General features: G+C 44.3%; 2 protein-coding genes across 5 annotated transcripts in view; one reads left to right on the top strand and one right to left on the bottom strand.

The window, feature by feature from the left end:
- Positions 1–34,536: 34,536 nt before the first annotated feature.
- Positions 34,537–138,845, top strand: ATP8A1 (ATPase phospholipid transporting 8A1). 4 transcript variants are annotated; one of them, XM_048508985.1, is made up of 37 exons: positions 34,537–34,768; positions 52,487–52,601; positions 57,034–57,133; positions 58,582–58,680; positions 63,304–63,349; positions 63,865–63,905; positions 68,434–68,507; positions 69,812–69,881; positions 71,533–71,660; positions 73,871–73,982; positions 74,504–74,669; positions 75,987–76,114; positions 77,230–77,307; positions 79,550–79,638; positions 86,332–86,376; positions 87,437–87,509; positions 90,016–90,121; positions 92,970–93,052; positions 94,173–94,222; positions 95,269–95,338; positions 96,323–96,407; positions 97,504–97,643; positions 99,293–99,431; positions 102,280–102,344; positions 104,366–104,538; positions 106,227–106,410; positions 106,513–106,623; positions 114,496–114,570; positions 114,657–114,779; positions 119,739–119,817; positions 120,355–120,416; positions 121,612–121,668; positions 124,327–124,434; positions 129,536–129,624; positions 130,139–130,231; positions 132,610–132,701; positions 133,219–138,845. In XM_048508985.1, exons 1-37 carry the CDS (start codon positions 34,720–34,722, stop codon positions 133,314–133,316), a joined length of 3,495 nt encoding a protein of 1,164 aa, XP_048364942.1. In that variant the 5' UTR covers positions 34,537–34,719; the 3' UTR covers positions 133,317–138,845. The 4 variants fall into 4 exon arrangements, with proteins under 4 accessions (XP_048364942.1, XP_048364943.1, XP_048364944.1 ...); XM_048508986.1 differs by lacking the exon at positions 68,434–68,507 and adding an exon at positions 65,658–65,731; XM_048508987.1 differs by lacking the exons at positions 68,434–68,507; positions 86,332–86,376 and adding an exon at positions 65,658–65,731.
- Positions 138,846–141,765: 2,920 nt separating this feature from the next.
- The window catches only part of SHISA3 (shisa family member 3), a 5,068-nt gene continuing 2,654 nt past the window's right edge, over positions 141,766–144,179 (bottom strand). The window contains exon 2 of the mRNA XM_048508800.1: positions 141,766–143,728. Coding sequence (XP_048364757.1) covers positions 143,274–143,728 — 455 coding nt within the window. The 3' untranslated portion in view covers positions 141,766–143,273. The remainder of the gene's footprint in view (positions 143,729–144,179) is intronic.

Below are 144,179 nucleotides of genomic sequence, written 5' to 3'. Positions count from 1 at the left end.
GATGAGCTATTATTTAACAAGAAACAAGACCAAAGGTTAGGAGTAGAGTACCTTAACAGAGGAGGGATAATGCAGTGAAAATCAGGTCTGAAATAAACATGTTTGGGACAATCGTCTCAGGAGTACTGGTGCAAAGAGGGCAAACCCGGTCTTGTACAGGGGTTCTTCAAAAACGCCCTTGAAGAAAGGCTGAGGGGGGAAAGTTGCACCTAGCTCTTGTGAGGGACCACCTTCGTTTGGAATTGGATAGAACCTTTAAAAAGCAGGTCATCTGTACTTTGGTAGGGACAAATCCAAAGTATATAGGTGAGTAAGAGCCCCCAGCTCTTTGAACCAAGAATTGAGGTTCTTGACGAAACAGACAGGATTTTATAGTTTGCAATATTTCGTTGGAGGCTAACATGACTATGGCATCCCAGGAAAGCCATGGAAGGGAACCTGAGACTCCAGATGTTGAAGAGGAATTACTATCAGTCCTCCCAGCATGGCCAATTGGCCATGCTGGAAGGGGCTGATGGGAATTGTAGTCCATAACATCTGGAGTGCCAAAGGTTCGCCACCACGGGCCTAGGGTGATCAGTTTGTTCTCTCCAGGGAACTAATCTTTGTCGTTTGGAGATTAGCGGTAATTGCTGGAGAATCCCAACCCTCCACCCCACCTAACTGGAGACTGTCAACCCTACTCCGAGTTCAGTTCCTTATTGTCTACTCTAAGCCACACTGGTTATTCTCTTTTTGTGTGTGTGGTCTTCTTGGGACTGTAGGACAGAGCAAGTGCTAAGCGCCTGCCAGACCCTACAATATAGCGGGTGATCTGCATTCATCGGGTTACAATATTTGTACAGGGCTGGCATAACCATATCTTCAAGCTGGGTACACTGTTTTTGAATCCCTTTTAACCCTGGGATGCTCTGCCACTCTTTCATTATTTTATCAAATTGAAACAGAAATAATTTTATTTCATGTGATTGACTAGCCATAAGTCTACTGATGCTCCAAAGCCTGCCAGAGCAATTGTCTTGAGTGCACTATTACCACTTATTTTAATCAGCAGAAGGTCTCAAAGTGGACAGATTACAAGAAGAAGAAGAAGTTTGGATTTATATCCCCCCTTTCTCTTTTGTAGGAAACTCAAAGGGGCTTACAATCTCCTTGTCCTTTCCCCCTCACAACAAACACCCTGTGAGGTGGGTGGGGCTGAGAGAGCTCTGAAAAGCTGTGACTAGCCCAAGGTCACCCAGCTGGCGTGTGTGGGAGTGCACAGGCTAATCTGAATTCCCCAGATAAGCTTCCACAGCTCAAGCGGCAGAGCGGGGAATCAAACCCAGTTCCTCCAGATTAGAATGCACCTGCTCTTAACCGCTACGCCACTGCTGCTCCTGAGAGGATGGTGTGGAGAAAGCAGAGAGAAAGAAAAGTTTCTCTTCCCTTTTTCATCATATTTCAACTTGGGTGTCCCACTCCAAAAATTAATTGACCAGAAATTGGGTTCAGGATGTATAAAAGGAAGACTTTCTTATCATGATGCTGAATTAACTTTAGTGATCTTCCACTCCCCAAAAACATGGTGGTGGTCACTGCCTGAAATTGTTCAGAAGGGAATGAGTCACCGTCAGAGCACATGAGTTCAGAATAGCTATAAATAATTGCCATAGGATCTTGTTTGTATTTTAAATGCAGTGACCCTCTGTGTTTTTTTTAAAAAGGTCACATTAATAGACATAGACAAGCCTTTATTGGCATTCCAAAATACAATAAAACAATTGTCCATAAAAAAGGCAAATAGATACAGCAGCCATTCAGAGTCTTATCAATAGTTTAGTCCAAATGGACTCATCAAAAGTGCCATTCCTATACACCTCTCCACAGACCAGACTGAAAATCCACCAACAGAGCCCAGGCATCACAACAGCATACAGTATCAACACTCCACTATAAAACATAGAGTTTGTTAGAATGGCACCTAACACAGAACAAGGGATAGGGGGCGAGGAAATGAGCAAACAATTGATTTGACTCTCATAGGTTGCCACAGCCTTCAGTTGTCACTCCATCTGGCAATCAATAACAAAACTACGACATCTCTCAATGAATCACCCACAGGTTATTTGACTTTGGGAGGTCACATTAATAACAGAATTTTGATCTTTATTTCCAGCTATGATTCATTCATCCAATCAATGGAGTGGTTCAGCATCATCATTTTAGATTCTGGCCTTACTGATCTTCTGAGGGTCCCATTAGATGGTAACATGTAACTCAATTGCAAAGTCACAGCCTGCTTTTGAGGGGCGCCTCTGCGGAACTTGTGAGCTGGAGTCCTGTACTGCTGCCTCCGAGTCCAGTCATCACAGCCTTAAATATTTCTCTTTTCATTTGTGAAAGCACCAAGAAGGATACATGATGGAATCATTACCTCTCACCCTGAACGTGCCAAGAATTTGTAAATCAGGGGTACATTTTCTTGCAGAGCTACGAAGAGTTAAGATGATAAAAAGATGCTAATTAGGATGCATGTTTGTATCTACATCCATATCTGTAGAATATAAAGTGAAATAACCATCTAAAAGCTGGACGTAATCAGAATTTTATTTATAAAAATGTGCATTCATTGCCTGGCCATCTGTTAGCATTCATAGCACTAATATAATGAAACCCTAGTAGCCGGCTGCCAACAAGTGACTGCACTGAACAGCAACTTCTACATGTCATTACTGTGCCATTCTTTTTTTACACACACACACACAGAGAGAGAGAGAGAGAGAGAGAGAGAGAGAGAGAGAGAGAGAGAGAGAGAGAGAGAGAGAGAGAGAGACGTTACCATTGAACCATGTTCAGATGAGAAGTGTCCAATCATTTTCTGAGACAACTACCAGCCAGCCTCAAGCAATGATCTTATTGTACAGATGACCTTCTGTATTTGCATTGTATGCTGAAACTCTGAAGACCTGGTCTGGTTCTACTCCAAAGCAAGCTTGAGCCATATGATTTCATGTATAAAACCCCAATGAGTCTGTAAAAACAACCACCAGTGTTAAAAAAAATGGGTTTTATATTGTCTTCCAAACTACCGTGTTTCCCCAAATATAAGACAGTGTCTTATATTAATTTTTGCTCCCAAAGATGTGCTATGTCTTATTTTCAGGGGATGTCTTATTTTTCCTGTGTTCTGTTTGTTGGGCATGCTTCCAAACAAAAACTTTGCTATGTCTTACTTTCAGGGGATGCCTTATATTTCGCACTTTAGCAAAACCTCTACTATGTCTTATTTTTCGGGGATGTCTTATATTAGGGGAAACAGGGTAAGTACTGCAGAGAAGGGCAACGAGGATGATTGAGGGACTGGAGCACCTTCCTTATGAGGAGAGGCTGAAGGGTTTGGGACTCTTTAGTTTGGAGAGGAGACGGCTGAGGGGGGATATGATTGAAGTCTATAAAATTATGCATGGGGTAGAAAATGTTGACAGAGAGAAATTTTTCTCTCTTTCTCACAATACTAGAACCAGGGGGCATCCATTGAAAATGCTGGGGGGAAGATTTAGGACTAATAAAAGGAAACACTTCTTCATGCAACGTGTGATTGGTGTTTGGAATATGCTGCCACAGGAGGTGGTGATGGCCACTAACCTGGATAGCTTTAAAAGGGGCTTGGACAGATTTAGAATAGAATAGAATAGAATAGAATAGAATCTTTATTGGCCAAGTGTGATTGGACACACAAGGAATTTGTCTCCGGTGCATATGCTCTCAGTGTACATAAAAGAAAAATACATTTGTCAAGAATCATAAGGTACAGCACTTAATGATTGTCATATAGGTCTAGTAAGCAATCAGGAAACAATCAGTAGTAATGAAAACATAAAATGTAAAAATCATAAAATAAAATAAAATAAAATAAAATGTCAGCACAGGCCATAGCCTATACAAACATAAGTGGGAGGAGATGAGTAATAGGAAGGATGAAAAAAGTAGTGCAGCACTTATATAATAAGTATATAATAAATAGTTTAACATTATTGAGGGAATTATTTATTTAACAGAGCATGGCATTCAGGAAAAAACTGTTCTTATGGCCTAGTTGTCTTCCGGTGTGCAGTGCTCTGTAGCTTACGTTTAGAGGGTAAGAGTGGAAACAGTTGAGGTCCAGGATGCGAGGGGTCAGGAAATGTTGTCACGGCCCTTTTTTTGACCCGGGCAGTATACAGGTATCCTCAATGGAAGGCAGGTTAGCAGCAATTGTTTTTTCTGCAGTTCTGATTATTCTCTGAAGTCTGTGTCGATCTTGTTGGGTTGCAGAACCAAAACCACACAGTTATAGAGGTGCAGATGACAGACTCAATGATTCCTCTGTAGAACTGTATCAGCAGCTCCTTGGGCAGTTTGAGCTTCCTGAGTTGGCGCAGAAAAAACATTCTTTGTTGTGCTTTTTTGATGACATTTTTGATATTAGGTGACCATTTTAGGTCATGAGATATGATGGAGCCTAGAAATTTAAAGGTCTCTACTATTGATACCGTGTTGTCTAGTATTGTGAGAGGAGGTAGGATGGGAGGGTTTCTCCCGAAATCTACCTCCTCACCATTTCTACGGGTTTTAAGTGTGTCCAGTTGTAGATTGTTCCAGTGGCACCACGAGGCTAGTTGTTCAACCTCCCCGCCTGTATGCGGTTTCATCGTTGAAACTCGAATGAGACCAATCACTGCTGTATCATCTGCAAATTTTAGTATTTTAACAGATGGATCGCTTGAGATGCAGCCGTTGGTATACAGAGAGAAGAGAAGTGGTGAAAGTACACAGCCTTGGGGCCCCTGTGCCCATTTTACAGGTGTCTGATGTAATTTTTCCTAGCTTCACCTGCTGTTTCCTATCTGTTAGGAAGCTAGTGATCCACTTTACAAATATGCTCAGGTACTGCTCGCGGATTTAGTCTCGTTAGAAGAATGTCCGGTCCGATAGTATTGAATGCTGAACTAAAGTCAACAAAGAGGACCCTTGCATAGGTCTTTGGCGATTCAAGATGCTGTAGGATATAGTGCAAAGCCATATTAACAGCATCGTCTGTCGATCTGTTTGCTCGGGTATGCAAATTCTCGTAAGGGGTCCAACAGTGGATCCGCGGATGGTTTTCAAATGGTACATCACTAGCCTTTCAAAAGTTTTCATAACTACAGGATGTTAGAGCAACTGGTTCGTAGTCGCTCAGTTCCTTGATGGAAGGCTTCTTCGGCACTGGGACGATAGTGGAGTGTTTGAAGCAGGAAGGAACATAGCACATCTCTAGTGAGTTGTTGAAGATTTGGGTGAAAATGGGGGCCAATTGGACAGCACAGACTTTTAAGCAAGAAGGTGTTATCTTGTCTGGGCCTGGTGCTTTTCCAGGCTTCTGTCTGTGAAATAGATCTTGCACTTCCTTTTCTGAGATCACCAGGGGTTGTAAACCCAATGAAATGGGTTCAGTTGTAGGAAGTTTGGCTATTGTTGGTGCGTCTGAGATAGAGGTGAAGTCTGGCTATTGTTGGTGCGTCTGAGATGGAGGAGAAGTCGATCTATGGCTTCCAATCTTGATCTTCCTTGATTTGAGATTGCAAATGCCTGAGCAGACCAGGTGATCGGGAGCAACAGCCACAGAAGGCCATTGCTTTCACATTCTGCATGTGAGCTCCCAAAGGCACCTGGTGGGCCACTGCGAGTAGCAGAGTGCTGGACTAGATGGACTCTGGTCTGATCCAGCTGGCTTGTTCTTATGTTCTTAAGTAAGCTCCATCCAGGGCCAGAGTGATGGGGAACTGAGCCCGGGGTACATGTGCACCCTGAACCCCTGCCATGCCATGCCATGCCTGCCCCGAAATGCCCCTGTAACGCCAAACCACACCCCCGGCACATTCCAGGCACGCCCCTGCCATTCCCCTGCACCAACGCGTGCCCAGTGCATCGCGCGCACGCCCACGCCCTCTTGGCACTATGCCACTGGCTTCATCCATTTCAGCATTGAATTAACTGAACTGTCAATTTAAATTCATATATATGTGTAAAGCACACCAAAAATAATGTTAAAAGACTTGATCACGTTTGAATCCAATGCTTCTTCCATGAACTTTAAACCAGTATTGAAAGGACCTAAGAGCAGTACCTGAAATACAGCTTGCAGATAAATTGTAACAAAGGCAGATTGAATGATTAATCCACTGCCTCTATCGAGACACAAATTCCATGTAATAATTGGAATACTACCTTAGAACTGAGTATCTGAATATCAACTGGTATATAATTGCCACATTGGGTGATGATGAATCAAGTAATTGCATTATTGGTCAATCTAGCTTTTTGCATAGCACTAGTCGAATCAAATTTGATTGAAAGACGACCCCTTGATCCCTAAATTGTTTTTCTTGTTAATCTGGTTGTCTATTGGAGAGATGAAGGATTTAACAAATGTAATTTGTTTAATTTTGTGTATTTATATCTAGCCCCTCTTTACATAATATTCCGCATTTTAGTAGTTTACGTAAACCAAGCTTTGTTGTAAAAGAAGCGTTGTACACAGCAAAAGCAGCAATTTCTGTTCCACCAGCTCCAGTGCATGTAACGGAACAGATGGCAGTCCAGATAATTTAGATAGATATTAAATAAGAGTGGGGCCAACAAACAACCCTATCTCCTCCCCTTACACAAGAGGGTTCCATCAGTTAATTGTCCCTCAATTCCAGCAAATATCTGGACAGAGGATTTAGAATACAGCTGCTTAATTAGCCACAACAAGTGTCTATCAAGTGAAGAGTTGTCTAGTGTAATCTATAGTTTCCCCCTTCAAAGAGAATCAAAAGCCTGCTTGAGATCAATAAAAGATGCAACCAGAACTCCTCTGTTTACCAAGGCATATTTGTCAACAAGAACGTGAAGGGTTAACCATGATCAATGGCTCAGGGGTCTGCAACCTGCGACTCTCCAGATGTTCATGGACTACAATTCCCATCAGCCCCTGTCAGCATGACCAATTGGCCATGCTGGCAGGGGATGATGGGATTTGTAATCCATGAACATCTGGAGAGCCGCAGGTTGCAGACCTCTGGCTAGGTCAGTGATGGCGAACCTTTTCGAGACCGAGTGCCCAAATTGCAACCCAAAACCCATTTATTTATCGCAAAGTGCCAACACGGCAATTTAACCTGAATACTGAGGTTTTCGTTTAGAAAAAATGGTGGGCTCCGAGGTGTGCATTACTCGGGAGTAAGCTTGGTGGCAGTCGGTGGCTTTGCTTTGAAGCAACCGTGCAACTCTTCCAATGGGTGACTCACGACCCTAGGAGGGTTTACTCAGAAGCAAGCCCCATTGCCAGAAACCAAGCTTACTCCCAGGTAAAGGATAGTGCTTTAGTTCTTTGCATGAAAATCAGTGGGGTTTACTCAGCGCTTAACAGGGTTACCTACACTGCTTCCCCAAAACTAGGTCTTCGGCTCTATCGCTAATAATCGAGCCCAGTGGCCCAGGCCAGCCTAGATGTGGGGGGAAGGGGCGATCCCCCCCCACATGATGAGTTCTGTTTATGCCAAGTGCTCCACAGAGAGAGGGTTTCCTGAGTGCCACCTATGGCACCGCACAGGCCACCACTGGGCTAGGTGATCTTTTTAAAATCCCACTTGATCCAGTCTAAAAATTGTAATTGATTGGATGCAAGAGACTAGTTTATCGTATAAAAATGAGGCATACAATTTACCTGCTAAAGATAACAGAATGATTGGACAGTAATTTTACAGGTCTAAACTATTTCTTTTATATATAGATAAATAGATAGATTGGAACTGATACAGGTTTTTTTTCCGTACTTGAGGCATTATACTCATATTCTTTATTTGTAAAAGACAGGAGCAAGAATTCTGACTTACCAAATAGGGGTTTGCTTTAAGTAACTGCTTGGGCCCAGACCTGGAGCTTTTCCCAATGTTACCCTTTTCATTAAATTGGCCATTTCTCTAATGGATATTGGGGACCATTCCAGGAGTTCTGGCATCTCATTTTTCTTCATCTGATACCAGGAAGAAATAAGCCTTAAACAATGTTCAAAAGTAGAGTCCCCACTGTTTGAATCCCACCACCATCGGAACCTGTTATTTAAATTTTTGGATCCCACCACTACATACCACCCTCCCTTGAAAGGCTCAGGGCGGTGCACAACAACATAATAACAACATAAATAAACATAACATCGTAGAACCTAAGCATAGATACATCCTTCTAAATTCATTGAACTCAGTGAACTTATAAAGGCATAACTGAATTTAGGATTGCTGTGATGATGTCTTTCATCAAGTCCAACCAACACAGCAGGAAAATTACTCATTCCCCATTTCTCATCTGATTAGGTGGTTGTGGAGACCTTGTAAGTTTGAATACTGTATTGAGTTCCTTCAGCTGATCTTAATTAAATACGCATCATGATTTTTTGGTTTTCTAAAGGACCAACATAACCTATGACTTACAGTGCAGTCCTATAGACACTTCCCTGAATGTAAACACTGAGCAGATTTCTTATTGTGCTGTCAATTCCACATATATGGGCATTTGAAGAAAAACAGATGTTTTTGCAGACTTCAGAAACAAGCTGAAGTACACAGTGAAGTCTGTTGGGCACTCATTTGAAAAAAAAACTCACACTACTTCTGCCTAACCAATTGTTTCAGTTTCCTACAATCATTATAAAACCAAAGATTTCTAGGGATAAGATAATCATATAAATGTGCCTGTTTTAAATAGCTGGTCTGCATATATCAAAAAGAGTACCCAAGATTCTGATTCGCTTCACCAAGTTTCTAATTAGCTTCACCAAGTTCCTACAAGATTCACAAAACAACATTTCTCTGATTGTGGCTTCTATCTCTTGTGTCCATATTCTGAGCTTTAATTTTGTAACGTATCACACAAAACCAGTGTAAGTTTTTCTTGGTGAGACAAAACTATGGGATAATTGGATTGGTAAGCACAAAGAAATCTCTTACGTGAAGCTTCTTGACAGACTGCAGTACTCCTTCTGAGGTTAGAAAATAAGCCACAATCCTAGCTTCTATGAATTTACACAAGTATAGTTGCCCTGACTACTTTGAATCTAAGTTAGGGTTGCCAGTTTAGAGTGGACACCGAGTAGGAGATTGCCTCAACACTGCAATGTCAGGTTAGGTCATGAACTGGAAGTGATGTCATGGCATCAGGATGGCATAAACATGGCATGGAATCCCCCACCCAGTGGTGGGATCCAAAAATTTTAATAACAGGTTCCGATGGTGGTGGGTTCAAACAGTGGCGCCGCCGCACACACGCACCTCCAGTCCCTATTGGGCAGGGAGGTTGCTTTAGTAACCCCTTCTCGGCACTCAGAAAAAATTAGTAACCACTTCTAGAGAAGTTGTGAGAACTGGTTGAATCCCACCTCTGCCCCCACCCCTATTTGCCCCCCCCCCACATCACCCTGTCAAGTAGCAGTGGGGAATGGGGAGGGGGGCCTAGCCTAACTGAGACATGGTAGCCTAAATTTTTGGAGATACCAAGCAGAAGAAATATAACAGTTTGCACCCAATCACCTTTTCCACTGGTCAAAATGACAGGAGGGGCTCCCTTTCACCATCAAAAAGGTTGCAGCGGGGATCATGAGACCAGCATAGCCAAAAGCCACATGGTTTTCCTGTTAGAAAGCTACACCAAGCTTGAGAATGAGTTTATGCACTGAACAAAAACAACTAGCAGTCTCTCCTTTGGACTGCACCACTTCAGTCTGCAGTGCTGAGGTTACAATATTTGAATGCTCCTCTGTATTTAAAAACAAAATCACCACATAGCAGATTAACCAGGACAGACAGAAAGATTTAATCTAGTCTGCTCCTGGCATGCTAAGGAGGGTAGTATGCAAACCTCCAACTCCTCTTCCCCACTTTTAGCCTGAAGTGAAGAGGAAGAGGCGTTTGAAGTTATACCCCACTTTTTCTCCTGTAAGGAGTCTCAAGGTGACTTACAAAGTCCTTTTCCCTTCCTCTCCCCATAACAGATACCTTGTGAGGTAGGTGAGGCTGTGAGTTCTGAGAGAACTGTGATTAACTCAAGGTCACCCAGCAAGCTCCACATGTAAGAGTGGGGAAACAAATCCAGTTCACCAGAAAAGAGTCCACTGTTCATGTGAATGAGTGGGGAACCGAACCTGATTCTCCAGAGTCCAGCTGCTCTTAACCACTATACCACACAGATTCTCAAGTGGTATATTACGGGGGGAGGGAGGGGGGAATTGACTATCTTGTTCTGCTAATGGTCATCATGAACTCCAGAAACAGAAGACACCCATTGCGTTAGGACAATCAGAAAGTCAAGACCCTTTTGCTGTTTGATCTAACTCTGCTCTACTGAGCACCCATCACTGTAGCATTTTAAACTATTGTGGCCTCAATGATTTAAGTCTGTATAGTTAATAGGAAAGTAATCCCATTAGCATGAGTTAGCATCGTGTTCTGAGGCAGCTTGCATTTTTCTGTGGGCCTTGATGCTCATCAAGCTCATTAACAGAATTTCTAAATCAATTCCTTGTAATTGTAATGAGCAGTTTATCCCAGGGAGACAATTCTCATTCATAATGATAGTATACAAATAGCAGTCTATTCATAGTGGGTGCTGAAGTTGTGTTTTGCATCGTACTGGCTATGATAGCTCGCCACAGTATGCACACCTACAATGTGTTCTGATTTTCACAATGAACAAACAGGAATATTCATTTTTCCTCACACTGATTGTGTTACTTTTCACTTGGCCCAACATTCACCTTACCTTTTCCCATCCATAGACTAAAGTCACCTTTCAAATCTCTATCTCACACAGCACCATCATTCTAACACATAATAGTCTAACACAGGTGTCAAACTCACAGCCCTCCAGATGTTATGGACTACATGATGCTGGCAGGGGATGATGGGAACAGTAGTCCATAACATCTGGAGGGCCGTGAGTTTGATACCTATGAACTACAGCGTATTTCTGCCCAGGTTATGACCACTTCACACACATAATAGTGATGGGAGAAACAGAGCAAATATGGCTGGCAGCAAGACTTGGGGGGGGGCCACATGAGGGAAAGGTTTTTATCTCCTCAGGGCACTTCCCAGTCTCCCAGTTGTGTATTACTATACCGCTGATGGTGCCCCCCCCCCTTTTTCTTCTTCCTATAACATCTGTGGATCCTACCGTTCCTTCCGCTTTTTCTTTTTGGGGGATCCGTTAGTAGGACGCCATCTATATATTTGACTGATCGCTGCTTTTAATGGGGTGATTTTAACATTGATAGAGCCACTGTTTAATGTTTATGTAATCCAATCTGATATTACTGATTTTATTGTGTGCTCTATTTCTATGTTCTGTTCACCGCCCTGAGCCCTTCGGGGGAGGGCGGTTTATAAATACAATTAATTATTATTATTATTATTATTATTATTATTATTATTATTATTATTATTAGTAGTAGTAGTAGTAGTAGTAGTAGTATTAGTATTATTAGTATTAGTATTAGTATTATTAGTATTAGTATTAGTATTAGTATTAGTATTAGTATTAGTATTAGTATTAGTATTAGTATTAGTATTAGTATAAATAGCTCCTCTGACTGTCATCTAGAAACGCACTATGACATTTACTGAGCGATCCTAAATAGAATTATATCCTTCTAAATTCATCAAAGCAATTCCTCTGTTTTGGTGCCTGGGGTGAAAAATTCATATTGCAACCTCACATATATTTAATAAACACGGAATAAAATACACTGGGAAGTTTTCCCACACAAATGCCACGGTGCAGCTCCTGGTTCAGTTCCTGTTCAGAAGAATTTCCAGGTCAGTATTGGCACACACTTTCCATTCAGATGCCCTTAATGATTCTTGCTCTCCATCTGCTGTCTGACCTGGTCCCCCCACCATGCATTATGGGAAGGATGCCTCTGCCTTGATTAAATGAATTATTTAATCTCTTTTAGTTAAGGCCTATATAATGCTGAGCCTCTCTTATCCTCAGAGTGTCTGCATGAAGTGAAAGGAAATCTTACTTGGTTAAAATGGGTTCCTTTGGGTGTTGTCCTCTGGTCTAGTGTGAAATAGAGTATCAGTTTCATTCCTACAAACTTTTAGAAAGTCTACTAAAATCCATCCATGATCAGATAATGTCAGATTCTCTCTTGATTTCCCATTCCCCACAGTATTTGCTCAGCTCTCCTTATGTGGTTTATGGGCCATTTTCTAGCAGCTACCGGAACTGATGCAGACAGACACACTGTAGCTGACTCATGAACAGCCCAATGGCTACAGATAGAAGATAGAAGCTGTAGGAAGATATAGTTAAGAAAACACTAGCCGTTAGCTTAAACCAGAGCATTTAGTGTGGGATAGCAATGGGAGGGAAGCAACTGTTGGAACTTCTCTTTGCCTGGTATATCACATGCACAAAGACACAAATGTCACTTACCAACAAACTACTGTCAATGAAAAAGTGATGTGACATTTAGGCAGTTAGCAGAGTACAACGAATTGCCTTGTATTGCAAAACATGCCATCGAAGAGATGTATCAACATTGAAGTGACATTTTCTCGGAGCTATCCGCCGTGACCCCAAGATCTACTTCCTGGCTGGTCACCACCAATTCAGATGTTGGATGTTGATCAGATATGGCACAGAGTCATTTATCAACCCTTGCTGAGGTTGGCTTTTCCTTATTTGGCAGGGTCAGGGGAAGGTTTTGGCCATCAGAGAAATGTACTAGCAAGATGATATGTCTGAAGGATAAAGATTTCTAGTAAATAGGCAGCAGGATATATAGGGGAAGGCTATTTCTTTGAAGTTCATATCCAGTGGTTTAGCTATCATTCCTGACACAGGTAGAATAATTCTATTCATACTGTTAAGTTTCAGCATCATCAGAGATTAATGTCATGCACTTCTGGGAGGCTAACCCATGACCGACGGCTATTTTTTGTGGATGATGGTCTTGCCTCCCATCGTCATGGCACACAAAACAGGGCATCTGCCTGGCATAGATATTAATTGGTATCAAAGGTGCATATGTCCAAGGGCATGAAAGAATGTGGATCTCTTTTTGGTTGCCGAGCCTTTTTTCATATGCTATGTTAGGGGCAGCTCTATACTGTTGCTTGAAAGTGAAGAAGAAGAAGAAGAAGAAGAAGAAGAAGAAGAAGAAGAAGAAGAAGAAGAAGAAGAAGAAGAAGAAGAAGAAGAAGAAGAAGAAGAAGAAGAAGAAGAAGAAGGAGGAGGAGGAGGAGGAGGAGGAGGAGGAGGAGGAGGAGGAGGAGGAGGAGGAGGAGGAGGAGGAGAAGAAGAAGAAGAAGAAGAAGAAGAAGAAGAAGAAGAAGAAGAAGAAGAAGAAGAAGAAGAAGAAGAAGAAGAAGAAGAAGAGTTGAATATATATTCCCCCTTTCTCTCCTGTAAGGAGACTCAAAAGGTCTGACATTCTCCTTTACCTTCCCCCCTCACAACAAACACCCTGTGAGGTAAGTGGGGCTGAGGGAGCTCTGAAGAACATGTGTTGGAGAAAGCAGGCTAATCTGAATTCCCCAGATAAGCCTCCACAGCTCAAGCGGCAGAGCGGGGAATCAAACCCGGTTCCTCCAGACCTGCTCTTAACCACTACACCACCGCTGTGACTTTGCAAAGATGTGCCTAATAACAGCTTTAGACAAACCATAATTCAGTGTGTAGCAATGTCAAAAGGGAACGGTTCCAGTTGTACATCTAGAATCCTATGTTCAATTTGGGCAAGATGATCCTGTGCCTTGACAAGCAGAACTTACTAGGAGATGACATGTAATATCTCTTGAATTTATGGTTTTTAACAACAATAAACCTGGTGCTTTATCCATTGTAACAAACATATGCAATATCTCCCCTCTAGTACTTCCATGACAGCCTCACTCATCTGACCAAGGTCTTCTGTAGATGCCAACCTGCAAATGGGCAAAAATCAACAATTGCCTGTACACAGGCCTTCTCTGCTGTGGCCCCTATCTTGTGGAATTGCTTGCATAAGGGGGTCAGGAAAGCTTCCACTCTCCTGCATTTCAGCAAACAATGCAAAGCTGGCTTATTCAAGTGGGCTTTTCTATGTAGTCACACTGCACTAAATGATTCACAGAGTTACTTGGATAAACTATTATGGACTGTGGTCTATACCACTGCGGTAGTTTGCTAAAAGTAGAATCCTAACTGTGTAATTTTTGCATTATTTAGAAGTTGAAGAAGAAGAGTTTGGATTTATACTCTGCTTTTCTCAACCATAAAGAGTCTCAGAGTGGCTTACAAATTCCTTCCCTTCCTCTCCCCACAACAGACACGTTGTAAAGTAAGTGCGAGAGAACTGTGACTAGCCCAAGGACACCCAGCAGGCTGAACGTGTAACAGCGAAGGGACAAATCCTGTTCACCAGAGAAGAGTCTGCCACTCATGTGGAAGACTAGAAAATCAAACTGGGTTCCCTATATTAGAGTCACCAGTCTTAATCAATACACTGTATATCATGTTAAAACATATGCTTTGCTTCAGCTCGGTTTTTAGATTTCTGATTGCTTCTACAACCCTATTGTACCCTAATGGTACAATTTATTGAAAGTCCTATCCTGTTGATTATATTGACTCACTCTGGGTAATCTACCTTGACTCCCAAGTGAGAAAGGCAGACTATAAACAATATAAATCAATGAATATTTTATACTATATTTGGTTTTGTTTACAAAACTGCAGTTTATCACTCCTTAACAATTGCGTGACTAAATATCTGCAAAGTTCAAAACAACAAGATATATGTTTTGTGTTTTGGAGATGAAACAGGATCAATGAAATGTTAAAAATTTAGTGCAGTCTGCCACTGGAAGCTATGTTATTTTCTCAAAAAGAGAGATGTCCCCTTTCCTCCCCCACTCGAGCTCTTGAGCCTACCAAAAAGCTTTATTCAAGCTCTTTTTCTCTGATCTGCACTCCGTTGAGACGATATGCTCTTTGACGATTTCTTTTTGTTAAAATGCAAATCATGAGCTTCCATTAAATTCTACTCTGCGCCGTGTGTGTGCGGGGTTTCAGTGTTCCATTTAGTTCCAGATCACTGTGCCCTTTTGGGATATAAATATGCTACGAGATGTACTGCAGGTCTTACATGAGGACAAATAGATTGCCATCTCTGTGACACTGCTGGTGGCCCTGTAGCAAATATAAGACATCGCGCATAATCCTTCTTACATCTGTCAATTTTAATTAAGCTCTTCCCATTTACAGAAATTGAGCTTCCTCCCTTGTGTATCAGAAGGGATGGTGTATTATAAGTGAGAGTGTATGAAAACACCCACCTCTGGCTACGTTCAGCCTGTTAACAAAAATAAAACATTTTGTAACTGCAACAAGAGGTGAAATTTAAAAGCACGTTTTAAGATCATCTGTACTTTGAGCATAAATGCACTTTGGACCTGGGAAAGTAATATTTGCAGCTGCACCACTGCTCCTTCTCCTTTTACACAAAGGAAAAGTAGCATGCATTTACTTTAAATCCGACCCAGCAAATTGCATGCGGCCCTATGTTCATGCCAACCCGATTCCTCCAGGAATCCATCCATAGCCAGACCCTAATATGGTTGCTCAGAAGCGTTCAAATCAGTGACTCTTACCTCCAAGCGAAAAGACTTAAGAACTCTGCTTCAGAAAGCAATCCTAAGCAGGTCTGCTCTGAATCCTATTTGGAGCTATTCAACCGGTTGTTATGCTTGGAAAGTGTTTGTAGGATTGCAGTCTTAGAGCCTCATCCAAAGGGGGGGGTGCGTGAATCTGGTGTGGGAGCGGTGCACCAACCAGACTGGCAGATTCACCCTCCCTGGGGCACTAACCCTAGCAAGAGGCAAAATCGCCTGTGTGTGCCTGCTCCCTCCCTGTTTGGCAGTAGGATGTGACGCAGGCAGAGGTGGGATCCAGCAGGTTCTCCCAGGTTCCCGAGAGTAGGTTACTAATTATTTGTGTGTGCCGAGAGGGGGTGACTAATTGGTGATTTTGCCATGTGATTTTTGCCTTAGTTACGCCCCTCCTCTCAGCAGTAGTGCGCAGAACTTGAAGCAGTCTAGCAGGAAGTGCACCGGCGGGCATGGCAACCTGTGCCTGCGTGCATTCGTTTCCCGCCCAAGGACCGGCGCAGTGGCTGTGTCCTTGCCACAGCCCTGCCCAGGAATGCCCCACCACCGGAATGCCCAGCAATGCCCCCATCATGCCCCGCCCAGCCCCATTGGCGCTACGCCACAGTTTGAATCCCACCACCATGGGAACCTGTTACCATGTTACCAAGCATAACAAAAAAAATTTGATCCCATCACTGGACGCAGGACACTGCAGCAGTTTCCCTGTGCCTAGCAGGGACATTCCAGCATTGTGACTGGGGGAGGGGCTAATTTTAGTTGGCTCCCTCTCAATCGTTCACCAGCTTGCGCCTGCGGCGTTTCATTCAGACTTAAGCTACTGAAAACAGTGGCGCACGTCTGAGGAGCCCCATAGGGGCTGCTCAGTGGTAGGAAGGCAGTTTCTCTTTGCTGGCCTCCCCCCACCACAGGGAAGCCTGTGAGTGGCAGCTGGATGGCCACGGCACTGTGGCTGGGTGCCTCACTCGGGAATGGGGCTGCCTGTGACTGAGCTAAAAAAAAAGTTTACACTTGGTTTTCTTGGAATTTTTGGTGTACTTCCCATGCTCTCTGCTCTCCATCAAAGGGTTAGTGTTGATTTTTTAAAAATAAATTAATTAGAATAAGATACAGTGAACAGAGTGCAGAAGGCTTCGGCTCAATTGACAAAGTATACAGGTCTCTAAAGAATTTAGGATCTTTGCTTGGTACCCTCCCACGTTCATTTTACAGAAGGTAAAGCCAGAAAAACATTTTAGGTCATAGAAATGTTTCCTTCCCTCCAAAATGTTTGCATGAACAGGAATGTTGGTACTAGTGGTTGCAGCTGTACCGAATTTTCTGGACCTGTAATGCAATGCAAGCCTTTATTGGCATATAAAAATTACAAAGTGAACTTTATAAGCTTATATAATTACATATAATTTATATAAAAACAACCAAACTCATCTAATACTCAATGGTTACATACCCGTGTTTCATACCGAAGCATTAATTACATCTAAAAGGAATTTGGCAACCAATTCACAGAAAAGTTCATTTACATTTACATTTATATTTAAAAGAAAATAGGTTTTTTTATCATCTGATAACCCCAATGATTGTTTCTTGCGGAGGCCTTTTTAGGGCAATAAAAAAGAGAATGGGCTAAAGTTTCTATTTGGCCACCTACACATGAGCAGATTCGCTCTTCTGGATCTGTATTAATCTCTTAATAAATATTTTCTATTTTTTAAAGAAAAGAATAAGAATAAGATACAGTGCAGCATCAGTGTCCAATATCAGGTTTTGAAATATTTCACAGATCTATTTCTGTAATAGGTATTGAAGCCTTGGTGATGTTTTCAGGCTATGAACCAGAGAGGGGTTTCACGTTAGTAGATTCTGGCATGCAGCACAGCCCCCGTGATCTCTACAAGCAAGGAAATCACTCCCACTAAAGAAATAAAGAGGTACCGCGACCGAATCCGCCAGCCAGAAAAACACAGTCTGCAATGCATACTTCACAAGCCGTTTTGCAAGATTAATGCCAAACATCAGTTCAAACACTGCAGCAAAATGAATGAGCCTCAGCATCTAGGCACACTGCTCTCAACTGCTACAGAGGCAACTGGTCTTTGGAATTTTTAAGATGTTATAAGAACATAAGTACAAGCCAGCTGGATCAGACCAGAGTCCATCCAGTCCAGCACTCTGCTACTCGCAGTGGCCCACCAGGTGCCTTTGGGAGCTCACATGCAGGATGTGAAAGCAATGGCCTTCTGCTGCTGCTGCTCCCGAGCACCTGGTCTGCTAAGGCATTTGCAATCTGAGATCAAGGAGGATCAAGATTGGTAGCCATAGATCGACTTCTCCTCCATAAATCTGTCCAAGCCCCTTTTAAAGCTAAAACATGGGTGGGTGGATGGATGGGTGGATGCAGTGGTGGAATCCAAAATTTTTAGTAACAGGTTCCCATGGTGGTGGGATTCAAACTGTGGCATAGCACCAATGGGGCTGGACGGGGCATTCTGGGGGCGTGACCGGGCATTTCAGGGGCGGGGCACTCCTGGGCGGGGCTGTGGCAAGGTGCAGCCACTGCGCCGGTCCTTGGGCGGGAAACGAATGCACGCAGGTGTACCTCCTGCTAGACTGCTTCAAGTTCTGCGCGCTACTGCTGAGAGGAGGGGCATAACTAAGGCAAAAATCAAGCGGCAAAATCACCAATGAGTAACCCCCTCTCGGCACACACAAATAATTAGTAACCTGCTCTCAGGAACCTGTGAGAACCTGCTGGATCCCACCTCTGGGTGGGTGGGTGGGTGGAGGGAGGGAGGGAGGGAGGGAGGTGGAGGGAGGGATGGATGGATGTTAACACTTGTCTCTGATTTTGGTCTGTAGCAGAAATACTGTTCATATAGCTTTGTGTGCAAAATTTAAAGTGGAAAAATGTCCTACCAGAAAAACAAAACGGGAGGAGGAGGAGGAGGGGAGGAGGAGGGGAGGAGAGGAGAAATTTACGGCAGAACAAGGCAGGCCAAATTTGTGTCTGCAAAGTGCTGACGAGCCATTGCCAACTTATGGCAAGGCAACCCAGTAGGATTCTCAAGGCAAGAGACTAACGGAGATGGTTTGCCACTACCTTTCTCTGCATAACCACCATGGTATTCCTTGGTGGTCTCCCATCCAAGTATTAGCCAGGACCAATGGGGGGGGGGGGGGGGGGGAGGGGGGGGGGGGGGGGAGGGAAGGGGGGGAGGGGGGGGGGAAGGGGGGGGGGGGGGGGGGGGGGGGGGGGGGAGGGGAGGGGGGAGGGGGGGGGGGGGGGGGGGGGGGGGGGGGGGGGGGGGGGGGGGGGGGGGGTGGGGGGAGGGGGGGGGGTGAGGGGAGGGGGGGGGGGGGGGGTGGGGGGGAGGGGGGGAGGGGGGGGGGGGGGGTGGGGGGGGGGGGGGGTGGGGGGGGGGGGGGGGGGGGGGGGGGGGGGGTGGGGGGGGGGGGGGGTGGGGGGGGGGGGGGGTGGGGGGGGGGGGGGGTGGGGGGGGGGGGGGGTGGGGGGGGGGGGGGGTGGGGGGGGGGGGGGGTGGGGGGGGGGGGGGGTGGGGGGGGGGGGGGGTGGGGGGGGGGGGGGGTGGGGGGGGGGGGGGGTGGGGGGGGGGGGGGGTGGGGGGGGGGGGGGGTGGGGGGGGGGGGGGGTGGGGGGGGGGGGGGGTGGGGGGGGGGGGGGGTGGGGGGGGGGGGGGGTGGGGGGGGGGGGGGGTGGGGGGGGGGGGGGGTGGGGGGGGGGGGGGGTGGGGGGGGGGGGGGGTGGGGGGGGGGGGGGGTGGGGGGGGGGGGGGGTGGGGGGGGGGGGGGGTGGGGGGGGGGGGGGGTGGGGGGGGGGGGGGGTGGGGGGGGGGGGGGGTGGGGGGGGGGGGGGGTGGGGGGGGGGGGGGGTGGGGGGGGGGGGGGGTGGGGGGGGGGGGGGGTGGGGGGGGGGGGGGGTGGGGGGGGGGGGGGGTGGGGGGGGGGGGGGGTGGGGGGGGGGGGGGGTGGGGGGGGGGGGGGGTGGGGGGGGGGGGGGGTGGGGGGGGGGGGGGGTGGGGGGGGGGGGGGGTGGGGGGGGGGGGGGGTGGGGGGGGGGGGGGGTGGGGGGGGGGGGGGGTGGGGGGGGGGGGGGGTGGGGGGGGGGGGGGGTGGGGGGGGGGGGGGGTGGGGGGGGGGGGGGGTGGGGGGGGGGGGGGGTGGGGGGGGGGGGGGGTGGGGGGGGGGGGGGGTGGGGGGGGGGGGGGGTGGGGGGGGGGGGGGGTGGGGGGGGGGGGGGGTGGGGGGGGGGGGGGGTGGGGGGGGGGGGGGGTGGGGGGGGGGGGGGGTGGGGGGGGGGGGGGGTGGGGGGGGGGGGGGGTGGGGGGGGGGGGGGGTGGGGGGGGGGGGGGGTGGGGGGGGGGGGGGGTGGGGGGGGGGGGGGGTGGGGGGGGGGGGGGGTGGGGGGGGGGGGGGGTGGGGGGGGGGGGGGGTGGGGGGGGGGGGGGGTGGGGGGGGGGGGGGGTGGGGGGGGGGGGGGGTGGGGGGGGGGGGGGGTGGGGGGGGGGGGGGGTGGGGGGGGGGGGGGGTGGGGGGGGGGGGGGGTGGGGGGGGGGGGGGGTGGGGGGGGGGGGGGGTGGGGGGGGGGGGGGGTGGGGGGGGGGGGGGGTGGGGGGGGGGGGGGGTGGGGGGGGGGGGGGGTGGGGGGGGGGGGGGGTGGGGGGGGGGGGGGGTGGGGGGGGGGGGGGGTGGGGGGGGGGGGGGGTGGGGGGGGGGGGGGGTGGGGGGGGGGGGGGGTGGGGGGGGGGGGGGGTGGGGGGGGGGGGGGGTGGGGGGGGGGGGGGGTGGGGGGGGGGGGGGGTGGGGGGGGGGGGGGGTGGGGGGGGGGGGGGGTGGGGGGGGGGGGGGGTGGGGGGGGGGGGGGGTGGGGGGGGGGGGGGGTGGGGGGGGGGGGGGGTGGGGGGGGGGGGGGGTGGGGGGGGGGGGGGGTGGGGGGGGGGGGGGGTGGGGGGGGGGGGGGGTGGGGGGGGGGGGGGGTGGGGGGGGGGGGGGGTGGGGGGGGGGGGGGGTGGGGGGGGGGGGGGGTGGGGGGGGGGGGGGGTGGGGGGGGGGGGGGGTGGGGGGGGGGGGGGGTGGGGGGGGGGGGGGGTGGGGGGGGGGGGGGGTGGGGGGGGGGGGGGGTGGGGGGGGGGGGGGGTGGGGGGGGGGGGGGGTGGGGGGGGGGGGGGGTGGGGGGGGGGGGGGGTGGGGGGGGGGGGGGGTGGGGGGGGGGGGGGGTGGGGGGGGGGGGGGGTGGGGGGGGGGGGGGGTGGGGGGGGGGGGGGGTGGGGGGGGGGGGGGGTGGGGGGGGGGGGGGGTGGGGGGGGGGGGGGGTGGGGGGGGGGGGGGGTGGGGGGGGGGGGGGGTGGGGGGGGGGGGGGGTGGGGGGGGGGGGGGGTGGGGGGGGGGGGGGGTGGGGGGGGGGGGGGGTGGGGGGGGGGGGGGGTGGGGGGGGGGGGGGGTGGGGGGGGGGGGGGGTGGGGGGGGGGGGGGGTGGGGGGGGGGGGGGGTGGGGGGGGGGGGGGGTGGGGGGGGGGGGGGGTGGGGGGGGGGGGGGGTGGGGGGGGGGGGGGGTGGGGGGGGGGGGGGGTGGGGGGGGGGGGGGGTGGGGGGGGGGGGGGGTGGGGGGGGGGGGGGGTGGGGGGGGGGGGGGGTGGGGGGGGGGGGGGGTGGGGGGGGGGGGGGGTGGGGGGGGGGGGGGGTGGGGGGGGGGGGGGGTGGGGGGGGGGGGGGGTGGGGGGGGGGGGGGGTGGGGGGGGGGGGGGGTGGGGGGGGGGGGGGGTGGGGGGGGGGGGGGGTGGGGGGGGGGGGGGGTGGGGGGGGGGGGGGGTGGGGGGGGGGGGGGGTGGGGGGGGGGGGGGGTGGGGGGGGGGGGGGGTGGGGGGGGGGGGGGGTGGGGGGGGGGGGGGGTGGGGGGGGGGGGGGGTGGGGGGGGGGGGGGGTGGGGGGGGGGGGGGGTGGGGGGGGGGGGGGGTGGGGGGGGGGGGGGGTGGGGGGGGGGGGGGGTGGGGGGGGGGGGGGGTGGGGGGGGGGGGGGGTGGGGGGGGGGGGGGGTGGGGGGGGGGGGGGGTGGGGGGGGGGGGGGGTGGGGGGGGGGGGGGGTGGGGGGGGGGGGGGGTGGGGGGGGGGGGGGGTGGGGGGGGGGGGGGGTGGGGGGGGGGGGGGGTGGGGGGGGGGGGGGGTGGGGGGGGGGGGGGGTGGGGGGGGGGGGGGGTGGGGGGGGGGGGGGGTGGGGGGGGGGGGGGGTGGGGGGGGGGGGGGGTGGGGGGGGGGGGGGGTGGGGGGGGGGGGGGGTGGGGGGGGGGGGGGGTGGGGGGGGGGGGGGGTGGGGGGGGGGGGGGGTGGGGGGGGGGGGGGGTGGGGGGGGGGGGGGGTGGGGGGGGGGGGGGGTGGGGGGGGGGGGGGGTGGGGGGGGGGGGGGGTGGGGGGGGGGGGGGGTGGGGGGGGGGGGGGGTGGGGGGGGGGGGGGGTGGGGGGGGGGGGGGGTGGGGGGGGGGGGGGGTGGGGGGGGGGGGGGGTGGGGGGGGGGGGGGGTGGGGGGGGGGGGGGGTGGGGGGGGGGGGGGGTGGGGGGGGGGGGGGGTGGGGGGGGGGGGGGGTGGGGGGGGGGGGGGGTGGGGGGGGGGGGGGGTGGGGGGGGGGGGGGGTGGGGGGGGGGGGGGGTGGGGGGGGGGGGGGGTGGGGGGGGGGGGGGGTGGGGGGGGGGGGGGGTGGGGGGGGGGGGGGGTGGGGGGGGGGGGGGGTGGGGGGGGGGGGGGGTGGGGGGGGGGGGGGGTGGGGGGGGGGGGGGGTGGGGGGGGGGGGGGGTGGGGGGGGGGGGGGGTGGGGGGGGGGGGGGGTGGGGGGGGGGGGGGGTGGGGGGGGGGGGGGGTGGGGGGGGGGGGGGGTGGGGGGGGGGGGGGGTGGGGGGGGGGGGGGGTGGGGGGGGGGGGGGGTGGGGGGGGGGGGGGGTGGGGGGGGGGGGGGGTGGGGGGGGGGGGGGGTGGGGGGGGGGGGGGGTGGGGGGGGGGGGGGGTGGGGGGGGGGGGGGGTGGGGGGGGGGGGGGGTGGGGGGGGGGGGGGGTGGGGGGGGGGGGGGGTGGGGGGGGGGGGGGGTGGGGGGGGGGGGGGGTGGGGGGGGGGGGGGGTGGGGGGGGGGGGGGGTGGGGGGGGGGGGGGGTGGGGGGGGGGGGGGGTGGGGGGGGGGGGGGGTGGGGGGGGGGGGGGGTGGGGGGGGGGGGGGGTGGGGGGGGGGGGGGGTGGGGGGGGGGGGGGGTGGGGGGGGGGGGGGGTGGGGGGGGGGGGGGGTGGGGGGGGGGGGGGGTGGGGGGGGGGGGGGGTGGGGGGGGGGGGGGGTGGGGGGGGGGGGGGGTGGGGGGGGGGGGGGGTGGGGGGGGGGGGGGGTGGGGGGGGGGGGGGGTGGGGGGGGGGGGGGGTGGGGGGGGGGGGGGGTGGGGGGGGGGGGGGGTGGGGGGGGGGGGGGGTGGGGGGGGGGGGGGGTGGGGGGGGGGGGGGGTGGGGGGGGGGGGGGGTGGGGGGGGGGGGGGGTGGGGGGGGGGGGGGGTGGGGGGGGGGGGGGGTGGGGGGGGGGGGGGGTGGGGGGGGGGGGGGGTGGGGGGGGGGGGGGGTGGGGGGGGGGGGGGGTGGGGGGGGGGGGGGGTGGGGGGGGGGGGGGGTGGGGGGGGGGGGGGGTGGGGGGGGGGGGGGGTGGGGGGGGGGGGGGGTGGGGGGGGGGGGGGGTGGGGGGGGGGGGGGGTGGGGGGGGGGGGGGGTGGGGGGGGGGGGGGGTGGGGGGGGGGGGGGGTGGGGGGGGGGGGGGGTGGGGGGGGGGGGGGGTGGGGGGGGGGGGGGGTGGGGGGGGGGGGGGGTGGGGGGGGGGGGGGGTGGGGGGGGGGGGGGGTGGGGGGGGGGGGGGGTGGGGGGGGGGGGGGGTGGGGGGGGGGGGGGGTGGGGGGGGGGGGGGGTGGGGGGGGGGGGGGGTGGGGGGGGGGGGGGGTGGGGGGGGGGGGGGGTGGGGGGGGGGGGGGGTGGGGGGGGGGGGGGGTGGGGGGGGGGGGGGGTGGGGGGGGGGGGGGGTGGGGGGGGGGGGGGGTGGGGGGGGGGGGGGGTGGGGGGGGGGGGGGGTGGGGGGGGGGGGGGGTGGGGGGGGGGGGGGGTGGGGGGGGGGGGGGGTGGGGGGGGGGGGGGGTGGGGGGGGGGGGGGGTGGGGGGGGGGGGGGGTGGGGGGGGGGGGGGGTGGGGGGGGGGGGGGGTGGGGGGGGGGGGGGGTGGGGGGGGGGGGGGGTGGGGGGGGGGGGGGGTGGGGGGGGGGGGGGGTGGGGGGGGGGGGGGGTGGGGGGGGGGGGGGGTGGGGGGGGGGGGGGGTGGGGGGGGGGGGGGGTGGGGGGGGGGGGGGGTGGGGGGGGGGGGGGGTGGGGGGGGGGGGGGGTGGGGGGGGGGGGGGGTGGGGGGGGGGGGGGGTGGGGGGGGGGGGGGGTGGGGGGGGGGGGGGGTGGGGGGGGGGGGGGGTGGGGGGGGGGGGGGGTGGGGGGGGGGGGGGGTGGGGGGGGGGGGGGGTGGGGGGGGGGGGGGGTGGGGGGGGGGGGGGGTGGGGGGGGGGGGGGGTGGGGGGGGGGGGGGGTGGGGGGGGGGGGGGGTGGGGGGGGGGGGGGGTGGGGGGGGGGGGGGGTGGGGGGGGGGGGGGGTGGGGGGGGGGGGGGGTGGGGGGGGGGGGGGGTGGGGGGGGGGGGGGGTGGGGGGGGGGGGGGGTGGGGGGGGGGGGGGGTGGGGGGGGGGGGGGGTGGGGGGGGGGGGGGGTGGGGGGGGGGGGGGGTGGGGGGGGGGGGGGGTGGGGGGGGGGGGGGGTGGGGGGGGGGGGGGGTGGGGGGGGGGGGGGGTGGGGGGGGGGGGGGGTGGGGGGGGGGGGGGGTGGGGGGGGGGGGGGGTGGGGGGGGGGGGGGGTGGGGGGGGGGGGGGGTGGGGGGGGGGGGGGGTGGGGGGGGGGGGGGGTGGGGGGGGGGGGGGGTGGGGGGGGGGGGGGGTGGGGGGGGGGGGGGGTGGGGGGGGGGGGGGGTGGGGGGGGGGGGGGGTGGGGGGGGGGGGGGGTGGGGGGGGGGGGGGGTGGGGGGGGGGGGGGGTGGGGGGGGGGGGGGGTGGGGGGGGGGGGGGGTGGGGGGGGGGGGGGGTGGGGGGGGGGGGGGGTGGGGGGGGGGGGGGGTGGGGGGGGGGGGGGGTGGGGGGGGGGGGGGGTGGGGGGGGGGGGGGGTGGGGGGGGGGGGGGGTGGGGGGGGGGGGGGGTGGGGGGGGGGGGGGGTGGGGGGGGGGGGGGGTGGGGGGGGGGGGGGGTGGGGGGGGGGGGGGGTGGGGGGGGGGGGGGGTGGGGGGGGGGGGGGGTGGGGGGGGGGGGGGGTGGGGGGGGGGGGGGGTGGGGGGGGGGGGGGGTGGGGGGGGGGGGGGGTGGGGGGGGGGGGGGGTGGGGGGGGGGGGGGGTGGGGGGGGGGGGGGGTGGGGGGGGGGGGGGGTGGGGGGGGGGGGGGGTGGGGGGGGGGGGGGGTGGGGGGGGGGGGGGGTGGGGGGGGGGGGGGGTGGGGGGGGGGGGGGGTGGGGGGGGGGGGGGGTGGGGGGGGGGGGGGGTGGGGGGGGGGGGGGGTGGGGGGGGGGGGGGGTGGGGGGGGGGGGGGGTGGGGGGGGGGGGGGGTGGGGGGGGGGGGGGGTGGGGGGGGGGGGGGGTGGGGGGGGGGGGGGGTGGGGGGGGGGGGGGGTGGGGGGGGGGGGGGGTGGGGGGGGGGGGGGGTGGGGGGGGGGGGGGGTGGGGGGGGGGGGGGGTGGGGGGGGGGGGGGGTGGGGGGGGGGGGGGGTGGGGGGGGGGGGGGGTGGGGGGGGGGGGGGGTGGGGGGGGGGGGGGGTGGGGGGGGGGGGGGGTGGGGGGGGGGGGGGGTGGGGGGGGGGGGGGGTGGGGGGGGGGGGGGGTGGGGGGGGGGGGGGGTGGGGGGGGGGGGGGGTGGGGGGGGGGGGGGGTGGGGGGGGGGGGGGGTGGGGGGGGGGGGGGGTGGGGGGGGGGGGGGGTGGGGGGGGGGGGGGGTGGGGGGGGGGGGGGGTGGGGGGGGGGGGGGGTGGGGGGGGGGGGGGGTGGGGGGGGGGGGGGGTGGGGGGGGGGGGGGGTGGGGGGGGGGGGGGGTGGGGGGGGGGGGGGGTGGGGGGGGGGGGGGGTGGGGGGGGGGGGGGGTGGGGGGGGGGGGGGGTGGGGGGGGGGGGGGGTGGGGGGGGGGGGGGGTGGGGGGGGGGGGGGGTGGGGGGGGGGGGGGGTGGGGGGGGGGGGGGGTGGGGGGGGGGGGGGGTGGGGGGGGGGGGGGGTGGGGGGGGGGGGGGGTGGGGGGGGGGGGGGGTGGGGGGGGGGGGGGGTGGGGGGGGGGGGGGGTGGGGGGGGGGGGGGGTGGGGGGGGGGGGGGGTGGGGGGGGGGGGGGGTGGGGGGGGGGGGGGGTGGGGGGGGGGGGGGGTGGGGGGGGGGGGGGGTGGGGGGGGGGGGGGGTGGGGGGGGGGGGGGGTGGGGGGGGGGGGGGGTGGGGGGGGGGGGGGGTGGGGGGGGGGGGGGGTGGGGGGGGGGGGGGGTGGGGGGGGGGGGGGGTGGGGGGGGGGGGGGGTGGGGGGGGGGGGGGGTGGGGGGGGGGGGGGGTGGGGGGGGGGGGGGGTGGGGGGGGGGGGGGGTGGGGGGGGGGGGGGGTGGGGGGGGGGGGGGGTGGGGGGGGGGGGGGGTGGGGGGGGGGGGGGGTGGGGGGGGGGGGGGGTGGGGGGGGGGGGGGGTGGGGGGGGGGGGGGGTGGGGGGGGGGGGGGGTGGGGGGGGGGGGGGGTGGGGGGGGGGGGGGGTGGGGGGGGGGGGGGGTGGGGGGGGGGGGGGGTGGGGGGGGGGGGGGGTGGGGGGGGGGGGGGGTGGGGGGGGGGGGGGGTGGGGGGGGGGGGGGGTGGGGGGGGGGGGGGGTGGGGGGGGGGGGGGGTGGGGGGGGGGGGGGGTGGGGGGGGGGGGGGGTGGGGGGGGGGGGGGGTGGGGGGGGGGGGGGGTGGGGGGGGGGGGGGGTGGGGGGGGGGGGGGGTGGGGGGGGGGGGGGGTGGGGGGGGGGGGGGGTGGGGGGGGGGGGGGGTGGGGGGGGGGGGGGGTGGGGGGGGGGGGGGGTGGGGGGGGGGGGGGGTGGGGGGGGGGGGGGGTGGGGGGGGGGGGGGGTGGGGGGGGGGGGGGGTGGGGGGGGGGGGGGGTGGGGGGGGGGGGGGGTGGGGGGGGGGGGGGGTGGGGGGGGGGGGGGGTGGGGGGGGGGGGGGGTGGGGGGGGGGGGGGGTGGGGGGGGGGGGGGGTGGGGGGGGGGGGGGGTGGGGGGGGGGGGGGGTGGGGGGGGGGGGGGGTGGGGGGGGGGGGGGGTGGGGGGGGGGGGGGGTGGGGGGGGGGGGGGGTGGGGGGGGGGGGGGGTGGGGGGGGGGGGGGGTGGGGGGGGGGGGGGGTGGGGGGGGGGGGGGGTGGGGGGGGGGGGGGGTGGGGGGGGGGGGGGGTGGGGGGGGGGGGGGGTGGGGGGGGGGGGGGGTGGGGGGGGGGGGGGGTGGGGGGGGGGGGGGGTGGGGGGGGGGGGGGGTGGGGGGGGGGGGGGGTGGGGGGGGGGGGGGGTGGGGGGGGGGGGGGGTGGGGGGGGGGGGGGGTGGGGGGGGGGGGGGGTGGGGGGGGGGGGGGGTGGGGGGGGGGGGGGGTGGGGGGGGGGGGGGGTGGGGGGGGGGGGGGGTGGGGGGGGGGGGGGGTGGGGGGGGGGGGGGGTGGGGGGGGGGGGGGGTGGGGGGGGGGGGGGGTGGGGGGGGGGGGGGGTGGGGGGGGGGGGGGGTGGGGGGGGGGGGGGGTGGGGGGGGGGGGGGGTGGGGGGGGGGGGGGGTGGGGGGGGGGGGGGGTGGGGGGGGGGGGGGGTGGGGGGGGGGGGGGGTGGGGGGGGGGGGGGGTGGGGGGGGGGGGGGGTGGGGGGGGGGGGGGGTGGGGGGGGGGGGGGGTGGGGGGGGGGGGGGGTGGGGGGGGGGGGGGGTGGGGGGGGGGGGGGGTGGGGGGGGGGGGGGGTGGGGGGGGGGGGGGGTGGGGGGGGGGGGGGGTGGGGGGGGGGGGGGGTGGGGGGGGGGGGGGGTGGGGGGGGGGGGGGGTGGGGGGGGGGGGGGGTGGGGGGGGGGGGGGGTGGGGGGGGGGGGGGGTGGGGGGGGGGGGGGGTGGGGGGGGGGGGGGGTGGGGGGGGGGGGGGGTGGGGGGGGGGGGGGGTGGGGGGGGGGGGGGGTGGGGGGGGGGGGGGGTGGGGGGGGGGGGGGGTGGGGGGGGGGGGGGGTGGGGGGGGGGGGGGGTGGGGGGGGGGGGGGGTGGGGGGGGGGGGGGGTGGGGGGGGGGGGGGGTGGGGGGGGGGGGGGGTGGGGGGGGGGGGGGGTGGGGGGGGGGGGGGGTGGGGGGGGGGGGGGGTGGGGGGGGGGGGGGGTGGGGGGGGGGGGGGGTGGGGGGGGGGGGGGGTGGGGGGGGGGGGGGGTGGGGGGGGGGGGGGGTGGGGGGGGGGGGGGGTGGGGGGGGGGGGGGGTGGGGGGGGGGGGGGGTGGGGGGGGGGGGGGGTGGGGGGGGGGGGGGGTGGGGGGGGGGGGGGGTGGGGGGGGGGGGGGGTGGGGGGGGGGGGGGGTGGGGGGGGGGGGGGGTGGGGGGGGGGGGGGGTGGGGGGGGGGGGGGGTGGGGGGGGGGGGGGGTGGGGGGGGGGGGGGGTGGGGGGGGGGGGGGGTGGGGGGGGGGGGGGGTGGGGGGGGGGGGGGGTGGGGGGGGGGGGGGGTGGGGGGGGGGGGGGGTGGGGGGGGGGGGGGGTGGGGGGGGGGGGGGGTGGGGGGGGGGGGGGGTGGGGGGGGGGGGGGGTGGGGGGGGGGGGGGGTGGGGGGGGGGGGGGGTGGGGGGGGGGGGGGGTGGGGGGGGGGGGGGGTGGGGGGGGGGGGGGGTGGGGGGGGGGGGGGGTGGGGGGGGGGGGGGGTGGGGGGGGGGGGGGGTGGGGGGGGGGGGGGGTGGGGGGGGGGGGGGGTGGGGGGGGGGGGGGGTGGGGGGGGGGGGGGGTGGGGGGGGGGGGGGGGGGGGGGGGGGGGGGGTGGGGGGGGGGGGGGGTGGGGGGGGGGGGGGGTGGGGGGGGGGGGGGGTGGGGGGGGGGGGGGGTGGGGGGGGGGGGGGGTGGGGGGGGGGGATGGGGCGCACCCCAGAAGGCAGTGCGGCAGCCTTCCAAAAATCGGGACGGTTCAAAAAACCCGCAGGACGCGGGACAAATTGTCTTAAGGCAGGACTGTCCCGCCAAAAGCGGGACGTCTGGTCACCATAACATAGACCTTCGCTATCTTGGAGATGCTATTTTAAAAAGAGGACACCAGGAGGAAGGCTGGAAGTTGGCAAGCAGTTTTTCATCCAGGAGCGCACCAGGTCATAAACCATCCATCCCTGTGGTACCCAGGAGAAGGGAAACAGGAGACACAGAGGTTAGAGCTCAGAGTTGGACAGGAAGCTGGGGGGGGGTGCTGACTCCCCAGTGGGAAATTCCTACAAAGGCCAAGTGGTGGTAGACACAGAGAAGGAGAAGCTGGGAATTCCTGGTAGAGGGTGCCAGCAGGTCAAAGCAGGGCCTGTTCCACTACACGGGGTATGAAAACTTTCTCCTTCCTTCCTCTTTAAGCCTCTGAAACTTGTGTTAGCAGGTAGCCACAGTCCTCTGGGGAAAATCCTGGCTTCTGTGTCCTGTTTTTGGTCCTTTCAGGGCAACTGGTTGGCCACTGGGTGAGCAGGATTTAAGACAAAGCTAGAATGCTAACAGAGCAAGTGGGGCACCTTTTGTGCTCTTAAAAGTGATAGACACAAGTAAAAATGGTAATAACGATTTAGTAACAAATCTCTGATAGGTATGTCATATTTACACAGAAGGCAGCCCTGAATATAAGATAATCCACTAAGAAAAGTTACAAGCAAAAAATGTATTACTGTATATAACTGTAATATATATGGAAATTTAAGATGCCCCCTTTTTTCTTGACAGCACATATGTGAGAAAAAGCTAATCTCTATTTTGGTTAAATCATGTTTTTAACAAGACTTGCAACCTAATCTTTAAAATGTTGATTTAAAAAATGTGACATCAAGTTGAATGGAACTTTCTTCCTGATATGTACATTTACAGTGCATATCTATGCAGAATTATACTCCTTTGAGTCCATGGACTAAGAAAAATGTAACTCTGAATAGGACCGCGCTGTCAAAAGTCCTGCAGCCTGTGGTTAAAGTTCTCTCATCGCATTCTTGGAAGTAGACTGTGTTGAGAATTTCAGGAGAATTTCCTATACTTTGTGAATATCAAATTAAACGACAAAAAAAAGTAGAATTAGTAAAATAACCCATTTCTCTTTTAATCTGAGCCATTTCTGTGAAGTCAGAGATCAAAGCAGCAGTTAGAAAGGCTGCAATCTGCTAAGATACAAGGATGCATTTGTGTCAACATGCCCTCCTGTAGGAGATCTCTGATTCCAGGAGGGATATGCAGGAGACATGGGAAGGGAAAACTGGTAAAAATTACACACACACAGAGAGAGAGAGAGAGAGAGAGAGAGAGAGAGAGTGACTGTGCCCATGGAAATTCTAGGTAGGATCCCAGTAATGTTGCAGCAGCATTGTATGGGAGGTTGTGGAAAAATAAATTCCATTATTTGCAACACTAAGTTCTTCTGAGGACTGTTCAGTAGTAGGAATTTCATGTAAGATGTTTAAAATTGGTCATTTTCTAAATGGGAAAAATCCCTAACTATATGCATTATACAGCAACCCTTTTTTTAAATAATGTTTTTATTCTACCAACAAAATTTACAAAAAAGGGGAAAAAAGGTTGAAAGATAAAAAAGTAAACAAAGACAAACATAACATTAATGCATTTATAATTATATCAGAGCTAAGGATTAAGTGGATCTGCATTTCTAATCTTGTAAACTTCTTAGAGTCCCATGGGGGAGGGGGAATCTGCCGGTGAAAGTAGTATGCAGCTACACCAGCGGACTTGTCCTTTCCAGGACATTTACCCCAGCAGAGGGGTGATGTCGTCAACATGTGGCCACCGCCACTGACCCCCGGCACTGGGGGGGAGGCCGGGATGTCACCAGTGCCCCTGCCATTACCACCCCCTGATGTAGTGGTGGCAAGCTGGGGGCGTGGTCTGGCCGGAGTTGACCTGGCTATTCTGAAGTTGGCTCCCTTCTGGCCGTTCGTGGCATTTCACTTGCAGCTGGGATTTCAGACCTACACCACTCTTTTGGGCAGCGTAAGTCTATTGAACCCCATAGAGGCTTCTCAGCAGCAAGGACCCTTTTTCACTTTTCCAGCCTCCCCACACTTTGGGAAGTCTTTTTGGGGCAGCAGCCACATGCTTCGGCCAAACGCCCAGCTCTTGGATGTGGCTGCCCATCCTTATACATAATTCGCTGGGGGATGGAATGTCACGATGATAAACCCTCATTTCATTCCTGTGTGAATCATTATCCTTTTTTTTCACCTTTTTTGCAAATCCACCACATATGGAAAAGTGATCCCATTTTTTCTTGACACTTCTAACATGCACCCTTGTATTTTTAAATCCATTTTCCTAATGTCTTCTGGAGTTAAGTACCATCTATAAAACATTTTATACCAATTTTATTTCAAAGATTGACATGTAGTAAATTTAATATTTTTAGTCCATAATGTTTCCCATTAATGAAAGGTAATCTCTTCCTGAAAGTTTTGCACCATGTTATACAGCAATCCTAAGCCCTATTTGGGTGGGGGGGGGGGGGGACTGCAAACCTTTGCACCTTTCTCGGAAATCACATGTCCGCAGTCACAATGAAGACAGGATGACTAATTAAGACTGTAATTTAAAGGGCCACAGCCTTTCAGACTTGGAATTATTTTCATTACTAAAAAGTCCTTAATTTTGGGATATTAAAAACAAGCAAGAATAGCTAAACATATTAATACTTAGGGGACAATAAACATTTACCTATGGTTCAAATTCTTTTCCATGCCTCTCTTGCCTATTTCTATTTATTTCCATTTCTTTTGTATATAGTATTCTCTGTTTCTCCTCATTTCAGACCTTTAAAGTGCCAGGTCTTCCTTTTAAATTATTTTCTTTTATTTCTCTATTTATTTCTATTACTTCAGTCCTTCTATACTGCCCGATCCCAGATGGGCTCCAAGAATGATGAACAAACCTATAGTTCAAAAAACATTAACAGGAGCAAATCCTATAAATACAACACATAGGCTCCATCAATAAAACATCTTAATCTTATGTAGCAGACACACTGTCTCTGAGGATTCTTCCCATCCTCAACATTTTTAGAATAGTCATTTAGGTTTGTTTGCAGATTTCTACCAAGCAGGAGGTGTACTAGGGTAACAAAATTATGGGAGTTCTGCTAACTTTGGAGCCAAATGGAGGAACAAGCAATAGACGGAGGGCAATCCTAATGAAAATCTTGGCAGTGCCAAAGTAGTTCTTGGCTGGTCTAAAATCCAACTGTGTTACCACACAAATAGAAGCCAAATCATCTCACTAAATAATTTTGGACCCAGCTCTGATTTGGGCCACACCACATTCATGTTATAACTATTATTTCCTGTTTTGGGGAGTATGGGAAGTGAGTTTCCACAGCACAAATCTCATTTTTAAATGCATGAAATGGGCTGAGGAACACATTGACCTGAGGAGCCCTATGCCTTCATTACAGTGAACATGCAGATAACCGCCTTTAAGAAAGAGACAATGTATGTGGAAAGAGCTTTCAAGTCACAGCTGACTTATGGTAACCCCATAGGGTTTCAAGACAAGAGATGTTTAGCGGTGGTTTGCCATTCCCTGCCTCTGCGTGGGCTGAAAGAATTACTGAAAGAACTGTGACTGGCCCAAGGTCACCCAGCAGCTTTCGTGTGGAGGAGTGAGGAACCCACCAGGACCAAGGCCTGGATAAATGTGGAGTTTGAGCAAGTGTTCAGCCATACACATACGGGTGGAGAGACATCATACTACATGCAATCCTCTCAATATATGCTGCTGCCATTTGGGATGGTGTGCATTTTCCATCTTCCATAGATTAGCCCTCTAGATTTTTTTAAAGTCTGTGTGTACCTACATTGGAAAATACATGTTGTTCTATTAATACTAAATGGCAGCGATGTTTATCAGGAAGATTGCAGGTAGTGCTCTTTCCTATAACCCAAGGCTGGAGTGCCAGAACTGTAATTGTAGTTGGCATCTCTGCACAGCATGCCAATTGCAGGGAGCCCTGTTCACAGGTTTCAATGTATGCACGCACAATCCATGTATACCATACACTTTATTTTTCTTTACATATGTGTCAAATAAATCTCCTATTATGATCATCATATATGCAAGTGCACGTGTTTCCTAAACCCAATTGAGGCAGGGATCGGTCCCGTTTCCTTTGCAAAGCAAACGCACATTGGCTCTTCGTTTCAAACAGAAGCATCCACGTAATGCAGCCTTACAACATTCATTTATTGTCATATGAACAAGCCTCTTAGAGCACTGTAAGGTGTACTACAAGAGGGTTCCCTATAATGTACTGAGGTCTGTTGTAGACACCCAATTAGTCCCCATCATGGATGATATATATCTTGTATTTTAATGTTTTCATAGGTTAAATATTGTTATATTATATATATTATATATTGTGAACCTTATGATATATTGTATATATGTGGATATTGTTGTGCACCGCCCAGAGCCCCTCGGGGATGGGGCGGTCTACAAATCCAATCAATCAATCAATCAATCAATCAATCAATCAATCAATCAATTGTTTGTATGACTAATTTGATGTATTATTTTAAAGTCATTCCATTGCCTTTGTTGGGATCACATAAGTATTAATAGCACACAGATCACAAAACAATAGGGTTACATAGTATAAAATTAAGTTACAAAACACCAAAATTCAATATTATTAAAAGAGAAAAAAGGAAATAGACCCATCAAATCCGTCCTGGGATCACTGAAAAATATTTATGGGAACTGTAGTAAAAAAAGTCCTGCAGATTAACACCTCGAGGAAGTTTTATTGCTGCTTGCAAGAACGTGTTTACATATAATTAGATCAGAAGATTATTTTTGCGTTATATCTGTCAGCGCCCCGAGCCCGGCTAATGGCTGGGAAAGAGCAGGGAACCTTATTTAATAAACTAATGTGCCAATTTTTCAATCTCCCTTACAGGCGCACTCCGCCCCACTCTGAAGCCTGTAAGGCTCACTTCTCCTTGACGTTTCAATATTGGGCAAAAGTTGCTGCTCAGCCCGTCAAGGAGAGCCCCAATGAAATGTGTGCTCCCTGACACGGCCTCTTGGCCTCTTGGAGCCCCACAAACACTTCTGACTACTTCCCCGCCTCTTCACACTTGTGACACGAACTGTTGGCCTCGGGGAGCACCACAAACCCGTCTTGCTGGCTGCCCCGCCCCTTCACACTAATAGCACCGGTTCTTCGCCTCGGGGCGCCCCACAACCTCCTTCCTCTGTCACACTAATGACAGTCCCTTTCCCCTCTCCAGGCAAAGGCCCGCCCAAGAAGTGGCGCGTTCCATTGCCCATTCCATGGGGTGAGGGGGAGATGAAGGAAAGCCACGTTTAGACCTGGAATAAAGAGAGCGGTTATAAGAGCCCGAATGACGGAGGTCGTGGTTGAAGAGCCCGAATGACGGAGGTCGTGGTTCAAATACGAATTCGGGGGCAGGCAGGACGGCCTAAAGAAGCGTGTGGTTCCCTGTAGCAGTTGGTACATTCCAAGGAGGGAGGGGGAGGAGAGAGGAGCGCGATCGCGGCAGGTGCTGCCGGCTGTCAGTCGGCCCAGCGGCTGCAGCGAGAGAGGCTGCGTGTGGCGCGCGCGCGAGGGGAGGGGGGACGCTGAGGGAGGTCTCGCGACCAACGGTTTTCCCCTCCCTCCGCGGTGCTGCCTTTGTGACGGAGGAAGCCAGGCGAGTGAGGCCGCCGCCCGCTCGGACCGGCGACGCGCGACATGCCGCCGGTGCAGAAGACCGTGTCGGAGCTGCGCTCCAGGGCCGAGGGTGAGTCGCAGCCCCGAGGGCAGGAAGGAGGTTGGGGGCGAGAGGCGGCCCCGGGGTTCTCTCTCTCTGCCTCCGGTGCATCCTCCGCCGGCAACCTCGGGGTGCTGAGTCGAGCCGCGCCTGCGCCACCTGGTGGCCCTTTCCCTCGGGGACGGAGGGCCAAAACCGGGGCTGCCGGTTCGGGCGCGGGGGCGTGAAAGGAGGGTGTGTGTGTATATTCAATATATAAGTTATATATATGTACTGTATAAATATATGTGTGATTTACATATATAATGTATATGATGTATATAATGTATATATTAAATATGTATGCACACACACACACACATATGAAATATGTAGTAGCATTTTTAGGCTCCTTGTATCTAAAAAATAAAGCCTATACACCTTTCTTTTAATCGTAGATATCTCTCAAATAGCTGCTATTACAAGCCCATAAAGTGCTATCAAGCAAATCAGATACTGCAAAAAAAAAAAGTTGGATATGCAATCTAGAGCTGTCTGCTCTTATTGTGAAGGATTTATAAAAGTATATATATATTTATTTTAAAGCATATCTTTAGTTACAGCGCTTTTAGTTCCACAGTGCCTGCACCAGCAGCACCACCCCACCAATTTCCATTCTCTGCTGTCTCCTCCACCTTTCAATTGTCTTGCTTTCTATTCTTGTTTCTTCCTTTCTTTGTCAGACTGGCCACCCTGTACACCTTCTGGAAGAGAAGCAGGTAGTGTGTAGCCCCCTCTCCAAGACAGCCTTCAGGATTGCATGTTTAATGAGGCAGATATTATTATTAGCATCATTTATAGTCTGCCCATTTATAATAATAAATCCTAATCCTATATATCTTTCAGTCGTAGGTATTCTCAAATAGCTGCTGTTACAGATCCATAGTAAGCTACTGAGAAAATCAGATAATGCAAAAAAAAGTTGGATATACAGTCTAGAAGAGGCTGCTCTTATTATGAAGGATTTTTAAATTTTACTTTGGCACCATTATGTTCATCCATATTTGTATCTACATGTAAGCCTTATAACTTCAGTATAATCTGTTTATCACTGAATGCTAAGAAACATCTTGGGCTTATTACAGTAAGCAAATGTTTTTTATTGTATTACTTTTCACTTACAGAGAATTGGGTGCTTATCATCCCTCAGGAGGCAACTATATGGAATATCATTTTTAATTTTTCCATCTTGGAAATCTGTGTTATAGGAGAAATATCTTCATTATACTATTTTTAATGGAAATGTATAATGCAAAGTTTGCTGAAAATATTGAGCGTTAAGATCTATTGGAAGTGGGATTCACAAGCCACTTGATATAATAAATATCTGATAAATCAGTCTGTGGGAGCAATAATACACCAGAGAAATAAGGATTTTCTGGACTTTCTGTAAAAGCTAACATTGTTTCAAAGTTTATGTAAATATCATTGAATTACTACTGCAGGTGAGATAATATTAATAAATATATGTGTGTATTCTCACATATTCATACACATTAACTTGCTTAAACCTTTTCAGAATGCTGTTTTTGGAGATAAAAAGAAAATTCCACTTTCCAACATTGATTTATCTCATATCTTGGGTGATGAGGTTGGTGGAATTTGTTTTCACGTACACAAATTAGTCTTATGGGGTGCTCCATACATTTGGTAAAATACTATTCTCTCATCTAGATAGTAGAAGCAGCCTTAGCTTGGGTAGATTTTTTTTCCATCAAGGGATCAATCCTGAAATCAGTGCTGTGAATGCTAATGGTGACAGCATGCCAACGTTCTCTAGAACGGAAATGTTCAAAAAAAATATTTCCCACAAATAGCATATCTTGTTTCATTTTTGCAGGCCTCTCATGGAAGATTAATCCCCTGATAAAGAGAATAAGATTTATGAATTGACAAGGACATAGTAAAAAAATTTTCTGAAGAGTTCATAAAGTTGAATGAGTCTCTGCATGAAGTATTAAAATTTGTTTTTGAAACAGATTGTTCCCGCCATAAGATTCTGTATATAAATGTTTCTGTCCAGAATTTTTGTGTATGTGGAATTTTAACACTTTTTCCTGCTTTAATAAGCAGTTGCTGCATATTTTCACTGTGTTCTGGAGAAATCTGTAGCCCATAACATCCACATACATTGCACCCAAAAGCTGGCAGAAATTTCAGGAGAAGAACTGTCTAAGCGGTCTGCCATGAAGGTTACCAAAAAAAACGTGGCTATCAGAGATCATAAATCTGTAAGAAAGCTACTTAGGGTTTTGGGGTTTTTTGGGAAATGCTTCTGAATTGTAGACGAATCAAACATAGAAATCCTGAATATTGGAAATTCTGTCCTATATCATCATTGTTGCTGAGAAATTGCATTGCTTCTTATCTGTAGGGTACTCAAAATAAATGACTACATTTTTTGCTTTATACCCATCACGTGGAAGCCTGTTTGATAGAATTCTGAGTTAAACTTTACACATAGGCCTGCCTCCTAACAGTATGAGAGAGGGACGATGTCTGGGGGCAGTGATTCCCCACCCCCTCACTTGCTTCAGAGGTGACTCTGGCAACAGACACCCTTACCCAGGCACCACTGAAACAGGCCAAGGAGGGACTGTGGAGAAAATAGCAAGGGCAGAGCAGCCTCTTAAAACCTTAAGGGAGTGCAAAGCATCCTCCTCAGCAAATGGCAGAGCAAGAGAGGGGAGGGCCCAGCCTGAGAGGCTATTGGCCCAGATTCTCTTTATTCGGCCAGCTCAGGAAGTGCCAAGCAGGAAGGACCAGGCATGCATTTCTGCCCAAAGGACTGTCACAAGGCTAGACAGAGAGAGTACTGAGAATACAGCTGAGTCCCTTTTTTCTCTCTAAACTGAGGCCCTGCCCTTGAGCTTGCTGAAGAAAGGACACTGGAAGGTGTGCCCACCAAGGACTCTGGCCAGCAGGAGCTGGAACCTGACTGAAGAAAGAGACCCCACCCCCATCTCTGCTGTGTGATTGGGATGTGGAGGAGCCAGCTTCTGACTGTACCCATCCACATTGTGCAGAGCAAGGACCATTGTCTTGCAGCAGTGACAGTTTCTTCTCCCTTGGGTTGCTGCTCTAACCAGCACTGGCTCCCCAGAGGGAGGGCAGCCCTTCCACACACACCCATCAGTACTTTCCCCTGTGGCCTTATTGTCTAATCTAAGCCTGACTGTGTGAATGATTTAACAATGTCATTCTAAGTAGTTATACACTTCTAATTTCACAGAAGGGTGTAATTCTGCTTATGTTGATACTGTAAATACCTCTTGGCATGATAGGTGGGTATATAATGTGTCTTATTTTAATGATAGTGACTGCTATGTATATGGAAGAATGTGTGCAGTTATTAATTCTGAATAGTTGGATATGAGCAATGAATATCCAAGCCTTCATTTGCTGCATTTATCTGAGATTGGATTTTCAAGGAAGCCAATTCAAGTAATGTCTACTGTTATGGATGAGAAGCAGGGGGCAAGAAATGCTGTGACAGTTATGGTGAAAGGGGCACTGGCATCACTGTGAGTGGGAGAATATGGGAAAGGTGCTCTTCTCAATATAGAGAGCATCTTTTACAGCTGACAGCGGGAAACACACTAGCTCTTTTGTGTGTTAACATCTCTTGATTGTGTTCAAGGTGAAGGAAAAGAGATTCTACCTAAACATCAGGAAAAACTTCCCGATAGTAAGGGCTGTTCGACAAAGGAATGCACTACCTCGGAGTGTGGTGGAGTCTCCTTCTTCGAAGATTTTTTAAGAGAGGCTCCATCTGTCAGGAGTGCTCTGATTATGTGTTCCTGCACTGCAGGGGGTTGGACTTGATGGCCCTTGAGGTCTCTTCCAACTCTATGATTCTGTGATTGGACGGCCCACATTCTGGTAGGCCTGAGCCCAAGGACCTAGACCTAGATTGGCTAAGGCCCAGAAGTTCCATGTGGGAAGAGGTCTGAAAAGGACAGCTGCTCCTTTGGGGTTCGTTAGTAAAGCTGTTGGTAAGTCTAGTCTCTAGTCTGACTGCCGTGTGTGTGTTGGCCAAGAAGGAAAACATGGAACTTACAGGTGCACTGGAGGGGAGGCATCATACAAGCAACAGAGACCCGATATACCATGAATTGTAACTTTCTTTTGTTTATTGTTCTTTGATCATCTAGATCTGTTCAACTACCCTAAGTTTGTGCCTTGTAGAAGTAAAGTTGTTTAATTAGAGTCTGCACATCTTTACCCACCTGCCTTGGCTGCTCAGCATGCTAAAGCAATATTCCCCTGTCACATCGACCTTGGGTAATCCAAGAGATAGGGGCAGAATTTTTCTAAGGGGGGTGGTGGTGGTAAGAAGGGAAAGGGGGCATGTAGGACAGTGGCTGGTGTTCTCCACATGGTGATAGCATTCATTCTAACTGCTATTTTTTAAAAGGGGTTTTCCCTTACGATTGGAAGGATTTTGAGGAAAGTTCTAGGTGGGAAAACTTTACTTATTATTTCTAGAAGAGTACCCATTTTGGATAGGTTCCCGGAGAAACAGCATAGAAATTTTCTAAATAAATCAATGATAGATGGTCTGTTTTGGCACAAGATCTTGTGGCACCTTGAAGGCTAACAACCCACTGAACTAAGTAAATATAAGTGCAGTCCAGGGGAGGGGGGGTAGTGCTGTGGAACCAGTGTGACCTTTGCACCAGTGTTAGTTCCAGTCCAGACAGTTTAAGTGATACCTATGCTGTCTATAGGGGCATTCTTGTCAACAGCAGGCGGGGCCCAGGCGTGAATGCTGCCACTGTACCAGCACTCCTCTGTTACTGGAGCCTGCACCAGTGCCAGTGGGTATCCCAGGGATGCAAGCATAGCCCATTGATGATTAACAGTGAATTTTGGACCATGGGTTAATTTGTAGGTTTTTTCCCTCATTTCTGTACCTCCTTATACCTCTTTGGAGGTGGCATGGCTACGCTGTCCCCGGTGGCTGCAAAAGTGCCCCCCCACCCGGTGGATTGGGCTGCATTTCATTGATGTAACAATTAATTGGGAAATTAACAGAATATCATCCAAGAATTAAAGAATAATGTATTTTCATGGTGCAGGTAAAATATATACCACAGATTTAAAAAGACATAATTATGTAAGTATGGTTAAGTAGCAGAGTTGAGGAGTCTTGTATCAAGCAAGCTTTCTTTTTATTTTCTTCATTTAGAGAGTGTTTTTTGAGACTATAGACTCTGGTATTGTAAATTGACAAGTTTAGTTAAATGGGAATTAGAAGAGGCAGTCACTTAAAAAATCAAGATCAGTCACAGAGGCTGGAAGATAATTGAACAACAAAGATGGAATGAGAAGCTAAATTCACTGCAGAAGATATGGAATAGATATGCACAGCACAGCTGAACTGTTTTCAGGAATACATCTGCAGAGCTCAACAGAGGTTATTAGCAAATATAGCACTAAAATCATCAGAGCTGGATAACATTTATTATTTATCAAAATATTTTATCCTGCCTTTCCTGTGGCACAGGGTGACTTACAAATCCCAATTTAAAACTCAGAAAATACAGTGTAACCCCAAATAGTCCCCTAAAACATGTCTGCAGCCTGCACCTATTAAAAGCCTTAGCAAATAAAATAGCTTTACAGCCACTCTACCCATCTAGAAGTGGTGCCCTGCTCATCTCCTCTGGGAGCCCCTTCCATAGGGAAACACTTTAGAAAAACATGGCAGCAATAGCTTAAGCTGGAGAGCACCTAGGTGGCAACCTGAAGATTGTATCTTATTTCAGATATTGCATCCCTTTGAATATTGTGGCATTATTTGATCATTTCTCTTTTGGCATTAATTCTTTTTGTGTGTACATGCATATGTGTCTGTGTGCCTACGCGTATGTTGCTTTTTTAATACTACTAGTTTATGTAGAGAAATTGATTTAGGCAACTCAGTGTTTTCATAAAAATGAGAGCCGAGACACTTGGGATTCTGCAGGTATAGCTTGAAGAAGGAAACTAAAATTATATCTGCAATGTAATCTGTATCTATGTTTGCATTTTTTCTCTTCAAGTCACTATTGCTTCTCTTCCTATTGTTGCTGGGTTTTCTGAATCAGTACAGCTGAACATAGAACTGTGAAAGTGAGACCGCTGTAATATTTGAGGTTGCATATGCCAGGTTATCTAAGATTTTCCTTAAAGAAACTTGGTGTTCATTTGTGATGCAAACAATAAATAAATCCAGGAGGTTCCTTTCAGGTCTATAGTTGTATGAGCAAAAGTACATTTCCAGATCAGTCACATGGTGCATTTTGTTGGACATTATACATGGTATAAAAATGAGTTTGTACGTACACAGCTAATCTATCAGGGAAGAAATTCTGCCTGCATTTTTCTTGAACGTACTAAGTTTTCATTTTAAAATATATAGGGAGACATTCAAACTTGCAGTCTGTAATGGTGCAGCTGTGCAACACATACATCACATGAAGTGACTCATCATTGTCCCACGCCAACTGAGCACACAAACTGGGACAGTGGATCCAGAAACATCTTTCAAAAGCAGTATTCATGTGGGTTAGCTATTCAGTGAGGGGGCAAAGCACAGAGAAGTGAAATACACTTCTCCCAAACAGCTGATAGGCATGATTCATTGTGTTTGTTTGTTTTAATGACTGTGTTTGTATGCTGCATGTGGAAAAGGAAATGCACTACATCCATTTTCGCTTACTGTTACTCATGCAGTTAGATGTGCATGAACAGAAACTGGCTTACCTCTTCTATTGCCCTCTAGATTGATCAGTGCATGTGCATTTTGTCTTTGAGATTATGCCAGTTGTTTTATTATAGTGTGTTTATGTAGCATGACACAAATTTTGTATCACTTATATACATGTAACACTGATCCTGCTGTAGTCATAAATATATTATCACTAATTCCCTCTAATTACAAGGCATACATGTTTAATAATCTAAAATCCTTCATTTGCAGTTCCTAAAATATACCTGAACACAGAAAAAATCCTGCAAATCTGTAATGAAAACAGAAAATAACTGATGGATAAAGTACATGAAAGATTATTTCCTTAATAGATGACGTTGTGCACAGAATGTACCCAGATAACACCTGTTATCTATTCTTGATTCGGTACAGTAATTTCTGGCCACAGATCTTTAAGTACATATCCCTATTAAAAATGAACATTTGAAATACAAAAAGTAGAACCTTTTAATTGCTTATCTTATAGTAATTAAACAGATAACTATAAAGGCCAGGTAAATAATAACTCATTAAAATATTCTACCTTCCAAAGCAATTTCCCATGAATATGTAAAACTGGATAATTGTTGGCAATTCCTAATACACACTGAAGGCCTGAAATGTGTGTATCATTGCTGTTCCTTGAATACATGTTGATTGTCACATTCAAATAACGATAGTTACTGTTTGTTCCATTTGGTATTTGACATATATTTGATCAGCTATGTTTTCAGATTCCGTTCTTCCTATAACGCTAACTGTGCCATCCTAAGCGGAGCTGTACCCTTCTAAGTTCATTGACTTCTGTGGATTTAGAACAGGTAACCTTTATCATCCAAAGAGCCATTTGGACCCTTTTTCCCCATCCCTGAAGATCTACTGAGCCGGAGAGGCAGCTCCGCACAGAACCGCCTCCGGTTCGGCCCCTCCACTCACGTTTCCTTCCAGCGCTTCTCTGGAGGGCTGGAGGGACACGCCCACGCTACCCTCCGACCTCCAGGCCACGCGGAGGCGCAGTATAAGGCTGAAAGAGCTGCATGCAGCTCCGGAGCCGCAGGTTGCAGACCCCTGATTTAGAGGGGGAAGTAATTCTGTTTAGGATGGTACTGTAGGGGTTCAGTGTAAGTGCAGCAGCTTCTTATCTGTTCTAGATTGCCCCACATTCTGCTCAATACGTAGAGAAGAAAATTTAAAAATCAGTGTTGGAAGCATTTTTTTAAAGTACCAACCCTAGGCCTAGTAGCAACCACTGGATGACATGATACCACCCAAACTGCATGACTCAACTGGGCCTGTGCATCAGTTAGAGCTTCAGCAACTGGGCTGGGAGACCTGGATTCAAATCCCCATCTTGCTGTGGAAGCTCACTGGGTGATTTGAGGTTAGTCATGTACTTCCAGCCTAATTTATGCTACAGGGTTGTTGTGAGGATTAAAAAGGACTAGAGGAGGAGGAGAGAAGAATAATGTACCGTATAAACTCGTATATAAGCCGACTCGTGTATAAGCCGAGGCACCTAATTTTACTACCAAAACCTGGGAAAACGTATTGACTCGCATATAAGCCGAAGGTGGGAAGTCGGGAGGCAGAGGGAGCTCCTTATTTGGGCTCCCCCCACCTCCTGGTTGCCTGGGCTTCCTCAAACCCAGCAGGAGGTGGAGGGAGTGCCTTATTTGGGCAATGACATCAGGGGGAGTCACTGCCCAAATAAGGAGCTCCCTCTGCCTCCCCAGGTTTGAGGAAGCCCAGCCAGCCAGGGTTCCCCTTCACCTTCCGAGGAGGGCAGCAAGCGGCTTGTGCAGCCGCAGGGAAGTCATCCTGGCCACGCCCCCAGAAGAGCCGGCTGGTAGGCTTGGTGATTCGGATTCAACTAATCACATATTCGGGCCGAATCCAGGCCCATTCGGCTGCATTCGGGTCATATCCAGCCCGAATGCATCTTCCCTGAGTCAGAGCCAATCCGAATAGAAGGTATTCGGATCGATTCGTCCATATTCGGGCTTCTGTGAACATGCGGGACTTCAAAAAGGAAAGAAAAAAAACCTCCGAGATTTCCCTTCCCAGCCACTGCAAGCAACTTGCAAAACCTGGAGATTTCCCTTCCCTGGCTCTGCTGCACTTGGCCTGCAAAAGGCCAAATGAGATTTCCCTCTCCCCTGGCTTTCAAAAGGACAGACAGGCAGAGATTTTCCCCTCCCCAGCCACCACACACAGTTTGCAAAAGAAAAACAAACCTCAGATTTAGCTTCCATGCCTCTGCTGCACTCAGCTTGCAAGAGGAGAAAGGGAGATATCTTTCTCCCCTGGTTTGCAAAAGGTCAAACAGAAAACCCGGAGATTTCCCATTCCCCAGGATTACAAAAGAATGGGTCTGGGTAAAATGAGAATCTAAACAGATCCTCCAGAATTCATATGATTTTTGAATTGTAATGACAAAAACAACCATGAAACTACAAAGCATGTCCTACTCTACAGGCAGCACCAAAACAAATACGTACCACATGCTCCCTGGCGCACCAGTGGCGCAAAAACCTGCTTAAATCATGCAGCACATGCTCCCTGGCGCAAAAACCTGCTTAAAAACATAGATGTTCAAGGATCCTCATGATTTCGGCACTGAGTCACCCCCCAACCACCATCACATCACAGCTCAAGCCCTTAGCCACATGTCTGACCAAAACAATCACTTTTGCCAGCACATGTGCTCCTTACACTCAGTGCCACAAAACCTGCTTAAAACAGGGGATTCTCATGATTTTTGCTACTCAACTCACCCCAAACCCTCCATCACATCACATCTCAAGCCCTTAGCTATATGGTCTGAGCCACAACAATCACGCATCACAGGCTCCATGGTTGCATCAGTGGCACAACAACTTGCTTGAAAAACAGGGATCCTCAAGCGATCCCCCACCTGCGGCAAACCTGTTGAATCTAGTAATACACAGATTGCCACTTCAAGAACAATCATCCACTGTTTTGCAGACTGCCATGGTTCCAAAATGTTGCATCTGGAAGCACAGATTACTCATAGAATCCTCTCAGCTTTTAGAAGCAAATTTGCCTTTGAACTCACGTTAAGCTCCTTCCATATTACCCACAGATTCTACCACAGAAACACGCATCAGGGGCATCAGGGAGCCAAGCTGCCAGTGCGCAGACATGGTTCTAGAAACCTGTTCCTCATTAGCACTTGCTTACACAGTATTTAGCCCAGCCATGTTGATCCCTTGCGCCACTTACGATGCATGCTATTGTTTTGGTTCTGCCTTACTATAGACTGTGTAGTTTTACATGGTTGTTTAGTTTCATAAAAATTCTCAAAAAATCAGTTGAATTCAGGAGGATTCATTTAGATCTCATGTTACCCCTTTTCCAAGAAAAGAGACCTGTAGCAGCTACACTCCATGCGGGGTAAAGTTTATTCATTTTACTTGGACTCCCCATGCTTTTGTTTATTTACTGGTTACTGTGCTTTTCCGAAAAAAGGGTAAGAGTTTGGTCAATGGATGTTTTGAAGTAGTTTATAGTAAAATGCATAGTATTGCACAGAGATTTAAAAGTGTTTCTCTTCAGCTGCATGGATTCTTGGGGGAGAGTGCATCTTAACTCTCTTTGTTGTGTGCGTTCGTAGCAGAAAGCAGAAGCAGAAGCAGAAATGGAGAAAGTGTGATTGTTTGTGGTGTTATAGTCTGTTTCTGCTTGACTTTGTTAGAATTGCTCTCATTCATCTGCAGGGGTTTGGAATGGATGTATTGTATGTAATTCCCTGCTTTTCTTTACATTAATGAAGCAGATTCATTTGAATCTCAAAGCAATTTACAAGTAAACTCCTTCCCCTTCCTCTCCCCACAAGAGACACCTTGTGAGTTGGATGGATGGAGAGAGTTCTGAGACAACTGTGACAAGCCCAAGATTGCCCAGCAGGAATGTTGGAGACTCTTGTAGTGTAATATTTTCCCTAGAACAGGGGTAGGGAACCTGCGGCTCTCCAGATGTTCAGGAACTACAATTCCCATCAGCCTCTGTCAGCATGGCCAATTTGCCATGCTGGTAGGGGCTGATGGGAATTGTAGTTCCTGAACATCTGGAGAGCCGCAGGTTCCCTACCCCTGCCCTAGAAGTAGTTTTCTATGGGACTTGCTTATATTCTCTCTGTTTTCCTATTGTTTTTTTTGTGTGTGGGGGGGGGGTCTTGCTTGGATGCTCCCTGTTTTCCTAGTTGGTTTGTTTTTTTAGGGGGGGGTCTTTCTTTTCCTAGTTGGTTTGGAGGGGGCTGGCTTTGTATTGCTGTGGCGTACTGCAGCTGTGTGTATTGTTTGGCAGGAGATTCAGTGGCTTTTTAGGACTTTTGCTTTTTGGGGATGGTGGGGGGGGGGGTGCAGAGGGAGTTATAGAGAGAAGTCAAGCCCGAGCAGGTGGTTGCTGTGAGCTTTCTGGGCTTCGTGTTGGCTGTGGCTGTCTGGTGGATCTTTGTTCCTAACATTTTGCCTGCATCTGTGACTGTCATCTTCTTCAGAGCTTGAAGTGTCATTGTTACACACTGTGTCCAGTGAGCAGGCTTCATGTCTAGGATCAGGGAAACAAAATGAGAGCCTCTTCAAGTGTAGAGTGTCTTCCCTTGAAAAGGAAACCAGCCAGCTTGGGTAAAAGTTTACGATGGGAGGGCAAATGCTGCTTGGGCATCCATTTGGAATGCGAAACCCTGATGCACACACAGAACCTAATACCCAACCACACCAGAAGTTCATCATCAAAGTTGGCTGGTTCTTTTTCAGGAGGCACATCAAGCCCCACTGAAGTTCATGGTGGGGGAAAGTTAATTTTTTCCCAATCAGAGAACTTGCTGAAGACTAGGAGAGCCGCGGAGATTCTGTATGCTCTGAGTGACTTCACTCCATTGCATCCAATGGGGAAATTCTGGGAGGGTTGTGGGGTGCACATTTCTCATAAAGCCATAAAACTTCAGAGACTCCACAGGAGAAAGTCTCTTGTTGACACCAGTTATTTTTGGTAAACTTTGCTTCCAGGGGCGGGTGGGGAGATGGGCTCCCACCCTTTGGGGCCCATTACACTTAACCAACCCCTGAAGCAAAGTTTCACCAAACCTGGCTGGTGTCATCAAGAGGACTCTCCTGACGATTCTCTGAAAGTTTTGTGGTTTTACCTTGAGAAAATGTGCACTCCAGAAAATGTCCCATTGGCTGCAATGGAGTGAAGTCACTGCAGAGCACAGAATCTGGGGAGATTTCTTGGGCTGCCTGTCAGGGGCAACATTTTTTTGGAGATAGTGGCACCAGAATTTTGGGGTATCATCTGGATAACTGTTCCCTAATGAGTTTCTTAACACAGTTTGGTGAAGTTTGGTTCAGGGGGGCCAAAGTTATGGACCCTCGAAAATGGATAGCCCCATCCCCTGTTAGTTCCCATTGGAAACAATAGGGGATGGGGGCACTTTAATAACTTTTGCCCCTTGAACCAAACTTCACCAAACTTGGGGGGTATCATCAGGATAGTCTCTGAATGATATCCTGAAATTTTTGTAACTCTAGCTTTAAAATTGCGCTCCCTGCAGGCCAAAACGTGACACCAAAAAAACACAAAAAACTTAAAACGGACCCGAATTTTTCGGATTTACCCGAATTTTCGGGCATATCCGAATTGGCTATGATTTGGATTCGGGCATACAGATCATTTTATACCCCAAAACATCCAAATCCGAATTTTACCGAATTTTTTGGGTATTGACCAACCCTACCGGCTAGTAAGCAGTGACTCGTGTATAAGCCGAGGGGGCATTTTTCAGCCTTAAAACAGGGCTGAAAAACTCAGCTTATACGCGAGTATATATGGTAAGCTCCTTTTCTTCCCACTGTGGAGAAAGATGAGATTTAAATGAACTAAGTAATAACTATAGCTGACAATGGGAAGCAAATAAAAAGTAAGTTGGTGAGTGACTGAGAAGGAGAGGAGGAGGCAGGGAGAAGAGGGATTATGAGGTTGTCAGGAAAGGAAATAGTATGGAGGGGATACAGGAAAATTGAGGTGCTCTTGCATGAGTCCTTGAGAATTCCCTAACATGCAAGTGGGCCTATTCAGTGACCAGTACCACATAATTGGGCCATAGTACTACACAAGTACCACATATAGTACTGCAGTACCACATAATTGGGCCATTGTTTTGTCTTTAAAACTGACAGCACAACCTCTGAAGAGCTCTCTTTTCAGAGGTATGTCATAGTTTTATTAGTTCTTTTAACTTTCAGTGTAGTTGTCCTTGTTGATTAAGAATACCTATCAACTAAACTAGTGTGGAATGTCTTCATACACTTTGGAAATTTAGTCTCTGACATTGTATCTTTTCCTATACTGCCAGATGGGAGGGAGAGCTGTTGCTGCATATTCCAAGGGACTGCTTTTGTGATTGTTCTACATTTTCTAGAACTGGGCATTGTTACTGAAAACAGATTGTGGAAATTGTCTCGATGCAAATCCTACCTATTCTGTTGTTTCCAAATGGTGCAGTTAGATACCTTCCAATTTGTGTTCTTCAATGTAACTGAGCATGTGCAATGCTTTTTTTGTTTGACAGAAATATATAGCAATAATGGAAGATAATTAGATGTGAAATGATTCTAAGAGATTTTTAGAGGTTGGCAATTAGATTTTTGTTTTTCTGCTTTGGAGCAGCTACATAGAATAAATATCTAAAAGCTGAGGAAAAAATTTTTTTAGTTTCTGGACTAGAGAAACCATGTTGTTAAGAATATGAGAATAATGAACATATGAGAATAATGAACAGCTAGAACCTTTTAAATCCAATCATCCCTCACTCCACATTATTGTAGTGTTTCTCATGTTTTTCATCATACTGCTGTATGACTTCCCTTTACCTATCCAGGAAGACAGCGAGCGGGCAGGCAGGCGTGCAGGCAGGCATCATTTCACAGGAAGCATGTGCCATTCAGTGTTATTTCCTAAAATGTCTTAAGAAATACCACAATTTCAGCTTTTAGACAGTGCTTTAACAGTAACTTCTCATAGAATCAGAGTTGAAAGAGACCACAAGGGCCATCCAGTCCAACCCCTGCCATGCAGGTAAAACACAATCAAAGCACTCCCAACAGGTGGCCATCCAACCTCTATCTAAAAACCTCCACCGTGCATCAAGGCACTGTATTCCACTGTTGAACAGCCCTTACCATTAGAAGTTCTTCCTAATGTTTAGGAGGAATCTCTTTTCTTGTAGTTTGAATTGATTACTCCATGTCCTAGTCTCTGAAGCAGCAGAAAACAAGCTTGTTCCCTCTTCAACATGACATCTCTTCAGCATGGCTATCATGTCACCCCTTAACCTTCTCCTCTCCAGACTAAACATACCTAGCTCCCTAAGTCTCTCCCCATAGAGCCATGGTGGCGAACCTTTGGCACTCCAGATGTTATGGAGGGGGCTGATGTGAATTGTAGTCCATAACATCTGGCATGCCAAAGGTTCGCCACCACTGCCATAGATCATTAGATTCCAGACCTTTTATAATTTTGGTCATCCTCCACTGGACATGTTCCAGCTTGTCAATATCCTTCTTGAATTGTGGTGCCCAGAACTAGACACAGCATTTCAGGTGAGGTCTGACTAATGCAGAATAGAATGGTACTATTCCCTTGATCTAGACCAGGGGTCGGGAACCCGCAAGCCTGCGGAGTCAGACATGCATTCTTCCGGGGCCGGCTGTTCTGGGCGGCTCCATCAGCCGGTAGCCGCGGGGCCTCTTCACCCGCTCCTGCGCAGGGAGCAGAGGCGGGCGACATCGTTCCTCTCGGCGGCCGAGCCACGGCCGAGCCAGCACCTCTTCTCCAGCCCTCGCCAGGAGCTTAAGGACGAAGCATCGTTCCCCGGCTGACCCGGCCCGGCCGAGCCGCCGGGCACCTTTTCTCCCGCCCTGCGAGGAGCAGGACGGGCGCATCACTCGCCCGGCAGCCGGCAAGGCCGAGCCGCCGGGCCTATCTACGCCTGCCCTGCAGGCGGGTGTGTGTGTGTGAGTGGGCGGAGGGGGGGGCGAGCGAGCAAGTGGGCGGGGGAGCGGAGGGGGGGCGTGCCAGCGAGTGGGGGGGTGAGGGGGGGTGAGCCAAATGGCTCTTTGAGGGGAAAAGGTTCCCGACCCCTGATCTAGACACTATACTCCTTTAATGGAACCCAGAATTTCATTGGCTTTCTCAGCTGCCACATCACATTGCTGTCTCATGCTCAGATTGTGGTCTACTAAGACTCTCAGATCCCTTTCACATGTACTGTCATCCACCCAGGTGTTTCCCATCTTATATCTGTGCATTTCATTTTTTTTCTGCCTTGCAGAATCTTACATTTCTCCCTGTTGAAATTCATTTTGTCAGTTTTGGGCCAGCTCTCTAATCTGCCCAAATCATTTTGGATTCTAATCTGTTCCTCTGGGTTTTAACTACCCCTCTCAATTTTGTGTAATCTACAAATTTGTTTAGCATGCCCTGTATTCCATCATCAAAGTCATTTATACAAATATTAAATTGCACTCAGCTCAGGACAGAACCCTGCCTCTCTAGATGAAGATGAGCCATTGGTCAGCATACTTTGGGTTTTATCAGTCAACAAATTACGAATCCATCTAACAGTAGCATTGTCTAGTCCACATTTTGCTACCTTTTTTTTTCAAGAAAATCATAAGGAAATGTGTCAGAGGCCTGGCTAAAATGAAGGTATGCTGTGTCCACAGCATTCCCTACATTTATCAAGCTCATCACTTTAGTTTAAAAAAAAAAGAAAGAGATAAGATTGTCTGTGTAATGATCTGCTCTAGAACTTTTCCTGGTATTGAAGTCAGGCTGACTAGGTGGTAGTTATTTGGATCTTCTTTTTTCCCTTTTTGAAGATTGGGGCAACATTTGCCCTAATCCAGGCTGCTGGGACTTCTCCTGTTCTCCAGGAATTCTTGGAGATTGTTGCCAGTGGTTCTGAGGTTCTGAGATTACTTCTGACAGTTCTTTTGATACTCTTGGATGTAGTTCATCAGGCCCTGGAGACTTGAATTCATTTAGAGTAGCCAAATATTCCAGAATTACCTGTGCTGGATTTCCACTACTGCATCATCTACTCTATTTTTCCCAGGTTGAGCACTTTTGAGACAAGACTGAGACAAAGAAGGTGTTAAGTAGTTCTGCCTTTTCTCCATCCCCCATAACATTTCATTGATCCTGATATTTCTTTCTTTTGCAATGTACATATCCAAAAAAACCCCTTTTTATTGTTTTTAACTTCTGCAGCAAGCCTGAGCTCATTTTGCTCTTTAGCTTTTCTGACTTTCTCCACATGCATGTGGTGGCTATTTGTTTGAACTTGTCTTTGGTGATTTCACCCTTTTTTCCATTTCTTGTACATGTCCCCTTTAAATCTTTGCTCAGTCAAAAGTTCTTTAGACAACGATCCTAGTTTCTTTAGACACCTCCCGCTTTTCCTCCTCATTAGAACTGCTTTAAATTGGAATTCTTCATTGTATGCAAGAATTTCCCTGATGCAGAGCAATATGGGCACCCCAATGAATACACAGAGCTACTATATGTGCATTTTGTCTCATTCATTTTAGTTAGATGGACCAGCCTGCACATTCACAGGTTGAGTGCTGTATTGATTTAGACTATGTATGGGGGAGCACTGAACACATTTCAAATATCCTACATCAGTTGTGGCTCACTAAACATAAAAATTATTTTGGTGTGAATGGAAATGTCAATCTGGAGGTGAGCATCAGGTCAAATGTTGGTAGTTGTACAAAATAAGCTCAGTGTAAGCTGGAGCAGTTAGTTGGTTAGAGCACAGCTGAGAATAAGAGCATAGTGGCACTGTAAGAGCATAGTGCCATAGTGGCAGTAAGGCATCTGGTGGCTCATATGAACATACTCTGGAAGCGAGACCTAAGCACATGTGGATATATGTCTACCCCATATTGTTATTTTTTCTGAAACACCAATTTCCCTGAAAGTAAGGCATTTCCCTGAGTGTAAGACAGTCCACCTAAAAAGTTATGCACAGCAGAGAGGTGGGGAATATTACTGTACATAACTATAATTTGTATGTGAAATTTAAGATGGTCCCCTCATTTTATTGATGGCACATGTGGGGGGCGGGGGGGAGCTAGTATTTCTTTCCAAGTAAATAGATTTATTAAAATGGAAAATTCAACAGGTATGCATTTGTCAGTATTTCTTTTTTAAAAAGGTGGGTTGTTTTCAGTGACTCTTAAATATCAGAGTACCTATCACACTGAAATCCAGTTGTGAATATTTACCATTTCATTCAATGTTTGCAGACATAAAGACGTAAAGCTAAGCCTGAAAGTCCAATTCATAACACATTCAGTTTTTCCAAGGCTAATTGTGGTTCAGATTTTCTCTCACTGAAAATAATAGAACTATTTTCATGAATATGCTTGGTCAAGATGTGGGCTGTAGAATATCTCTTTTCAGTATTCTGTAAAACAGCATCACAGGAGGCAGGTAATAAAAATGGATATGGTTTCTGATGATGGCTAATCAGATGGCTCTAATACTCATAAGTAAAGCATGAAAGTTAAAATTAAGCTCATAGAACTTGACCTGAGAGTTTGTAATGGGTCATAACAAACGAGAGAAGGTGTATGTGTGTGTGCATGCACATTCAAAAGGGGGAATTTGTTTTCCTTCCTGAAAATATATTCTTTACATTTTCACTGAAGTTGCAGCATAATTGGTTCTGGAGGGTTTTCCGGGCTGTGTGGCCATGGTCTGGTGGATTCGACAATACATTGCAGCATAATCTTCTTGCATAGTTGTGGAGAGGATTACTAGAGGGTTGACTGTCAGGAATTTATTTTAAAAGTGAACACTTTATGTTTAAAAGAAAAGATTGTTGGGTTATAACTGTTTTTAGTTGATTTGTTGTATATTAAATAGCTCATTCTTTACAGGCTATGAGAAGACAGATGATGTGTCAGAGAAGACCTCACTAGCTGATCAGGAGGAAGTGAGAACAATATTTATCAATCAACCACAGTTCTCTAAATTTTGTAACAACCATGTCAGGTACTTACTAATTTCTAACTTGGTAGTTAATTGTTAAGATTCTTAATATAATATACAGTTTCAGGCAAATGGTATGTTTGATGTGACAAAAATGGTTTCTTGTGCTATGTAACACTTAGCTTGCTTTGGAAATAGATATATAAAAAGAGTATTATATTTTTGAGCAGCAGCAGTTAAAAATCATAAAAGCCTGAAAGAGCATTTGAGCTGAATTCTAAAAACTTTTTTCCTAACGTTTTTCAAGCATATCTATAAGAAACTGTAGAGAGTTAGAAATCAGGTTTTCTAAACTTTTTATAGTAGTATGCACCAATTTTATCTATTATAGAACATTTTTTCAAAGTGTATGCTCTTACCTATCTTGTCTCTAAAACCACATATTACCAAAGCCATTCTTTGAGTTCCTCTGCTCTAGTCAGTTTTATTTCCCAAGGAAATTTAACCCCTTTTCCCTTTTAAAAAGGCTATAGGCAGAGCTGGGCAATGTTGATAACCATGTATTTGAAATTCATATTTGAAATACAATTTCAGTTGATTCTTTTATTTGAAATACATACAGAAAACATATTCATCTTTTGTACTGGAAATGTTTTTTGGCTGTACCTTGTAGATACAAATTTTAGTGGTATAGCTGTGATTGTTGCAGCAAAAACAATGATTTTATAGCATCTTTTTTATTTTTTTATTTATTTATTGTTCCACTTATATACCGCCCTCCCCCGGAGGGCTCCGGGCGGTTCACAACATTAACAGCAAACAAGTGGATAGATAAAATCTTAAAGATTTATAGGGCAATCCTAATCAGAAGTTCACACTTTTGAATCGATCGAAGTGCATAGGTTTAGAAGGGTGAAATAATGCAGCCCGTGTGGATAGGGGGTGCTGTGGAGCACCCAGTCACAAAGCAATCGCTGGAATCATTGCCAGTCCATTGGGTATAAGTGGCACTTACACTGGCACCAGGGAGTCACACGGTTCTGCGTCACCTGGACGCCATTGCAGCTGGCACTCCTCTGCTGCAGAAGCCTGGTGGTGATGGGGGTGAAGTTGACTTTAGTCGGCTTTCTCAGGCCTTCCAGCCCGGGAAAGCCCCTTTTGCTGGTGTTGACTTATGCCAGCAAAATGGTATATGTAGCCTGTTGGGCTGTTTATGGCCCTTTCATCACAGCAGGTAAGTTTAATTTTTGTTTTACCTTGCCACACTGCTGAGAACTTCCATGGAGACCGCAAGCCTGTGCCACCACCACCACCCCCATCTGCTGTCCAACTACCCCCTTCACCCCCGGATTGTGCTGTCTCTCTGGTTGGGACTGCATTTTAGAAATGTTTTATAGCATACATTTTCTTGGGCTAGATCCCACTTTGTCATATGTATAAAACAAATTTTCAGTCAGCTTTATTGTTATAAAAAGAAAACAGTTATGAACAATAGCTGAATAGCTGTAGTTTGGGACAATTGTATACAAAGCTCAGTAGTACACAGAGCACAAAGGTTATTTTGCAAAAGCTGCATGTTCTGGAAGACTGTGGACTCTTAGACTCGGTTGCAGACCTTAAACAGTGTTCTTCAGCAGAGAAATTTCTAGTGGGAAATTACTGAATTAAGGTTCATCAATTCGTTTGATAGCATTAGCCAGTTACTCAGTAAGTCATAATTGTCAAAGTCCCTACAATAATTAAATTGCCTAATATGACTAAGTAGTCTATGTTACTACTAATTGCAACTAATTGCAGATGTTGCAAATAATCACTGTGCTTCTCTGTGTACTTTTGATCTTGAGGTGGAAAATGAATATCAGAGGCATCCAAAGGAGAGGGAGTAGTAATGATGGGTGACTTTAACTACCCTCATGTTGACTGGATAAATACATGTTCCGCGCCGAAGAGGTAACATTTCTAGATACCCTAAATTAGTGTGCCCTAAAACTGTCCAAAAGGGAAGCAGCCCCTGACTGGCCAGGTTCTATTGCAAGATATGGAGGTGTATGAACTGATTGGAAACAGTGATCACAATGGCACTACATTTAATATAAATGTATGTGGGAAAGGGCCAGGAAACTCCAATAAAGCCCTGTTTTACCTCAAAAGAGGAAACATCTCTAATATATGAAAAAAAGAAGTTGAAAGGAACAGTCAAGGGTCAAATCTCTTGTAAAGTCTTGGGGGTAAAGGGTTTTTTTTGGGGGGACTCTAAACCCCAGTACTAGAAGCTACATTGAAATGTATACTACATGTCAGGAAAGAGTACCAATTCTAAAAGATCACTGACATGGCTAAAAAGGTAGGATGAAAGAAGTTATTAAAGGCCTCCTTCAGAAACTGGAAAGGTTATCCAAATGAGGAAGCAATGAGTAATTTGGGTTTGTTAGGGAATATTATGGGTTTTTGCCAGCCACAGATGCAGGCGAAACGTCAGGAGAGAATGCTGCTAGAACACGGCCATACAGCCCGGAAACCACACAGCACCCAAATATTATGGGTTTATTTGAATTTCAGAGGTCAGCTGAATTCTGAGCCCCAGTAAGGAAACTGGAGTTACAGCCACAGTAATCGTATGAACAAACTCTCAAATCTCCACATTGACAGTGCAGTATTAACACTTAATAGTGGACAGTGTCCCAGATTGTCTCCTCTAACAAAACTGAAGAGTCTACATATGCTAGAAACATCTACTGGATATTGAAACAAGTAACAGGATAGAATTCCTGAGCTAAAAGTTTTGCCAAGAGACAATAAAAGAAAGTTCTGTAGGCATCTAATGTCTCACAATGAGAATAACCACAGCAGTAAGATCTGGATATCATGAGGTAATGCTATCTGGAGTAATGGCACATTGAGACCTGTATAAAAGGAGTATATGCAACACTGAAAGGTTGCCACTGTTCCCAGAGTTTAAAGGGGTATAGTGAGTGGTGACATCCTTTAAATAATCTCTGCTTCTTTTTCTTTAAATTTAAAATACTATTTAAGATTAAAATTACCTTGGTGGGATTTTGAAGATTTTTGGGGCTGTTATATTTTTGCGTTTTTAATTTTTCTTTCTAAGGCAGATACACTCACTTAAGAGATGACTTTCTCCAAGTCTTAAAAGACTCCAAGTCTTAAAAGACTTAGAAGACTGTATTGTACTTCAGGGTCCAAAAAATCTGTTGGAAGGTGTGTGTGCCAGGGTGACTGAAACATCCCATTATCAGGAACTTTGGCCCTTTAGTTCTGTGTAGTAGCTCCTGTTGGGTTGAGTGTACCTCAGAATAATCTGGCCCACACTGATGGGGAGGACTTGGAAGGCCCAATCTCAGCATTCAGCTATGGATGTTTCCTTCCATAATCCCCTCCCACTAGATACCTCAGACTCTTTGGAATCTACATTACACTGCCTTGTATTGGTATTCTTTCACTTGGTGTGGCTGAGTCAGACAGCTGTAAGGATGACCACTTCCTGTGACTCGTTGCACTCTCTGCCCTCCTGTGAAGTCACAGAGCTTTTGATCATATCTGCATGGGCTCCATCTACGGGCCCCGCATCCCAACTCCCTGATACCTGCCGTCAGCTAGGCTCCTCCAAAGACTACCGCTCTTCTTCCGGTTGATGATGGCTATCAGTTTGGCATTTGTTTGTGTTTTGTGGCCTTGGTTGGGCTGAAGCCTCTTCTGCCTTTTTTCTTAGTAAAGTGTATAGCCAATAAATAATTGGGGGATTCTATTAATTGGCCAGACCAGAGTCTCTAATAAGCGGGAAATCCAAGTCAAGAATTGCCACTTTGAATCTGTGTACTTGTGTACAGCCTTCCACAGCAAAAATGTGTTTGAAACTGAGGGGACTTTAGAAACCAGCAAGGTCTGCTGTTCAAATAAGTATGTGCTGTTACTTTTAACCCTTTGTAAAACTATAAATGAATCCCAAGTTCAGGTTTCAGTTATGTTTATTCTAGTTATTAAAATGTTATTGCATTTAGAAATACTGTAGAGATTATGAAAATAATTTTGTATTTCATTTATGAAACAATCTTCAATGGTGTTTTAGTTGATTACTCAAAAATGTATTTTGCCCAGCTTTGCCTATTTATATATGGGAATAAGTGGTTATCCTTTCACATATTTAAATAGGTATCTATGAAATTCACTCCAGTCATCCAGGAGCAGCAGTCATCATGCACCTAGAGCTAGTTTTGACTTTTCCAGGGTACAGATTAAAGTGCTGCAGAAACTTGCAAAAATTGGTTAACCAGAGACACTAATAAGATTAAAAAATGTCCCATGGGGATTGCCATCGGATACTACTGTGTCTCTTAAAAGTACCTTATGCATATCACTTTCAGGAAGCTTGAATTTCATAACTACATTTATATACAAGTTTTAGTGAATTCTGCAAACAAGTAGGTATAAAATTTTAACCTTTTCACTACATATGGTTTTAATCTCTGTCTCTTAGCACTGCAAAATACAACTTAATCACATTCCTGCCAAGATTCCTCTATTCCCAGTTCAGAAGAGCTGCTAATGCATTTTTTCTTTTCATTGCATTGCTTCAGGTAAGCTAGATGAGGTAAATATATATATATATATATTTAATAATATTTTCTTGTGTTAGATTATGCCAAGATATTATGAATGACTTAGTGGCAAACTGTTATGTTTTTGTAACGACAGCTCTTACGTTGTTTCAGTATAATCTAATCACTAGCTTTACTCATGTTTTTGATTAGGGACAACTTCATCATATCAAAGATATCTTGGGGGATTAATATTTTCTTTCTAGGAAAACATTCTCATTCAGGTTGCTTTTGAAGTAAAATTGTACTGGGAATGTGTATTTGTGGGGAAAATGTTGAGGCATCGAACAACAGGAAGGGGTGGTTTTACTTAGTTTTGTGGGATGTTCATAGGGTAGAGGCAGAATGACGGAAATGGGTCAGAAGTACTTGTGAACAATACAGCAGGGGACCATTGTTCAACAACTGATAGTTGGTGAACAACTTTTTATTCATTCATTCATTTAGCCTTTATTTGGCATAAACAGTATAAAATCACATCAAAATTGCATCAAAATACAAGCTTGCAACATATAACAAATTAAGTTGATTCATACATACTGTTGCTTATGGAATATTTCCAGCAGAAACTTTGCAGCTGTTTTACAAAATGTAGCATCAGAATTATTTAATAACAACAATAACAACAATTATTTAATAACAACTAGTCTGCTTAGTTCATCCAGCTCGCTAGGTATCATAGAAAGCAACATAGAGTATTTGATTCTAATACTTGCCGATTTAGGACAACAGAATAATTGGTGAGTTAATGTTTCTAAAGGGTTAGGTTCCATGTCTCATTTTGCATCATTTTGGTTCCATGTCTCAGGTTCCAGCTGAAGTCAGCCTTCTCCATGTGTCTTCTCTGTGAGAAAGTAGGGAAAGGGAAGAGAGGACATTGAAGAATCATAGGCTGATTCCGCATGGGCCAAAAACAGCAGTGTGAAAATGATGTGAAAATGGTGTAAAAGAGTTTAAGACGGTGTAAAAGGGTTTATACTGTTTTCACACCAGTTTCACACCACTGTTTTTGGCCCATGCGGAATCAGCCATAGAAAAAGTGCTGAACAGCAAAGGGACAGAATTTAATAGATCCCAAGTCTTGAGAACATTGCACCAGCCTGTGCTAGCGAGGTTTGGGGGAGGCAGTGAGGAACAGCTATGGGGACTGCTCTTGTATTTCAACTTAAAGTTACCTATTTCAGGAGTCTTCCTGTCTTCCCCTTGAGATGCTTTACTAGTATTTGTATTACTCAGAAGGGAGCATGCCTTTTTCGCTGAACATGGCTCCCTGGTATCTCCACCTAAGGGACCTCAAGTCATTAAAAAGCATGCATAGTACTGAGCTAGATGGACCAATGACCTCTCATTGTCAAACAAATGATCTATCTATCATTTAAAACATACACCAAAAGCAATGTAAAATCTATTTTTTCCTTCTTTCTTAGCAAATTCCAGATGTTTCTCCAACAGGACGCTATACAACCTTGGTTCCTCTCTTATTTATTTTAGTTGTTGCAGCTGTTAAGGAAATAATAGAAGACCTTGTAAGTATTTCAATTTTTTGTTCTAAATACTATTAGTTTACAGTAATTATATTCAAGTGATATCCATTTTTAATTACAATTTTATTACACTACTATCACTTTGTTGTCCCACTCTACCTGGGTGACATGTATGCTTCTCCCCCACCTATCTCATCCTGATAACAACCAAGTGAGAAATAGTGACTGACCCAAAGTCATCCAATGATCTTTAAGCCAAGTAGATATTTGAACTGGGGTCTCCCAAGTCCTAGGGCAGTGATGGCGAACCTTTTCGAGACTGAGTGCCCAAATTGCGACCCAAAACCCACTTATTTATCGCAAAGTGCCAACATGGCAATTTACACAGAATACTGAGGTTTTAGTTTAGAAAAAATGGTTGGCTCTGAGGCGTCCGGTTACTCGGGAGTAAGCTTGGTGGTAGTTGTTGGCTTTGCTTTGAAGCAACTATGCAACTCTTCCAATGGGTGAATCACAACCCTAGGAGGGTTTACTCAGAAGCAAGCCACATTGCCAGCAACCGAGCTTACTCCCAGGTAAAAGATTGCGCTTTAGTTCTTTGCATGAAAATCAGTGGGGTTTGACAGCACTTAACAGGGTTACCTACACTGCTTCTCCAAAACTAGGTCTTGGGTTTAATGCTAATAATCAAGCCCAGCGGCCCAGGTCAGCCTAAATGTGTGTGTGGGGGGGGGCGATTTCCCCCCCACATTATGAACTCTGTGCGTGCCCACAGAGAGGGCTCTGAGTGCCACCTCTGGCACCCGTGCCATAGGTTCGCCATCACTGTCCTAGGGGCTTACATCAGTCATGAAACAAATCATGGTTTAATCTAACTCAGGGGTAGGGAACCTGCGGCTCTCCAGATGTTCAGGAACTACAATTCCCATCAGCCCCTACCAGCATGGCCAATTGGCCATGCTGATAGAGGCTGATGGGAATTGTAGTTCCTGAACATCTGGAGAGCCGCAGGTTCCGTACCCCTGATCTAACTCTTGCTAGTATCATCAACCAGGCTACTGCACTAACTGTGGTTTGTTAGGGTTCATCAAACAGGATCTAAATCTATGGTTAAAAGTTTAATCACAGTCAAAATAAGGTTGCTATTTTATCTGACTTCTAGCTTGGCACATTTGATCAGGATTTTGCTGGATGATTTGTGACACTTTCTTAGTTGGTCCCAGTTAGATATATTTCCTTCATCATCCTTGAACAGTGCATCAGGGGGTGGGGCTGCACTTACCCTCTGAGGAGCTTTGTCCTTCTGTAATTTCCAATGCAGAGTATTACTGGAATTGAGTTGTATTCCTTGTGCTGGGCACCATAGATTTATAGGTGTCCTTTTGGTTTATTGTCCACTTAATATGCTACTGTATACTCTATCTAAAGTGGTAAAGGCGATCTCTAGCTTGGTTCTGGAATCTTGATGTTGGTTCTAGGGGATATCAACATTAATTTACAAGCAGCTTTCTCTTAATCAGCTCAGGACTACATGGTCCTCATGGGGCTTTTCAAGATGGTAATGGCATCAACACATGAAAAAGATCACATACTAGACCTAATTTTCTGGTGCTCTGATTAAGCATTTGGAAACTTGTGCCATTGTCAGGTCATCATCTGCTAAAGGCTTGGTTGATGATTGCACTTCACAGCTGCAAGGGTGGTGGGCCAATTAGATCCTTCTGCCCCAAGAGGCCAGTGAATTATAGGAGATTACAAGAGCTTGGAGAAAGTTAGGAGCCCAGTTGGTGACTCTGTGGAAAGTCTGGTTGGATCTTGGAATGACAACATATAAGCTTTCCCTCAAGTGTCCTCTACCACCTTCAAATAGAACTGCAGCCCCCTGCTTTATGGAGAAGTTGGGTGAATTAAAAAGGGTTGAACCATAGTAATGGACAACTTGGGCCAAGCCTGACAGAATATGATATAGAGTCCACTGGAAAATTAATATGGTGGTGATGGCAAAGATATCTTACTTCTCCAGTACTTCACATCCATGGTTATTAGATTAATTAGTTGGTGGACAACTTCAAAAGGCAAGTTGATCTGGATGACTCTGGTCAGGCCTGATTCAGATGTAGGCATGCATTTAAGAAGTCCCAGATGTCTGGTTAGCTTTCCTACCTCAGATTATCTCATTCCTGACCAGAGGTAACCTCAACAGTGGTTTTGGTTTGCTATAGCATACAAGTAATACAAGTACACAAGTATTAGAGAACCTTTGCTTCCATTTTATCTTTTGATACAACATAACTATTTGCATCTTTAACATTGACAAAATCAAAAGAAAAATATAATCTGTTACTACTGCTCGGATAATTAAAGGAGCATAATTACATGAGTCCATTAAAATATCTTATCTAAAGATAAGAAGGATACAAGCAAGAAACCTCTTCTAAGAAAAATTTCCCAATCAATTCAGACTCCCATATTTATAGGTTTTTGAAACCATCCAGCAGGAGCAAGCTGTCCCATTTGATAAGAGTGCATATTCTTGGCTAATTATTTTATAACTTCAAACAATATTAAGAATTATACTAGAATATCTTTTTAAAGTATGTAAAAATTGTTCATTCTTGCTACTTTGGGTTATGATAAAGTATGTTTCAAAATAGTAATTGCAGATTTCTCATACGTGTGAATTGGCCCTGAGCCAAACACATTCCATCTTTGACCTACTTTTTCAGTTCTATGAAGTTAAATATTCTTGACATTCTTGGCCACTTCTGGCACGGTGTCTCTAATAAAGAAAGGTTGTGTTATTTGGTTGCTCTTTATTTCTTTCCCCTCTCCAAGGCTGTTCTGTTCTGGGTCTCTAGAGTCACTATTCGGCATATTTAACAAAGAGACTACCGGTAGATGAGCTCTGTTTCTGGGCTGCAGAAACATCTTCCATAAACTGGTTGGTCAAAACCAGCCCCTATATTCCAGACCATATCTGTGACATCTCTAAATGTTAGTTATTTGGTTTTAGGGTTTTTTGGCAGTTATTTGCTAATAAAATCTCTGAGATCTATTTCAACATAGATACTGAGTTAACTCGAACATACGTGGTAGAGGTATCCATAACACTGACCGGTTACCATTGTTTGGAAAGTTTAATCTGGTTTTCCTGATTAATATTGAAAAGGTTCTGGGAGAGTCTAAAAAGCAGTATTTTTAATCTAGATCAATGTCTTCTTTGGCTTTGAAGTCCTACAGGAGGAGTACTGAGTTCTTTGATTCAGAGGATCATAAATGCCTCCCTGATGGGAGGGGTTTTTTTTCCAAATCCCCTGAAAAAGGCCAATGATGCACCTATTACGAACTTCCCTTTTAGAAAGATTATTGATTGGGTAGTAGTAGACCAACTCCAGAAATGTTTGAATGAGTTCTCTGCTCATGATTCTTTTCAGTCTGCGTCAGGGCTGCATTTGGGACAGAATTGGCTGTCATGGTGCCTGTGAACGAACTCTGTCTTGATGTGACCTTGGGCCAGTCACCCTCTCAACCTAATTTATCTAACGGGACTGTGGTGAGGATAAAATGGAGGAAAGGAGAATGATATAAGCTGTTTTGGGTCCCCATTTGGAAGAAAGATGGAATATAAGTACGTTTTTAAAAAACTGAACTTGAATCCAGATAGGATGCGGATGATATCTGAAAGGACTTTTGCTTTAAATTGAATCATTCTGCCTATCACCAGTGGTCTGCTCCTTTTGCTGATAGTCTCTGTTAAGAGCGTGGACGCCTTGTTGGATACTGGTATCTAACATTTTGTTAGGGAACTGGCTCCCTGTTTGCAGGTACCTGATCTGGACATGTTGATCCATGCTTCAGTAACCTTGAGGATAGATTGCTGAACACACTATATGGGGCTGGCCTTACACATGGTCCAGAATCTGGTACTGTGGGTACAAACATCATCCCATTTCTTATCTGGGGCTAGCTGGCAAAGCTTTATTCTGAGATCCTTTCACTGGCTGCTGATTGGTTTCTAGATCCAATTCAAGGAGTTCATGCTCACCTTTAAAGCTGTTCCTTACCTGTGGCCAATATACTTGATTATTTAAGGAGGAACCTCCAGCTACTGGGGTGACATACAAGAAATGGTGTCCTAAACACCATGGTGTGATAGTGTACAGGAGTCCACTGTAATAAGCTTAAAAGTTAATCATTGCTTTGGTTTATCTTCTGCTGAAACTTTTCATATTTAATTACCAAAAATCTTGTACCTAAACTTGTTCTCCAAGATCTGTGGGAGGAGAGGAGACTTTCTTCATGGAGTGCTCTGCTGGCAAAAGCTTGCAGGAAAGGAGGATGGGATTAAGGCACAGGTGTCAAACTCGCGGCCCTCCAGATGTTATGGACTACAGCACCCATCATCCCCTGCCAGCATGATGCTGGCAGGGGATGATGGGAACTGTAGTCTACAACATCTGGAGGGCCACGAATTTGACACCTATGGATTAAGGGATGCAAGGCTTATATTTCTGCTGTCATAGCAGTGATTCATAATGTTAGTGATACAGCTGGATGGTCCAGTGTGTGTAAAGACTCCTGCAGAAAATAGCTGACAGCGAAAAGTCTTTCTCCTTTTTGAAATATGCAGTATTTTGTTACTGATTTTATGTTATTTTGTTCCAGAAAAGGCATAAAGCTGATAATTCAGTGAACAAGAAGCAAACACAAGGTAGGAAAACTGAGATAGCAGTTTTTAAATGCTCAGTGCAAAAAATAAATCAGATTAAGTTTTCTATTGCTGTTGTAATAATTTTAATAATAGTTATTACATGCAGATATGAATTCAAAAAGCATATTAATACCTGTTTTATTTTGAAATCCGGCAAGTTAGTACCTAGAAAGCTGACGAGTGTTACATTACAAAGGTTAGCTTTGAAATGTGATTCCTTCATTTCTGTCTGAACAGTTGTTTGTTTGAGGTTCAAAATACCATGGCTGAAAGACAGAGAACTTGAGTCGAACAAAACTATATATGGCCTGAACTTTTCTAATACAAAGCTTTTCTGCCCAGTAAGCATAATTGGTACATTGACATACACATTTACGAATAAACTAAACTTCATATCCTCATGTAGTTTTAGTGTTGTGTAATTTTGATGGGTTTCTAGTAGTTACTCGAAATCACAAATAAAAACTTATTCTGATTCGAAACTTCATTTTTTTTTTGTTCTTTTTATGTTATAGTAATGAGAAATGGAGCCTGGGAAATTGTCCATTGGGAAAAGGTATGCAATCTGCTTGTTTATTGCTCAGATCCAGTTCTAAACACTGGATTGGAGCAATGAGTAGAATATCTGCTAGTATTGTTGTACCGAAGCATTCACATGTGCAGGCCTGCTTTACTCTTGCGCTTGTAGCTTTTCAACATTAGGGGAGTATTTGGCTAGACTCTTCTCAGGTGCGTTGTGACTGTTTCCTGCTCTAGCAGTCACAGGGCCATTATGAAGCTGCCATTGGTTGTTCAGTGGAAAGTTTTGTAGTCTTTCTATGAGCTTCAGAAAGCATAAGATCAGATGTACAGTTTTTTGTTTTTTTAAAAAAACCCTACTTCTATGTGTGAAAATGGGGTATGGGTTAACAAATAATACTGTGCAGAAGCTGCTTAAGATCTGGAGCTGGTTTCAGTGCCTGTTGAACATGGCCGAGTCTCTTTCAAGTTAAAGAGCTTCAGAATGACCACCTTCCCAAGCTTCAGTGCAATAGTGTATTGCTGAGGACTTCACTAAGGACCACACTGGAACCAGGGCATTTGCTGTGCATATAGGCTGTTGTTTAACTGCTGTGGTAGAAATTTCTGCCTAGGTTTTGGCTTTCTGTCAAGTTAATCATATAGCCTGGTTGAAGAGAATGCAACTAAGCGAGCGAGGGATGGCTAGAAATGTAAAAAAAACACCCCAAATCTGGAAGGTACAAACATAGCTTCACAATTTGGTTGCATAATTTTAACTTTACTAAATATGATTTAAGCAGGTTTGTATAGTTACAAGAGGAAGAAATGTTTAGACATTTTGAAGAGGTCTTTTTCTCCCATGGACTGTCTTTAGCCTGGAAAGATCTTCGTAGGGATACTGGAACTTTGATGCAGCATTGTTAAGCTGCTGGGAAGTGCCCACAACTCAGTAGTAGTACATAGACTTTGCATATGGAAGATCCAAGGTTTAATCTCCAGTATTCCCGCTTAAAATGTTTTCTAGTATTAGAGGTAGGAAAGACTTCTAAAGAAGGCCTTGAAGAGCTATTTCCAGTCATATCGGTAGTACTTATAACGGCTCCCGGCTGGCCCCTCCTGATGACATCATGATGCTGTGCTGGCGTCGTGACGTCCCTGCTCTTAATGGGCATAGCCGCCACCTGCCGCCCACCCTTCTAAGAGCAGGCGCAGCAGGGACCTCTTTGCTGTGCCCTTCCAGACCAGCAATGGCGGCTGCACTGATTTGCAGCCGCTCTTTGTTTTTTCTACATTTTAACCCTTAAAAAGAAAAAAGCATTGTAGGATGTTTACAGTATTGTTTAAAAATAGAAACCGTTAAGATGTTATAGCAAATAGGTGCAAAAGAGAAGTTCACAAGCCAGATTGAGTATGAGGCCGATTTAAGTATTCATGTAAACAGGCTTTGCTGTGGTGCAAAAGAGGTCTAATTAGGAAAACAGTTGTTTTCCTTCATAGAATTCAGGTGGAAGGTAAGCCAGAATGGTATCCTTAGCCGAGTTACATCCTTCTGAGACCACTGGATTTCGAAGGGTATAACTCTGCTTAGGACAGTACTGTCAGTCTGTTAAATGCCAAGTTAATACATGAAGATGAGTATTCACTTCCCATTAGTTGTAGTGGAATTTAAGTACTTTTCTGTAACCTTTGCAGATTCCAGCCTAAATAGGTTACCCCCTTCACTTAACAATACATACTTAAATAACGTAAAGGTTAAGAGCTGTTTTGCTAGTTTCAGACTATTAACCAATTCCTAGTTTTCTTTCAGGTAGATGTTGGAGATATAGTTTTATTAAAAGGCAAAGAATATATACCTGCTGACACTGTACTTCTTTCATCAAGGTAGAGATGACTATCAATGCTTACCATGTAGAGGTTGATTTCTCTACCCTGCATTGCCTATAATTGTTCCAAGGAAATAATGAATAAACAGAAATGTTAATCTCTGAAGCACTGGAAAATAGTGAATTATTACTTTAAGATATAATGGCTCCATAAAGAAATTCATATGAACGAATAAATATTTTTATAGGACTGGAATTTCCAGTATGCTTTGGTTTCATCCAGGTTTCGAGGGGTGCGTGTGTGTATATGCATATACAAACACACATGCATACATACAGAGCTTTTATTCTTAATCACATGTTCTTCAGAATACATAATTATTTTGCAGCACAATTTTTTAAAAGATAAATTATCCGTTTAGAGTACTAGAAACCTTAACTTTGAAATTATCATGTTATTTCATGTGTACACAAATATTTCCCTCAAAATGCAAAATATTACCTTTGATATTTAAGATATTTTCTTAGTGTTTATCATTATCTCCTTGGACAACTTTGTTTACAAATCTGCGTTTGATGTGTGAGAGATGAACTTTTTTCAAAATCTGTTTGATTAGGTCTTTCTTCTGCATTGTGTAAATGCCAGCCTAGAGAATTTTAAACAAACAGTGTTTAAATGACTGCATTTTTAAAAAACTAGGTGAATAATTTAATTACTTTTTGATCAAAATGGGGCATTTATTATTTCAGCCTGTACATTTGTAGAGTTGAAATAAACTTGGATTTTGAAGGCAATATATACAAATATTAGTAAGTATACGGGGCTTTCTATCTTAGTTACTCTGTTTTCAAAAGGGTCAATTCTCTTACGTACATAACAAGAACGGGATAATATTTCATGGAGTATACATGCATTGATTTCATATTTAAAACAAGATATCACAGAACGAAAAATATGACTGTTTTCTGCAAACTGTACAATGTCATGATAATTTTTAATGACCTTGAGCACATACATGTAGCCCCTGGCTAAGAGGCTTTCCTGTTCTTTCCAGAAGATAAAACTTCATATATGCTTTCTTGTATACATGACATTTCTCCCATCACTGATATGAAAGGGAATGCCTTTCAAACAAGTAGGAGCCTCATTTGTGTATTAGAGGTTCTGGAAGAGGTTGCTAGATCAGGCTAATTCCACTCTTTTCTGCAGCATGCTTCCTGTGAATGTGTTAAGGAGAACAGGTTTACAAAGAACTAGAACACTTTAATGCAGTGAAACCAAACTGCTTATCTGCCCACCCCCTAACTATATGTTATCTGCATAGCTGTTACACACTGTGGATGCAGTTCTTTCTTAAATGCTAGATACAGTCACCTCCCCATATGCATACTTTTGTGCTGTGATAAAGGGTATCTGGTCTTGTTGGATTGACATGTACTTGAAGCCCAGAAACATTTCCTTGGAATTCCAAACCACTGTTATATTAAAATCTGGAATTCTTGTTCATATTGCTCCTTCCGTTTGAATGATGTGACATCTATGGGTAGATATTCAGGGGCCTAAATGTGGCAAAGGACATGGCAGAAGAAAATCTTTACTGGTGTTGGAGACTCCTTCTTACAGACACCTGGTTCCCCTGTTTTGACTGAGGTGGTGATTTCACATGAACATCCCTCACATTAGACAATATGGAACAAAAAAACAATTAGTGTGGGCATGAAATATCAGCTGTAAGAAATTATGCACAGGTTCTAGCCCCCAGCTGGAAGGGGCTGGAAGTATGGGTAGTTGAGGAAAGCAAGTATCCCACAACACAGTCCTGTTTAAAGCACTAGCAGATAATTAGGCTACATTGGATGTAACAGTAATTTGCAATCTGTAATCCATGATTTGATTGAACTCTGTTTTAGTGTGGTGTCCAAATGCAGGCTATTCAACAAGCTGAGGTTACTATGATGGGATTCTAAACCATGATTTGTACCTGGTTTTGTTACCTGGTTTGTTCTAATAGTGGTTTGTAATGATACTTTAATATAGAAGTCCCAGTTTGCTCAGTTTAGCCATCTCGATTTGCCATCCAACCGCAACATGGAATTACAACTGATCTCCAGATGACACATTACATCCCCTGGAGAAAACCGCTTCTTTGGAGAGTGGACTCTGAAACCTTATATGCTCCTCTGGTCCCTCCCCAAATCCTGCCCTCCGGGAATTTCCCAACACACAGTTGGCAACCCCATCACCACCCCTCTTAAGCATCTTCCACACAAGGAGGAACATAAAGAGCAACAGAAAACATTGCTGCTCTGGTTGTGCCCCCTTTGGAGTTAGAGAATTGGACTCTGAGAACCCACATCAACGAAACACACACATAGAGAATTCTTTATGGATCCCATTAGAATTCTGTTCTCAAAGAATGGCCATTTCCCCTGATTAGTTATGAGCTAATTTTACTGTTCATAACTTCTTAAATTTTACATTTTAAATAATTATATCCTTTTCGTTTTAATTATTTTTCAGGGATATTTGCCTTAGAATTGATGTCTAAACTATGAATAACATTTAAATTCTGATACAGAATGGCTTTAACTTTTTCTCTCTGACCTAATTTAAATGGATTTTGAAAAAAGTCATCAAGCGTTTATTAACATGTATTGTATAATAATTTTCAACTTTCTTTTTGTTTTTTTCCCTACTCGATTCCCTTTTCCCTGTTTTTCATTGTTCTGTTAAAATGATTTTTAAACTGGGATATGTAGGTGGCAGTAGGGGAAATAGTGAGAGTGACCAATGGGGAACATCTCCCGGCTGATCTCATCTGTCTGTCGTCCAGGTTAGAATGAACCAATCTGAACCAGTCTGTGTGTGAGGGTCCTCATATTCCAAATCAGAAAATACAAAGGAGAATGTCTGCCGTCATGTCTTTTGCAACATCTTAATTGCATTTAGAGCTAAGTTAATCTTAAACTATTTATATGCCATTAAAGGTATTCGGGGAAAAAATTGCATTTAGAAAGAATACAAATTAGAGTAAAATGAGAGTGCAAGAGAATTTATTTTGGTCTACACTGAAAGCAATAAAAAATTCTGCAGACTGCTCTAGCATGCAGATCTGAGTAGGTCCAGATGGTCCAAATTTGTTTTTCTTGTTTTCATATGATGTATTTATATTTTCTGAAAATAAATCATTTAAATAGGACATGCATATAACACTATGTTAGAGTTTTAAGCAGTATACATATCTATATGGTGGAAAACTCTTGCTTTCAGTAACTTACATTACGCCCAAATTATTATCAATTGGCATAACTTTAAGGCCAGTAGAGGACCCTCAGCCACAGAGTTGTGCATGCCCTTTACTGCATGTGGTTGACAGATATTTGACAGTTTTGCTCATAGAAATACTGCATGATATTTTGATATGTGCTTTGCAGTTATAAAATTGTCTGTAATGTGTTTGCATCTGGGATGATTTAACCGAAAGGCTTGTTTTAATCTTAGTAGTGAGTGCCACCTCTATCGCCAATGTTTTCTATAATTTAGCATGCTTTCATTCTAATGTTTCTGCTGCTGTTGTGAATTTTTAGAGCGTTACTTTAGTGTATGCTGATTAAAACAGGTGAAGCTAGTCATTAATACATTTATATGTTTTAAGTAATTTGACTGTGACCCGACAAACCAGTCAATGTCAGCAATGCAGCTGTTTTCCTTGCTTAAACAGTTTGTGTAAGATGTCCATCAAGTGTACCTAAAATACCCATTTTTGCTTGTACAAATTTCACTTAGGTATTTATTTCTTACATACTTCATGCTGCACAATTTCATGTGCAAAGAATTAAATGAGTGATATATTATTTTGGGTTATGTGCACACAAAATTTTTACCTGACCAGCATACTTTAAGAAAGAACATTTTGTTTGGTTACTTACAAGTACAACAGTGAAGGCAGTATGAATCCATTTTTGGTGCTTTCCTTTTTAAATATATACTGTAATGTAAAATATCAATTTGGTAATAATTTTCTGCAAATGTGTATGACTTGTTATTTGCATCAGTTTTCTTTGTGGTAGCAGTTTCACTTCACTGGATACGTGTTCTATATAATTGTCTTACAAAAAATCTCTTCTTTTCTATAAGTGAACCCCAATCTATGTGCTACATTGAAACATCAAACTTAGATGGTGAAACTAATCTAAAAATTCGACAGGTAAGAAATAAGCTGTTCCCAGCAAAATTGATAGATGTTAATGTAAAAAGTTGCTTCTGTGTTGGACCGAGAGAATTACACTTCATAGAAGTTAGGATTATGTGCCTGATGCCAAGTGTCAAAGGTTATCAGAAGGCAGGAAGAATTATATCCCGTAGGTATGGTAAATAAATATAAATCTGCTTTTGACTTGCTAGTCTCCAGTCTGAGGGATAGAAGGACTGATTCCATGCATTTCCTTTGACAGTTTTCCCAAACAGATACTTAACACTGTGAAAGTGGAGAGCCCTCACCATCTGTTAGGGCAGACATCTATGAGCTTCAGTGTATGTACTTCCATCAGTTGTCCACAGACATACTTGAGTGGGGTTACAGTGCCTGTTTCATGGCGTCTTGAATTCTTCAAGCTGTTTAAAACTCAAGCAGAGTTTTATGTAATGTATTTGTTTTATCAGGTGATTAAGGCTTTTTTAAATGATCATCCAACCAGTTGCCCTGGAAGGCCAAAAATGCCTCAAATGCCTTTCCTCAGTCTGAAACATGGACATACACGCCAAAGCTACTATAAGCCCTGTAGCAGAAAAAATACAATATTTTCAGGGATCCTTGTACCTATTTCAGTGTTTAAAAAGAAGTAAAAAAAACTGATCATGGATCAATAATGTCATTTATTTTCAGGGATCATTGTACCTGTTTCACTGTTTTTAAAAAGTCAGGAAATCGATCATGAATTAATAATGCAATTTGTGACTTGACCATTAAAAAGATGATGCAGAAAAGGAGGGGGGAACCTATTACAGCGTGGCCAAGGCAAGTAAAAATTATATGCAAAAATTGAAGAAGGTGAAGAAAGTGCTTGTACATATATTAATAAGTAGCCAGTAACAGAATAAACCAATGTACATAGAAACTGCATAGAGGTATAACACAACACTGGACAATGAGTTACATAAAACACAAGAATACATGTATCACTCTGGCAAATGTACTACAAGATATCACCAGGAAGAAGTACAAGAAATCAAGGTAAGTGTGATGTAACAGGTAAGTTACACATCTTAAAGAAAATTTTCCCAGTGTATTATGAGACACTGACTTATATTATAAGTCACCAAATCCAAAGAAGGGGGACTTCTGGATAGAACAGCCCAGATGGGACATAATCAGCTGCAATTTACATGATGCATTTTTGACACACCATCCAACTACAAAATGGGAATGTATTAAGGCTCTCTCTTTGATATTCCTGCAGTTGAATTCCCAAGGCAGGGCTTGCACAAGTCACTTTGAAGTGATCAAGCCTGGCCAGAGTGGGCGAACCGGTTTCTATGTACATTTGTCTTTGTTTTTTCTGTTACTGGCTACTTAACTAATATACGTGCAAGCACTTCCTTCACTTTATTAAAGTTTTGCACATAATGTTTACTTGCCTTGGCCACTGTATAGTAGGTTTCTCCTTTTTTTGAATAGTTTCATTCCACTACACCTTCTCCTGGTTTTTTTGCTGATTTTCATTAAAAAGATGAAACATGGAAAAAGATTCTGACCCAAGAAATGAGTGTAGAAAATTATACATAGGCATCATGGTCAGTATTCCTGGTGTTCACTGTCTTAGTCTTGGTTATGATATTGCTTGCAATTATATTTGCAGGGTTTGCCATTAACCTCAGATATAAAGGACACGGACAGCTTGGCAAAACTTTCAGGCAAAATTGAATGTGAAGGTCCTAACAGACATCTCTATGATTTTGTTGGAAATATCAGACTGGATGGGCATAGGTATGTAAGCATTTGAGTTAAGATCACTATATTTTACATCACTATGTTGTGAAAATGATACAGAAGTAAGTTTTAGTAGTGGAATTTCAGTCCAATAGTAGAGAAATATTATGGTTTAATAGGTCATCTATATATACAGAAAAGGTGTTCGTCTTTTGTAAAGTTTCATATATAGTTGTTGTGTACAGCCAGATTCTAGATTCAGATCATTCCAGTAATTGCGTATTCTGGTTCCTTTGTGTTCTTCAGCTAATCCTGAATATAGATACTGTACACTCCTGCATTCGGGATATTCTGACTCTTAGTGCCAGTTTTACGATTCTGAAGCAGACCTAATGTGTCCACAAACACCCACACAAACAAATTCATTTCTAGAAATGTCCTTGAAGGGCACAGTTCTGATCTTAAGTATTAGCTAAACATCTGAATGCATCTGATGAGAGGGTTGAAGGTAATATGATTTACTTTAATGCCATACTGTTGTAATACTCCTTGAGTCCAAATCTTTTGACGCTTAAGGATCTGTCTTCAGAGGAGATGTATGGGGTGCCCACTTGAGCTGCTTGCATCCCTGACCCTCTGCTGAGGTCCCTGGAGTTTTGTCTGGTCTCAGAACACAGGCTGGCCACACCAACAAGAGGTCATGGCTTCTAGATGCAGCTGCTCCTGGCTTGGCCTTCAGCTCACTTCCTCTCTGTCCATCTGGTGTCTCATCCTTTTATCTCTCTACTCACCTTTCCAATTCCCTGCCCCACTACTGATTCCTCTCAGCTGGTGGAGCTGTCCCATGCTTCCCTATCCACTCCCTCTTCTCTGCTCCCATGCTCTTCCCCCCTTCCTTGAGTCTGGGTGCCACCCCTTTTTCCTGGCCTTCTCCAGTGTTCTAGCCAGTGCCAAACTCTCCTCCACCATTTCCTCACATTGCATTGCTTGACCTGTGCTTCCTTCCAGTTCTCCTGTTGGTTCAGGGGACAGTCTCCTCTCCAAGGCTGCCCTGGGCTGCAGACAGACCACTTTCCTCTAGGCCAGCGGCAGGGCCATCTCAGTGGATGTTGGTGTGCCCAGCATTGCTGGTGGTCTACCCTGCCACCTTGGCTTCCCAGCTTGCCTCCCCAAACCAGTCTCCGGGCAGCTGCCTCATATCGCATCCTTGCCACTTGGTAAAGGGGGAGAAATTTGGTGCAGCAGGGAACACTGATCCCACACAAGATGGTTCTCTGGTACCATCATTCCAAACTATAATATACCACTGAGAGTAATTTTCTAGTAAGTGTAGATAGAAATTTACCTGAACACAAATTGTAGCTTGTATTTGAGAGCACAAGTATCTTCAAAATTTTAAATCACTGGCTGGATTTCCACTTAGTAGTTTGTCTGTGTTATTGCAGTGAAACCAGGGCTATGTTGGCTTCTATTTTTCAATTCAATTGCCATCTATTTTTCAATTCAATTCAAAGACCTTTATTAGGCATAAAAACCATAATGTGCCGAAAATTTCCAATTTACAGTAGGAGGAACACTATTGCACATCTTGTAAAACAAGCATTAAAAATATGGCTACAGCTTCCGAGATTATCTATTTTTCTGATTTACATTTTGATGCAGACCTACTTCTTAACGTTTTTTCTCCATCCCTTCATCAAGACCTCCCTGTCAATCAAGTGTTGTTGTTTTTTTAAAGAAATGCTTCTGTTTCTCCAATTTTGGAATCACATTTGTGAGACGATAAATAAAATTGCACTATAAATCTAATCCTTACTATAACTGAAGATATTTTCTTGTTGTCATATTTCAAAGGAGTTTGCCTGTGGATGCATTGAAGGATACTATATTTAATGTAAAGATGTATAAGAATTTTCCAAACTTCTTCAAATGCATAAAGTCAATGAGTTACAAGCTTTTCTTCTTTATTTGATTCAGCTGTGCATTCTAGCCACCAGCCTAATGTGGCTGTTGTCTACACAGGCACCATGATTCCCAGCACAATCTTTTCAATGATCAGGAGGGTCTCCCTGCTTCTTTTACTGTTAGAAAATGTGATAGGGATACAGTCCTATATATGTATGTGTGTGTGTGTATCATTTTAGTTCATGCTTCTTAATACTTCAAGGTGAAAAAGAGGTCAGAAGCAGAAGTGTGTGTTAATATTTCCCTGATCAGGTATTTTGTCTGAAGCACAATTTAACTTGCTGTGGATTTATTCTTTGTAGTACTGCTCCATTGGGACCTGATCAGATTCTTCTGCGAGGAGCTCAGCTAAGAAATACCCAGTGGGTTCATGGAATAGTTGTCTATACAGGACATGATACAAAACTCATGCAGGTTTGTCTTATAGCTATCAATGTTATTTCAGGTATATACATGTTTGCTGCAACTCAAGTTTGACTTTATAAAAGACAAATCATAGCACTTCCATGCTGTGATCATAATAACATACCCCCATCTTCAGGAGCAGCAGTGGCGTGGTTAAGAGCAGGTGCACTCTAATCTGGAGAACCAGGTTTGATTCCCCGTTCTGCCACCTGAGCTGTGGGGACTTATCTGGGGAACAATTAGCCTGTGCACTCCAACACACGCCAACTGGGTAACCTTGGGTGAGTCACAGCTTTTCAGAGCTCTCTCAACAACACCTACCTCACGGGGTGTTTGTTATGGGAAGGGGAAGGGAAAGGAGATTGTAAGCCCCTTTGAGTCTCCTTACAGGAGAGAAGGGGAGGGGGGTAAAAATCCAAACTCTTCTTCACTTTCTGTTTGATTTTACACCATTCATCAATGAAAATAAAATTTAAAATGTGATCAAAAATCCATATATTTCTTCTAAACTTATTGTATTTCCTCCACAGAATTCAACAAGCCCACCTCTTAAACTATCCAATGTGGAAAGAATTACAAATATCCAAATTCTATTTTTATTCTGCATTCTTATTGCTATATCTTTGATTTGTTCAATTGGTTCAGCTGTATGGAATGCCAAACATGAAGACGGAGACTGGTACATCAGTTTAACTTGTAAGCCCTTATCCTTATTATTTTATTGTTTCAGTGGAACTACTTGAAGTTGCAAAATAAATTTCATGAATGTCTTCTTATTAATAGCTCTTTAAAGTACAGTATTCTCATTGTACTGACATCAAAATGATAGTCACTGGTAAGTTAAAATGTTAGTTGCAGTAGATAGTTGCAATAATATAGAGAGTTTACTAGAGGACATGTTAGTTTATACTGGGGATGTGCACCAATACAAAAATTGGTATTTTTCAGATCTAGATAGCAGAGAGTAAAAAAGATCAGTATGTTTCATCTGCTGGTCAAATGCTTTCCAATGCAAACAGACCCAACAAGCCCAACAGGAACAATCCTAATTCAAGAAATCCCATGAGTCAGTATGTTAAGCCTAGTAGAAGAAATGGCAAACCAGAGAATGCCAGAAGAACCTAAGCAAGAGAGACACTATATACCCAAGTATTAGCTGACTTTTTCAGCACATTTTTAATGCTGAAAAAGCCCCCCTCGCCTTATACTCAAGTATATATAGTAATTCCAAGATGGCAGCTGGAGCAGGGGCTGCTGTGGGGATCCGATAAGCATGTTGCTGCTTTTTTTCTAACTCACCAGAGAGCCATAAAAACAAGCTGTAAGGACAGCCTGCATAGCATTGTGTGTGTGTGTGTATGTGTTAAAAGAAACCGAGGCATTTCTCTCCTAAGGGTTATTGGTGTGTTGCATTCTAGATGAATACAATTCTTCATACAGTAGTTTACTGCCAAATACTGATGTTGCTGAAGACAAAGACTTTCTTTGGAGCAAAGTTTAGGCTGGCATGGCTATGAATCTCAGAATTATTCTACATTTGGGGGAAAACAGTGGTTCATTTGTGTTCCTAGAGTGCTGGAAAACTGCTCATCCCTAATGCAAACTCTGTTAAGCAACTCTATCTCATCTTGCGCCCAAATCTTCTGTTTTAGGTGCTACTGAGTCAAGTTCGAAGGCTTATACTCGAGTCAATAAGTTTCCCTGTTTTTTGTGGTAAAATTAGGTGCCTCGGCTTATATTTGGGTCAGCTTATACTCGAGTATATACGGTACATTACAATGAGTTAAATCCTGAATAGGTTGCTAAAGCACCATGTAAACAATGAAAATGGAATTGAAGAATACCCTATTAGAAATTTTTGTTTTTGAAGAAATTTAAAAGTAGACTTTTCAAAATACTAGTTATGCTTCCAAATTAATTTCCTAAACAGGTCAAATGTACTTACTGCCTCTCTCTCTCTCTCTCTCTCTCTCTCTCTCTCTCTCTCTCTCTCCCCTCTTTTTTTTTAAACAGATGGAGGCGCTAATAACTTTGGTCTGAATTTCCTGACCTTTATCATTCTTTTCAATAATCTCATTCCTATCAGCTTGCTAGTTACACTAGAAGTGGTGAAATTTATCCAAGCATATTTCATAAATTGGGTAAGTATGAATATTATGCAATATGTAGACTATTTAATGAATGTATTGTCGAAGGCTTTCACGGCCGGAATCACTTGGGTGCTGTGTGGTTTCCGGGCTGTATGGCCGTGTTCTAGCTAGAACACGGCCATACAGCCCGGAAACCACACAGCACCCAAATATTTAATGAATTTCAAAAAGTTGGTAGATACCCTCCCTTTATCATTAAATCTGCATTACTGTAAAAATGCAGCATTTTGTAATAAAGAAAGTGGTTTTGTAAAATCAGGCATCGCATGTTTTTCGTATACAATTGTGAAGAATGTAAGTGATACAGATTTTGGCCAAATCCTTTACAACGCAGTCCCGAGCCCCTATCTGAAGGCAGTGTGACTCATAGTGCTAGATTTAACATCCTCAGTGCGTGCTCAAAGAACAATATGTTATCTTGTATCAGTGTTGTAATCTATTACCAATTTATGCATGCTGTGCAAAAGAACATGGCCTTGACAAGTCTCTTATTTGGTTGCCTCGGTGGCTTTTTGGCCTGTAGGAGCTACAGACACCTGCACAACAGTATGTCAGCCGCAATTTATCCTAAGGAAGAATTTGGGTTTAATTGAAACAGCACAGCACTGTGGAGTGCACAACATATAGCTTGGTTCCTAAAGGATTCTGAGTGCATTCATAAGGACACTTTCCTTGGAGTAAGCCCCATTGAATAACATGGAACTTAGTTGACTTGATTAAAATTGTTCCCTTGGACGTCTGCTTCTTGAACAACAGCCCCCTTTCCAGACCACATTGCAAAACTCTTTTGAAATTGAAGAAACTTTCAGAAGTAGTTTCCAGTGTGGCATAGGGATTGTGTTAAGAGGCAAATTGTAAAGAGATTTAGACAGTGAACCAAAGAGTTACCTTAAGGAACCCACATTCTTGGGCACATCCAGTGGAATTATTTGGCAACTAATATCAATGTAGATACAGATTTCTGCACTGGAGGATGCTTGTGGAATTAAGTTCCATTGACAGCAGTGGACAACAGTAAAAATAATGTACTCAGCACAAAATTAAAGTTTTGATTTGGTGGGGGGGGGGCATAGCTTTTATTTTAAAAGCTGCCTTTTTTTCAATAGGACATTGATATGCATTATGAACCTACAGACACTGCCGCCATGGCTCGTACATCCAATCTCAATGAAGAACTTGGTCAGGTAGGATGTGTTCCATAATTTCTTGGCATCTAAAGTATTCACTGTTTTAAATTCATGGGCTCCTTTCTGTAGTTACTGTAATTCTTTTCTGGAAAAAAATCACTTATTGAAAATTCCATCCAGTTACAAATCAAAGAGCTTCATTCTTTCCCCTGGCTTAGCAGCACATTTGTAGAGGTATTCCCTATTTGCTGCTTAAAACTGCACATGTCTATATCAGTTCATGGTTGTTGTTTGAACCTACCTGACAACTCCAATCATCTTCAGCGTCTCTACTTCAGGTGCCCTCATCACCTGAAGCAATCCTGACCTTGGTCATAATGCCAAAACTTTTGAATTCTCTGTCTTCAGGGGTATTTTGCCATCTCCCTCTATTACCTTCGGTCAGCAAGTGAAATCTCTTTGTTTTGCGTTGCTTTGCTTTCATTCCCTCTCACTAATTTTTATTAGCCCTCCTCGTTTTGTGTTTATATGGTTTAACTGTTTTAAATATTTTATGAGAATATTTGTATTTAAATGTTGTGTTGAATGTTTGAAATGTTTTGATATGTGCTGCTTTGGGAACCCTGAGTCAGGCTGAAAGCTGAATTAGAAATGTATTAAATAAGTAGTGTGTCTGCGCCACAAAAGTTTTCTCAATGGCAGCGTTTTCCTCATTTTTCTAGGCTCATTAATGTCTGTAGCCGGTGAGGATGACCTCAGATTTGTTCAGTTTAATCTAATGCACACTCTTTGAACTTCCTTTGTTGCCAGCAAATCCTTGTTCAAAAATATGCATGGATAGAAATTTGACCTCTCAAAGGGCAGTGATCAGGATATTCTGCTGCTGGCAACCTTTCTTCAAATAAGGAGACGCTCCAGCATAATATTGCTGAATTAGCATTTATCAGAAAATGTGACTGTAACATCAAGGCTTAAATAAACATGAAACATTTCTCATTCACTATAGATGCTAAAAAAAATTTCAAAACTGCAAGCAATTATTTCTGTTCTGATTGTTCTCTGTCTTGTCTTTAAGTACATATGTTCTCCATAGAAATGCTTTAGCCTGTACAATGTGCATTTCATACTCTTTTGACCTTGCTATTTCCATTTTCCCTCTATAACTTGTCTGTGCACATATGTCTGCCAACCAAGAGTTCACTTTGTGCACCTGATGAAGTTGCCTTTAGTTCATGAAACCTATGCCTAGGGATACGGCAGATTTCACAGCAGATCTGTTCAACAGTGTATAAGCAGCATTTATTCTGTATAGCCAAAGGCTATTTCAATCACACAAAAATAAATCATAAATAATCAGACAGTGAGCCAATCAAGAATATGTTTGGCTTGCACTGAGCATTGTGAACAGAGCATTGTGAACAGCTGTGAAAGAATATGCAGCTGCTGTTGGTTAGAAGATCAGCTAGGAGTTGGGTTCTGATCTCTTGCCACTTCCTGTTTCTTAGCTATATTGTTCTGGGACACAAAAAAGCCTCAGAGGTAATCTGCCAGCATCACCTAGAAAAAGTACGATGCAATACATTTGGATCTCTACATTGCAAAAGGGAGAGGAGGAAGAGATTATATCTTTCCTTTTTTCTGCGCTGCTAGGAAGGAGAACTGGCTGGCCTTCTTATATCCTACCCACTTCAATTTGCTATATTTCAGCAAATATGGGTCCCAACAAATTTTCCAAGGAAATTGGAAGAACCGGACTTTCCGTTAATTCACCACCACCACCATTACCCCCATTTGACTGGTTACAGAGCAAAATTTCCTCAGAGGGAGATCCGGAGCCGCCTTCCAGCTGATCTTTCCAAATAGAATCTGACTTCTGTTGGCTGTGATTAAATGCAAACAGATTGTGAACAGCCAACAGCCCATCAGTAAATCAGCTGCCTGAATGACACTGATCAATACAATGTGAGACGAAACAAGCACTGATAGACCGTTAGTCTTTAAAGTGCTACAGGACTCCTTTTTGTTTTTGAACAGTCTGCTTCAGTCTGCTTCAACTGCAGACAACAGTGGTCCTGTAACTTTTTTCAAGTTAATGAAATTCTAATGCCACAAATGTTAATACAAGCAGGTTGTTTATAAATTCATGATAAAAAAATAGTGAAACTGTTCTTTCTTACTAAAACTGTTACTTTTTTTAAAAAAAAAAAGCTATACCACTTATTGAAAGTGCTTTTTTTCAAATGCAAATAGAAAGTGTACACCTAAATGTACACCTAATGAAAAATGTTAATGTTCTTAGGTGAAATACATATTTTCGGACAAGACTGGAACCCTAACCTGCAATATAATGCAGTTTAAGAAGTGTACAATTGCAGGAATAGCTTATGGGTAAGTATTCCTTCAGTACGTGTTGGGGTGTTTTTTGTTATTGATTGGTTTTAGGGGTGGGTAGGTATTTCATCTGGTGATGATGAAGATGATGATGATTGCTTATGGTCAAATGTTGGGGCTTCAGCAACTTCAGGATTTTTACCATCAGCTTATTCAGGAGAATTTCTTTTTAAAATATTTTCTTCATAATTTCTTCCATCATTTACATCAGAAATGTAATGGCCTCATAAAATAAAATAATAGATATGGTTGCACGTTATCCTTATATTTCTACCTGTGAGTATCCCTCTAGCAATTAAAATTAAAATATTCAAAGAGCTAGAAGCCTGTGTCAGATGACTGTTTCAGCATCTACTATTTTAATATTTCTTAACCCAATTAATATCTCTATCTTTTTCACATGATTTTTAACTTATTTAACATTACACATAATGTAGAGATTAAATTGGGCAACAGGTTGAGATACCTCATTGTAATGTAAAATTAATAAGTCTCTCCAAATGTCCCAGTTCAGAAAATTAATATTAAGAACATTTTTAATGGAAATGATAATTCCTTAATATTAACAGAGTCAGATTAATGAAAAGGCATTATACAGAGATTGTTAAAGTGAGCTGCAGTTGGAACGTGTTATAGGTCCACCTGTCATTGAAAACAATAATAAAGATAAAATATGTGCTGGGAGCCACAGTTCTATTCACTTTGTAATTTTTAGGCATTTCTTGATAAGATGGTGTCAAGAGAGTCCATTTTCCAGAAGTCGGTTAAATGTCATATGTATTTACTATCTGCGTATCCCTGCTGATTTGAGTTTGTTTGAAAGGAAAGGAAATTACAACTGTTTCATTTCTTTTGATCTTTTGTATTACCTCAGTGTCTTTGAATATGAGTTCTTCACAATCAACAAATGGAAAAATACAATAGAAATGTTTTCTGGCTTTATGTAATATGACAGTGCTAGCAGTAAGGTCCATTTTATGGTAAAATCAAATGGACTCCTCTAGATGTCGGGGAGAGTGGGTGGGGAACTGAACAGGCTGTTGGCAGGGCTGGTTCTTTTCCTGCCTGCTTCTTTCTCCTCCCACTTGCGACTCACTTCGCCTGCCGGTGTTCTTTCCCATCTGCCTTCACCCACCTCTCCCCCGACCGCTTCGTCTGCACCCTCCTCCCCAACTCAGAGTTCATTTCGGCTGCTGTTTCAGATGGGTAAATTATCCGGGAGGGTTGGTGCCAGCTCATCTTGGACTTTGGGATGAGGGGAGGGCATGTGGGAGAATGTGGAGGGTGGTGCCGGGGCCGGCAGGACAGCGGGCAGCAAAGGCACCCAGCTTGGTTTTTGGAGTGAGAAAAGGGCATGCAGGGGAATAGGGAGGTGTGAGCAACCCCTCAGCTGGTCACCCCTGCAGAGTAGGCTGCCTTGGCCTCATAGGGGCTCAGCTGCCTTTTGTGTCAAATAAGATGCGATTCTGGCTTCTATTCTCAGGCACTTTACTTCCATCAGATAGTCAACAGCACTTTTGCAAGCTTGACCCCGGCATCACATCAACCTCCCTCTTGTCCTGCTTCCGTGTTATCCCTCTCAGGAGGTTCTCTCCCTCCTGGGAATCTCCTAGTGACTGACAAGCTGGCAAGCTGTCTGTCTTGCACTACTGGCCTGGTACTGTCTCTTCAACCTTCATAGCCCTTCTCCTTGATTGCATCCTGGCTGGGGTTGTGCTGGCCCCATCCCATTCTCCAAGGCTGCAGTAGGCTGCTGATTGTAACTTGGACAGGGCTGTGCTGTCTCCATCCTTTTCCCTGTAACTACTGAGGCTTGTTCTTGCTGCTGAGGCTCTCCTGACATTTCTTTGCAGCCTCTCCCACCCCCTGGCTTCCTGGAGGTCCCTGTTCCTTTTAGTAAGTGCAAGGTTGGGACTTCCAGTTGTGGGGTGCTCCAGGGTCCCTGGCTGGGTATCTGTGACAAGGAGAGGGGTGGAACAGGCTGCCTGGTGCTGGAAGGCAGCCCCATCCCTAGAGGTGCTGGGGCCAGTGGGGCAGCGGGTGGCAAAGATGCCGCTGCCCCACTGCCCAGCTTGGTCTTTGGCTTGAGGGGAAGGCATGCGGGGGATTGGGAGGGTGATGCTGGGGGCAGCAGCCATTCCATGACTGGAAGTGAGTCCTGCATGCCAATTGGTGGGAAGTGAGTTGCCACAAAATTCCATCGTTGGGGAATTATACGTTAGGATAATGGCTTGGTTAGCTTGTAGGCATCCAACTAGTAAAAATCATGCTGGATGTTAGATCGTGCTGGGTGTTGGAGGACAACATTGTATGTTGTTTCAGCAAACACATATTCCAAACTTGTGCTTAATAACACATGCAGGAAGTAATTAATGGGAGGCAGGAGTGGTGAGCTTTTTTGAAGCCCACTGATTTTTCCTGTGCAAATACCTTGTTTCCCAGGGCAACTTTTTCCTTATCTGGGCTTCTTTCAGTATTCAGACCCTTGCTATTGAAAAATTAATAATTAAAATAGCTAAAGAGAGTAGGTTTCAGAGAAGAATCAGCAGGTGGGTAAGGTAAGCATCTCCATCCTGCTGTTTCTACAATTTATTGTTTCGGTTGCTTTTCATGGCCGAAATTACTCTGGGTGCTGTGGGAGTCAAGAATAGTATTTATAGCATTCTCTCCTGACGTTCGTCTGCATCTGTGGCTGGCATCTTCTTATACGTTAGGATAATCCTCTGAAGATGCCAGCCACAGATGCAGGCGAAACGTCAGGAGAGAATGCTGCTAGAACACGGCCATACAGCCTGGAAACCACACAGCACCCAAATGTTTCTACAATTACTGACTCCCACCATCGTTGCGGTAGCATTAGGAGGAAAATGAAGTACTGAGAATCCAGTGTTCCCATAATGCTTAGTTTAGTTGTGAATTGGGGGGCAATTTGTTTTGCTTTTTTTCATTCCTGGTACCATTTTACAGCAAAGAAAAAAGATTGTGATGCTTGCTACATTTAGCTATCATAAGCAATATATTTTTACATTAATTACCAGGTTTGGGATTCAATATACTATGTTCAGTGTTCTGTTTTTGCATGGGGGCTTTTCAGCTCTTGTTTCCCATAGCAGCCTCCTTACTGCACAATCGAACCCATTTCTAGTAGTCTTTGTAGAAAGCCAGGGGCCTCCAGAACAGTACCCATTGAGATCCAGGAAGTATTAGCAACAAATACCCAACGTGCAAAGGAGTTTATGCACATACACACCTCTCTGCTGCTAGACCAGGAAAAATTAGCAGTTGCCATGACAAGCTTGAGTTGTGTTTTCAATTTCTCATTCTCCCTGATGATCTTCCATGAACTTTTCCATGAACATGGAATACATTAGTATTTTAATGCCGTGTGCGTTATTTTCAAATGTGGAAGACATTTCCAGGGAAAGATTGTGGCCACTGTACTTTTTCAGATCAGCAACAAGTATAGGAACACATACATCTTCCTTATTTGGTCTAAATGGATATGTAACTAAGGATTATACTTAAGAGTAAAGCTACAGTATAATGTTTAGCTCAGGAGGTGACTTCTTAGGGCTGAAATCTTTCCTACACTAACTGCCTTTCTGCTTTAAACAGGTAGGGTTGCATGTGTTCATCTTCATGGCCTCTGCAGTCCCACATGGGAGGACACTTGCACAGGCCAGCTGCAGAAGACTTTTAGCTAGCTTTTTTGGAGCGTTAGCCAACCAGAGTGTGCTCTCTTCCCCCATCACGTGCCCTGGCAATGGTTTTTCATGTATTTGGCTTATCCTCTGCTCTGAGGGTTTTCACTAAGGTTATGGCTATGGTATTGTCCTTGATGGGCTGCAGTATCTTTTCCTTACTGGGATGACTGTTATTTGTAAATTCTCACTCAGCTGGTGTTCTTTGGAGCTCACTGTCAGTGGCCTTGCATGTAATTCAGGCCATGGGGCTTGTGGTCAGTTCTGTGATATCTAAATTGGAGGCTACTCATGCTATTGAATTCATTGGCCCCATTGAATTCATTGGCCCCTTGTTGGACTCTGGCAGGGATCACACTATTCTCCCTGGGCAATTTCCCACTGGCGATTAATCCTGGGATAACTACCCGAAATATCCAGGTTTCCTCGCGATCTCTCCACTGCTAAACTGCGGAACACAGATCAGTCCCTTTTCTGGCACTCCCCACCCCCTTGTCAAGGTATTTTCCTGGACCTGCTTGTTTATGCACCTTTTTGAAAAAACACTCCAATGGGAGCTAATAGGAGATGGGGCTACACATTTGAGGGTCCATAACTTTGGTCCCCATGAACCAAACTTCACCAAACCTGGGTGGTATCATCAGGAGGGTCTCCTAAAGATACTCTGAAATTTTGGTGCTGCTAGTTTAACAATTGCACCCCTGACAACAGGCACTCTCCCCCCAAGGGGCAGGCCTAGACATCTTCACTAGAAACATGCTGCAGTGGGGATGTTGGAACCTGGATGAAAAAGTGTTGATTCTTTTGAAACTTGGTTGTATCTAGATTAAATTTTCACTGGGAATTCGGCCCCTGTCAGAAGAGTCAAGGCCATCTAGCGCTAATAATCTGTTATGTACACTGATAAATTTTAGGGGATTTTAAATTTTAACTTTACTGTACAGACTATTGGATGTGTTTTTCTTTGAGCTATAAAAAAATGTAGTCTTTTTACTTCCCTGTAGAGGTCGCACTTCTGCTCTAGCTTTGGTCTGTGCAACTGAACAGTAGCAAGTACACGTTTGGTCCCAAATGATGAGAATAATGCTTTGTGTGAAAATATCCTTTAGGCTTTCCAGGTGAAAAGAGATTTTCATTTTAGCATAGCTAAAAGCAAGTACATCACAAGGGCAACTGTGGATGGATAATAGTTGTGTGTAAAAGCATAACTGATTCAGGAAACAAATAGTTTCAAATCCAAATCCAAATCCAAAACCTTTATTAGGCATAAACAAATAGTTTAAAGCTTTGTTTTTTATACTTTTGAAGTAGCTATTATTTTATTTATTTATTGAACTTGATAAATCGCCCACCCCCAAAGGGCTCTGGGCGGTGTACAACAGAACAACAGCTAAAAGCAATAGTACACAATAAATAATAAATAATTAAAATTCCTAACTCAACTCAGTAGAAAATAGCAGCAGTCTAAACCCAATAAAGAAGAAACTGATGATGGCGCCTGATCCCAAGGCCGGGAGGGGACAGACAATACCAAAAAGATGTTACATAGGTTATGCCGATGATGGTGCGGCACACAGCACGGGGGTATCCGATCCACGGCTGGCCTCCCCAAAGGCCCGGTGGAACAATGCGGTCTTACAGGCCCTGCGGAAATTGCTAAGATCCCGCAGTGCCCGCACAGCTGATGTAAGCGTGTTCCTCCAGGCAGGGGCCGGGGCCGTAAAAGCCCTGGCCCGGGTAGAGGCCAGCCCTATCATGGAGGGACCAGGAATCATCAGCAAGTTGGCCTCAGCAAAACACAGAGGCCTACCAGGGACATATGGGGTAAGATGGTCTCGAAGGTATGAGGGCCCCAAGCCGCACAGGGCCTTAAAGGTTAATACTAACACCTTGAAAACAATCCAGAATTCCACTGGAAGCCAGTGTAGGCGGCGCAACACAGGGGTGATGTGTGCTCTGAAAGAGCCACCAACCAAAAGTTGCGCTGCCGCATTCTGGACCAGTTTCAATTTCCGGATCGGTCTCAAGGGAAGGCCCACGTAGAGCGAGTTACAATAGTCTATCCTGGAGGTGACCATTGCATGGATCATAGTGGCCAGGTCGACCTGGGAGAGGTAGGGGGCCAGTCGTCAAGCCTGGTGAAGATGGAAAAAAGGCAACCTGGGTAACATGGGCCACCTGGCTCTCCATGTATTACATGTAGATAATTATCCTGCACAATTTTTATTTTCCATTCACTATTTTCAGAGTACAGTGGTCCTACTCCAGGAGTTATTAAGTGAATAATGCTCTTTTGCTTTTGAACTGTAAGCTGAATATATATGTCAGTATTTCAGGATAAATCATTACAGTGTGTGTGTGTGTGTGTGTGTCTGTAAAGTGCTGCCAAATCACTGCCAACTTATGGTGAACCAGTTGGATTTTCAAGGCAAGAGACGACTCTGTTATTCCTTGGTGATCTCCCATTCAAGTACTAACTAGGTCCGACTCTGCTTAGCTCCTGAGATCAGAGAAGATCAGAAAAGTATTTCAGGGGAAAACAACATAATTGATCTTTTCAAACCCATAAATGATGAGAGTATCTGGGTAGCTTTTGGAAACTGAATATTGGACTAAATGAATCTTTGGTCCCATTAGGACTGTTTCATATTTCATCTCTCAGAAGAGTGTCGTTATCCTTTGCTGCAGATCAGGCACTAACAGTGAGATGGTGATAAATCTTTAACCAATCCCAGTGCATATAATCTTGTGGCAGTTAGTGTTGCTATATAAATATGTTCAGGTCAGGGTTCTGTGGATTATCCAAGATATTTGCTGAAGTTGTTCACACTTTTTATCCATTGAACCAGATTTGTATTGCAATAATCATTTTGCATTTGCCAATAATTTTCATCTAAATTCTCTTTCCATTTAAATTCCTTGTATGTGCTATCTACATTTTGTAGGCTCTCTGAGGTACTTTCTATAATTCTTTACTTCCTTTGTACAGCCATTGTCCTGAATCTGAGGATTATGGCTGTTCTTCAGATGATTGGTAAGCACTAACCTTCATTTAATACACATTATATTCATTTAAAACTCATGATTATTATTAACCTCTAACATTTACATTTTTTAAATTGTGAATGATTTTTAAGTTGCATAATACAACAGGCAAAAGCCAAGAAAGAGTCTCTTTAGGCACGTGCAAAAGATAGCAGCTCCCAGTTAAGAGTTAGGAAAGCAGCTGTAACACAGTATAAAACTGGATTGTGTCACTGCCAAGATTTCGGGGACATCTTCCCAGGAAGTGCAAGCTTTACATGGTTGTGTGAAGCCCTGCTTATACATTTTATCATATTTGTTGAAGTTTATGAATGTAATGATGTTCTGCCATCATTTGGTATTTGGATGTAAAATTGCCTTATTAGCAAAACTATTCAGACTTCAGTTTAATAAAGCTGTATGTAGAAAACCTCATGGGCAATTCAAAATTGTAATTGAGTTATTTTAATGGAGGGCAGCAGGGCCATAGGTAAGGGGGTGATTCTCGGTTTCAAACTCCTCCCATTACATGTCCGGCCTGCTTGAAACAATGCATGGAATGGAGCAGCTGGAAAGCCCTCAGTCACCGAACCCACCCCATAAAACATCTATACCTACGTCACTGAGGGCAGGTTATTAAGTGAGGGAAGTTTGGGTTTTTATTGTTATTTGATATTTCAATTGTATAATTTTCTGTGGGGAAAAGTGGGATATAAATGTTTTGATAAATAGTTTTGCCGAGGTCCGTTCATATATGTAAGTCATTCGTATTAAAGGCATCTTGTGTTTGGATGTGTGACCATCATTGTCAAAATTTTATTTGGTTTCATTGTCTGTACAAGGTTTTATATCAAGATCCTATTCCTGAAACTCATTGAAAAGCATATTATTCTGCAGAAATCAGCTAGTCTATAAATAAATATTCAAATCAAGAATAATTAACATTTCAAGATACCCTCATATTGAGATGAGCTACATTATTGTTATGTAATGATGCTAATTGGTGTGTCATCATGTCTGATGCATTAAATATTTGCTATTACTTTTGATATTATTTTTCTTTTTTTTAGGCAGAGTTCACAAACCAAAGATGAAAAACCATTCAGTGATTCATCATTGCTGGAAAACCTCCAAAGTAAACATGTAAGATAATAGAAAATATAAGTTATGCAAAAAAGGAAGAAGGATCTTTGTAAAACAGACATAACATACACTTAGCAGGAAATGGTGTTTCAATCCCAAGTTTGTTTGTTTGTTTGGAATAAAACACCTTTATTTAAATAAAACTCACTTTGAAACAAAATGTACACACTAAAGCAGGGGTCCCCAAACTTTTAAAACAGGGGGCCAGTTCACTGTCCCTCAGACTGTTGGAGGGCCGGACTAAAAAAAAAACTATGAACAAATTCCTATGCACAAATGATTGTAAAATGTTTGATTTCACCTTTCAGCCTTTCTGTCATGGTCTATTTTTAGAACAGTGACCAAAGTATGTCAAGTACAGAGTGGGTTCCAAATATTGTTGGGGAGGCTGTGGAATACCTTCCCCTGTAAAAAAAAAAAAAGCAGAACTTTCCCAATGAAGCATTCCATCTAACCCAGGATCAGGTATCTTCCTCCCTAGCAGCGAGCGATTTGCCAGCCTGGCTGATGCCAATGGGAGTGAGGTGGAACAGAAAGCCTGAGAGCAACACATGGAGTAGCCGAGAGGGAAGGGCGGAGCAGGCGTTGCCACATGTAAGGTTTCCAACTCTGGGTCAGAAAATTCATGGAGATTTGGGGGTGCCATCATGTAACTGCAATCAACAGCCGTTGGGGCCGGTTCCTCCTCTCCCTTGAGCCCCCACTGCACATGAATGGAGCCATCGCCGCCATGCCTGGCGGGCCGGATAAATGCCTTCAGGGGGCCACATTTGGCCCCCGGGCCATAGTTTGGGGACCCCTGCACTAAAGGCAACAAATGTAACCAAATTCAAACAGCCACTTAGATTACAGGAGAGTGCACTTTGAATCGGCAAAGTACCAGAAAGGGGTGGGGGAACAGAAGACTTCCTGATTTCCAACAAGCCAGAGTTTGCTATGATGACCAAATCAGGCAAAACAACAAACAGTAGTTTGCTTGTTTATTTTTAACTACAAACTGGAATTCCTAACAAGGCAATAGGAGAAACCTCAATCTGTCATTTCATCCAATTTTAATTTAACGTCAGTTGTGGTTTGTTGGGAACATGGGAATCATCAATCTCTAAAGCCGGGTGCGAGGGGACTGTGTGAACCCCATAACATTGTTCATTACAGCTGAATGAAGCCGGTGTTTCACAAAAAGAGGGCAGCTTGTGCCTTTTGAACACCATCTTGCACTAAGCACTGTGGGCCAAGGAAAGGCCATGAGAACAATTCATTTATCTTGTTTATCTTACTCTTTTGTTGATCTGAGGCTCATTCCTCACAGCATATTTATAATGAGTTGCAATTGTTGTAAATGAATTTGTTTTCCATATATAAAAAGGGAAGACAAGTTCATTTACAACTATTTCAACTCATTATAAATATACTGTGCGGCATGAGCCTGAGTCTGTTTCACTGAAGGTGCTAATTTTAAAAATCTCGTGATGTTCAGAATATACCCATTCAAACTGGCAGGGTTCATTTTATTTTTGAAAACTACTCCAGCATAAATGATTTGTGGAAGCTTGTTGTAATTAATTTTACTCAAGGGGGAAAGCTCATATTCAGTTAACACTTGCACCCAATTAGGGGGAATCTCTCAGGGGGCCAGCCTTAGGCATTTTTGCTCCTGAAACGGAATGTTAAAATGGAGCCCAATGAAGCAGACCAAATGCTGGGTCTGAGGCCCTGAATCTACCAAACTCCTAATGGGTTTCTTTTTCTTTCTTCTCCACCTTCCATGTGAATGAGTGAGCAGCAGAGGCGAAGCTACCAGGGGGAAGGGGGGCACGTTGCACCAGGCATGCGCCTGGCGGTGGAAAATCTCCCCCCCTCCCGCCCCCCTTCAGTGCCCCTCCCCCACACACTTACCTTAGCGAAACAGTGCAGGCTGGAGAAGCGGCCTGTTCTCTTCAGGCTGAAAACGGCCTGCCGGGAACTACACTTTCCAGGAAACCTTGCGAGCCCCAGGGTCTCATGGGAATTGTAGTTCTCACCAGGCTGTTTTCAGCCTGAAGGGAACAGGCTGCTTTTCCAGGCTGAACTAAGGCAAAGGGGGGGGGGTGCGGAGAGGCAGGGTGCTGCAGAGCGTGGGGGCAGAAAACACAGAGTGTGCACCGGGCACACTCTGGCCCAGCTACACCTCTGGTGAGCAGCTGTATGTTGAGCCTCCCCAGCTCCCTTTTGTTACTCTTTTCAGTAAGCCCTGATGGGGTGATATTGAACACTCACACATGCCTTAGACTTTTAAGCAAAAGCATCTGACTACTTGAGGATCTCCTTATTTCTGTAAACAGGTCTTCTTCCTCTCTTCCTGCCTTCCGACTTTTGTTGTCTGACTACCAGATGCAGAGCTTGGGGAAAAACAAGCATATTTATTTATTTTATTTGTATTTGCTGCTAGCACCTTAAGTACTGTCAGAATGTAATGTCCCAAATAAATATATGTAGTTAAAACCTCCCTCCTACTTTATTGTAACAGCCGACGGCACCTGTAATTTGTGAGTTCTTAACAATGATGGCAGTGTGTCATACAGCTGTTCCAGAAAGAGAAGGTGATCAGATCATTTATCAAGCAGCATCTCCAGGTAAGGGTTACAGAATTATTGTTATCTGTAAAAATAATATATTTGTGGTCAACCAACAGACTAAGGCACGGTATGTATCTCAGATTATTGTTTTGTATAAAAACAACGTTATTTTTAAGTTGTGTGTGAACTATAGATTTGGAAGCTATGAAAGAGGAGAAATATAGAGAAGCCGTTACATCATCTGCACATAGGACGTGATTTCCACTGTTGCAGTGAGTTCACTTGGTCACCTGGAGGTGATTTTTAATGTGCTGAGCGACCAAGTCTGTAATAAAGTACAGTGCTGGTCATTTAATTTTGAACAGACTGAATCAGTACAGTTTAAAGTCAGCAAAATATTTGCTTGCTTGTTTGCTTGCTTCATTTATCGTCCACCTCTCTGATTGAGACTCAGCAATTATTACAAGCAGCGCACTGATGTAGTGCAGAATTATAAAAGTAATGCAATAAGGACCAGTGGATTCTATCTATATCATGGGAGAAAAATGTAATGAAAAGCAGCATAATATACCCAACAGACAGTTTAAAAAGCAGTGCAGTATAAAGGGGGAAGGGGAGAAATTGTCTGAATTTTCACTTGCAAAACCATAATATTTATCCCCTGTACAAAAAGGACTCTGCTCTATAGTAAGTGCAAGAGCCTTTCTAACTGAAGCACACGTGAATATCTGCCTATCACTTCAGAAGAGCAGAAGTTCCTTGGCATGCAGAATGCCTCAGGCTCCATCTATTGTTAAGCCATTTGGGGTATAGCTGTCATAGGGAAAAATCTTCCTGTACCAGAGGCCCTGTGGAGCTGCTGTGTGGGAGGTATAGTGGTGATTCTGAGATTAGGGACAACATTTCACACAAAAAAACCCTTACTCTAACCTGAAAAAAGTGTGTTTTCCTTTGAGGGGGAAGGAAGGCTAAAAAGAGGAATTAGAGAGAGGAGGTTTGATAGAACTCAGTCCAAGTGTAAGCCTGTAAAATACTAGGAGGGCTTGTGTAAATTGGAGAAAGGGAGTTCTACTGTAAGTCTACAGCCAAAGGTAGCAACGTTGATTAAAACTGACTGTGCTTGGTAAGCTGTAGGAAGGTGGACCTAGAACCCACGCCACCCTGTGTCTAAACAGAATCATCCAGAAACCTTATTCAAATGTTTGTCGGCTGAGGAGGGGAGAATGTAGTGGAGAATGATAAAGTAATGCAATAATGACCAGTGGATTATATCTATAGCATGAGAGAAAGATGAAATGGAAACCAGCATAAGCAGCCTTGTCTCCTCTTCTGTCGGCATAGGCACACCATTAATCTGGATTAATATTACACAAGGTAGGAAGCACTGAGCTGGATGGACCACAAGTCTATACTCTATACTCAGATAAAGATGTTAGTAAGGTCAGTTGAGCAGTCTAGAAAATTGTATGCTTCCACATTAGAATATAGTCCTGAACAAATACGAGGACTTTCATTCATTTTTTGCATGCTGTCTTTGTCAAAACCATTATTTTGTGCATTATTGAACATGGTTCATTGATGCAAGAGCATTTGCTAGTTTATTGTATTTTTTACTTTCAAACAGAAAGGGGGAGCTAGGCTAAGTAGGCACTAGAATGCTGGCATAACATTCTACAGCAAAGAAGATCCAGCATGTTGAGGTCCGTGGCACAGGAATATACAACCCTACTATCATCTTTTTCTGAGACAGACTATAGTTCTGCATAGAAAAGCTTTAAATAAAGGTATTTCCTGCTTCTCCCTACATAGGGGAGAGCCGCATATCAGTTCAATTAAATAAACAAGTAAGATGCATCTTCTTCAATGTGTTCCCAATGTTCCTGAGTATGTGGAAGCAGACACCAGATTTAGTTCGTGTGTCTTTTCTGCATGGCCATCCAGCCAATGGCAGGTGCTGACAGCACTGGTAATTTCCTAAGCAGGGATCAGCGCGGCAGTACATCCTGTTTCCTCAGAACAGAGCCATTGATCTAAAAGCTGTTGAGTGACTTCAAAACAAAATTTAGAGTGAACAAATCCAGAGGCCGCGTTTCCGCCGCGGCCTCGCTATGCCCACGCAGCCGCCAAAGAGTGCTGGCGGCGTGGAAAAGTTCGCTCGCACTGCATAGCGTCGCGAGCAGGCCAACGGAGAACTTCGCCGCAGGAGAGGCGGCTCCGCCGATCGAGCCGCCTCTTAAGCCCTCCTCCGTTCTACTCACGATGTAGCCTGCGCCGTAGCCTGCTGGCCATCGGAGCCCGCCCATGCGCTTTACCTGCCCCTCCGACCCTGGAGGTTGGAGGACAGTGTGGGCGGGCCTCCGACGGCGGCAGCAGGCGTACTGGTACATCGTGTAGTAGAACGGAGGATACGCTGTCTTCCCAGCCGGCGCCAGTTCGCGCGCAAACGATCGGGAAAGAGCGGCTTCACTCTAACAACAACCCTTTAAAGGTTGTTAGTTGTTTAGAAAGCGGCCCCGTGACGCCGCCCTGGGGAGGGAAGTTAACATTCAGGTCGCGCGCTGCTCGGCGTTTGCAAGCAGCTGGGCGCCTGTTGAAGCGGCGGCCTGGGGGCGGCGTTTTTACCGCCCCCAGGCCGTCGTTTATGGGCCGTGCGGAAACGGCCCAAGATTTTGAGACAGAATTTGTTTCTTTTTTTAAAACAAAATAATCAACTGTTAAAAAGAGGAAGATGTCATAGAAGATTTATTGTGAGTTAGCTATGTATACATATATCATAGGAGAATGTAATGAGTAGATAATCTTTTTCTTATGACTTCTTGAGTACATAGTTAAGACTAAAGGTTTGGGTCATGATGTGGCACTTTTATAATTTTCCAGTGAAGTAACCGAAGATGGTTTGTTTCAGATGAAGGAGCATTGGTTAGAGCAGCAAAGCATCTTAATTTTGTTTTCACTGGAAGGACGCCAAACTCTGTAATTATAGAATCTGTAAGTATATTTAAAGTAGTAAAACAGGACTGAGTTTTTAATAGTTTTATATTAATGTTACCAAATTGTGCTTCATATGCAGCCCTATGTTTAGAACTCGGGCAAATATCATATGCCACGATGGCCTGGCTGAGAACTATCAGATACTGGCTACGTATCCACTATTTGCAGGATCACTCCAGTTTGTTACACCTCATGCTTTCCGACTATGCAAATTCTAGGTGGCTGAAACTAGTTGAGGGAAAAATCAACACTCTTGGCTTTTTCATTAGGAGCTCGTTGAGTCCCTCTCTTTTCCCTATCAAGAAGCATATGGCTGCTTTGAAAAACTAAGCTATTAGAACAAGAGTGTCGGGGATATATGATAACAGCTCTTTGAAGCGAGGAAAAACGTGGTTCCCCCTGACCCCCAAGCTTATTCCAATTGAACAAGGACACAGCTTTGGCCAATTATTTTACAGTGGATCACCAACCCTAAATTAAGAAGAGCTTTAACACTGGCCAGATTCAATCTAATGCCTTCTATGCTGCTCTATGGCAGATATCAACAGAATTGATAAACAGAGGAGGCATTATGTCCATGCAATATGGGTCAGGTCGGAGACACTCTATCATACCCCTCTTTCATTGTGTAAAGGTTTGGTAAAAAATCAGAATGTCACAATCTGCACTTATCCCATTTCTGTATAACAATCTAACTGATGCTCTTAAGATACCTATGCTTTTGAACAACATGGATCCCACAGTGTGTGAGAATGTAGCAAAATTTCTGCTAACAATAATAGACGTAAGTCTAGATGAATACCAACCAATGTCTATGTATTATGACCACATATAGCCAGCAGTAATTTTGCTAGCTTCTGTCAGTATCCGATGACGTTTAAGTGAGTTAACTTAGCTGAAGGAATGTCCTATAGTTACAGAAGGACCATGTATATATTTTAGTATTTAGTATTTTAGTACCAGTGTCTATAATTGTGAGCAATAATGGGCAAATTTTGTATGCTGATTTTGTATGTTTATTTTATGCCAATAAAGGCTTGTGAATTATATTAATGTTAACAATTGTGGAAAAAATTTTTAAAAATAAATTAATTTTAAAAATTCACTTTCCCTGCAGCTTGGACAGGAAGAAAAATATGAATTGCTAAATGTACTAGAATTTACAAGGTAATTAGAAACAAAAAGTTCATATATTATAATAATGTGATTTTGTAATGTTCTTATTTCTATGTTAAAAGACATTTTCTTATGGGAGTTCATATCTGAAAAACTGTACATTCAGAGATGACTCCAATTAAGAAATTGGTTGTGTTCTGATCCTGAATGTAGATATTAACTCATTGTGTTTAAAAGAGTTAGGGGAAAGGGTATCGGGAACGCAATGGCTTTAATTTATGATAACTGGAAAAGGATGACAATACTATTTATCTTTAATTGTTTATTTTCCTGTATTGTCTTATCTAACTGCTAACTTGGGTGCATGGGTAATATAACTTAATTTTTGGCATTTCCTGGTCTCTTCTTGTCTATATAGCACATTAGCAGACATTTTATGCGAGCTATTCATCCAAATAAATGTTACTAATATTTGCCAATAATTTAACCCTGTCTTACTAGCTCTCAACAGTAAATCTGTCAATAAAAGCAACAATTTTGGCAGTATGTTCACCTTACTGCATTTTTACTCAACCATGGTTACTATGTTCAGGAATTTCTAAGCACCGCTAACTAAGCCAGATTTTTATGTAACACTGCATTGGATAATTGTCTCCAGGAAGCTTTCTTTCTGTAAGAGCTTATTCCAGAGACAGTTTCAGGTGGGGTAGCTGCGGCAGAAGAGTGAAATTCCAAGTCGAACAAGATTTTCCAGGGTGTAAGTTTTCAAGCGTCAAAGCTGATTAAGGAAGCTTTGACTCTTGAAAACTTGTGCCCTGGAAAATCGTGTTGGTCTTTAGGGTGCTGCTATGCTGATTATAAAAAAAAATGTCACAAACGAATAGTAACTAAAAGATTTGGGAAACCATGCTTTCCCTTTAGGGAGCAGCTTTGGTGAACATTACATTGCTGTTAATGTTTTTTAAAGGTGGCATACCGGTAGCTAGGGCACTTTTCTGTTTGCTCAATTGTTAGCTCATTTCAAGCAGTGCATGGATTAATTCTTTATATCCCGTGTTACATTTATGATAAAGGAGTTCCTAATTTATCTCTTTTAGTGCTAGGAAAAGAATGTCTGTGATTGTTCGCACACCGTCGGGAAAATTAAGGCTTTACTGCAAAGGGGCTGTAAGTTTCTTTTTGGGTTTTCTATGTGATATTTTTGAGCACTGTCTGTGATAAATTGTGAAGCAGTATGCTAGTCACAGAGTGGATCTTAATTAATTGCAGGTAAACAAAGCGAAATCTATTTGAGCCAGTTTAAATGGAATTGAACATGCTTCCAAAAGCCCATCTTCAGAAGTAGGCAGATGTGGTTTTCAATTGCAGGCTGTCTCAAACAGAACTCTGAAGAGGCAGAATAAAAAATATTCTGAATAAATTAATAAAAGGCAGACTCACTGTTTGTATTAAACATAACATCATTTTGAGGACAATACACTGAAAGTAATTGACAGCTCCATCCAGAGGCAAAAAACAAAAGAAACCTCCCAGCTGTTGAAGAGACCTCCATCGAGCTCTATAGTCTTACGCCACCCAAAAAGATGGTGAAAAAAAGGACCCAACCCCCCTGGTCAGTGGTGGGATTCAGCAGGTTCGCACCACTTCGTCCAAACCGGTTGTTAAAATGGTGCTTGTAAACAACCAGTTGTTAAATTATTTGAATCCCACCACTGGAACCGCTTGTTAAATTATTTGAATCCCACCACTGCCCCTGGCCCGGCATTCTGGCGGGCAAAGGCTGGGAGGAAGATAACTAAGGTCGAACCAAAGTATGCTTGTAAGATCCAAGTGCATCTGGGAGGAGGGAGGGTGGTATACAAATCGAATAATACAATACAATTAAACACCAGTACCATACCGCAAATGATTGCAAACATCCACTGTACGAGCCATATGGATCAGTTGACTGTATATTCAGTGTTCAGTCAACCAGTGCTTTTGCACAGTGCAGACAAAACTGGAAGAAATGCGCAACTGAAAAAAGTATCTGTGCTATAGAATACATAGTCTTCTGGCCACTTCCTTAATTTTTTTGTGTGGGCGGAGGGAAGGTGTTCAGTGCTGATTATTTTTTCTTATTTTGCTTCAATATGTCACACATTCTTATAGGACACTGTAATATATGATCGTCTGGCTGAAAATTCAAGATACAAGGAAATTACTTTGAAACATTTAGAGTTATTTGCTACTGAAGGCAAGTATGATTATTGATCATAATAATAGATTGTAAATGAAATTACTAAAGTGACAATTGTATGACTGTGTCAGTTACCAATTACTGAAAAAAACCTAGTTTCTTCATTATGGTTAGTGCAATGTAGCAGTCCTTTGAGGTGAATATAAGGGCTGGTTCACACATATGCATTACCTAATGTACCCATTCCCAATGACTGTGTTTATTTGATTGATTAATTTGTAGGCTGTGCTGAGGGTGAGGGTGGCTTCCAGCACAGAACAAACACTGTTTCAAATCCAGTAAAATAGTATTCAGGAGACCGCAACTTGGTCTGTCAGTAAAATGTATCAGCGCCTTCTGCCCAGCAGACAACACCTGCCTAAATCACTTCTGCTTGGACAGGTCAGCCATTGAAGATTTGCCAAGGGGCTTGCTCCTCCTCTCCAAGGCCATGTCCCTGTCACATGGGCCATCCTTGTCCTGCAGAAAATCCTTCTGTCTCTGAAGAATGTCCAATGTGTTAAGCAACCCCACTGGTAAAAACAATGGCTACCTTCCGACATTACAATAAAGCAAGAATCATGGACTATTCTGAGAAAACACCATCAGCAGCCAAATGCAGCTGGAACATTTTTTTTCCACTTCTCAATGTAGCCAGCACTATCTAGTTTCATAGGGGTCTGCAACCTGTGGCTCTCCAGATGCTGGCAGGGGCTGTTGGGAATTGTAGTCCATGAACATCTGGAGAGCCACAGGTTGCAGACCCCTGATCTAGGAGGTTCAGTTTGGCAGTACAGCCAAATAAATCAGGATTTCTAAATTTGGAGGTAACAAGAAGCTAGGGTTTATACTGAATGTCGTTAGTAAGCCTGAGACAACCCGTGGTTTAGAGTCCCAGTTATAGCATCTTTCAGCACATTTCATTTTACATTATACAAATATCACATTACACTGTCATTTACCATGACATCTGAATGTAGCCATATGTTCAGAAAGCATTTACTTGTTCCGGTTCTCCGTCCTGTTGCATATGTAGAGATGAAATATATGCCTCTTATGTAAACTTCCATACAATATTTTAATTGAACATTTTTCTCCCTGTTTGTTTCTTTAGGCTTGAGAACACTTTGTTTTGCTGTTGCTGAGATTTCAGAAAGTAGCTACGAAGAATGGCTGCATGTCTATCAAAGAGCTGCAACATCTGTACAAAACAGAGCCCTGAAACTTGAAGAAAGTTATGAACTAATTGAAAAGGTAATGTTACATTTAATTTGTTCATTTTTATTGACTGTATTGAAGTTTAAAATATTATAAGTTTATAGTTTTTATAAGTTTATGGTGATGTACTGTGATGCTGAAATTGATCAGTTCTTAAAAAGGGGTCTGTCCCATAAAACGTCTAGTTCGATGAAAACTGCGATCAGTTCATTTGAAAGAGAACACTTTTCAGTTTAAAATGTAAAGCTTTACAGAATATGCATGATGGGTATTATGAAATGATGCTGCAGTTGCTATAGTAGATATACAGTGACAGAAGTTAGAACTGGAACTGACCTGGAAACAACAGCATTAACTAGTCTGATTTGGATGTGTTTGAACAAGCTTGTATTTTTGCTTATGCAAGTTTATTCCCAATTGTCATAAGATCTAAGTCACTCCAAGGCCCATATTCATGGGGCTGTTTGCCCTGATTGCTTAGACCTCAGTCTTCAGAGAGACATCTCCTAAAGCTGGGCAACTCTGACATAGTATGGAAGCCTTTTACAACTACATAAAATATATGCAACGTGCTTCTGAAATGAATGCATGCTTCATTTAAGTTTTCATTGCCACAAACTGTTGGTTGGCTCCAAACTCAGTTGGCAGCGTGCCTCACTACCCCCCACCTTCCTGTTGCAAACCCATCTTGTGTCATGCTTCAGGATCCCTTATCCTCCAGAAGCAGCATTGCAGACTCAGCTCCAAGGAGAGAAGGGAAGGGGAGAGGTGAACAAACGTACTTATAGAGTTGAAATGACCACAGCTTTACTGGCTACAGAGCCTTGGCATGTGATAGGGCAGGAAGATCAGTCATGGACATACCACACTCCCAGCCTGCTCACTGGGGGACACCACGGGAGGACAGGATGCAGAATTCTACATGGTCACAAGTCAATGTGTAGTTTCCCCTGCCGCTTGAGAGCGAGGGTGCCCTGACAACCCCAAGTTGGGCATGTCCCCTGCAAACCCTCCACGCCAAATCCTTTAAGGGGATCCCCAGAAGTGGGGAAAATAGGCACATAGGCCATGTTTCCCCCTGAATGGGTCTGGCCCGATGCTGGTACCACCAGAATGCAGTTGTGACAATGTAAGCAAAGAAAATTAACCTGACACCATACCATGAGCAACAACCCATCACCTAGTAAAACCCATGAATGCCATAGACAGAAGGAAGGGCAGGTGGGAGAAAAGCCTCTTCTATCCCAGCCAGGCGGACCACAGGGAAGACTCCTTTCCCCAGGTCTGCCAGCCAGCACCCCACTAACATCAGACCAATACCAGTTTGGCCAGTCAAGGAGGTGAGGGACAAAGAGCTTTGCACCACTACAGAGGCCTTCAGGAAGCCTTCCAGCTGCACTCCCATCTGCAGCAGCCTCCGAGCCGTGCCTCACTCTCCTTTCCACATTCTGTGGGCCCACAAATGGAGCCCCAGGTAAATCTTTGCTGTCATGGAGATAGTTGGGTGCAATGAGGGGAAAGACATGAAACTTCCATTTGAAACTTCCATGTGCAGTTGGAAATTTCAGTCTGGCACCAACCCAGTGTCCCTGATCTTAAATATATCATTTGCAACATTCAATGTTGATTTGGGGTTTTTGTTTTTTTTAGAAATCTGATATTCTTTCGATATGCTCTTTTCATAGAATCTGCAGTTACTTGGAGCTACAGCCATAGAAGATAGGTTACAAGATCAAGTGCCTGAAACAATAGAAACTCTAATGAAAGCGGATATCAAAATTTGGATCCTTACTGGAGATAAGCAGGAGACTGCTATTAACATTGGTAATGCACTCGGGCATGAATGCAATATTCAGTTGTTAGAAGTTTATAAATAATGGCAGAACGAGAAAGATGTTAGGAAGGGAAAGAGAGATGTTTTGGATGTTAAAGCAGTGTGCTTTGAATGTTATTTTTCTTTTTACTAAGATTTGCATTTCTGCCTGTGTGTCAGGGCAATGCAGGCTTTTAGAGTACCGTAGCAAGGGGCTACCTGGATTACCAGAGTTACTATGTGTTATTAGCGGGTAATAGGGTATGGTGAGTGCTCCTGACAAATAACAGTGAGCTTTTTCAAAATTCTCCTGTCCTTTCTTTAATTTGCAAAGGCGTGAGGAAAAAGAAATCTGTCACAGGAATGGGAAAAAGAGCCAGAATTTCTTTCAACTCCCTCATGGTGTCATCTTTCTTCCTCTTTATGACTTGTCTCAGCTGGAAAGATGCCTGTTTGAGGCTCAGGTCAAGCATCAAGGTGCTTTCCTATTTACTATCCACACCCCTTGGTTGCAAGTAAACCAGTCTTGCTTCAAACCTCCAGACTGTTTTCTTTTCTCGCTCCTGTTTTTGATAGGCAAACAGCAATTTGAGGAGGTTTCTGTGTAATCGCAGCAGCCACAAAATGGGACACAGCAACCAGAACCTACAGAGAATGCTTTGACAACCAGTATCCAGTCAGTTACAAGTAGTACCTGTCTGTTCATAGCACATGGCTGCCTTCAAATGTCATGACAAGCAGAGCACTATTCATGTTGACTGTGAGCACAACAGGCAGCCATGCTTCTCTCCCTCCCTCCCTCCCTCTGTGGCAAATCAGAACTTGATCAAGATTTCCTGAATTCCCCAGGTGGTTGCCAAGCGTCTTCTCATCGTTCCTACTTTTTGTCACTTCAGCACTGCTGCTAGTCATTTGGTTGCTGTTGCCTATGTTTTTTTCTCAGTATATTGCAGTCAAACTGCAAACATGCTGGAGAAAAATGGCAGTGCTCAGCAACTCTCTTCTCAGCAAGTAGGTTACGTTGGTTCTTAGGGTTAGAATATGGCAATATCAAATGAGCCCCAGTATTCAAACTGAAACATGACAGCTTCCAGCCTCCTCCTGATCAAACTGCCCGCCCTCCATTACTCTGAGAGACAGGCAAGAGTGGTGATGCCCAGGACCTGAGGCACATGTTAGAAGTCTACCCAGCAGTATACCCAATAGTCATGGATGTACGTGGCTGAAACCAATTCCATTCTTAACACCTTTCCCACGCCCAGGTTTTTGAATGGATTCCTGGGTGTGGGTGCCACTATCCTTGCCACTATCCTTGTAACAAGTCTCTGCAACTTCCAAGCCTGCCCTTCCCACATTTGGAGGGCTTCTCATTCTGTACAGGGATCTGCTAAGCAACAGAGGATAATTCAGAAAGTATCATTAGTTCTTCTCATCAGAGAGAGAGAGAACCCTGATCTGGATGGTCCAAGCTAGCCTGATCTTGTCAGATGTCAGAAGCTAAGTAGGGTTGACGTTGATTGGCATTTGGATGGGAGATCACCAATGAAGTCCAGGGTCACTACACAGAAGAAGACAATGGCAAATCACCTCTATACGTCTCTAGCCTTGAAAACTCTACTGGGTTGCCATAATTTGGCTGCGAATTGAAGCCACTTTACACACACACACACCGAGGCCCCTTCCGCACATGCAAAATAATGCGTTTTCAAGCTACTTTCACAACTGTTTGCAAGTGGATTTTGCCTTTCCGCACAGCTTCAAAGAGCACTGACAGCAGTTTGAAAGTGCATTATTCTGCATGTGCAGAATGAGCCAGAGAGAGAGAGAGACAGAGAGAGAGAGAGAGAGAGAGAGAGAAAGGCTGACCAGTGGTTCCCAATGTAGCCTGCACTGATGATACACTCTTCTAAGTTCAGTGACTTCACAGGACTAAAGGTATAACTCTGCTTAGAATTGCTCCGCAAGAGAGTTCACGCTTTGTACTGAATTGGCCAAGACTTTCTTAACCACTAAATGCCTTGATCAGTTTTACTGTCAGTACACTAGAGGGGCACACTGTCGGTTTGGAGAAATGCAAGTGAGAACCTAGAAACCCGAAACAAAATTGATCATGGCTTTCTTAAATACAGAAGTGAGCAGCTCTAAGAAACAGTAGATCAGGAAGCAAGTGCCTCTATTCTTTCCAAAACAAGGAATGGTACTGAATTCTTCTCTTCCCTTTCCCAGATACATAATTTATATGTAATATGTATGTGGACTCATAATATCAATCATTAGGGTATCTGTCTCCTTGGGTTCCCAACCCAGTTGCAGTTGGTACGGTAGTTTCGAGAGACAATCACCCTTCGCAGCAGAAATCTACAAGGACAACTACATGGATACGCATGCAGAAACAGACATCATTTTGTTGGCCAAAATAGCATTTAGTAGGAGACAGTGGCAAAGTGGTCACCTTATTGTAAACTACCACCTCAACATACACCTCTGTTCTGAATACATAGCAGATGTGACTTCTTCCCCCTCCCCCCCCCCCACACTCACCTTGGGAGAAGGGGACACTTTTCTCTTTGAATTCCTGGTCTCTGAGGTGGCAGGGGAGACTGTTACCCAACCTTGCTTTAATAGCTTTGTTGGTCACTTCTGAGACCTCACACTTAACAAAAGATGCTCAGATGATACCTGAATGCATGCCACAAATGCACATTCTCATGATTCCTGTAGATGGCTTAGCACGGGGGTCAGCTGATGGGAATTGTAGTCCATGAACATCTGGAGAGCCGCAGGTTGCAGACCCCTGGCTTAGCATCAGTAGCTCATAGCCGATTGTAGTTACGATACTGAAATATACTTTTTTAACAGGGCATTCTTGTAAACTCTTGAGAAAGAACATGGGACTAATTGTCATAAATGAAGGCTCTCTTGATGTAAGTATAATGCAAAAATGTTACATGTCTTTGTTTCTTACTCTGCATCCGTCTTTGGAAAACATTTGAGTGAGCTTATATGGATTCGCTATTTGAATCCAAATGACCAAAAAGCATTGTTAGTATAGGAAAATGCAGGTTGAACTTTTTTTTTAAGTCAATATAAATTATTTCCATGAACTGCAATGAACTAGCACACCAAATAACATTACAGAACCTGCAGTCTTTAACTCAGTGCAATTTTTTTTATCCTAGCTGTGATTTGAAACGGATGAGTTATCCCAGTCACTTGAAATTTTAAGTTTTCTGCTTTTATGGAACAAAATGCATCAATTCTTCTACCACAATAAAGGCCCTGGGCTGAGTTTCCACCTACTTGCTCTCCAAGACCATAGGTAATCAGAGGAGGGCCTCCAATGTAAATCCCAATGAAGGAAAAGGCCTATCCATCCAATGAAGGAAAAGGCCTATCCATCAGATATACTAGTCTGAAGGTTCATCATTTTGCACTGTGTTAGGAAATGTTGAAGGCAGCAGGAAAAGGGAAAGATGAAACATTTAATGGATTAATTCAATCAGAGAAGCGCCAGCCCTCAGTTTGCAAAACCTGAGCAAGGCTGTTAATGATAGAATGTTTTGGAGGACATTAATTCATAAAGTCTCCCATGTTGGAAGCTTCATACCCACACACATTGTGATCCAAGCCAGCTGGAAACCAGTGAAGATATTTGAGCACTAGCTGTATATGTTCCACCAGAGGGCACTATGAAATAGAAACATTGAGGTAAACTTCATTGACATAAGCAACAGGGTGTTTGAAAACCTTTAAGCAAGAATAACAGATGTAAGAGCCAGTGTAGTATAATGACTGAACTACGAGTGTAGTATAATGACTGAGCTATTAGTTATGAACTTTCTGTGGCCTAAGGCAAGCCGTTATTTTTTGTGCTTTTGCTTGCCTGTAGTTAAGGTTCCTGAGATGTTGATGGGGAAGCATTTTGAACATTTGAAATACCTTGTATAATCATTGTACAGTAAGATAAAAATGTGAAGTAGGGCATATATTGTTTAAAATGTGTGTCCTTCAATAGAAGTCTGCAACAAGTATCAAATTGCCCTTCTTAGAAGTATGATTATCTTTATAAATGAATACCTGGCTCTTGCTCCCATAGTGGGAGTGGACGAGAAGGTGGATCTTGGTTTCTAAAAGAATTAGGGGGAAAGCACAGAACTCTATGTAACATATGCCATCTAAATATGGAAGAAACCTTAGGTCAATCTGGTCATGTAAAATAAACACAGAGAAAGAACACTGGGTGTATCTTCCAAAAGTAAAACTGTTTAAGAACTGTATTGTTGAAGGCTTTCACGGCCGGATTCAACTGGTTGTGGTGGGTTTTCTGGGCTGTGTGGCCGTGGTCTGGTGGATCTTGTTCCTAACGTTTTGCCTGCATCTGTGGCTGGTATCTTCAGAGGTGTGTAACACTGTGTCCAGTGAGAAGGGAATGGTTAGTGGGGTATATATTGTCCACGTTCCAGGGTGGGGAACCAATCAGTAAGTGTTTGGGTGGAACTTGCTATGCAAAGATGTGGTTGATAGTATTGTATTGCGGGTGGGGTTTTTCAGTCCAGGGAGTGATTCACATTTTCATGCCCTGCAACAGCAGCAGTATTGGTGAATGCAAATCCTGTTTAAGAATTTGCAGGCACAAGCTTTTTCTGAGGTAATGGGGAACTACTTCTTCTTAAGCCACTTTATTCGTGGACCTATTTTACAATGGCTAAAATTATGTCCCCTGCCTCCAAAGTATGTTTATACTGGCCATTTGAATGCTTTTTGGTAATTGTTACAGTATTTTCAAATAGTAAAATTAAAGTAGAGGATACATGAATGTATTTACGTTAATCATGAGAGAGATGTAAGTGGTAATTGAATCACCTTCTAATATGATGCTTGTTGAGCAGTATACATTGATTAAATGGAAATAAAGCAATTTATGTATTTTCTTGGTATTTAACAGGCAACAAGAGAGACATTAAGCCATCATTGCAACACTCTGGGTGATGCTTTGAGGAAGGAAAATGATTTTGCACTTATTATTGATGGTAAAACGTTGAAGTATGCCTTGACGTTTGGTGTAAGGCAATACTTCCTGGATTTGGCTCTGTCGTGTAAAGCTGTTATTTGCTGCAGGTAAGCCTTTCTATTCCTAAATTGTTGAAGTATTTCTTTCCAGGAAGACATTTTATTTTTGACTTTATCATCTTTACTAGTTTTCTTTATCATCTTTACTGGTGTACTTTCATTCCTACTATGAAAACTTAGAAAAGCAGAGCCAGTTTTGAAGTGTTCCAGCTATAAAAGGATCATGATCTTCTGGCTCACCACCTCCCTAATGCTGGAGACCATGGAACTTCCTCACAATGGCTGATTTCCTTTCTCCAGGGCTGGGGACAGAGGGTGGTACTTGGGAAGCAACTCCAGTTCCACAAGTTGCAGTTCTCGGCTTGCTTGAAACAATGCATGGAATGAAACAGCCGGAAAACCCTCAGTCACCGAACCCACCCCATAAAAAAACTATACCTACGTCACTGGAGAGCGCATATCCAGCCTGTGTTTTGACAATTACACTGGCTTCCATTTGTGAACCAGATCCACATTCAAGGTTTTGGTGCTGACTTTCAGAGCTCTCCAGAGCCTAAGACCCTTGATTCTTCAGGACTGACTTCTGCAGAATACATTCGCAATAGCCTTATGGTCATCATTTGAAAATCTACTGGTGGTCCTTGGCCCAAAGGCTGTCCAGCTGTCGTCAATGGGCCAGGGCTTTCTCACTCTTGCCTGCTAGACTTGTCCTTAAGCTTTCTGTCCAGGGAAGTTTGTTACATACAGAACCATTCAATCATTCAATTTTACTTACACTTTTACTTACACAGCACAGATTTTTAGTGATTAAAGACAGTTTCTGACTGTGAAGTGTGATTTTTTTTCCCTTTCCCCTCACTATGTAGCCCAAAATGCCCCCTTAAATGCTGCTGTGGGAGACAATTATTTTGGGGTATGAACTGGCAATATTGTATGTTAAACACATGCTAGGAAGCTTTTGTTTAATATTCTGCATCAGAAGCCTGACTTCTGGATTGCGTCACTGAACTATTTGAAGATCCTTACTAACACCAGGAACTCAGAACTCTGTGTTCGGAAGCAGATCTCTGAACAGCAGTTCTAACTACTTGATGTCTTTGGTTGCTTTCATACAGTGATTTTCCTCCTGGTGGGACACACCATGTCCCTGCTTTATGAGGGAGCTTTCACATGATGGTGTGCTTCAAAGGGATACCAGGACTTTTTTCTTTTAAGCTAGAACAAAGGGGGAAACATCATTTGCAGCCCCAGGGGCAAGGGAGGGAGAAAGGGTCTGGGGAGGATTGGTTTGTCCGGGGACCCTGTCCCCACCCAGCTGGCCTGCTGCTAACTAGTTTCTGTCTTGAAGACCAAGTCTCATCACTTCTGCCTGTGAATCACCACCAAAGAGCCAAGTGTGGCCCCTTTTATCCCTTGCTCCCAAGCCCCATCCACAAAAGCAGCCCCTGGTATTTCAGGGCTTTGACTTGGTCTGAATTAAAAAGGTGCACGTGGAGCCTCTATGTGAAAGCTCTGCCCACGGACAGAAAGTTTCCCACCAATGTAATGAGGGAGAAAGGGGTAGGCAGAGATGACCTTAGCAGTGAACAGCATAATGGAAACAGGACATCCCTTTGTCTCACTTGCTGCTGCTTTCAGGATGAGGGCAACTTTTCCTGACCCTGTGCAGAACATACCTTCATAAAAATAAATCTCACAGTAATGTCATTCTAAAAATACCTGTGTTTTCTTTTAAGGGTTTCACCTCTTCAGAAGTCTGATGTTGTAGAAATGGTTAAAAAACAGGTTAAAGTAGTAACACTGGCAATTGGCGATGGAGCAAATGATGTTAGTATGATACAGACTGCACATGTTGGTATCGGTATTAGTGGAAATGAAGGGCTACAAGCAGCTAACTCTTCAGATTACTCAATAGCACAGGTAAATCTTGCCACTGCTAAAGAATAGAAAAAGATGGTTCTTTCCAAGTGATAAACAGTTCGATATTGTGTGCTTATTTAAACCTTTTCCCTTTATTTGTAGTTCAAGTACTTGAAGAACTTACTCTTGGTCCACGGTGCCTGGAATTATAGCAGAATTGCTAAATGCATCTTATATTGCTTCTACAAGAATATCGTCCTTTATATCATTGAGGTAATGATGACACAGCATGCCACAATATGTCTTTCAAATTATTCCGAACTGGAGTGGCATGTAAGCCTTCTTTAAAATAGTAATTTGAATGAGAAATTCTTCTGTTTCTAATTTTGATTTTTATGCATTTAGGCAAAATATGTAAAACCAAATCATTATCAATATGGCAAATTCTTAACATAACCAAAACTGTGGATACTTAAATTCAGATACTGGAGCCATGAACAGATGAGCCATGAGCAGAGCTTTCTACAAACTTGAAAAAGCTTCAGCTTTGCTGGAAAATCTGAAATACACATTCACACGTACATAGGAGCATTAAACCTTCTCCCCCCACCCCCAGAATAACAGAAGCAGCATCTGTATCTTTAGGAAACAATGACACCTGCAGTGGACACTACGGGAGTTGCTAGGCAACTACCACAGTAGTGCCAGCCTTCAAAATTTCCAATAAAAGGCAGGGGAAAGAGCAAGGCTCCTGTGGCCTTTGAGTGAGGACTCATTGGGATCACTACTAATCAGTAGCAGCCACTATACATGCTGTGGTGGTTAGAGTTTCTAAGAGTCTCTCTCTCTCTCTCTCTCGCTCTCTCTCTCTCTCTCTCTCTTTCTTTATATAGACACACACTCATAAAATCATATTTCCTATTTAGCTAAAGACTCACAGATATATGTGGGGGGGGTCATGTTTGTGGGCGGTCTTTGACTAAATAGGAAAGGTTTTATGTGTGTGCATGTGACTTTACATAAATACACACACGCACACACAACCTTCCCTATTTAGCCAAAGACCGCCCACAAACAGGACCATGGACCAAAAATAAAAAAAAAAATATCATCCAGTGAAATCACAAAATTTGCAAAGAAGGTAACATCAGATTGATTACCTGGCAGAGAAAGTAAATATCCTTTTAGTTATATATATGCTTTTTTGTTTAAAACTTGCCTCTTATGAGAGAGCTTGAAGAAAAAGAACATTATTACAATGTATAGCTTCAATAAGATGAACTACTCGCTTCTGCAGTGGCTGAAGGTAACTGAACATTTAGGTGCCTTTACCTTCAGCAGTAATAAACTGGACAGCAGATCATTCTCCCCCACCAGTCGGGGGCAGCTCTACTTCACAGTTATGGTCATAGTTTAGTGTAGGAAGCAAAAGTGCACTGTCCCCAGTCTAGGCTTCAACCTACTTACCTTGTCTTCCTCATCGTAGGAATGTCACTGTCCTGAGAACTGTGGTCTAATCTTTATAGTAGGCATAATAATATTTTAACTAACTTTTAAAAATGCACTAGCGCCATCTTTTTTTAATGCGTGAACCTTTTGATTTTTTTATATTCATATTGCATGTTACTGTGCTTTATGGGCTATTTTATTGAGAATGTCCATTATGGAGACAACAGCTGCATAAGTACACAGCTCATTGTATTCATAGTGGGGTCCTTAGGCTTCCATGTCCCCTCCCTTATATACTTCCAGGAAAATTAAACCCTGGGCTTAATTCTCTACTCACCTGCAATAATATGTAATCATTCGCTACATTAACAAAATAAATGCTGCAGTTCTTTTCCCAGTTTTATTTATTGGGCTGGCTTCCTGTATTTGTCCCCAAAAATTAGGATATAATATTTCACAGATTGTAAATAAATAGCTTAATTAGGGTCCGTAACATACAGTTGATGTATAAACATTCCTGAAGAGTTTAAAGATCATGTAAACAGCGGATTTGCATTACTAAATTCAAGTGAACAGGAACTGGAAGAACTATGGGTTGAAACAAGAGATATTGTCAAGGAAGAATGTGCAAAGATTATTCCTGTAGCCAAAAGAAATGCAAAACTGATGAATGTCTGATGAAACTCTTAACTTTGCTAAGATAGATGAGATGTCAAAATAAAAGATGACAAATATAATCAGAGGTCTGAATGCAGCATTGTAGCAACTTGAATATGCAGATAAGAAAAACTGTAATGATAACCTCTATAAAGCAACAGCAGAGGATGACAAAAAAAGGAAGAACAAAGATTCAAGAACTCAAAGGAAAATTTAAACCTTGGTTAGGGATGCTGAAAGATCAATATAGGCATACATTAACTGAATAGAACAAAAATAATACACTGCAGAACTATACAAAAGAAATGGAAGGATGACAGATTCCTCCAAAGAAGAATCTTTTGAAGAAGAACCTTCAATTTTAGAAAGTGAAAGCTGTCTTTAAAAGCAATTGTGAGAAACAAATCACCAGGATGGGATATCAGCAGGGTTTTTGCAAGCCACAGAAATGGAATCTATCAAAATCTTGAGAATGTGCCAACAAATAGGAAAAACAAAATAAAGGTCCACAGACTAGAAACACTCAATCTATATTCCAATTCAGAAAAAAGGAATATCAAAGACTTCAGCTACTAATGGACCATCACAGTAACTTCCCATGCAATCAAAGTGATGCTCAGAATCTTACAACAAACACTGTTAGCATATATGGAAAGAGAAACATCAGATGTTCAAACAGGATTCAGAAAAGAAAAGATTAGAGATCATATTGCAAATTTACATTGGTTACTGGAGCGAGAGAGAATTTCAGCTTGTATTTCATAGATTGCAGCAAAGTTTTGATTGTATGGATTGTGAAACACTATGGAAAGTTTAAAAATGAATTGTTTTGATGCACAGCTTACGCCCTGGACAAGAGACGACTGTTATATTCTGTTAGGACAAAATATAAAGACACATAATGGTTTCCAACTGGCGAAAGTATCAGACAAAGATGTATTTTATCTCCCTATGGCCACATTATGAGAAGATAAGACTCACTGGAAAATACAATAATGCTAGCACTGGGGCAATAATTCTAGTATGAAAATAATTTTTCCCCATGCAATGTTCTCTAAACCTGAAATGGCTGCTATTTGCCCGGGTGGGGTGTGGGGGGCAACATTCAAGAACTTTTAGAAAGTGCCTGGAAGCTCTAAATACAGAATCCTCACCATCTTATCTAATCAGAATTCAAAATGGTGCATGGACAAAACCAAGAATGCACAAACACACTTATACATCATAACTTTTGCTTTCATGCATGAGCCACTTTAGAAACCAACCTAAGGTTAATGCTCTTCTACCAGTATTATGTTGCTCTATTAACATTAGATTAGTCTTCTGAGGTTTAAAAGTTTGGTAAATTTATTGTTACTAAAAATGCCACTGGTATTTGTTTTACTGTCCTTGTATTCTGCTTCCAAATGTAGAATAAACTGTTGGCTGAAACATATGGAAGCTTGATAATGCAATAAAAGAACTCCGTTTCAATGGTGTTTTCATAGTTTCCTATTAAAATGCTAATTTTGGAGTTTATAAGATGTGGAGAGTTCTTAAAATGTTTATAGGAAATAAGACCTGCAGACCAATTAACATACTTCCCCCTTCTGCATCTTATGCAGCTGTTAATAGCTCTTGTCAATATATGAATGAATGGACAGAACATACATCACAGAATGTCGCTAGCAAGAACAACTACCCGTCCTGAATCTCTTTTCAGGCATGGGTGAAGGGAACTCATTGACTATTTGTAAGCTGCTGTTTAAAATGCAGAAATCCTACATAAGGCAAATCTCTGTCAAGCTTCTTTTCTGCCATCTCTCTTTTTTCTCTTTCTCCTTGGAATGTAGAAAGTAATACCAAAATAAATCTAATCCAGATATGATAAACATTATTGAATTAGACTCTATACTGGAATTACATTCATGGGAATAAGGTATGAATTAACTACATAAGCAAATATTTAAGAGTGCAAATTCCCAAAATAACTGAACTATTGGATATTAAGGATTTGATTATATGCTGAATAAGGTTGTTCATGTATTTTCCGAACTTACATTTTTCTTTATGACCTTATCTGTTAATTAATACCATAACTGATTATAGTGTATAAAAACTGTGCTTCACTTATGTGAATAACACTATATGTGGCTATCTTAAACTACTCAAAGAATCACATTAGTGGCTGCATTTAGCAACATATTTTAGCTGTCCCAGCTCTTTACAGTTAATTTGTAGCTGGCCAGCTTGCACAGAATACTAACTTTTGAAGACTGATACAGATCATCACTCAGTTAGGTTTGTGCCTTCCAAATGTGTGTGTCTCCAGTGCTGCTCACTGCTTCCAATGTTAACCATGCCGGTCGGGGAACTGACTTTAGTTTCTTCCAGGCAACATTTGTGCCCAGTCATTTGTTTAAAGGAAGAGATCCATGTAGTCTGCTGTTGTGCATAATGAGCCATAGATTGGGGGCACTGACAACACAGAGATCAATACCTGTGTATTTAATATTCTTGTACTGGCAGTGACCAATGAAGCAAGTTAGAACCCAAATCCAGAATGACCACAGAATTACCAGTAGAAATCTAGCAGGAAAGGTCTTCCATTTTTTAAGTTTACAAGGCAATAAATTCAGAGAGGACAAATCATCTAGACACAAACCCAATTCAAATCTCAAGGCCTTTGGACCATAATAAGCCATCTAACCAGATCTGGCATGTAATTGCAATATTAGGAGGTGTGGGGTTTTTTGAGGGGGAAGGCACAGGAGGAAAGGGCTTCCCTGATAAAGGTCCCAGTCTCCAGGTGGTAGTTAGAGATCTCCTGCTATTACAGGTGATCTCTAGGTTACAGAGAGAAAATGGGTGCTCTGTGGCATTATACCACATTGATATCCCCCCACCCATTGCCAAACCTCGCCCTCTCAGGTTCTACCCCCCCCCCAAATCTCCAGCTATTTCCCAACCCAGACCAAGCAACCTTATTTCAAACAGCTGTGAGGCTGCTAATTACTTAAAAACTATGATGTTGTGGGTTTTCTGGGTTGTATGGCTGTGTTCCAGCCATATTTTCTCCTGACATTTCACCTGCATCTATGGCTGGTGCCAGGAAAACCCACAGCATCCTGGTGATCCCGGCCATGAAAGCCTTCGACAATGCTTAAAAACTGTGGAAGATCCTAATCTCTCACTCATTTAACTCGAGAGAAATTATCCCGGGAGGTATCTGCCATTGCCAACAAGTACCCTTTCAACGTGCTTAGTTGATTGCCATTGATTTCAGTTTGTGTTCCAGGGTACAAATCCTAGATCCTGGCGCTCTTATGTAAGCCTATTAGCTGAAAGAAGGTGACTGCAGCATAATATTTCCCCAGTTTATATGAGATCCTTTTAGTTTAGCCTTCCTCCTCCCACCATCTGTATGGGTTCAAAATAGCATCAGATCAGGTAAAGCTAAAGTAAGGCAAACACAGCCCAAATAATTTAGGAATAGAAGGAAATGCCAAATTAAAATGAACTGTTTCATTTTTGTCATCTGGTTCTTGTCGTTTTATCTGCCTTTTGATTACATAAATAAATCATATTTGTCATACAGTGATCTTGTGAAATACAATGAGTAGAATGCAGTAGTTGAAAAAAAGACACTATTCTGCTGGCTTTTCCACTCAATCACACCCACTTTCCTTCCTCACTAAAGTCCCCGTCCCATGGCTTTTGTTCACAGAGGTTTGACAATCCTGACATAGCCTTCTTGGTGGTCTAAAGGGCCCCTTTTTCACTAGTGGAAAAACTAGTAGGATCCAGTCCTTACATTTTAATTCAGTGAATTGGCACAAGAAAGTTTTATTCTGCTGTACAAGTTAGTAAAATTTCCTGAAGCCCTTTCTTAGAAAACATTTATTCCAGGGGCAAAGTACTAGAGCGTATTGTGGTTTAAAGCATTTGGAACATGAAGCATAATTTAATTTGCATATAAAGTTAATTAATAAGCAAATGCAGAACTGCTTCTTAAGTTGTGTACTTTCAAACATGAAAAACCTTTCACATTGTTTAGAACTGCATGGAAGTTTAAAATAAATAATGTGACCTCCGTTCAACCTGCCTGTATATTTTTGATCCTTCAACAATATTAAAACATGTAAGCTCACAAACATTATGCTGTGTCAGGGATGTGTACTTAGGAAGAATTAACTACAAGGTCTGCTTGAAGTTACCAAACATTCAGCAATCCATCTTCATAGTTTGATTTCAGAGGGGGGGAAAGTGCTGAATGTATGTTCCTAGAAACACTTTCTGGATGCATCCTTTTTGCAATTGTAACATGTTAAAAATTGTTGGTGAGAGAATAAGTTCATGTGCTGGTGTTATAAAAAACAAACTTACACTGAACAAGACCAGGAGTTTGTCTTCTTACTTAGTAAGACTTTTTACTTTTTTCTGTGAATCAAAAACCACAAACTGCTTTGAAACTTGTTCTCAGTTAAATGTTGGTTGGCAGGCAGCATGCTCACCAATCATAGATAAAAAGCAGCCTTAGGCTTGCTGAAACAGTAGTGCAGTTAATTCATGGGAAATTCCATCTGTCACTCATATATTTTGTCCACCATCCAGCACAGAGATGAAATCCATGGGCTTAAGGCCAGCTGACTCTGCTGTTGTGGTTGTTAGATTAGTCACAGAAACTGGAAGAAACTGCCATTTGCGTAATCTTAAAATATACAGAGAATCTTTCACAGTGCATCTGAAGGAACGCCTTCAAACTTGAGCCATACATTTCACTTGGCAGTACTAAAGGAAATAGATGTTGTATTATTATATGCTTTTGATGAGTCCCCCCCACACACACACACACTTGACGCACAGCAATTAGAAATGTGTACATTTGTGGTGCATTGATTGATGTGAATGATAAATTTAAGATTTTGGCTGTGTTAAGAAATGCAAGGTTGATCAGTATGGAAGCAACAAATAATTTATTATTTACTTATTGTAAGAATTTTTATGCTTTATATTCCCCCCAACAGTCCAGTATGACAAAATTGGAGTTTGTCACATTTCTCACACAGCTCTGTTCTTCATTTCAAAAAGTCATGTTTAGGGGAAAACGTGGGTTATTTTCTGGGGATCAATTGCATAACTAAATGATTTACTGTGATTGTCTTTATTTTGTATGCACTGCAATATGAGCTTTTATTGAATGAATGAGAGTATATAAGTGTAATAGTAAATAAAAATTGAGTATTGAACAGCCTCTTTGCTGTTTACTTTTGTGTCTTAGTATTTTCTGCTTTGTAAGAAAATTAAGCAGACATTTGTTTTCACTTGCAGTCAGACATTTTCTGGTATGTTAAAAAGACCAGATTGTTCACAGACTCAATCATCTGGAGACAGGCCCTATAAATGGAGAATTTGTAACAATTCATGCTTCTATAATAAGGTTAAATGAATCGTGAATTGTGGCCAAATCTGTGTCACATTGATGGTCGCTATCATTTGACTAGCAGATCAGACTTGCTTTCTTTAGCTATAATATTGTTGGTCATCTGTATTCTGAATTTCCTGCAAGCGACAGTAAATTAAATGTAATATAATATTTTGTATTCAGCAGAAATATTCATGTTTGAGGAATAGGGTTTCGCACAGGAACAGTCTTCAAGGAACCTGTTATTCTTGTAATGTTTTAAATGACTTGAGAGCTGAATAGTTTAGAAGCTTTTTCATTTAGAGGCCCTGTGATTATGTAAACTATGTAAATTATTTGTAAAATATATGCAAATTAAATTAAGCTTCATGTTCTAAATGTTCCAATAAGTTTGAATCATGATGTATTTTAATGAGACGCTAAATACTATGCTAGTGCTTTCACTGTGGAAAAAGAGCAACATTCTCTGTAAAAATGGCACCACGGCTATGTGTTTTGTTTGTAAGATCTAATTATATCATAACTTCCAGATTACTTGTTTTATTGAAACTGAAAATGTATCCAGAAAAGCACCTTCAGATTTATGCTGGAAATGTCCTAATAAAATTAAAGTGATTGTTTAAATCTCATTTCAGATATGGTTTGCCTTTGTTAATGGATTTTCTGGACAAATACTGTTTGAAAGGTGGTGCATAGGACTTTACAATGTGGTAAGCTTTCAATATATTGCTTTTAATTTATTTGAACAGTTATTCCTAAAACATACTGAATCTTTGTCAATCGGTTTACCCATTAGATGTTTACAGCTATGCCCCCACTGACACTAGGAATATTTGAAAGATCCTGCCATAAAGAAAATATGCTTAAGTATCCTGAATTATACAAGACTTCTCAGAATGCCCTGGATTTCAATTCAAAGGTAAAAAATTATTATATTAATATCTATTTTAGTTATTTGCAATTAAAGCAATGGAACTGTTCTGTATCCCTGTCAAGTTTAGTAACTGAAGATAATAATTATTTGCTGGGTCCAACTGGCCCCCCTACAGAACCCCGTGGGCTAGGGTTGCCAGCTCCAGGTTGGGAAATACCTAGAGAGTTTGGGAGTTGAAACCTAAGGAAGGTGGGATTTGGGGATGGGAGGGACTGCAATATAGAGACTGTAATGCCATGTAGTCCATCTTCCAAAGCAGCCATTTTCTCCAGGGGAACTGACCTCTGTTGCCTGGAGATCAGTTAGGACAGCGGGAGATCTCCAGCCACCCCTTGGAGCTTGGCCACGCTCCAGTGTTTATGCTCAGCCCCTTCCAGCCCTTTCTTTGCAGCCCCTCACTTAGCTTGGAAGGTTGCAGGAAAATCTGAGCAGGATTTTGCTTCGCATAAGGAGACTGGCAGCCCCTCTTACATGCAGGTTCACTGACGTTTTCTCTTGATATATGGGGTTCCTTGGGTCCTGGCCAATGCGGAAGGGATTTTTTAATTATTTTGTCACTTTTAAATATTTATTGATATCTTTATGCTGTGTTGTGAATGGAGATGCTAAAAATACAGTCTGCAACAGCTGTTCTGCACTGACATTTCATTGGTGTTTTCTCCTATCATCCGTAGCAGAAACCAAGCAATCCCAACCGTAGATTCTGGTCTGCTATAATCAATTTAAAGTAGCCCTCATAGCTGTTGCTCAGTTCTTGTTTCAAGCCATGTTCTGAAGGCAATTATGCCTAGAGTTTGGCCATTGATGCTAGCCCTCCGGGAGTCCATCACATGAACACACACTGCCTTATAGTGAATTAGACCATTGGTCCAATCAAGGTGTTGTCTACTCTGACAGGCAGTAGCTCTTCAGGGTCTCATGCAGAGGTCTTTCACGTTTACCTGCTACCTGATCCTTTAACTTGAGATGCCAGAAACTGAACCTAGTGCATTTTGCATGTCAGGCAGATGCTTGATCACTTACCTGTGGTCAAGCCCCACTGGGTCAAGTTTACAGATAATGCACAGTATGAAGAAGAGTTTGGATTTATATGCCCCCTTCTCTTCTGTAAGAAGACTCAAAGGGGCTTATAATCTCCTTTGCCTTCCCCCCCCCCCCAACAACTGTGAGGTGGATGGGTCTGAGAGAGCTCCAAAGAACTGTGACTTGCCCAAGGTCACCCAGCTAGCATGTGTTGGAGTGCACAAGCTAATCTGGTTCACCAGATAAACCTCCACAGCTCAAGTGACAGAGTGCGGGATCAAACCCGGTTCCCCAGATTAGAGTGCATCTGCTCTTAACCACTACACCACACTAGCTCCTTGAATGAATAAATAAAATTTCAATTTAATATTAATCCTGATGTATAAAAATACATTTTGTTTTTCAATGTGACTGGTTTGCATAATGCTTTTATTTTATTTATTTTTATTTGGTTCAGTTTATATGCCGCCCTCCCCAAAAGGGCTCAGAGTGGCGTACAGTAATTTAATTAAATTTTAAATTAACTGCTGTAGCTGATGAGAATCTAGAACAAATTTGAAGACTTTGAGGACATGTCTATTTTTTATTAATGAAATTCTGTAAAATGCCAAGTACACTGTTTTCTCCATATAAATAATACTCTGATTGCAATTAGTTAAACTTGTACTTGCATTTATGATGCTTGTAAAAAGTCAGTACTAAAATTGAAAATTGGACTTGGCTTCATCAAATTTCATACACAATTAAAAAATATTTTTAAGAAACCATAAGTTCAACGCCAACGTTAAATTTATTTCTAGGAGAAGATACAAAATTTATGTAATAAGTTAGTTGTCAGTAGATCAAATTGCTACAGCCATTCAAATATAGCAAACTTTATACCAAACTTGTCCCAAAATCAAATGTTTCACATTAATGTGACTGTTAAATATTTGAATGTTTATGTGAATTCAAATTAAATTATACTTGCAAACCCAGCGGACCTTATATTTCTATGGAATTCACTATTTTACAGACTGGTTTCTGTGCCTTTTCAGTTGCAAATATTTAAATTATTAATTTTACAAGAGTAAATGAATCTAAAACACCTCAGTGCATTGCATCAGATTTGTTATAAGTAAATGCTATGAATAAAAGTCTACTAACTACCTGGGAAGGCAGGATTGTTGATGCAGGTTTGGTGTGTGAGGATTTTAAATCATTGTTGTATTGAATGATGATGTGTAGATTTGTTATGCTAAAAAGGGTCAGAGATCATGGGGCCATGACAGAGGTTAAAGGATTAGCATGTGACAATAAGTATTGGTCAGGAAAATGGGGGGAGGTCTAATTTTATTGCACCCACCTGTGCTTTCTGTCAAATAAAACTTGAGGTAATGACACAGCAAGGAGGCGAGACGAAGGTTAATGAGCAACACAAGTTCAAATGTGCAAAGTATTGTGGCATAAATTGGATCATACAACCTTATGTAACTGGATAAAATAACAAAGAACTTCAGGACACAGCGGAACATTTTCTTGAGGCAGGCAACTTAATTTCTGCTGTATGAACAACCCAAAACTATCAATGCACGTCAGTTTAACACAATAAGCCTGCAATCTTATGCACAGTTATTTGGGAGTATGCCTGTTAGAATGTGATGGGCTTAGTCCTGGGTAAACATGCATAGGACTGGGCTACACGAGTCCTGTTTTATAAAAAAAAATGTAATTACAAAACATGGTATTCCATAGAAGTACCCAAAGCTATCTTCTCACTTAGATACGAAAACTGTATACCATACTAGATGGAACACTGGTTTTGAATTTTTAAAAGATTTATTTTCATTATAAATATAATCAGAACAAAAAAAGAAAGAATCAAAACAAATATTACAATTCAGTTGGAAAACTAAGAAAAAAAGAAATTGCACATATGATATTATGCACAGCAATCTAATAAACAGTACACACATAAATGTAATAGCTGTTTTTGCCGATAATGAATAATAATAAACATGAAATCATGGTTATCAAATTAATCAAACAAAAATCATAAAATACCCTGTGCAATATATAACAAATCTGATAATGGAGTTAGACAGTGTTATAATATAAATTCCAATTGATGAAATAGGTGAAAATAACTGATAAGTAATTACTGTTATAAATTTCTAAGAATAATTCTCACGTATTAAATAATAATGTGCACATTATTATCACCTATTCATACTATATTTACATGTTTATGTCTTCTTTTCTTTTGGCTCCTTTTTCAATATTTAACATATAAGGTTTATTAACAACATTTCTCAACTCATCATTTTTAAAGAATTATATAGATAATAATACATTTATCTTTCAATCCTTTGGTCTCTTATGCACAAAATTCATTAATTTTGCCATACTGCATATTCAGCTAGTTTCCTTTCCCATTCCTCACGGCTTGGACATTCTTCTACTTTCTGTTTTGCTGTGAGTATAACTCTAGCTGCCATTATCATATATCGAAACAGTGTTACAATTTGTAGGATGTTTCTTGGCAAAATGCCTCAAAACACACTCTTGGCAGCCATACCCAATTTTTAAAAATTTTCTGAGTTTCTGCATGTATTTCTTTCCATTTAAAAAAAAATTATATGTCCACCACATATGGTAAAAGGTACTATCCAGTTCTTTACATTCTGAGCATTTCGCTTTGTAGTTCTTGTCCATCTTCTTGATAACCTTTGGAGAGATATACCACCTATAAAACATCTTATGCCAATTTTCTGTTCATAGCTGGGTAGTTGTAAATTTTATACATTCATCCATAAAGTTTCCCGTCCTTTCTGCTGCAAAATTTTGTTTCCATTTAACCATACATGTTTTTACTTGTTCCATTTCTGTATCATATTGAAATAGCTTATAAATTCACCCTAACAATTTTTTTTGCTGTATTATCAACTTTTCAAATTCTGTCAGTCTCCTTATTACATCTCTTGGCCTTTCTTAATCTTGAGACTGATTGAAAATGTAATAGCCCTTGTACTTTTCTATCTCCATCCTTCATTTTTTGCCAAGACTTAATTATCTCCATTTGTGATAAAATCATTATTGTTCCTCACATTCTTGTCATAATTAGTCTGTAAAGGTGATATTCAAGGGGAAATTGGGGAACTCATTCTTTTTTTGTGTAGATTCCCAAATTCTAAACTATCCACCTGTAGTTACATGGCTTCACTGTTGCATTAATGTTTTATAATTGATTTTTTAGTCCATGAACAATTATGTAAACCTTCCAGATCTGCCATTTCTAATTTTATTACTCTTTGGCCTGGGTTTTTGGTCCAGTCTGAATCCAGACCAAACCAGCTGCTTGATAATATAGTTTAATATTAGGTACTGCTAGTCCTTCTCTCTTTTTTTCATCTTGTGAAACTTGAAATCTGATTGGCTTTTTGAGTGTACCTTCCACTTATTGTCCTTTTAGTATGAGTTAGTAGCACTTTTTTATAAATATAAACAACTGTAGAAAAGTTTATAAGGCAAGGAATGAAGTACAGCAAATAAATCAGCAACAAGGGTTTTTGTTTGTTTTATAGTAGTGTTCTTTTCTTTAATTGGAAAAAATAGAATAAAGCTCCAGTTGCATAATTTTATTTTATTTTTAATTTCCATCGTTGCATTTACCAAAATAAAAGTAGGCATGTTTATATTTTCTGATAAAGAAATTAAAAGGGGAAGATAGTGAACACCTTTTGAGAAACACAGAAATAAATGACCAACGGGGAGCTCTGAGGCATAAAATGCCTCTCGGTTATATTAATTCTCGGTTATATTAATTCTTAGCCTTTCGAAAAACACATTTTCTGATTCTAACCAAAAGTGAAAAAGAAGGGTCAGAGTTCAGAGAGTTAGTTTTATCACAAGTGGTTCTCATGAATGTTTGTTTTCCCTTAGGTTTTCTGGGTTCATTGTTTAAATGGCCTTTTCCACTCAGTAATTCTCTTTTGGTTTCCACTAAAAGCTGTCCAGTCTGGTAAGTCAAAGAATGAAATATAGAATTTGAAAGCCCTGTATTTCTTTAAAATGGCAATTTCCAGAATTAATCTTAAAGCCAAGTCTGACTCTAAAATCCTGTAAAATCCTTCTCAATAACTTTTTTCAGTTGGAGCTAAAACTCAGATTTTGAATGTGGTGTGAACTGGGAATCCAGCATTTATATAGTGTTGCTATTTGTGTTGCAGTCAGCAATATAAGATATCTGAATAGTGGCTTGTTTTGCATCAGAATCCTTTTGCACAATTAGAGGGGTGTGTATAAATCCTTTTGCAGAATGGGTTATTGAATGACAGTGGCAGTTGATATGAGTGGCATTTGGATGTGTGTTTCCAAATGAAGATTGTGCATCCTTTCAACTTGTAAAATTGCAAGTTTGTTGAAAATTAAAAAAGGCAAGCTTCAAGACAGTAGTTGAAAGAGAATCATTTTATTGTCAGAGAATTGCTGTCAATGTCCGATGCATTTCCATTCAAATAATTCCCATTTTATTCTTTCCCATCATGCTGTCTTACAGATACTATATTTGCAAGTGGCAGAACCTCAGACTATTTGCTTTTGGGAAACATAGTGTATACAGTAAGTAATGCTAATATGAAAGCATTTTACAGGCAGAGCAGATTGCAAAGCTATTTCTCCTAAGAAGCCAGTGAGCCTCCTCTTGGTACTCAGTGGACCACAATCATGCCCAGAGCTCAGTGGACCACAGTCATGCCCAGCATGCTGCGCCTTGAGAAGCTAATTTCTCTAAATGGGAGGTCAGTTGAAAAGAGCACACTTCTCCATCAGATCTCAACACATGGTGACTTCCAGTAAAAACAGGACCAGACATGACTGTTCAGGCAAGAGCACAGGTTGAATGCTGCTGGTCGGGGGCATACCGCCCAGGGGGACATAGGGGGTCAAATGTCCCTGGGCTGTGGTCTTTTAGTCATATGGGGGGAGGCGGAAAATTGCCCCCCTCCACACTCCTCTTCCTTTCCCTCGCATCCATACACTGAGGTTATGGGGGCGGGGGGTTCCGGAAAACTCAGATTTTGCACCTGGCTGCATTTTTCCTAGATACGCCTCTACTGCTGGTGCAGGTTCTGCATAGTTTTGACCTCCTGTTTGTTTACCTGATTCTAGAATTTCATCACCGCTAAATCACTATCTGGATCTTTGTTCTAATGGAATTTGGGCTGTGGGGTAGGAAAAGCCATTCCGGCACTTGATATTTTGATAGATTTTTTGTGTGTCCCTTTCATTTTCTCCCACAAAATTAGATAGCGTTAGAGGCAGTAGTCTGCCATGACATTCAGATTTTTATTTCATTTCTCTTCATAGCTGGATTTCCATTTCATATAATCAAATGTGAAAATCCTCTGGGCACTTTTGCACATGCAGAATAACGCACTTTCAATCCACTTCCACAATTCTTTGCAAGTGGATTTTGCTATTTCACACAGTAAAACCCAGCTGCAAAGAGCTTTGAAAGTGGATTGAAAGTGCATTATTCTGCATGTGCAAAAGTGCCCTCTTTCAAAGACAGCCTGTCCCATCACATAGCATGGAGGACTGCTACGAGTAACTCTTAAGGGCTCACTGGACTGTTTTTTTATCTTGATTTTAAAACTGAAACTGGGCACACATGAAATGTGTTTTAATGTTGAACTGTTCTTTGAAATTAAAGTGAATGTTGGCATGCGTCTTTATTTTGAAACTTCCTGGTTTCTTCATTTTAATACATCTGTTACAGAAAAAGTACAATAACTTATTTTTCTTCTTTTTTTAGTTTGTGGTAATAACTGTATGTTTAAAAGCTGGATTAGAGACTTCATATTGGACTGTGGTAAGAACTTATTTTAAAATTATTTACTTAAAATATGTATGTCTCACTTTTCTCCCACTCAGTAGGACTCAATTTACTTACAACTAGCTACAAAAATACAGAACAATTAAAAAGGAAAAGAGCACGCTATTACCTATCATAATGATTGACTTCCATCTACAAGCCACAAGCACAGATTGGAACTGCTCATTATACTGAGCTCGTGCTTTGCAAGATGGGGATTGGAGGTGGTCCCATGATGTTAGGCACCCAGGTCAGGAAGAGCTTTTAAAGACGAACGCCAGCACTTCGAATTGAACTCGTCGTTCAGTTTTCAACGGAACAGGAGCCTTGCTGCTCCAATAGAGAAAACGTTTCTTCCAACTTGCATTCCAGTGCCATTCCATAAATGCTGGATTGTTTCACAGCTGTTTGTCTATCTTTAAAGTTTGGGGAACTGCCCTTTTCTTTCAACCCCACAACCTCTTACGATTTGGGTATCAAGTGTAAAGGCTTTGGGTTTGTTGCCACGAGGTAACTTTTGTGGTGAGAAGAATTTGGAGGTGTCTAAGGCAGGAGTTGTACAAATATAACAAAATAGGTTTATTTACTTTCAGCTTTTTTTAAAAGAACAGATCAGCAACACAGGTCTCCAGTTAGCCTCCAGTTAGTCAAAGGAGAAACCCAGTTGAGGCATAGATATTTAAAGTAGTTATGGCTTCAGGGTGCGGTTTGAATTCTCTCATTTTTTCAGGTACAAATAGCCTTTCACAGACTAGCCACTGGGTTGTATGATCTGTTCTCATACGCACAGGATTCCTTCCGTACCAGGCTGCCCTTTCTCAAGAGTCAGGCTAAAGGGTACAAGGTCTGCTCATCACAGGCCTCACAACCAGATGTTCTGTCCTCTCCCAGAGGTAGAGCTAAACCGTTCTGCAACACTATCAATCAGAGCTACCCTTCAACCCATTCCTTTCTGTTCTTTTGATGAGATGGACATGAACTATGACTGCAGTCTCCTTGAGGCGGACCTGAACTAACTCCTGCTGTACTTTTCTCCAACATTCCATCCCCTCTTTGAAAAGTGATTGGATAGGGCAGCTGCACCCCCATGGGTTCAAGGATGGAACAGCTGAGTAGCTGCTTTTCCCCTTAGGGACAGCACAGCCTCCCGTCAATCACAGTTCAGTAGTTGGGATTCTATGCCCAACTCTTGCTCTCACTGGCAGGGGTCTGAGAGGGTTCTACAGTGTACCTGCACCGTTCTTTATCAAGACTAAGGGGCAGACACCTTCAGTTCATATCTTACTAATTTCCGCAGGTATAAGACACCATGCAGGCTGTTTGATGGTGATAGAAGATAGAGAACAAGAGTCATTCAAGTGAATAGCAATAATAAACCTCTAACATTGATTAAATCACCTTAGAGTGACACAGTAATGATTAGGTAGCCCCATTTCCCAGCCAGTCACACCTTGAGCCAAGGGAAAAGTTCAGCTGCCAATCGCCTTCCTGCCCAAGCTTCACACACAGGATGGATCCCAGAACTCTTCGAGGGACATCCGTTTTGTGGGGAGCAGTGTCTTGCTCTAATGCCATTCTTTGATCCCTGTGCCCCTTAACAGGAGGAGAGGTCCGACTGCTTATATCAGTAGGTCACTTTACATCCAAATTAAAAATTAAGTATAATCCTCATCCCATAAAATAATACCTTGGTAAAGAAACATTAAAATACCTCATAAAAACTTACTGTTTCAGTAACTATTTCAAACAACATAAGCAGTGTTTGGTATTTTGAAATCTGAAAACCACAAGGGAAGTCTAAGTCAAACTCAGCTCAGGGGCATGAATTCTTCAATCAATATTACCAGTCATGGACTGTTTATACAGAAAGACTATGGCCGTTGCCTCACGGCCATGCTGCGGGGGTGCGTTGGCGTATACGATGCCAATGCACCCCCCCCCCCCGGACCGTTTGCACGGACCATCCTGGTAGGGGTGGGGAAGACGGCGCAGCCTGCGCAGAGGTCACCCAGAGGCTGCGCCGTCCCCCGAACGCCTTACCGTCCCTCTGACCTTCCGGCGTGTTGCCCAGGCCAGGGGACACGCCCCCCTGCCCTGTGCGACAGCTCTGGAGTCGCAGGGCAGAGGGGGCATTTCCCCTAGCCTGGGTGATGCGCCAGAAGGTCGGAGGGACGGTAAGGCGTTCGGGAAAGGGGGGAAATGGCGCCTTCCAGCCGCTGCCATTCGCAGCGAGGTTTAGAAACAGGGAGCGAGGTTTGGAAACAGCGGCTTCGCACCGCTCGGGGGTTGCGAGGCGGCGGCGGCAGCCATGTGAACCCATCCCAAAGGACGCTGTTTTTAGTGTCCCTGGGACGCTGTATTCCACCCATGCAGAAACAGCCTATGAGAAATGGGAGAATACACCATGTTCTTACTAAAACAAATAAACAACATGGAAGATAATTGTGGTAAGCAACCAGTTTGTCAGTTCACTTCTAAAGGGAACATGGTCAAGCAAGTGCCTTTTTAGGTAATGCCTATGTTATCAAAGACAGAATGCCTCTCTACCATGGCTGTATTATGTCATTATTTCATTTATTTAAGTTTGCGAGCATTCACTAGAATAACTGAATTTACAATTGTTGTTCTTTGTTTTCTTGTTTTCTTGTTTTCCAGTTTAGCCATGTAGCCATATGGGGAAGCATTGCACTATGGATAGTATTTTTTGGAATCTACTCTTCTTTATGGCCTCTTCTTCCTATTGCTCCTGACATGTCTGGGGAGGTAATGTATGTCTTTTAAATAATCTCCAGATCTACGCATAAAAATTTATTTCACTTAAGTTGGAGGCCTGACTGATTATTCTGTCGGTTAAATTTCTATTTATTATGAGACCTGAAGGTTTGTATTACGGCACATTTAATACTGTTAATGGCTTTATTTTTGTGCAAATGCAACTTCTTCCATGCACAGTTTTAAAAGAAAGCAGTCTAATTCCCAATTCTGTGTGCATTAAACTTTTTCCTTTAATAGATGTTCTGCCTTTTTAACCCATCAAAAGCTTAAGATAGTAACCTTCCATTACAAAAGCAACCATTAATGTACAGCACCCTCCTCTTTGGCCTAAGTCTTGTCTTTATCAATACGTTGCTGGCCAGTATAGCAATTAATTCACACTCCATGGAAGACGATGCTTTTCATTGTGTGTGTGTTAATTCCACACTTTTTTCCTTCCATTTGGTTCCGGCAATGTTTCCTCTTTGTATTTCCTCTGTTGTTTTCCCAGGCACTTTTGCCCCAATGTTTTTTTTTCTATTCATTTCCAAGCCAACTTTCCTTGATCGTGTGATCATGTTGAAACCGTCTTTATTTCTCCACCCACCAAACACCTGTCCCTTATTCAAGCCCCTGTGGAGCTGCCCAGCCTCCTCTTCACACAGAATCAGAATCTTTATTACAATCATAGATCATTATAAACCAGCATAAGGTGAAGGCTTAAAGCTAAAAAAGAATAGGCACATGGGGACAATGAAATTAACAGATAACCATACAGTAACTATAACTTTCAAATCTAAGTCTATTTTATGGCACGTACCATCCTACGGCATATTTCAAGCGCTGCTGAACAGAACCTAGCAACATTGTATGTTGTATCAGAACTGGTATATGTGAGCAGCATAAAAGTATTCAATTGTCCTGTACGAACTGGCAATCTACATAGCAAGGGTCAGATCAGGCTAGTTTGTATATTTTTATAGTACTGACTAACAGGTTCAAAAATGAGCTCCTGATCCATAACTGGTCTTACCCCTTCTGGCTCAAAAATGTGACCCAGGGGCAAGAAAAGAACCCAAAACAGTCTCAGTAATGATCCGGAGACTCATAAATCCAACAAAGTGGAAAAACAGATTGACTGCTTTCTTCCCACCATAATGATAACCCAGAATGTGAGTAATGGACTTACAGCGGCAGGATTCTTCTCTGCCCCACGAGGACAAGCAAGCAGGATCAATTTTTGTGGAGTGCTAGGCTGTGATGTAATGTAATGTTTGGACAGAGACACAGGTCAATCGTATCAGCTTTGTCAATTTCATCTCAAATTAGTATTGTAACATTAAGGCAAAGGTACACTATGTCTGCAGTTAGGAGCAAGTGAAAGTGACCAGGGAAGTTACTTTTGCAGAATGAAATTGACAAGGGATTGATTCAGTAATAACCCTGTGTTACTGCAACTCTTATTTGGCTGCAAAATGTGGTTCTTTGTGAGAAGGGATGGGCTATATGGTTTGGTACCTTAGGTAATAGCACCTGCTCCAGTAGGTTTTTGTTTTGGCTTCCATTTGGTGCAAAATCTAGGTCCTTATCCATGCCCTGTGTAGTTGCCCAACCTCCCCTTCAGCCATTTTCTCCTCCTGGGTTTCAATTTGTCCATTTCACATGGAACTTGTAATCTTAATATTCGGTCAGAGATACCAATTTAACATTAGAGAATGATTTTGAAGCTGGGGGCAATTGAAAAGAGGACTAAGAGTAATCACTGCATGTAGTTGGGGACTGTGTAGCAATTCAGAGGGGGGCAAATCCCTCTCTGGAGGTGGCATAGGCTTACGCCAGCAGAAATGCCCTCCCCAGGGCACTTACCCTGGCAGAGGAGCAAATCTGCTGGTGCCCGGTTGCTGTGATGGCTGGCTGCGGCAGCCAACCTCACATTGGTGTTCCCAGCTGTAGCAGCATGATGGGGGCATCCCGGGGGGTGGAGTCACTGGCAGAGGTGTGCCACAATTTTCATGGCGTATGTCTAGGGGGAAGTTAAAGTTAAGTTTTGTTTTTTAACTTTTTTGAGCTTCCCACACCATAGGAAAGCCCTTTGGAATGGGCAGAACAGTGCTGTCCCAGCCCACCTGACGGTTCTGGATTGCACTGTTTTTTTCCATTGATTTCTTTCCATGTAGTTTAAATGGTGACCTCCACTTTTTTCCATTGTTTTCTTTCCATGTAGTTTAAATGGTGACCTCCACTTTTTTCCATTGTTTTCTTTCCATGTAGTTTAAATGGTGACCTCCACTTTTTTCCATTGTTTTCTTTCCATGTAGTTTAAATGGTGACCTCCACTTTTGAAATGTTACTACACAAAGTTAAAAAGAAAATTATCATAAACATATTATTGTACACATCAGTGTGATGTAATGATTGATTATGCCTTTCAGCATTTTTGCCAAGTTTTTGTGTGGAACACTGGCCTGTCTAAACTTGTCTTAAAATGATACTGCAAAGGGGGGAAACTGTTGTGTGGAAGGTTTTCAAAATTTCACAAGTTTCAAAAGAACACAGAAAGTGATTTATGTGTCTGCTAAAATTAGCACCAAGTTGTCTGGAATCTGTATTTTTCTTTTCTAGTTCTTTATTTCTACCCGCCCACCCACCTCTGCAGCGTATTCCATTTGGTTTCACAAGGCCATAAAGGGGTGATGGCAAAGAGGACTTGGCATAGACCACAGATCTCACACATTAGGCTAAATTTCTAAACCCCAGAGGCAGACAGAGTCCATCCCCAGAACAGGCTGCCCCTGTTAGCCCCATTGTCTAAAACGGATCAGTTTGCCATTTCCCAACTGACCTGGCTATGTGCAGAGAGATGTGAAAAGTTAGAGACAAAATGGTTTCTACAGAGTAAGGAGGGAGCTTTCTTATACAGAAAGGAAGGAAATACCTCAGTGGGATTTTATTTTTTTCCCTCTTCATCCAAATATACAAAGAAGCCTTCTGTCTTTAATGTGAATGTCAGCTTTAAATCTAGTTTTGGATTAACTCTGCAAGAGAGAAAAAAATCTGACAGGCTTTCAGATATGACACAGAAAAACTTTTTCCCCCTCAATTCATGTTGCTCATTTGTAAAGCCAAAGGCTGGATTGACTGAATGGTAGGCGCCAGTTGCTCCTTCATTTATAGTTAGCATTACAATGGTCAGAATTAACATCCTAAGACCTACATTATCGCTTCTGCTGTTTCACGAAGGAACACTTTAATTCAGGGCTGCGAATGCAAGGATAGCTCTTTGCTGTGTTACTCTAACCTTAAAAAGCCATTAAGAATAATTTGAGAAGGAGAGAGTGCTATTGAAATTACATCTAGTTTAGTTTTGCATTTTATATTATTCAGGAATCAACCTGCTTATTAACTGGTTAATGCAAAATCCAGAGATTCTCATCTGCTTCAACCAACAGAACAGAGTCTTGTGTCATCTTAAAGGCTAATACGTATATTATGGCATAAGGGCTCTAGTTCATGAACACTTATTCCATCCTAAATTTGCGTGTTGCTAAAACTCCGCAAAATTCTTTGTTGTTTCTACGCAAAACATTAATCAGAGCATGTTTTTCCAGAAGTAGCCGCTTTAAGAATTGGCTGCATCATCAAACATGTCAAAGGTCCTGTTTTGTATTATTACATTTATAAGTTCAAAGTGTTTTCTGTACAGATGCTTTCTTCATCCGAAATGATGTACTATGTTACTTAAATCTAATGTTTAAATCTAAAATTTTACTGTAGCATTTAACATATTTAAATGAATTACTTAAATGTTCACTTCAATATTTGTCCTACTTTGCCTTTTGTGTCCCTGATTTATAACTTCAAAGTGTTTTCTTTCATGTAGGTTCTTCTGAAACTATGTATTATTTTATTTAAATCTAAAATTGTACTTTGGTATTTAATAGTTTTGAAATGACTCGGTTAAACCTTCACTTCAGTATTTGTCCTAATTTCGCTTTTATGCCCCCCGAAGCAGTGAGCCTTCTTGCCTGTTTGTCCATGATAATTAGTACTTGCAGTCCTTTAAAATAAAAGTCATATAGCAGCTCCACAACAAAACACATGCTACTCTTTTTATTTGATCGAGCTTACATTACATCACTGCTTGTGGCGGGAGGGAATATGCCAGTTTTCTTCAGCATCAGCTCTCACCCCCCTGCACTATCTCATATACTGTTCCGTAAAGTCCTATATTTCTCTCAAACAGCACAGCAGGTGAAGTACCACCTGCATGAGCAGATGTGCCTCTCATTCATATATGGGATTTTTTTTTGGAACCGAGCCCAATATCTTTTGATGAAAGAAAATGGATGTTGCCATTCAGCGAAATATTAAAAATCACCCTTCTACATGCACATCTCTTATTTGTCCTTCTCATGATCCACATGTTTTGTATTTGAGAGTAACTAGTACATATAGTTGACTGAAACTAATTTCATTTTTAAATTGTTGTCATACTTCCGTACCATCCATGCTTTGATTACTGGAAACCCTGCCACCTTGTTAATTAGGACTGGATTCTGACTAGTCATGTCTGTACTAAACAATAAGAGCAGCCCAAATTTGATTTTAATCAGCCAGAATTTTTACTATATGCTATAAGACTACAGGAGCTTAACCTCCAAGCTTAAACTTTGTATTACTGTTGGTTTTTAAATTTGCATTTCTCTTTTATTAGCTATTACGTATACTCTTTGCTTATGCCAATAAAGGACAGATCTGATTTGATTGCCGGAAAGTGCCATAATGATACCACTTCACCACCTTCTCTTATGAAAGATGAAGAGGGCATTATAAAATATTTTTTAAAACAGCTATAAACCAACCATCTAGTGATTTCATCTTTTCTGGGAGTTCAGAGGGCCACGGGCTGACTGTGTTCAGGTCTAGGAAGTTTCCAAGAAAAACTATTGCCAGTCACCCAAATGAGACCCCTGTCACCAGACTTCTCTCATCCTTTCCCAGTTGGATAATGTTTGCACAGTACTGCTTTTCAGTCATAATACTGAGCATCATCCTAAATGTTTCGTATTTCTGATCTGTAAATTATAACTTTTAATTTGAATCCATACAGGCAACAATGCTATTCAGCTCTGGTGTCTTTTGGATGGGCTTATTAAGTATTCCAATGACAGCTTTGCTCTTTGATGTTGCATATAAAGCGTAAGTAAAATGCTGCCTGTTTATGGGCTCTAAACAATTTCTGTGACCCTGTATTATTATCGTTTTAGAAATCAGTGCTTTGTTTAGTCTATAAAATTATTATGTGTAGAGATAATAAAATATAAAATGCATGAAGATGTTAGCCTGTTTGGAAAAAACTAATATAATAAACTAATTTTAATGTAATTGTATAGATTTTTTTAAAAAAGAGATGACATGTTTTGTGGTTTCTGGACTGTTTATATATCTGTGAGCTGGATGTTTGGTGAATGTTTCTCACTGGCTAATCCTGAAAAAATGCCATCATTGCAGGCACAGCTTCATAGTTAAAGCAGTGATACCTGGGAGCCACATGTTGCTCTTTGAGGTGCCACCTATGACTTGCTGGAACACTGTTCCGTGGATTTCCAAACTCAAGATTTCTATTTTTATTCTCTGTCAGATTGTCTGTCAGATTTTATTGTCTGTCAGGTTCAGATATTTGTTTTCAAGGACAATTTTTTGTCTATTGTAGAATCAAGAGAACAGCATTTAAGACACTTGTTGATGAAGTTCAGGAGTTAGAAGCAAAATCTCAAGATCCAGGAGATATTGTTCAAGGGAAAAGGTAATGTAAAACACTGTATATGCCATTATTTTAAAAAATGTTTCTTTGACTCTTAACTGTTGAATTATTTTTGCCCCATCATATGATTATTTACTAAGGAAGGTACTCAAGTGTAAGGTTTGGAACAGTGATGGCGAACCTTTTCGAGACCAAGTGCCCAAACTGCAGCCCAAAACCCACTTATTTATCGCAAAGTGCCAACATGGCAATTTAACCTGAATACTGAGGTTTTAGTTTAGAAAAAACGGTTTGCTCTGAGGCGTGTGTTACTCAGGAGTAAGCTTGGTGAAGCAACTGCAGCGCTTCAAATGGGTGAATCATGACCAGAAGCAAGACCAGCCTAGATATGTGTGTGGGGGGGGGGGTGATTTTCCACTCCCCCTACAGGACAAACTCTGTGTGCACGTGCCCACAGAGAGGGCTCTGAGTGCCACCTCTGGCAAATGTGCCATAGGTTCGCCACCACTGGTTTAGAAGCTTGGAAGCACCTCAGTCTCTGATGCGACCCCAATGTTTTTTAAGTTGGAATTACAGGTGAGAGTTCCCTACAAAGGCTTTTCCACTGAATTCATTTTGTTCCTGCAGTGAATCAAGTGGTGGTATAGTTAAGCTGAATTGAAATCATTTTAGAATCAAGTTTTAAATATTTGTTCTAATATAGGCATCTGCTTTCTTTACAATAGCCAGGATGCAGAGAGCCATGCAAGTAGTTCTGTCTGCCCAGGAACACCTTACCCTCCCCAGGCTCCACACCCTTCCAGGATTTTTCTAACCTGGAATTGGCAACCCTGTCTCCCTTCCGTCTTTATCTGCCCCTGAGTCTTACGCTTCCCCCCCCCCCCCTCTACTCCAGGGACCTTTACTTAAGAAACCTGTGCTGCAATAGTGTAATGCCAGTCACTGAGCCAGGCCCACTTGCATGGTAGAGAACCCTCAAGGATTTGTGAGGTGGAAACTTACTTTCCCCTGTGACCCCCTTCCTGCGCAATTTAATCTTTTCCTCCTCCTGGCAACACCGGTATCCTCTCCCTTTTCTCTCCTTCTTAGCCATTCACCAACCTATCATTCATCTTCAGATATGTTAATTATTTACTCTCTTTATACCCCACCTTTATCCATAGTGGGGAATCAAAGCAGCTTACATTATTCCCCTCTCCTCTTTTTTATCCGAACAACAACCTTGTGAGGTGGGTTAGGCTGAAAGTATGTGATTGGTTCAAAATCACCCAGGGAGCTTCCACAGCATGATAGGAATTCAAACTTGGGTCTCCCAGCCCCTGTTCTGAAGCTTTAACTACTACCCCACACTGGTGACTGCTGTTGAACAGGAGCAAGCAGCCAGGTCTAGTTGAGTCCTACAAATCAGGTGGTGTCCAGTCACCTAGACGTTGCTTCTAGGATTGCCAACTTCCACATTTAAGTATCCTCTGATTTGACCAACTTGATGTGCTGATGTGATACTAACCTAGCAGAGTCAAGAAAGGATTTACTCCTTGGTCCTAAGCACACCTGTAAGTGAATTTTTGCTTGTGGTTCAAAATACACATGCTTTCCAACAAGTGAAAGCCATAGGAATGGTTTGGAACAGAGAGGGATGTCACTTCCAAGTTCTTAAAAGGGAAATATGCCTAATTCTACACTTGTGTGACCAGCATGGCTATACATTGGCAAGCATGATTGAGTTTGAAAACAAAATATGAATTGTTTCAGTGTAAGTTCTACTGGGTCTTGCAAGCTTTGGATGGTTAATTGATCGTAGCATCTCTAACGATAAAAGCTCCTTTCTACTATTTTAAAAAATATGGCTCTAAAAGGAATCATAGCAGTGTACAGACTTGCTCTGCCATATTTCTTGTCAAATGTTTTTACTCCAGATCCAGAGGAAAGCAAGGGATAAGGAATTAAATTAACCAAAAATTTATAAAAGCTTCCTTCTGCTTCCTTTACACATCTTTGCATGTGAAGTAATTAAAGAATAGCAATTTAAGTCTTTTAAATATAGTCTTAATTAGGATTTTAGGAGCTTCAGCTAGAAATTAGTATATCCTAATGCATTGAAATGATGTATGAATATTTAGTTTTGCAACATCAATTCTGGATTTTTCCCCATTCCTCCATTCTTGCCTAAAAATGAAATATGATAATTAAGTTTCTAGTTATATCTTTTCTTGTAAGTTTCTGTATTCATTCCCAGTTGGATAGAGAACAAGTTCCAAGAAACGGTGGTTCAACTTACAGCATCTACCTTGAAGAAGTCGTTACAAAATTGTCGTTAGCTTTCCAGATTCATAGCTTGCTAGCTTCATAGTCTTTATAGCAAATGTGAATATTGTTTCAAATATCAATATATTTCACTTTTTTTTCATTTTTCTCTCTAGCTTAACTGAAACAGCTCAGTTGCTTAAAAATGTCTTCAAGAAAAACCAAGTTAACCTATACCGCTCTGAGTCTTTGCAACAAAACTTGCTTCGTAAGTATTTGTGAACTTGTATGAAAAAACCCATGTAATCAAACCACAGAAATAACAGAAGCTTTAGCTGGGTTTACAAGGATCTATGTTTGTTTCTAAGATGAAAATGAGAAATAAGAAAATAGATTTGTAGATAGGCTTGTACCTAACGCTGTGGTCTGAAATGTGCTAATTTGTTGCTTAAACTTCATTTTAAAAAGAAGAACAGAGTGTTTAATATATTTTTATTCTGTTTTTAACAACATTATCCAGTTATATCTGGATGGGTGGGTGGATGGATCGTAACAAGCATCACAGTAGAATGTGCTATTAGGATGTATTACATGAGTAGTTTAATGGATTTGTTTTCCATTTTCATTCCTGCTTCTCTCTTCTAAAATTCTGCTTCTCTCTTCTAAAATTAGCTATTTCTCTGTAAAATGCCAATGCCTCTCCAGGTACAATGGTTCACATTATTTTGGTAGACCTTTAAAATATTGCAGTAAAACTTGAACGTTCTGTTGCTTCATATTCGCAGATGGCTATGCTTTCTCTCAAGACGAAAATGGAATTGTATCACAGTCTGAGGTAATAAGAGCCTATGATACCACAAAGCAAAGATCTGAGGAATGGTGAAAGAGAACAGTGTCATAGAACTCTAATATTTGCCACAGTGAGGCAACCAAGGATCTTTACTGGACTTGGTAACAAGGTCCAGTGACAGAGATTAGAGGAAGAATGCTGCTGCTCTTATTCCCTGAAGTTTGGATTCACATGTTGAGTAAATGTAAGCACTGTGCAATTATACTGTAATAACACCATCTGAATTCTGCAACAAATGTTTCTTGGATTTTGTAAGCAAAAATTTCCCTCACTCTTTCCAGACTGCTTATTTACAGTGAAGCCTAATAAGTAATGTTAATATGTAATATATATATATACACACACACGGGACATAAAGAGTCAGATTATCCAGCATAGCACATATTTACAAGTGTAGCCTTTGCAAAGGTTTATGAATGATGAGGTATCTAAAATGCCATGTAATGAGCCTTTGATTTCAAAAAGTGCTAAAATAACCATTTTTAAATGACTTGTGTGATGAAGTGTGACATAAAAGCAAGGTGTTTAGAAGGAATCGTGTCAAACTTGCCTAAAAGGTTTGCCAAAGAAGTTCCATAAAACGTATTTCTCACCTTAATAATCATTCATGGAGAAAATTTAACGGATGGCGATGTCAAGTGTGATGTGGAATTGCATGCTTGAAGCTCTGTACTTGAAAAGTTTTACAGTAACCTGAACCTTGATACAGGTTGCTTTTTGTTGCATTTGTGTTCAGATCTATGATCACTTGCACCTTTGGCCTTACAAAAGCCTTTCTTTTATTTCCCCCCTCCCCCAATTGTTTAACAGAAATGTGTATATTTAATACATCAGTCATTCTCTCTGTAAGGGACATGTGTCTTTGAGATTTGTTTGAATTATGTACAAATACTGGTCAGTATTATAGCCCTCCTTTATGTGTAAAGAAGCATTCCTTGTGCAGAGAGGAGGGTGTGGACAAAAACATCCTCATAATACCGTATCTAGGTACATTATTGGCACATATTTCTGCTGGTACCGCTTGTCTGCTGGAGGAACCAGGGCAGAGGATGGAGTGGTTTTGATTTAGTTCTCCTTTGTACCAACTGGTTATCAGCTCTGTTAAAACTGACCCAAGGGTGCATGCGTTCCATGTTTTTTTCCCTATATACACAACACTTTTGTGTTTTTAGGACTGAAACCAGAATGCAGTACCATGCATAAAATCTTGTTTCCCTGCACGGAAAGGGATCAGAGCCTGGTTTTTTATGCTTGTTTTTATTTTAAATTATCAGGACACTGTATGCACAGCTTGTTTAAAACACGGTAATAATCTGTAGCTTGTCTAAAAAAATCCAGAAATAGATGTCATTAGGTCAGTACCATGCCTGTATGTCCTCTTTGCTTTTTAAAACAATTATTTATTATTTCTGTCAAATATATTGTGTACAGCCAACCATAAGTTTTTGAATTAGGCTATGTTGAAGTTTGAAAAATGAAGTAATGAAGAGCTCTTCTGTGTTTCCCTTTGCTGTAAATCTTCTGATATATTCTGCTAATAAAACAAGGAAAATAAACCAACAATCAGATAGTGTAGGACTTCCTGCCTCACAACCAGAATTCTTTTTAAATTAAAATATTTTTAGATATGTTGATGTGTAAAAGTTGGTTGGGAGAGGCAGAAGTAATTTGAACTCTGCTGTTAGTTTTGACTCATTATCCTCAAGTCCATCTTTAAAATATATTCCATATAAGAGGTTTCACCTTTAGCTACATACACTGTACATCTCATCTACCTGTGAAAAGACATGCATATGTACTCTGGCAAACACAGTATTTCAGAGTGACGGCTCCCATATGAAGTTCAAATTGTAAAGTCATACATTGCAGGAAATTGGTGACTGTGAAATGCCATGGAACATTTCATGTTATTGTGATAATACCTATTGCAGAAAGAAAAACTGTCTCACAAAAAAACCCCAGCCTTGCTGGGCAGTTTTTCTGCTTAAAATTGCCATCTAGAAAGCTTCAGAAACAGGTAATGAATGAACTGACAAGGAGGGCCAAATCACTTGACCTTAAAGGAAGAAAAAAAAAATCAGGGCATGCCCTTTCTGAAACTTGGGCACTTATTTTATGTCCTCTATGGGACACATCAACATTAACAGATTTCCCTAGTGAACAATTAAAAATGATAATCGTCTACCATACTTCTAGTACATTTCCAAGCCATGCATATTTCTCTTTTGAATAAATGAATAAAGTCAGTAGAGAGAGAGATTGTAATTTAGGGAAAACTCTGTGCTCTTTCACATATCCCATTCTTTCTTCCCAGCCCTGATGCAGCCTCTTGTGGCCTCTGACAGAATTGATCTTCTGGAAGGGGGGGAAGGGGGTATCCTTGATTCGGTTCCCACACCCCAGACAAATGGTCTGATTCAACAGTGGTGCAGAAGCACCACATGCACCCACACAAATTGTGGGTGCAGGTGTGTACCCCTCCTTTCTTTCCCAGCAATACAAAACAGTTTGCATTCAAATGGTGCAGAAAACCTGTTGGGGGGGGTTCACACAAACAAGCATGGTTCCTTACCCTTGCCGGATTAGAGTTAAAAAAAACATAGATACCGCATTAAATAGAGCACAGAAAATCAAAGTTCTGTGACCATCCACCTTTAGTAAGATGACACACAACATATATTCATTATGGCATTCCCTTTGGTACTTGAAATCGATAGCTCTCAACACATTTAATTGATCACTGGATTTTGGATGCTGTAAAGTATCTTTGTAAAATAAGGGTAACTTCAGTACAGCACATTTGGTGCAGCATGGCTTTCTTATGCTTTGTTACGAATCTGAAGGAGTGCCCCAGAGTTTCAACGTCACCCATCTATCTTTAATTCTTATCCATTTGATTTTAATGTGCTTTCTCACACACTGGGTATCATTTTATGCAATAGCAGCCAATAGCAGCTGCATGCACTTGATTAAAACAATGTGATCATTGTGTATATGTACTGCCTTTAACACTTGACGATGTTTGTATTAAAATCTGCTTAAATGTTCTAAGTTCAGAAAGAACAGATGCCCAAGTACACAAGATTTATTTCAATAAAGGCCAGGCTGGACAGACAATAAAATACATATTGCCAGACAGATAAATTTCATACTTAAAAGCAATATAAATGATACAGTATTATAATATGGAAATATATTATAATATATATATATATTCCACTGACCACGGGGCATATATTTTAATAAAAAGATTTTACACTTCTAATAATTAACTATATTGTACCAGTTCTGAAATCTTAAATTTCTCTTAAATCCAGAAGGGAACTGCTATGTATCTTTATGTGGACTGTGTAACTGTTTTAAGCTGTTATTAAATAGCTTCAGCAGTCTTCAGTTGACTGAAAATAATGCCATTCAGAAGCCAATGAATTTACACATGCCCATGTTGTTTTTAACTGCTTGTGAGAATAAGAGTACCTGACCTGTTTGAGAAGCCATAAGTGGACTTGTTTTTCTTAGTGCTAGATTTATTTTTGCAAACCAATTTTGACAAATTTATAACGAAGCAACTTTCTAGTTGTATAAATAGAAGAAATATTTAAAACAAAAGTTAACCGTGAAATGTTCCTGTTGCAAAGTATCGCATGGAATGCCATCTTTTGTCAACGTTTAATTAATTTTCACTTACTAGAGAAATGGACAATATAGTCAGCCCATCCCTCTTTTCTCTGCTTAATTATGTAGTGTGCTAAAACAGCTGTAAGTTTTTATCCGTCTGTCTGCATGAGTTAATCTGTCACAATGTGAATTTGGCCTGATGCCTGCTTCTGCTATAACTCTCATTGTTTCTTTCCCCTCAGTTAGAAACATGCATCACGCCACACGTATTTTGATAAGCAAAAGTGAGTGTTGGGTAAACCGCTTCATTTTACTACTATTGAATGTAAACTCAAAATCACATACATATTGATTACTATGAATAGAATTCCAGAATGCGTGGAATTTTGTGGAAGACTACATGGGTTACCCAGTCGGCAAAATGATCCTAAAAATTGGCAGAGCCCCGTGCATTCTGTGGATGGTTTCAACACACACTTTTGCATTCGTTCAATATTTTGTAATTACAAAACTGTGACCCAAATGTGTAGAGGTAAAATCATGTTTGTTTGTTTTTTGCCTTGTTCTGCAATCGAAGCCATAATGCACTAATGTTGATTTTCTGCTACAACTTGATTTTCATGTGTTTCGATGTCCAGTCACTAAATGCTGCCATGGAAGGCAGGCACTGTGTGAAGGTAGGACTTTCCAGCTACACTGAACCATTACTGCTGAAGTTACTGTGGAAATTGTGAAGCTGCATGGAGAGGTTTTGACTCAGTGTTTATGGTAGTTTTCCTCAGGTTTAGTTCTAACTTGATGTCAAATGCACTGTTTTATAACAAGTTATTAAATTTTCGTAATATATTCAGTTCTATGCAGTGTAACATGTCATTGGCATTTTGTGAATGTGCATGTTTTAAACTGCAAATTTTAACTGTTTGGTCTCTTGTTTAAAAAAAAATAAATCTTACAATTAAGGAAAATGCTAAAGTTGTAAGCATTTCTCAAACATATACCCCATCATTCTAGTATTGAAATTCTGTGTTTCAGCCTTTCATTAATCTGATGTCACTTTGCTAATTTAATGGCCTTCCATAGGTTTTATTAAATGATCAAACTTCTAACAGGGGAGGTAAGTTTTTCTATTACTTTCAAGTGGATTTTCAGCATGAAAAATTACACGTGCTGACTAATTACATTTATATATTATCTGCCAACACATTTGAGGCAGTCTGCAAAGGAAAATTTAGAATAATGGCTTGCAAACTAAGACACGATTCAAAAAGGGACTTAGAAGGAACAAGAAAACAAGTAAGTTCAGACACAAGTCCTTCATTGAAAACCTGAAAGGATCTTTGGTCCCCGCATGAGAAGATGGAAGGGGAAGGAATAGCATTCTATCTAACAAAAATAACACTACTTAGAAAAGGCAGCTATTGAGGAGAGACTGACAGGATGAATACTTTGTATAAGTGTAACAAAGGCAGTGTTAAAAGCAGTTTGAAACCCAACGATAATATCCCATGGATGAGCAACTATTTGCCTAAATACCAAGACCCGCAAAAAGACCTGCCACAAATCTGTATGTAATCGGGTAACATGAAGTCAAAATCAAAACTGATCCGCAACTAGAAATGGTTTTATTTGCATTCAGAAGAATTATCTTCTAGAATTCCAGCACATATGAATGATATAATTTAACAACATGTATACAGTTGGCTGGCTGCCTACAAGAAATTATCATTTTGCTGAATTTAATCATTTCTTAGAAGTGCCAACTTTTTATTCTTGAAAATTTTGGATTCAGCTGTCATTAAATAATTACTGTGTATAGTCAGATTCCAAAGAATAAACATGTCATGTATACTTCTCCAACAGCACCATATCTCTGACAAAACTACTGCACAATCAGCGAGTAAAATTCTGACAGCACCTTTCTTCCCCTGTATGTTGTACTTTTTTTTTTAATTCAAGCCTGATTTAGCATCTTGGTTGTTATACATCTACATTTGTTCAATTAATTGAAATACTTATATTGCCACTTAAACAATAAACTGACTATCTCAAACAGCAAACTCATATCTTTTTATACCACAAAATATAATCCTATTATGGTTGTCTATTACCATTAGTTAATTCAGATAACTGTATTCCAATAGTTAGGCCCAAGAGTCATTCTGATCAAGAGGAACATCTTAGAAGCCTTTTCAACTGGTTGCACAGAAACATTCAAACTATTTCTGTAGTGCTTAGGACATTCAAAAGCGTCCCTTGGGTTAGTGTACCTAAAAGACTGTTGCAGGAATCACCCAATAGCCCCATTAAAAACCTTTTCATAAATAAATCATAAGTTAACACATCACATATTAGTCTTACACTAGTTATGAAATAACCTTAAAAGCTCGCGTACAACCCTGAACAATTCCATTATGCTTCTGAATTTGAGTGACAATTCTATTTGTTAAAGAATCTGCTCTGTTCTAAAGATCCTGTGTAACTTTCTTAGGCTAGCTAGATTGTGTAATGTGCAGCAACACTTGGGCTGCCCAGTTCAGAGGCCTTTGTGGGCAGGGACGGCACTGCTGCTATGCTACCTCCGAAGGGCTTTTTAGCAGCACAGGAAGGCAAAAAAAAAGGAACATCAACTCCTCCCCCACACCACCAGAAAGCCCTCGATGGGGTTCCATGGACTGCATTGCTGGGGGCCATAGCACATCCAGAGGCAAAGCCATGGTAGAAGCTGACTAACATCAGCTGCGCTCTCAGCCATGCCTCTACTATGCCACCAGATGAGCGGGGGGGGGGGCACTGACGTGGTGCTCAGCACTATGTCAGGGCATTCCGGGAGGCCATGGCAGCCGCCCACCAGCAGATTTGCCCCTCCTTTGGGGCAAGTGACCCAGGGAGGGCATTTCTGCCAGCATAGGACCGCAAGAGTTGTTTCACTCCTGCCCCACGATTGGGATGTTAGGCTCTGACTTTCCTGCCTGCCCTCTGATATTTAGAAGGTAAATTCTATTCTGGAATACCCAGTATAAGATCAGACATGCATTTTTGACAGTTAAAGGTTATTTTTCTTACAATAAAATGGTTCACCACACTGCCAAAGACTTACACAGGCAACAGTGGAATATCATTAGCACCCAGAAATGTAAGATCGTGGTATAAACGACAGTCTTCAAGCTCGACCTCTTGGCCTGTTCCCAGAATAACTCATCAAGTGCCTCAGGTGAGGGTTTCATGGCTGCCGTCTGACAAACCAGCCTGAAATTAATGCGCTTGCAAAGCCGGCAAGACAGTCTTGCAGTGCAAAGTTAAAAGACAAATAGGCATGGTAGGAGAGCCTTGGGCCCACTGCATTCAAAAAATGGTTCGCTGATGTAATTTGCTTTAAGCAGTTAAGACCACCAGTAAGTTTCTAGGGCCGTTTCCGCATGGGCCTTCATGCACCCCCACGCCGGCAAGAATTCTGCCGGCATGGGGGTGGAGGCCACCACAGGAGGCGGCTCCGCACGGAGCCGCCTCTTCCCCCTTCCCTCTCCCACTTACCTCATTGCTGTCGTTGTCCTGCTGGCCTCCTAAGCCCCGCCTATGCTGCCCTCCGACCTCCAGGAGTCAGAGGACAGCGAGGGAGGGACTTAGGAGGCCAGCAGGACGACGACAGCGAGAGGGAAGGGGAAACAGCGTGTTCCCGGCGGTGCTGTTCGCACCGCGCCGCCGGGGAGACGCTGTTCCCTCAAAAACAACCCTTTAAAGGGTTGTTTTTTAGGACGACCTGACGCCGCCCTGAGGGAGGGGAAGGGCAGCCAGGTCGGCGCTGCTGCGTTTCAGCAGCGCCGCCTGTGCGAACGGCGGCCTGGGGGCAGCGTTTTTACCGCCCCCAGGCCACCGTTTTTGGCCCATGCGGAAATGGCCAGAGAGAGGTGTGAAAGGGCAGGCCTGCATAGAAGTCACACCCTCTGAAGCCCTCTGACGGGTTCTATATATGCAAGACCAAAAGTCCTTGCTCAGTGATAATGGCTCTTTCCCTTGCTTGGAGAAAATTCTCAAGTTCCAGAAAAGGCCCTGGAAAAGGACCTTGGGTCATATTAAATCCTGATAAAGACTGCATAAAAACTATCCACACACACAACCCTTTAGCACTTTACAAGCTAAAACCTATCGACATAGACTTAAATCCAGAGGCACTTCTGCTCATTTCCATTTACCACTGTTGCTCCTTCCAGCGGCCACCAGGCCATTCTGGAAAGCCCCAGGAGGCGGTAGGAAAATTCTCCTACGCAAACAAAACTCTGCTCACAGTTCTCCGGATCAGAACAACACGTTTTTCCTTGAGACTAGGTTGTCATCCAGGACCATGGAAGTACCAAACCATCTCAGGATTGTCTTTGACGTACCGTTGTAGAATAAAAAGATGCATCTTAAAACCAAGAAATCTACAGAGAATAAGTTGTTTGCTCAAAAACGTGGATCCATCTTTTTCTCGTTAATGTTAACGTGCTAACCTCAGGATTAAAAATGAGAAATGGATATTTTAATGGGACCTGTATATGGATTATGCAGGCCAAATCTGTACATCTGTATCGGAAATGCAACTGAGCTCACTGCGGGCTTATTCCCAAGTTAACAGGCAGAGAACCGCTGCCTTGTGTGGCAGAAGGTCATGTTTATTTAATGAGTTCCTTCCATAACACTTTAACCACACCCTTCCTCCAAAGAGATCAGAGATCAAGGCAGTACACACCATTTGTCACTGCTTCATTTTATTCTCATAACAGCCCTATGAGACAGGTTGTTCAGAGTGACAGGGCTGAGAAGATCGCAATCTCATGACTTTTAACTACACCAGTTCTCTAGCGTCTTAGAATTAGACAATGGAAACTTCACAAACTTACTTAAACTTTATTTCTGACATCATTTTCATATGCTTTAACGTATCTCAGGGCTGATCAGCTGTGTTCTTTACAGATGACAACTCTGTAATTTTGCAGTGAATTACATTTTTGTCCATTCGGAACAAACATATTTGATAACTAAAGTATTTCCTCCTCACATTTTGTTGGGTAAAGAACCTGTGGTTTCTAAATAGTGTTAACTGGGCTTATACATTTTGAATTACAGTTTTAAAAAAAGAGTCATAGTGCTAATTTTACATATAAAACCTTTTAAGACCGTGCTATCCAGCTTGTGTTTTCCAAGACATTCACAATAAATACATCCTTGAGAAAATATTTAAGACTAATTCTACTATTAACACTTTAAAATCTGTAAAATTTAACATCTGTGAAATTTAACATTTAAAAATCTGTGTAATTTGTATACACTACCTAGATGACGTCTGAACTGTGAGACCCCAGACAATACATGAAACTCAATATTAAAATCCTGCTCTGTATCCTTATACTATACACTCTATAGGGCTTTCAGTTCTATACATCTGCTCTATCGCATCCGCTTGTAAAATCAGTCTTGTTACAGTTTTTTTTATAGTTCAGTCCTTACTTGCTGGCACAAGGATTTTAGCAAATGGATTGCTTATGTCCTTGTTATATACTTTTTGAAAGTTTCTGGGCGATATTGATTAATCTAATTTCACAGTTTGCCATTTAAATGCTCCAGTATTTTAATACTAATTTATAAAATAATTCTCATTATGATTAGTGATGCTAATTCTTATTTTGATTGCTTGTGGATAGTAAACCTAAGTTCTTCCTACCCACCCCTTTAACCCAGTCAATCCAGCCCAGGGTCAGTATGCTGAATTTAACTGGAGAAACATGAATGTTAAAATCAGTAAGATGTGAAGGTAACCTTGGGCCACTCACAGTCCTCTCAGAACTCTCTCAGCACACAGAGGCCGACAGTGGCAAACCATCTCTGAATGTCTTTTGCCATGAAAACCCTACTGAGTTGCCATAAGTCAGCTGGGACTTGGTGCCACACACAAACACACGCGACATGTAGTTCAAATTTCAACATGTTTACTCAGAAGTGCCAAAGGAACAGAACCTTTAAAAGTGCTTAACTTCGGCTAGACTAAGCCATGGCCATTACTTAGCTGTCCTCTACAATTTTCTTCCCTCATTTCCCCACAGTGCCTTATTCTACATGTATCCGTAGGACCTCTGCTCAGGTTAGAACTACAGATGTACGCATGAACTCCAAAGAGAAAACTTTAGTTTGCAACATATTTTTAACTACGGCCGACACGAGGGTGATGCTGCAATTCAGGACATTCGTTTTGCAGCCATACGCACTTGCAAAAGGGCAGCTCACCCATTCGCATAGTTTTGAATCCCGTGGCCACAAAACACATTGCTGAAAACTACACAAAGCAGGAGTTAACTGTGCTTCTCTGTGAATCCAGCGTTCTGTTTTGAAAAACTCCTTTCAGCTCGGACTAAAATCTGGAACGCTCTTTCCAGTTACCGGTGGTTCAGAACGGAGAGGATAGGAAAAACACGGGGCTGATACCAAAAATCCAGAAGGCTGCGAGAGGTGGACAGAATGGCCCATTTGTAAACAGCCAGATGAATAAGGGGGAGGCGGAGAGGCCATGATGCATCCCGATTCAGGTCTAGCAAATGAGAGCCTGCGGATGGAGCCCCCAGTAGAACTTGAACTTGTCGCCGTACTGGACTGCCGTGAAGGGGTCCTTAGACTTGTGGAGTTCAAGATCATTGGTAAAGTCTCCATCTGGTAGCTCTGGAGAGAGAATCGGATGGGCGGCTGCGAAGTCCGCTTGGGCCTTAGGCACGAACAGCAATAAACGGCGACCAGAGAGCCCACAAAGACGAAGGCAATAAATATCGATCCAACGATAAGAAAAGGTACATAGACCGGTTCTGAGCAGAGAGGGAGGGGAAAAAAATGGCAAAAAGTCAACGTTATTTAAAAAACAAATTATGTATATTTCCTTCAGAATACAAAGATGAATTTGACAAAGGTTGTTATGTAATTAAAAAGCATTAAGACCAATTCACATGAATAACTCCTTTACACAATTCAGATAAGATCCCACACTAGTTCAGGAAGAAATAAATATCCTTTGGTTCATTAGAAGCACAAATTCTGCAATTGCTGAGGCTCAGATGTGCTGGTTCAACTTATTCCCATACTTCTTTTCACTTTTACTATATGTTTTTATACATCCATCAGTGTTTCACATGGGCACAATGTAACCTAATTATAGTCTACACAGGATTTCCTAAAATACCATTTTAAGACTACTGTATTGCAGATTGGGGATCTATCATGGGTTTCACCAGCAATACACTCTTGTTTCTTCTTTCCCCT

Source organism: Sphaerodactylus townsendi, linkage group LG10, assembly GCF_021028975.2.
Source record: "Sphaerodactylus townsendi isolate TG3544 linkage group LG10, MPM_Stown_v2.3, whole genome shotgun sequence".
Lineage (NCBI taxonomy): Eukaryota > Metazoa > Chordata > Lepidosauria > Squamata > Sphaerodactylidae > Sphaerodactylus > Sphaerodactylus townsendi.
The sequence above is the reverse complement of the archived record's forward strand: the minus strand, read 5'-3'. Positions and strand labels throughout refer to the sequence as shown.

Excerpts from the sequence above, each read along its gene's own strand:
- ATP8A1 (XM_048508985.1), top strand. The coding sequence starts at position 34,720 with ATGCCGCCGGTGCAGAAGACCGTGTCGGAGCTGCGCTCCAGGGCCGAG. Across the intron at positions 106,411-106,512 it reads CAGATTACTCAATAGCACAG|TTCAAGTACTTGAAGAACTT; the intron begins GTAAATCTTGCC and ends CTTTATTTGTAG. Across the intron at positions 121,669-124,326 it reads AGACTTCATATTGGACTGTG|TTTAGCCATGTAGCCATATG; the intron begins GTAAGAACTTAT and ends CTTGTTTTCCAG.